This window comes from Lotus japonicus, chromosome 1, assembly GCF_012489685.1.
Source record: "Lotus japonicus ecotype B-129 chromosome 1, LjGifu_v1.2".
NCBI classification, from domain to species: Eukaryota; Viridiplantae; Streptophyta; class Magnoliopsida; order Fabales; family Fabaceae; genus Lotus; species Lotus japonicus.
Genome location: NC_080041.1, coordinates 43,452,310 through 43,596,488, shown reverse-complemented (window position 1 = coordinate 43,596,488; position 144,179 = coordinate 43,452,310). Strand labels below are relative to the sequence as shown.

Here is a 144,179-nt window from a genome sequence, read left to right as displayed (position 1 = left end):
TCTTACACGTTTCATTTTCACAATTTCATTCCTGCTCTCCATTTCTCTAACATGCTATACCAAGGACTAAAAGCCAAAATTGCAAGATTAAAGGCTAAAATGCAATAAAGTCTCTAAGAAAGACTAAAATGCAAATGATGATGCTAAACATGAAATGACACAACTAAGAATAAAAACACTAAATGAGACTCAAAAAGATAAAAAGAAGGATTAACAAAAAAGATAAAACCTAGTAAAAAGACCATACATTTTGGGCCCACAAATATTTTTTTTGGAAAAACCAAATTTATATATTAAAAGGGTGGGGGAGAGTAAGCTCATTGAAACAGAGTATCGAATATATGAGACTAAAAAGAACTGTGCAGAAACCTACTAACTACTACAAACTAAAAAACTTAAACTATCAAACTAAGGAAAACATAAAAACATACAGATAGAAGCAACTTGCTCTGAAATTTTTTCTCGACGGATAAATTTTTATTCTAAAAATGGATTCCTTTCATCAATTGGAATCGTCTGGTGATACCCAAAATTTCAAATATGAGTCCCGAACTTGCTCATTCGTGACTCGGAAGTCATCTACTGAATCCCCTTTAGTAGAAAACCTTCCCAAGTTCCGAATGTAACACCCCGATTTCGGTGGCGTCACTTTAGTAACCAAAAAGAAAATGAAGCGGAAAAATGTGAATATTTTTTTTTTCGATATTTTTTTTAAGTAAAGAAAAGACTTGTCGTTTTTAAAGACGTATCGACGAAAGATAAACAAGACTAATATACAAATATATATACAATCCCCACAGTAAACAGCATGCTACGTCACGAGTAACCTCCAGTGACGGAAAGTAGTGCCTGTCGGCAAATATGTACAGAAACAAAATATAAGGTCAGTATTCTGAATACAGTCCTCCAAACGAAAATAGGTCAGCCCAAACAGCCCGAAGACCTCCTAGTCCGACCAACTCCCTGTGACTCCCGTAAAGAGAACCACACAAAAAGCTAAAGGTCGGGGACCTACCCTGCCCCAAAATGAGAAAACTGAAGATCAGAGTCACGACGCTACTCCTACCCTAATCCTGACTAGAGGAGTACAACACACCACTCCCAGCTACGCATCACCATGATCATCATCTGAATCTGAATCCAAGACGATCAGGTCAATGACTGCATCGGTCCTCACAGCTGGTCCTACGGGTACTGTACCCGATCCCAAATCAACAGCAGCCGCGACGGTGGGTGAGCTAGAATCAGATGAAGCCCCTCCTACAGGCAACCCCTCCGAAGGGTCCTCCTCGTCCTCAGGCGACGATGGTGGTGGTACTACAACTCCAGGGCCACAGTGCACGCCCGGTGGTAGGTTGAAGCTGATGGTGTGGCGTCTCAAGACTCCATGCGTCAAGTTTCCCATTCTGTCGACGCGGTCCTCCATTATTCGTCCCGTATAAATAGCTCGGTGACCGGCGGGGTCGACCACCCATGAGCCCGGGGTGTCCGTATCCAACAACTCAAACCTAGTCCCTCCCGAAGGGACGACCATCTCGAACCAATCGGCCATCGACATCTGACAAAAAGGGCATACATAGCCCCCCATACACAGGTAGCACGCGCAAGGGTCAACTCAAAGAATTACATAATAGTACATCCAATAGGCAAAGTATAAGTAGTAGCCACATAGGCTTAGATATGAATGACAACATTATAAATTGTATATCCTGTCAACGAAAATAAATAACATTTGCTGGCAATTGACATATCTCAAACAGTGTTAACAGGTAACAAATACAATCAGCAACTAAATCAGCATGAATGGTGCATGAAATGCAAATGCAAAGGAACAAGATGCAACCCGGAGGGATGGGCACCAACGAGTCAACCCTAACACCAGCCACGGTGGGACCATTTCTGCTCGGGCGTCTCTTATACCAAACAAAATATAGTCAGATCAGCAGTGAACCCGTAGGTCTGCCATTTCCGTCTGCTACTAAGAATCACCGCAGTGTTCTTATGTGGAAATCCGGGTCTTATGACCATTTTAGAATCCACCGAGGTCCGGCATCCCACCGTGTATTAACCTCAAAATGAGTGCTTGAATGCAACGTGATTAGCCAAACAACGTCTCCGACCTCACTCGTCACGTTGTCACGTGTTCTAGCTAACTTATTGTCTCTAAAAAGTATACCCTTAGGTAAATGTCGATTCTGCGACAAAAGACAATTAATTATAAAAAGTAGCTCATGATGATTTCTCGAATCATCCGACTCATCTCCATCCGATGGTCAAAAACTGCTCAGCGAGCAAAAAGTACCAATGTACTTGGAAACTACCCGTTTCCCGGCTTATCTTTCAGATAGCCCAACAACAAATCTGCTCATCGAGCGAAAGAACATCAACATACTCAGAAACTTATTAATTTTCCCGACTTATCTTTTAGATAGTCAAACAACAAAATTGCTCATCGAGCAAAGAGTATCAACATACTCGGAAACTCATTAGTTTCCTCAAAACTTGGACTCGGCGACACTTTTCATTTTCCAAAGCTAATGTTCAAGTCCTAAGCTCTTATTTGCGATTGTGATCATTATTTAAAGATTCAGAGGTTGTTTAATGTCTTATGAATTTTCCTTGTAAAATAGTTTCTGTAAGATCAAGGTTTGATCAGTGGTTGCATCTCTATGTTTTGATGATTACAATTAAGGTTTGTGATGATGAACAGTTGTGGTACCCTAACGTTTGTCTTTTTAAGATGTGACAAACAGGTTCTGAATCTGACCCAAGCCTATTCGTTCAGAAGAAGAAGAACCAAGGGTTACTATAAAGAGAGCTCTTAAACCTACCATGTTCGTTCTGAACAGTGGCAAATACTTCAGAAGCTCTGAAGATGGAAGCTCTCAAGAAGATCTGAAGAACTCAAGTCAGAAGTTCTGAAGACCAGATGTTCCAGTGGAACGGTCCAGAAGCAGAAGACTCAAGTTCTGGAGACCTGCAAGAAGTTGGTTCTGAAGACCCAAGCTATTCTAGCTCTGACGATCAGAAGTTCTGAAGAACTTATTCAGAAGCAGAAGTTGCAAGGTCAGAAGAATCCAAGCTTCAATCTGACGATGATCAGAAGCTTCACCAACGTTCATCTGAAGCTCCTTGATCTAAAGTCAACTGGTGAAAGGACAGGTCGCTTTCACAGTACAACGTCGTACATGTCTCAGTCTGTCCGCCACCTACCTTGTACAGCCTAGCAGTCTGATATCACAGAATTGCCACTCCAACGGATAAAACTCTTGCAACGGCTACATCACAAGTCTTGGAGTATATAAAGGCTGAAGAAAGAAGAAAGAAGTTAAGAAACTTTGCTGAAAATATTCAACACATACAAACCATTCTCTTAGCATTATTTCTTCACTGTTCTTAAACATCTGAGTTTACTATTCGCTTGTTAGAAGCACTTATTGTAAACCCGAAACCTTTTACATCATATTGCAAAGTTCATCAAGAGACCAAGGTTGGTTGGATCTTGAGAGGACTGAATCAAGGCTGATTCAGTATTTAGCTAGTCTTAAGAGGATCGGTAGATCAGCTTCTTAAGAGGATACTAGTGTGAAAATCAGTGTATTGTTAGTCACTTAGCAGGTTGCAAAGTGTAGTTGTAACACTCATTGATTTTAGTGGATTGCCTTCATCAGAAGAAGGAAGAAATCACCTTCACAGGTGGACTGGATTAGCTTGAGCTTTTATCTCAAGTGAACCAGGATAAAATACTTGCGTGCTTTACTTCCCATCATTCAGCACTTAGTTTTTATCTTTGAGTTTTGAAAAAGCTTAAAAGTATACCCGTGATTCAAAAACTCTATTCAACCCCCCCTTCTAGTGTTTTTCGCACCTTCAATTGGCATCAGAGCTCCGGTTCTGATTTTAACACCTAACAGTGTTCAGTGATCCAGAACCTTGTGTGAAAAACAAACAATGGCCCAAGCCAATACTTCCGCTGACAACAACAACAACAACAACAATCAACTCAGAGCACCAATCTTTGATGGTGAAAAATTTGAGTACTGGAAAGATAGAATAGAATGTTATTTCCTTGGCACTGACCCAGATCTCTGGGATATGGTCATTGAAGGCTATACTGATCCAGTAGATGCTTCAGGAGTGAAGATCCCTCGTTCTGAAATGACTGACGCTCAGAAGAAGCGTTTCAAGGATCATCACAAGGCGAAGTCTATGCTATTCAGCTCAATATCATATATTGAGTATGAGAAGATCTCTGACAAAGAAACTGCTAAATCCATCTTTGACTCCTTGGTCATGACGCATGAAGGAAATGAAGAGGTCAAGGAAACCAAGGCTCTTGCTCTCATACAACAATATGAGCAGTTTATGATGGAATCTGGTGAAACCATTGAGGAGATGTACTCAAGGTTTCAAACTCTGATTGCTAGAATCAGAGTGCTAAACATGGGCTACTCTACTGGTGATCATGTCAAGAAGATTATCAGAAGTCTGCCTAAGGAGTGGAGAGCTTTTGTCACTGCCCTGAAACTCTCCAGGAATTTGAACTCGTTGAAGTTAGAAGAGCTCGTGAGTCATCTCAGAAGCCATGAGATTGAACTCAAAGGAGACAAGCCTCAAAAGAAAGACAAGTCTATTGCTCTTAAGTCAAAGCCTGACAAAGCAAAAGCCTATCAAGCAGAAGAGGAAAATTCATCTGAAGAGCTATCAGATGCGTCTGATGATGAAGAGTTGTCTCTTTTCACAAAGAGGTTAAGCAAACTCTGGAAGAACAGACATAGCAAGGGCAAAGGACCAAAGAAAAGTTCAGGAAGATATGAATCTTCATCTGGTCAGAAGAAATCATCTGGAAAGGAAGTCACTTGCTTCGAGTGCAAGGAATCTGGGCACTACAAGAGTGACTGTCCCAAGCTTAAGAAGGACAAGAGACCAAGAAAAGTCTTCAAGAAGAAAGCCCTCATAACCTTTAATGCAACTGATTCTGATGAAGCTTAGTCAAAAGAAGATGAAGCTGTGGAGGCTCTAATGGCTACCACTAGCAGAGGTGCTGAAGCTTCAGAAGATGATTCAGACTCTGAGAATGATGATGAGACATTTTATGCAGCTCGGTCAAGACACCTGTCATGGTACCTGGACAGTGGATGCTCACGACACATGACGGGCACAAGGTCTATATTCCAAGAACGGACACCGCTTAAGTCAGGAGGAGACGTTGGCTTTGGAGGAAACCAGAAGGGAAAAATCATTGGAAAAGGTTCCATAGGAGATGGAAATACTCCAATCATCAACGATGTACTTCTGGTGGATGGACTTATACATAACTTGCTCTCCATAAGCCAAATTGCTGACAAAGGTTATGATGTAATCTTTAATCAAACGTGCTGCAAAGCTGTCAGTCAAACAGATGGATCAGTTTTGTTTTCTAGGAAGAGAAGAAATGATATTTACAAAATCAAATCCTCTGAACTGCTATCTCAGAAGGTCAAGTGTCTCATGTCAGTTAATGATGAGCAATGGATTTGGCACAGACGCATAGGACATGCAAGCATCAGGAAAATCTCTCAACTTAGCAAGCTAAATCTCGTCAGAGGATTGCCTCGTCTGAAATACTCATCAGAGGCTTTATGTGAAGCTTGCCAGAAGGGAAAATTCACCAAGAAGCCCTTTAAAGAAAAGAATGTGGTATCTACAACAAGACCCCTTGAGCTACTTCACATTGATCTTTTTGGACCAGTGAAAACTGAATCCATTGGAGGAAAGAAGTATGGGTTAGTCATTGTAGATGACTATAGCAGGTGGAGATGGGTAAAGTTCCTAAGGCACAAAGATGAAACACATGCTGTGTTAACCAACTTCATTACCCAAGTTCAGAAGGAGTTTCAATCTTCTGTGATTACTGTTAGAAGTGACCATTGTGGAGAATTGGAGAACAAAGCTTTTGAAGAATTATTCAACTCTCAAGGAATCTCTCATAACTTCTCCTGTCCTCGCACTCCTCAACAAAATGGAGTAGTTGAAAGAAAGAATAGAACTCTTCAGGAGATGGCTCGCACCATGATGCAAGAATCAAGTATGGCCAAGCACTTCTGGGCAGAAGCAATCAACACTGCATGCTACATCCAGAATAGAATCTCCATTAGACCAATTCTGGAGAAAACTCCTTATGAGCTATGCAAAGGAAGACAACCTGACATCTCTTACTTCCATCCTTTTGGAAGCTGTTGCTACATGCTCAACACCAAGGGGCAATTGGGTAAATTTGATTCTAAAGCTTTAAAGTGTTATTTTCTTGGTTATTCTGAAAGATCTAAAGGTTTTAGCATTTATAATATTATTCATCAAACTGTTGAGGAATCTATCCAGATTAGATTTGATGATAAGCTTGGCTCAGAAAAGTCAAAGCTGTTTGAAAGATTTGCAGATTTAAGCATTGATTGTTCAGAAGCAAATCAACCAACGAAAAGCCCAGAGGATGATGCTCCAGAGGCAGAAGCATCTGAAGATGTTCCAACAACTTCTGATCAACTTCAGAAGAGGAAAAGAATAGTCGCTTCTCATCCAGAAGAACTGATCATTGGCAACAAAGATGCTCCCGTCAGAACCAGGTCTATGCTCAAACCTTCAGAAGAGACTCTTCTAAGTCTGAAGGGACTTGTGTCTCTCATTGAGCCAAAATCAGTTGATGAAGCTCTTGAAGACAAAGGCTGGATTCAAGCAATGCAAGAAGAGCTAGATCAGTTCACAAGAATGATGTGTGGACCTTAATGCCTAAACCCAAGGGTTTCCATGTCATAGGAACCAAGTGGGTATTCAGAAACAAACTGAACGAAAAAGGAGAAGTAACAAGAAACAAGGCAAGACTGGTGGCTCAAGGCTACAGTCAACAAGAGGGATTTGATTACACTGAGACCTTTGCACCTGTAGCAAGGCTTGAAGCTATAAGGCTACTGATTTCCTTCTCAGTAAATCACAACATCATTCTCCATCAGATGGACGTCAAAAGTGCCTTCCTCAATGGCTACATTTCAGAAGAAGTGTATGTCAAGAAACCTCCTGGTTTTGAAGATGACAAACACCCAGAGCATGTCTACAAGCTCAAGAAGTCACTCTATGGATTGAAACAAGCTCCCAGAGCGTGGTACGAAAGGCTCAGCTCCTTTCTTCTACAGAATGAGTTCGTAAGGGGTAAAGGTGACAATACTCTTTTCTGCAGAACCTATAAGAATGACATTCTTATAGTTCAGATTTATGTTGATGATATCATTTTTGGTTCTGCTAATCCCTCCTTGTGCAAGGAATTCTCTAAGTTAATGCAGGCTGAATTTGAAATGAGCATGATGGGAGAACTTAAATACTTCCTGGGAATTCAAATAGATCAACGACCAGGAGTCACCTATATCCATTAGAAGAAGTACACCTTGGAACTTCTGAAGAAGTTCAACATAGTGACTGCAACATCTCAAAGACTCCAATGCATCCAACATGCATTCTTGAGAAAGAGGAAGTTTCCTCTAAGGTTTGTCAGAAGCTCTATCGTGGAATGATAGGCTCTCTTCTTTACTTAACTGCATCTAGACCTGATATATTGTTTAGTGTGCATCTCTGTGCTAGATTCCAATCAGATCCTAGAGAGACTCACTTAACTGCTGTTAAGAGGATCCTCAAATATCTGAAAGGAACCACTAACCTTGGCTTGATGTATAGAAAAACATCAGAGTATACATGTTCTGTGCTAGGGAGATCTGACGTAGAAGACTGACAGAAAGTAAACCCTAGCAGAGTACTAAAAATATCATAAAAAGAATATTCTCATTAATTGTTCAAAAGGTACTTTTTACAAGGTGTTGACCTCTCCTTTTATAGAGGAAGTGATCATGATGTGGACTTTCACTGTACTTGGGCCTGACAACCGGGGCCCAAGTCTCTATACATATAAGACAAATCTAAAGGAATCTTCCAGCTGGCGTGTGGGCCTGGCTAAAGGAAGGGCGGGATTCAATGTTGTTCCGTGAATCCCGCCAAGGTGTCTTTCGTTCATCTGATTACTCGATTCGGGCGGGCATAAGTATCCTTTATGTCCCGCCCATTCCACATGCCCCCAAGACATGAGACATAGGTTCCTTGAGTCGAGATGTCTTTAATGCGCTGCCTTATAGCCCATTTTAATTGGTCGCCCTTTGACGAGCATATCGCCACTCTTTGTAGTCGTGGGCCTGTTGTCGCATTCTTGCTTATGTATTCATCGCCAATTTGCTGTTCGCCAATATGGCGCCATTTTCACGTCCCTTATTACGTTGATATATCGCCATCATCATAACCGTCAGTCACGTCTTTTCAACTGACGCACGTGTCCTTGTTTTCCGGGATTTCGTCATCATTGGCCATGAATGCAGTTTCTAATTGTGCGTCTCGAGGAATTATGTATTTTCGCTTCACATCTTTTCAAATTTCAAATCCCACGACTCTTCACGATCTTTCCCACTCGTTCTCTCTCTTCCCTTTTCTTCTATAAAAACCCTTTTTACTTTTCACTTTTCACTTTTCTAAAACCCTTTCCCTCAAACTTTCTCTGCAATTCTCACCTTCTCCTCTTTGAACTCCGGCGAACCTCCGTCACCCCGACCGTCGTAATTGCGCGGTGTTCTCCCATAGCCGACATCCTCTTTACTCAATCCTCCACCTCTTTCTCCGGTGAGTCCTTGTAAGATCAAGTTTTGATCTAGTAGTACAACTCTGTGTTTTGATGATTACAAGTTAACCTTTTGATATGAACAATTATGGTACTCTAACGTGTTTTTCTGAGTGTGCTATTTACAGGCTCTTACCTTAATTCAATCCCACACAAATCAGAAGCACTGTGTATAAAGAGTGACCCAAGCAACGCTTTCACATTGACCATGTTCAATATGAACAGTGGAAAAGCTTCAGAAGTTCTGAAGCTACACAAACTCTGATGTGGACTCAGTCACTAGAAGCTCTGAAGATCCAGAAGTTCTGATAACCAAGAAACACTGAAGGTTCAGATGTTCTGACGGTGTAGAAGACTCTGAAGATACAGAAGCTGAATAGTGGAAACTCTGATGTCCAGAAGCAAGAAACTTTGAAGACCATGTACTTCCCTCTGAGTTCAGAATCAGAAGATACAACGGTCAGAGGATCTGTGCTTTCCCTCTGACTCTGATCAACCGGCTTCACAAGTTCCAACATGAAGCATTCCCCTGATCAGAAGTCTCCTAGGTTTAAAGGTCAAGTCACTATCCAAGTACAAAAGCAACTGTACCATCCTGACGACCTACCTAACGTTCTCAGCCACAGCAGAAGCTGGAATTTCCAGACCTGCCCTCCAACGGTAGCATTCCCATGCAGCGTTCAAACCCTAATCCTTGGAGTATAAATAAAGGCTGAAGATTGAAAGATGCGGTTGGAAGAATCAACACAAGCACAAGCTATATTCAAAAAGCTTCAAGCATTCTTTCATCTGAAATTCATTGTGTTTACTATTAGCTTTTTAGAAGCAAATCTCTTGTAAACATTTCTTTGATAAACAGTTTGTTTAGTTTCTTTAGGAGATCAAGGTTGATCGGATCCTAGAGAAGACTAAGAGAGTGAATCTTAGTGTGAGCTAAGTCAGTGTAATTGTTAGTCACTTGTAGGTTTCAAGTGCAGTTGTAACTCTTACCTGATTAGTGGATTGCCTTCATTCTAAGAAGGAAGAAATCACCTTAACGGGTGGACTGGAGTAGCTTGAGTGATTTATCAAGTGAACCAGGATAAAATCCTTGAGTGCTTTTCTATCTCTCATCTTTAGCACTTAGTTCTCGAAAAGATTTGTTAAAATCTTTAAGGTGGAAGTTTTATATTGAAAACGTTATTCAAACCCCCCCTTTCTACCGTTTTTCATACCTTCAATTGGTATCAGAGCGCAAGTTCTGATTACCACACCTAACAATGTTCAGTGATCCGGGCCGGTGTGAAAAACAATGGCTACCACCAGTGAAACAAAGAAAGATGGATACAACGCAAAGCCTCCTATGTTCGACGGTCAAAGATTCGAGTATTGGAAAGATTGACTCGAAAGTTTCTTTCTGGGTTTTGATGCAGATCTCTGGGATATTATTGTGGATGGCTACGAGCGTCCAGTTGATGCAGATGGCAAGAAGATCCCGAGGTCAGAGATGACTGCAGATCAAAAGAAGCTGTACTCACAACATCACAAAGCAAGAGCAATTCTTCTAAGTGCTATTTCTTATGAAGAGTACCAGAAGATTACAGATCGTGAGTTTGCAAAAGGCATTTTTGAATCTCTGAAAATGTCTCATGAAGGAAACAAGAAAGTTAAAGAATCAAAGGCATTGTCTTTGATTCAAAAATATGAATCCTTCATCATGGAGCCAAATGAGTCCATTGAAGAAATGTTCTCCAGATTTCAGTTGCTTGTAGCTGGCATACGACCTCTCAACAAGAGCTACACAACAAAAGATCATGTCATAAGGGTCATCAGGTGTCTTCCTGAAAGCTGGATGCCTTTAGTGACATCAATCGAGCTCACAAGAGATGTCGAGAATATGAGTTTAGAGGAACTCATTAGCATTCTGAAGTGCCATGAGATGAAGCGTTCTGAGATGCAAGATCTGAGGAAAAAGTCTATAGCCTTGAAATCCAAATCTGAAAAGGCTAAAGCTGAGAAGTCAAAGGCTCTCCAAGCTGAAGCAGAAGAATCTGAAGAAGCATCAGAAGATTCTGATGAAGATGAGCTGACTCTGATCTCCAAGAGACTCAACCGCATCTGGAAGCACAGGCAGAGCAAGTACAAAGGCTCTGGAAAGGCAAAAGGAAAGTCTGAATCCTCAGGCCAGAAGAAGTCCTCACTTAAGGAAGTCACATGTGAAGGTATGAAAAACGGTAGAAAGGGGGGGTTTGAATAACGTTTTCAAGATAAAACTTCCACCTTAAAGATTTTAACAAATCTTTTCGAGAACTAAGTGCTAAAGATGAGAGATAGAAAAGCACACAGGGATTTTTATCCTGGTTCACTTGATAAATCACTCAAGCTACTCCAGTCCACCCGTTAAGGTGATTTCTTCCTTCTTAGAATGAAGGCAATCCACTAATCAGGTAAAGTGTTACAACTGCACTTGAAACCTACAAGTGACTAACAATTACACTGACTTAGCTCACACTAAGATTCACTCTCTTAGTCTTCTCTAGGATCCGATCAAACTTGATCTCCTAAAGGAACTAAACAACTGTTTATCAAAGAAATGTTTACAAGAGATTTGCTTCTAAAAAGCTAATAGTAAACACAATGAATTTTAGATGAAAGAAAGCTTAGAATTATTTGAATATGTCTTGCGCGTATGTAATGCTTCTAGCCGCTTCTTTCAATCTTCAGCCTCTATTTATACTCCAAGGATTAGGGTTGAACGTTGCATGGGAAATGCTACCGTTGGAGGGCAGATGTGGAATTTCCAGCTTCTGCTGTGGCTGAGAACGTTAGGTAGGTCGTCAGGATGGTACAGTTGCTTTTGTACTTGGATAGTGACATGACCTTTAAACCTAGGAGACTTCTGATCAGGGGAAAGCTTCATGTTGGAACTTGTGAAGCCGGTTGATCAGAGTCAGAGGGAAAGCACAAATCCTCTGACCATTGTATCTTCTGATTCTGAACTCAGAGGGAAGTACATGGCCTTCAGAGTTTCTTGCTTCTGGACTTCAGAGTTTCCACTATTCAGCTTCTGCATCTTCAGAGTCTTCTACACCATCAGAACATCTGAACCTTCAGTGTTTCTTGGTTATCAGAACTTCTGGATCTTCAGAGCTTCTAGTGACTGAGTCCACATCAGAGTTTGTGTAGCTTCAGAACTTCTGAAGCTTTTCCAATGTTCATATTGAACATGGTCAATGCGAAAGCGTTGCTTGAGTCACTCTTTATACACAGTGCTTCTGATTTGTGTGAGATTGAGTTGAGGTCAGAGCCTGTAAATAGCACACTCAGAAAAACACGTTAGAGTACCATAATTGTTCATATCAAAAGGTTAACTTGTAATCATCAAAACATAGAGTTGTACTACTAGATCAAAACTTGATCTTACAACATGCTTTGAGTGCAAAGAATCAGGGCACTACAAAAGTGATTGTCCAAAGTTGAAGAAGGACAAGAAGCCCAAGAAGCACTTCAAGACGAAGAAGAGTCTGATGGTAACATTTGATGAATCAGAGTCAGAGGATGTTGACTCTGATGGTGAAGTCCAAGGACTCGTGGCTATTGTCAAAGACAAAGGAGCAGAGTCAAAGGAAGCTGTTGACTCTGACTCAGAATCAGAAGGAGATCCTAACTCAGACGATGAAAATGAGGTATTCGCTTCTTTCTCTACCTCTGAACTGAAACATGCCTTGTCTGATATCATGGATAAGTATAACTCTTTATTGTCTAAGCATAAGAAGTTGAAAAAGAACTTATCTGCTGTTTCTCAGACTCCTTCTGAACATGAGAAAATTATTTCTGATTTGAAAAATGATAATCATGCTTTGATCAATTCTAACTCTGTGCTTAAGAACCAGATCGCTAAGTTAGAAGAAATAGTTGCTTGTGATGCCTCTAATTGTAGAAACGAATCTAAGTATGAAAAGTCTTTTCAAAGATTCCTAGCTAAAAGCGTAGATAGAAGCTTAATGGCTTCAATGATCTATGGCGTAAGCACAAATGGAATGCATGGCATTGGCTATTCTAAACCAATTAGAAATGAGCCCTCTGTGTCTAAAGCTAAATCTTTGTATGAATGCTTTGTTCCCTCTGGTACCATATTGCCTGATCCTTTACATGCTGAAGTTGCAAAACCCCCTCTCAAAAAGAGATCTTTCTCTATGTCTAAATATCATGCAAAAATTCCTTTATATTATCATGTTGAGAAACCCAAGGTGATCAGAACCTCTGGGGTAACTAACAAGAGAGGACCCAGAAAATGGGTACCTAAGGATAAGATTATCTATGTTGCAGATATCCTTGATAGCTCCATTGAAACACCAATCATGGTATCTGGACAGTGGATGCTCGCGTCACATGACGGGAGAAAGGCGTATGTTCCAAGAGCTAAAACTTAAGCCTGGAGGCGAAGTTGGCTTTGGAGGAAATGAAAAGAGTAAAATTGTTAGTATTGGTACTATATGTGTAGATAGTAGTCCATGCATTGATAATGTGTTATTGGTAGACGACTTAACTCATAACTTATTGTCTATAAGTCAATTAGCTGACAAGGGTTATGAAGTTATATTCAATCAAAAGTCCTGCCGGGCTGTAAGTCAGATTGATGGCTCTGTTCTCTTTAACAGCAAGAGGAAGATCAACATTTATAAGATCAGATTATCTGAGTTGGAGGCTCAGAATGTGAAGTGCCTTCCTTCTGTTAATGAAGAGCAATGGGTATGGCATAGACGGTTAGGGCATGCCAGTATGAGAAAGATTTCTCAGCTGAGCAAGCTAAACCTTGTCAGGGGCTTACCGAATCTGAAGTTCGCTTCATACGCTCTTTGTGAAGCATGTCAGAAAGGCAAATTCACTAAAGTCCCTTTCAAGGCAAAGAATGTTGTCTCAACCTCAAGGCCGTTGGAACTTCTGCATATCGACCTTTTTGGACCAGTGAAAACTGAGTCTATAGGTGGCAAGAGATATGGGATGGTCATCGTTGACGACTATAGCCGCTGGACATGGGTAAAGTTTCTAACCCGCAAGGATGAGTCTCATGCTGTGTTCTCTACCTTCATAGCCCAAGTGCAAAACGAGAAGGCTTGTAGGATTGTGCGTGTCAGAAGTGACCATGGTGGAGAGTTTGAGAATGACAAGTTTAAGAGTCTGTTTGATTCCTATGGAATTGCACATGATTTCTCTTGTCCTAGAACTCCTCAACAAAATGGTGTTGTTGAGAGGAAGAACAGAACTCTTCAGGAGATGGCTAGAACCATGCTCCAAGAAACTGGCATGGCTAAGCACTTTTGGGCAGAGGCAGTAAATACAACATGTTACATTCAGAACAGAATCTCTGTGAGACCAATTCTGAATAAGACTCCCTATGAATTGTGGAAGAACATAAAACCCAACATTTCTTATTTTCATCCTTTTGGTTGTGTTTGTTATGTTCTTAATACTAAGGATAGATTGCATAAATTTGATGCTAAGTCTTCTAAATGTCTATTACTTGGTTATTCTGAAAAGATTGGTGTCCTTAATTGAACCCAAGTCCATAGATGAAGCTCTTCAGGACATGGATTGGATTCTGGCCATGGAAGAAGAATGGAATCAATTCTCCAAGAATGATGTTTGGAGCTTAGTGAAGAAACCTGAGAGTGTCCATGTAATTGGAACAAAATGGGTGTTCAGAAACAAGTTGAATGAGAAAGGAGATGTAGTCAGAAACAAGGCGAGGCTAGTTGCTCAAGGCTACAGCCAGCAGGAAGGAATAGACTACACTGAAACATTTGCTCCAGTAGCAAGACTAGAAGCAATCAGACTGTTGATCTCTTTCTCAGTAAATCATAACATAGTTCTTCATCAGATGGATGTGAAGAGTGCCTTCCTAAATGGTTATATTTCAGAGGAAGTCTATGTTCATCAACCCCCAGGTTTTGAAGATGAAAAGAAACCAGACCATGTGTTCAAATTGAAGAAATCACTCTATGGTCTGAAGCAAGCTCCCAGAGCATGGTATGAGAGACTCAGCTCATTCGTCCTGGAGAATGAGTTTGTAAGGGGTAAAGTAGATACAACTCTCTTTTGCAAAACTTACAAAGATGATATCTTAATTGTGCAAATCTATGTTGATGATATGATATTTGGTTCTGCTAATCAATCTCTATGCAAAGAATTTTCTAAGATGATGCAGGCTAAATTTGAGATGAGTATGATGGGAGAACTCAAGTACTTTCTGGGAATTCAAGTAGATCAAAGACCAGAAGGAACATATATCCATCAGAGCAAGTACACTAAAGAACTTCTGAAGAAGTTCAATATGCTGGATTCTACAGTGGCTAAGACTCCAATGCATCCTACATGCATTCTGGAGAAAGAAGATGCAAGTGGTAAAGTTTGTCAGAAGCTTTATCGTGGTATGATAGGTTCACTTCTATACTTAACTGCATCTAGGCCAGATATATTATTTAGTGTTCATTTATGTGCTCGTTTCCAATGAGATCCAAGGGAAACTCACTTAACTGCTGTTAAGAGGATCCTAAGGTATCTGAAAGGCACCACTAACCTTGGCTTGATGTATAAGAAAACATCAGAGTATAAGCTTTCAGGTTATTGTGATGCTGATTATGCTGGAGATAGAACAGAGAGAAAAAGTACTTCTGGAAATTGTCAATTTCTGGGAAGCAATTTAGTCTCATGGGCAAGCAAGAGGCAATCAACCATTGCACTATCCACTGCAGAGGCAGAATATATCTCAGCAGCAATTTGCAGCACCCAGATGCTCTGGATGAAACATCAGCTGGAGGATTATCAAATCCTTGAGAGCAATATCCCAATCTATTGTGATAACACTGCTGCAATATCTTTGAGTAAGAATCCTATCTTACATTCAAGGGCAAAGCACATTGAGGTAAAGTATCACTTTATTAGAGATTATGTACAAAAGGGCGTACTTCTTCTGAAGTTTGTTGATACTGACCATCAATGGGCAGATATCTTTACAAAGCCCTTAGCAGAGGATAGATTTAATTTTATTCTGAAAAATCTGAATATGGACTTTTGTCTAGAGTGAAGATGGATCAGAACCTCTGACTATGATACTTCTTGATCAGAAGATGTCTAGTCCAGAAGGTAACTCCATCAGAGTGTAAGTACCCATTGGTGCTGACTCTGAAGCTGAGACAGTAACACGTGTGTCAGTATCTCTGATGCATAGTTCCTTGTGCCCGTGTGACAGTCTGTCATGATTTGTGTAGATGTGCTTCTCTCCTGCGTGTGATATGTGTATTTACTGTTACTATCATATCTTTAATTTTTAACCGTTGATCTTAAAATGCTTTTTGAATCAACAACGGTTATTTGATAAAACCCAATATACACACACGATCTCCTACACTTTCGGTTTTTACTCTCTCTCTTCTATATTTTCAAAAACCGCTTACCCACGATCTATCTCTCGCTCTCTATTCATCTTCAACCTTCATCTTCTACCCAAAACCTTCATCCGCTCCAACAATGGTGAGACAAACCAGAAATGAAGCCGCAGATGCAACCTAGTTCCCTCATATGGTAGTGGGTCAAGCTACAGGTCAAATGGGTCCTGAACCTCCTGATCAAGGTCAAGCTCAAGAGCAAGTTATTCCGATTGCAGAACGGGGCTGTGCCGTTCATTGTGTGTATGCTCTTGAGGAACTTCAAGTATTGGCAGAATGGAGATTCGACCTCGACAATCTTGCTACAAATGGGTATGATCTTCGTCCTGAAGTCCGTGTTCAAGGCTGGGAAAATTACTTCAACAGGCTTCGAGGACCGGTGTACGACAAGTTGATCAAGGAATTCTGGAAACACGCTGACTGCGATGACACTCAGGTGGTATCCTATATTCTTGGAAGGAGGATCATAATTACAGAGAAGTCATTAGTGATCCTACTGGTGCAGAGACTGCTCATGGGTATCGATTTCAACTTACTGAATCGAAGCTGAAACCCAAGACGAAGGATGAGACCAACAAGGCCTTGTACACCACATACAAACCGGGCAAGACTGATTACAAGGTGCTGGACCTTCATCCCAAGCTCAGAATATGGCACAAGATTCTGCTCAACTGTATCAACCAGAGACCAAAGGGCAGTTCCCCAGATTACATCAATTTCAGCCAGAAGGCGATGCTGTTCTTCATCCAAGCCAAGCAGAAGATCTGCCATCCCTACTTCCTGTTCTCTTACTTGAAGGAGTGTATCAGAAAGTCCAGAACTACTGCCTCCATCAAGTCAGCAATCAAGTATATCCCTTTTGGGAGATTGCTCTCAGATCTCTTCATTGAGAGCAACCTGGTGCAAGATCTGGTCAATGCCTGATGTGTAGAGGATCTGACCACCATTGTCAGTGATGTCTTCACTGCAAATTCTCTGAAGAAGATGGGTTTGGTCCAGAAGAAAATCGCCCCTGCTCATGAAGACACATCTTCTGAAATCAGACGGAGAAGGGTGCCTCTGAATGACTACCCTCTGTGGACACAGGCAGACAATCCTGAAGCTATTAGGTGCTATGTTGAAAACCTAAGGGCTCAAGGCTTTGAAATTGATCTCGATGAATTCTTCAGAAGACTGCCGCCAGCTCCAGAGTTTCCCTCTCCTACCAAGAAGAAAGTTCAGAGGAAGATGGTCTTAGAAGAATCCTCTGAGGAATCAGATGGCTCTCAGAAGAAGAAGAAGAAGGCTGACCAGCCAAAGAGGAAACATGATGAAACCATCAAGCCTGATGCTGGTGGTGATGGTAATGCTGGTCCTAATAAAGTTGTTCCTTCTCCTCCCAAGAAGAAGAAGAAACAAGCCAGACTCGTGGTGAGGCCTACAAGTGTGGAACCTGCTGCTCAAGTGATCAGAAGGATTGAGACTCCTGTCAGAGTGACTCGGTCTTCAATGCGTGCATCAAGTAAGTCTGCTATTGCTTCTGATTCTGATTTAGATACATTTGATGCACTCCCTATTTCTGCCCTGCTGAAACATTCCTCCAACCCACTCACTCCTATCCCAGAGTCCCAACCAGCCACACAAACTACTTCACCACCCAATTCACCAAGGTCTTCATTTTTCCAACCTTCTCCCAATGAAGCACCTCTCTGGAATATGCTTCAGAACCAACCCACCGGACCCTCTGATCCAACCTCACCTATTACCATCCAGTACAACCCATTAACTTCTGAACCCATTATCCCTGAACAACCAGAACCCAACCAACCAGAACCTGAACCCAGAACCACTGATACAGATTCATCAAGTGCCTATACACCTGTATCATTCCCCATAAATGTTGCTGACTCCTCCCCTTCCAACAACTCTGAATCCATTCGTAAATTCCTGGAAGTCAGAAAAGAAAAGGTGTCTAGCCTAGAAGAGTATTACCTCACATGTCCAAACCCTAGGAGATATCCAGGACCTAGACCTGAACGTCTAGTTGACCCAGATGAACCTATCTTGGCCAATCCCTTACATGAGGCAGACCCTTTAGCTCAACAAGCTCAACCTGACCCTATCCAACAAGAGCTAGTTCAACCAGACCCAGAACAATCTGTGTCTAACCACTCTTCGGTTAGATCACCCAATCCTCTGGTTGAAACTTCTGAACCACACCTTGGCGCCTCTGAACCTCATGTCCAAACCTGTGACATTGGCTCTCCCCAAGGTGTCTCTGAAGCTCATAGCAGCAATCACCCAACCTCTCCAGAACAATACCTCTCCATAGTTCCCTACAGCCACCTCAGACCCACCTCTCTCTCTGAGTGCATCAATGTGTTTAATCAAGAAGCTTCTTTGATGCTACGTAATGTGCAAGGTCACACTGACCTAAGTGAGAATCCTGACTCTGTTGCTGAGGAATGGGATACTCTAAGTACTTGGTTAGTTGCTCAGGTCCCTGCTATGATGAGTCATCTCATTGCTGAAAGGGATCAGAGGATAGCTGCTGCTAAGCAGAGGTTTGCCAGAAGAGTGGCTCTTCATGAACAAGAACAAAGACACAAGCTCCTTGCAGCTGCTGAAGAAGCCAGAAGAAAGCAAGAGGAAGCTGAAGAAGCTGCACGTCAAGCCGCAGCTCAAGCTGAACAAGCTAGATTAGAAGCAGAGAAACTTGAAGCTGAAGCTGAAGCCCGTAGACTGGCACCAGTGGTCTTTACTCCTGCTGCTTCTGCTTCCATTCCAGCTCCTCAAGCTGCTCAGACTGTTCCTTCCAGTTCTACTCAGTCCAGCTCGTCCAGACTCGACCTCATGTAACAACGTCTTGATACTCATGAGTCTATGCTACAGGACATGAAGCAAATGATGATGGAACTTCTGCGTCGCACTGATAAACCTTAGCTTTAGGATCTCTCCGTTTTTCTTGCTTTACTTAGTTTTATTTTTAAACTCTGGTTATTTATTTTCCTTTAGCTTCTCTAGTTATTTTTTTTTTGCTTTGTTAATTACTTTTTCTCTTTGCATACATATCTATATGTATTTGTCACTTTGTGTTTGCAAAACTTCTTTATTCATAATCTGTTCATGTTTACATCATACATTCTTTATCCCTTTCCCTAAAGTCTAGAATGGAGGATCTCTCCTCATTCTTCTGCACTCTTGGCGCTGCTCTGACCTCTCCCTCTCCAGACGATCCAGTGAATACTGGATGTTGTTGAGATTGACGATCTGCTCATCCCTCTCCAGAATTTCTTCTGAAGTCTTGAGCTTCTTTTCTATGACTTCTTTCTCTTCCAGCAGCTTCAGTTCAAGCTGGCTGAGTTCTTGTACTTCCTCCACGAAGGCAAGGAATTCTTCTAAGTCATTCCTCAACTCTGGACGCATGTCTTCTTCCAGCAGTGTTTTTGTTAGCTCTGCAATGGTCTTTGTACCCTCTGGATGTCTTATATTAAGGAACAAGTCCTCCTCAAAGGCCTTCCTTCTGAGCTCTTCTAGTGCTACCATGTATGATGCCATTTTTTTTCCTTTGCTGAAATTGCTCGAGTTGTGAAGCTTACCCCTTTCTCCATCGCATTATATAGGCTTCACTTTCTCTCTGAAAGTTAATGCTCCTACAGTTTCTCGAGGTTAAGTTCTTGGTAACTGACTCTTTTCTTTACTCCCTTGGTCGGTGGTAAACGTTTTTCCTGTGCATTAACTCTTCTCTTTATTTCGCCTAACTCTGATTCATGCATCGTTTTAATCTTCTTAAAACTTAGACCTTCTCTAAGGGGGAGTACCTTGTACTTCAAGCTAAGTTTTTCACACCCCAAGCTTTTTGCTTATGACAAAAAGGGGGAGTACAACCCAGTTTTTGATGTGTAAGATGTGTTAGTGTGATTTATTTTTCTTTTGGAGAATTTAAGAGTTCCACCTTTATGACCATAGATGTGTCACTGGGCAAATACAAGGAATACATTTCACTTCTTCTGAAGTGATTTTAGTTTGACTCTGATACCCAAGACTCTGATACCTTGTCCGTTGACTCTGATTACTTATGCGCTCTGATTAATCTATTTTCATCTATGTCATAAGTTCTTCACTCTGAACTCTTATATTATTTAGCTCAGAATCTAGACTTTTCTAACGTTTTCATCAAGTATTAGATTCAGGGGGAGCTAAGCTCAGAATCAAGCAGTGACTTGAATTCAGAATGAGCAAGATAAACTATTCACATCAGGATAAGTCTTATTCTATATCTCTAAACTCTGAGTGAATTCAGTTTAATGTTTAAGAATTGTTCATCAAAAATCTTAGTTTTGTCATCATCAAAAAGGGGGAGATTGTAAGATCAAGTTTTGATCTAGTAGTACAACTCTGTGTTTTGATGATTACAAGTTAACCTTTTGATATGAACAATTATGGTACTCTAACGTGTTTTTCTGAGTGTGCTATTTACAGGCTCTGACCTCAATTCAATCCCACACAAATCAGAAGCACTGTGTATAAAGAGTGACCCTAGCAACGCTTTCACATTGACCATGTTCAATATGAACAGTGGAAAAGCTTCAGAAGTTCTGAAGCTACACAAACTCTGATGTGGACTCAGTCACTAGAAGCTCTGAAGATCCAGAAGTCCTGATAACCAAGAAACAGTGAAGGTTCAGATGTTCTGACGGTGTAGAAGACTCTGAAGATACAGAAGCTGAATAGTGGAAACTCTGATGTCCAGAAGCAAGAAACTCTGAAGGCCATGTACTTCCCTCTGAGTTCAGAATCAGAAGATACAATGGTCAGAGGATTTGTGCTTTCCCTCTGACTCTGATCAACCGGCTTCACAAGTTCCAACATGAAGCATTCCCCTGATCAGAAGTCTCCTAGGTTTAAAGGTCAATTCACTATCCAAGTACAAAAGCAACTGTACCATCCTGACGACCTACCTAACGTTTTCAGCCACAGCAGAAGCTGGAATTTCCAGAACTGCCCTCCAACGGTAGCATTCCCATGCAGCGTTCAAACCCTAATCCTTGGAGTATAAATAGAGGCTGAAGATTGAAAGATGCGGTTGGAAGAATCTACACAAGCACAAGCTATATTCAAAAACGTTCAAGCATTCTTTCATCTGAAATTCATTGTGTTTACTATTAGCTTTTTAGAAGCAAATCTCTTGTAAACATTTCTTTGATAAACAGTTTGTTTAGTTCCTTTAGGAGATCAAGGTTGATCGGATCCTAGAGAAGACTAAGAGAGTGAATCTTAGTGTGAGCTAAGTCAGTGTAATTGTTAGTCACTTGTAGGTTTCAAGTGCAGTTGTAACTCTTACCTGATTAGTGGATTGCCTTCATTCTAAGAAGGAAGAAATCACCTTAACGGGTGGACTGGAGTATCTTGAGTGATTTATCAAGTGAACCAGGATAAAATCCTTGTGTGCTTTTCTATCTCTCATCTTTAGCACTTAGTTCTCGAAAAGATTTGTTAAAATCTTTAAGGTGGAAGTTTTATATTGAAAACGTTATTCAAACCCCCCCCTTTCTACCGTTTTTCATACCTTCAGTCCTTTCTCTTTCTTCTTTCTTGACACTGTTCGTCTTCTTCTTTTTTCTTTCTGAATCTGTTCATCTTCTTTTTATTTTTATGAAATTACCCAGTATGTCGATGCAAAATTTCAGCATTTCTTCCTTAGAATTCTCTTCACCCTCTACGGAGGGGGAAGTTTCTGCCCATGCTGGGGAAGTTTCTGCCCCCACTGTTATTGAAATTCATTCCTCGCCTTCCACTCACGAGGATTCCGGTCCCGCCGGCTCTGTAGATTCTATTCTCTCCTCCAATGGAGACTTGTCTTCACCCGAATGGCGTTCAAACGCACATTTGGTTGAAGATAAATGTCTATGGCGTTCCATCTGGGGCAGTATTGGGAGCATCAACTCGCTTCGAATATCTTCCCAAGGGTTTACAAAGATAAATCCCGCCACCTCTAATAACGTAGATCACCTGTTGAATGTTCTTCCATGTGGCGAGGATGATTGTGTTCTTTTACGCAAGGAATCTTCTGATGAATCGCTCGATTTCTTTTTTGTTTATGGTTATTTCTTCTTGGATTTGAATATCAAACTCCCTTTCTCGCCCTTTTTATGTCACGTTCTTACCTTTTTGAACGTGGCGCCTTGTCAACTCCAACCCAACGCCTGGGGTTTTATTCGCTGCTTTGAAATTCTCTGTGAACATTTGAGTTGCACTCCCACCTACCCCTTGTCCTTTCTTTTCTATAAGACAGTTACCACAAAACCCACATCTGTCAAGTGGGTTCCCCTTTTGGCCCGTAAGAACATGAGCCGATTTACCGCCCTTAAAAGCCATTACAAAGTGTGGCAGAAAAAATACTTCAAAGTTATGGAGTCGCCTGAAATAAATAACTTATTTCGAGATTCCGACAATAACCCTCTCTTTCCCTTTTACTGGACAAAAAACCCTCGCCGCAAAATATCCGTTTCATACGACGCCTTGGATGAATCTGAGCAAGGCATTGCCGATTACCTTCGCACATTACCAGTAATCTCTGGTCATGACTTGATTGAGGCGTCGAAATCCGGCACTTTAAATCAATTTTTTAGTAAGTTTATAATCTTTGCACATAACTTGTTTTTCTTTTTGTTCATGAATCTCGCCTAATTGGTGCTTTCCATGCAGCTACGATGGGAAAAAGCAAGGTTGACGCGAACCCCCTCAAGATGAAGGAGTACCTCACCCAGTCTACTGCGGCGGCGAAGAAGAGGGCCGCCGAAGCTGAGCAAAAGAAGAAGAATGACGGTGCTTCGGGTTCTGACAACGTAGGGACCCAAAGCGCCAAAGGACTTCAGGCACTGCTGGCGGCAGACCTCTTCATCAATCAACACTCGATCCAGCCGGTTTAGCTTCTAAAAGTAATCCGGCGAAGAAAAAGAAAGGAAACGACAATGTCCCACCGCCCAACCAAGACTCAAGCATTATCAACCGCCCGCCAACTCCGTTTGGCCAAGCTGGCCCTAGCTCAGCCACTGGTGGCGAGGCTCCTCCCCCTTTGCTGAGCTTATCAGATCCTCACTTCAACAGGTTGGACTTTATGACTCGTACTTTTGACAACCGGATCCATAAGGATATTTCCGGTCAGGGCCCTCCCAACATTGCTTCTGTGGCGATCCATCACGCCCTTTCTGCCGCCAGCACTGTGGCGGGGATGACTCAGTGTGTAAAGGAGTTGATTTCAGCCAAGAACCGTCTTGAGAAGAAGGCAGCCGATTACAAGACTGCATATGAGCGAGCTAAGACTGATGCTGAGACTGCCCACAAAAAGCTGAAATCTGCTGAAGAGAAGTGTGCTAAGTTAACTGATGACTTGGCGGCTTCGGACCTGCTTCTTCAAAAGACCAAGTCTTTGAAAGAAGCCATCAACGACAAACATACTGCCATTCAGGCCAAGTGTCAAAAGCTGGAAAAGAAGTATGATCGTCTGAATGCTTCTATTTTAGGGCGCGCCTCCCTCCAATTTGCTCAAGGCTTTCTGGCGGCCAAAGAGCAGATAAGTGTGGTTGAGCCAGGCTTTGATCTTTCCCGCATTGGCTATTTAAAGGACATTAAGGACGGCCAAGTGGTTGGCGATGATGACGTTAGCCTCGATCTCCTTCCTCAATTTGATGATGAAAGTGAGCCTGAAGAAGAAGAAGATGGCGAAAATGGAGATGGCCAGAACAAGGGCGAAGACCAAGGAAAGGAAGACCCTCAAGCTGTTGCAGGCCAGGGAAACAGCGCCAACAATGATAACGTAGCTTGAATTTGTTTTTATTTTGTTAAGTTAAATTTTTAGCTTTGGGCCTTGCCCTTTTTGCTCCTTTTGTTGTTTTGAATCATATGTGGGCTTCGCCCCTTTATCCTTTTTTTTTCAATGTAACTTGTTTAATTTCAATCGTTGTTACTTTTAAGCTGTTGTTTACTAAATTGTTCTTTTTATTTGGCTTCATGTATTCTAGCCGATTTTCCAACGTGGCTTGGTTTCTAGTGGCCACTAGAATTGCCAAGGCTTTTATCATTTGATGGCGATACTTTCTTATTCCGAAAGGTTTCCTCGCGGTATTGTATACCTTGATACTATTTGCACTGCATAAAACTCGTAATAGAAATCAAAAGATAAGCAATACTATTGAAATGATCTTTTCATTACTTTTCATATATGGAAACAATTATTCCTTCATTCTTACATATACCGCCTCATTAAAAACCTTTTCAAAGAAAGGGAAAAAGAGTGCGGCTTCACTCATCTTTGTTGTTTCTTTTAACTAAAATATTGCTTCAGGTGGGAGGCGTTCCATGTTCGTGGAACCTTTTGACCATTAAGTTGTTCCAACTTATAAGCTCCTCCTCCAACATCGCCTATAATCCTGTAAGGCCCGCCCCAATTGGGTGAAAGTTTGTTGTGTTTGTCGGGTATTGTATTTTTTCTTTGCACTAAGTCTCCTACCCTCATCTTTCTTGGCACTACTTTCGTTGAGAATTTTCTTGCAATCTTCACTTTTCCCGCCTCATTTCTTATGTGTGCCTCCCGTTGTTCCTCCGGCAACATAATTAGATTTGCTATCAGATTTTCCCCGTTGTCATTCTCATTAAACCGAGCCACTCGCCAACTTTGGTTTTCTATTTCCACTGGGAGCATGGTGTCAGTCCCATAAGTTAAACGATACGGGGTTTCCTTTGTGCTTGACTGTTCAGTGGTGTTATATGCCCAAAGAACGCCTGGTAGTTCCTCCGCCCAACACCCTTTTGCTTCATCCAGCTTCTTTTTTAAGCCTTTCAAAATAACTTTATTAGCTGACTCGGCCTGTCCATTAGTTTGTGGGTGTTCTACCGAGGCAAATCTCATTTCGATTCCCATTCCTGCACAAAATTCCCGGGTGACATTACTTGTAAATTGGGTCCCATTGTCCATTACCAAAGCCATGGGAACCCCAAATCTGCACACAATTCTTTGCCACAGGAAATTCTTGACCTTGACCGCCGTGATAGTCGCCACTGCTTCAGCTTCTATCCATTTGGTGAAGTAATCAACCGCCACGATGATATACTTCATTTGTGCCTTCGCTACTGGGAATGGTCCCAAAATGTCAGTCCCCCACATAGCAAATGGCCAAGGTGCCATCATGGTGGTTAATTGTAAGGCCCAAGTTTTTAAGCTTATGCTAAGTGAATAAACTTTCTTATTCACGATTAGGGTTGATGTAATGTGAAGGGAAACCTGAACAAAAGTTCATTAAATGAAATATATTTATGAAGGAGGAAGTTCAGGAAAAGTCAAAGGATTGTATCGAAGTCAATTTAAGTTATAGCACGACTAATATTCGCCTTAAAACCTAGGACAAGAATCTTAGGAAATAACACTATGTTCCACCCTTGGAACACTGTAGGATTTTAGTCCAAAAATCTTCGGAGAAATGTTAGAACTTCTCTTTTTCCATATATCAAAATCGTTTCGAGGCGAAACTCTAGGATCTACGAACGTCCGATCCCAATCATCGGAAGTTTGCCCAAACCGAAACCCTGGTATTTCAAAACCCTAGAATTACTCGACAATGAAGACTTTTTCTATTCAGAGCTTCAAATGAATATTCCACACGCGTACACCCATTTCTCTTGATGATTTCAATCTTTCTTCAGAAGGAAGTTTTCCATTCCGACATCCGATGCAAAAAGCAACTTATCGGGTAAAATAGTTTTATACCGACTATGCATTAGTGGCCAAAAATACAAGGAGACCTCTTTATAGTTTTGGAATTCTTTTGCCAAAACATATCTATTAATTCACGGAGAATGACGCCGGAGAAATCAGATTCGCAAAACTTTCATTTTCCCGCGAATTTCCATCTTCTATATATAGCAAGCAAGTGAGAAAAAAACACAAAACTCCTCCATTTTTCTCTCCAAGGCCGCGAGCTTCAACAAGGAAGAAGGAAGAAGAGTTTTTCTTCATTACTTGCTTGATCGTCGATCAATCAGTTGCTGCTTCAAGGTTTCGAGGTATAGTCGCTAATCCTTACCTCTGATCGCTTTTTCCATAGCTTTTCTGTAGACTTTTCTGAGCTGATAGTTTTGAGGTTTTTGCAAAACTATCCTGAATATTTCATTTCTGATTCTAAACCTCTTCCTTATGTGCCCAAGATCACTTCTGCCGGATTAGATTTTCCGTTATGTCGCCGGATTTCCGCCGGAATCAATTTTAGCCTTAAATACCCATTTTTGGAGTTTTTGGAGTAAAGCTTCAACCTTTAGACTGAAAACTATCGCCTTAGCTTAGTGCTAGTAGGATTAGTTGTCATAAACGTCGTTAGTGACGTCCCTGTCAAATTTGGTTTTTGGGATTTCAGTTTTGAAATTTCTAAGTTAAAAATCATGACCAAAATACCCCTGCGACAGTTTTTGATCCGATAATTTTTCCGAGTTCAGAATACCCTTAGTTACGGCTAATGAAAGCATAGGAACCAAGTTTGATCGAAGAAAAGTCGAGTCCCACAATTGTGAAAAGTGGCCGAACCTATTAAGGGGGGAGGAGGAAAATTTCCTTTTCCGAAAACTTGTTCTTTCGCGCTAGATTATCATACCTCGGAGTATGTACTACTTCGTGTAACCTTAGTGATGTATTGATAGCTTAGTTTCCGATAGATTCTGATAGTATTTCTGTGGTTTTGCTCTAAAGGTGATTTTGAGGAATTTCCAGCGGAGCAAGGCTTTGATTGTGAAGGAGCTTTAGGAGATAACTCTGGAGAACCTACAGGTGAGGGCTTCTCACTGAATCTCTAGTTAATGCTTAGGGTCGATGCTTTCGACATTGTTTACTGTTTATGCACTGGATTGTGTGTGATTGGAAAATGTTTTCTGAGGCTTCGGCTGACAATGTAGATGATTCATCTACTAAATGCTTTTGAGATTGAATCTTCATGCTAAGTGCTAATTGGGTAATTTAGGATGTGTGATGCATGCCTTATATGCTAAGTGCTATGTGGTTATTGCTTAATATGTTGATATATGACATGTTGATTGTGCTGAGTTATTTATACTTTTGTAATGGGATCTGAGATTCTGAATGGTGAGAATAGCGGGCAGGTCATGCCGATTTTATTTTGAGAGTTTTGAGAAAGTTTGATAGGACGAATGAGATTCGGGCCTTGTTATGATGTGTATGGATCGAGACATTCTCTTGAGTTATTTGGGGATTAGGAGATCCCGAGAACTGATAGGATTTGCGTTAAGACTAAAAGGATACTATTTTGTAAAGAAAACTCATAAGACATTAAACAACCTCTAAATCTTTAAATAAAGATAATAAACTCGAAAGGAAGCTTCGGATGCAAGTCTTAGTTTTTGGAAAACGAGAAGTGTTGTCGGATCCAAGTGTTGAGGAAGTTGAGAAGTGTTGAGTATGTTGATGTTCTTGTGCTGTTGGAGCAGCTGTGTTGAGTATGTTGATGCTCTTGTGCTGTTGGAGCAGCTATGTGTTGTTGGGCTATCCTGGGGATAAGTCCGGGAAACCGTTAGTTTCCGAGTATGTGATACTCTTTGCTCGTTGAGCAGTTGTGACCATCGGATTGAGATGAGTCGGATGATTCGGAGATCATCATGAGTTACTATGTTGATGTGAAGAAGTGTCTTTTGTCGCAGAATCGACTTTACCTTAGGGTAAGCTTTTAGAGACATTAATTTAGCTAGAACACGTGGCGACGTGTCGTGTGAGATTCGGAGACGTTGTTTGGCTAATCACTGCATTGCATGCACTCATTAAGTGGTTTAAACACGGCGAGATACCGGACCACGGCGGATTCCAAAATTGGTTATAAGACCAGGATTTCCGCGTAAGAGCGCTGCTAGGTGACTCTTAGTAGCAGACCGAAATGGCAGGCCTTCGGGTTTTATGCTGATCTGACTACCGCTGATGTTGGAGTAAGAGGCACGCGGGCCGAAATGGTCCCACCGTGGCTGGTGCTAGGGCTGATCCGTTGATGTCCATCCGTTCCGGAATGCATATTGGTTGACTGGGTTAACCTGCATTGCATATCATGCAACATGCATACTAATTTAGTTGCGGAGTGTGATTGTTATTTGTTAATCCTATTTGGGACATGTTAATTGTTATTATTGCTGTTAAGTTCATTATGGAATATATAACCCTAAGATGTTATCCCTAGCTATAAGCCTAAGTGGCTATTCTATTATTTGTATCTATCCGTGCTATTATTTACGTAATTCTTTGGAGTTGACCCTCGCGTCTTCTGTGTGTGTTTTGGTGGACAAACGCCCTTTGTCAGATTTCTTTGGCGGGCTGGTTCACGATGGTTCACCCTTCGGGGGAAACTAGGGATTGAGATGCTGGAACAGGAGCGCATCGCGGTAGCGAGAGGAGGACGGATGGTGAACATAGACTAGGTCGTTCTGGATTCAGATTCGGACGACGATCATGCTAGCATGTAGGTTTTAGTGCTGGTGTGCGCTCCTCGAGATGGGATTAGTGTAGGAGTAGAGTCTTAGCTCTGAACATCATTTGTTTTCTTTGGGGACAGGGTAGTTTCCCACCTATAACTTTTTGTGTGGTTTCTTTACGGGAATCACAGAGAGTTGGTTGGACTTAGAAGGTCTTGTTTTAGGCCGATGGGCCAGCTTATTCTCATTTTTGAGGGATAGTGCTGCGGACACTTGACCTTTCTTTTGGTTTGTATATATTGCCTACGGGCGTTACACTTTCTTACCCGTCACTGGAGGTTCACTCGTGATGAGGTTGCTACTTACAGCGGGGGCTGTTTATATATTGTATATTAGCTTTATTACTTTTCGCATTTGGGTTTTATTTAATTCAGTCTTGTCTTAGTTATTATCGAAAAAAAAATATTCACGTTTTTCCGCATTAAGTTTACTTTTGGTTACTAAAGTGACGCCACCGAAATCGGGGTGTTACATTAATTCCTCCGGCGGGGCCTTATGCAAATCAGAAAAGACTTGACATTTTTCACATTTCTTAACATATTCCAGACAGTCCTTCTTCATTGTGGGCCAGTAGAATCCTGCTCTCAAAACTTTTACTGCCAAGGATCGCCCACCAATATGACTGGAGCATACTCCTTCGTGGACTTCCGCCATTATTCCCGGGGCATCCTTGGTGTCAACACACTTCAGCATAGGAGACATAATGCCTCGCCGATATAACTCACCATCTACCAGTGTGAAGAAACTGACCTCTCTACGTTTTGCTCTTGAGTTCAAATCGTCATCCTGTGGAGGGTTCTGTAGAAAAATCTTGATTGATTCCATCCATGAAGGCTCGCCTTCACTTATTGACTTCACTGCTTTGAACTTCACTTCCACTAAATCAATACTTGGGCGAGGCAGGGTTTCTTGAATGACTGTTTGGTAATTGCCCAATCGCCCTGTACTTGCTAATTTTGCTAGCACATCAGCCCTCTCATTTTGACCCCTCGGGACATGCTCTATTCTAATGTCTTTGATTTCCATTATCAATCTACGCACCACTTCCAAGTATTTGGAAAGTTGCGGATCCTTTACCTGATACTCGCCCTTCACCTGTTTAACCACCAACTGTGAATCTCCTTTGATGAATAACTTTTGGACTCCTAATTCAATGGCTAGCCTTAAACCGGCGATCAGAGCCTCATATTCGGACTGGTTGTTGCTCGCCTTGAACTCGAATTTTAGAGACTGTTCGATTATCATTTTATCTGGACTTTCAATGGTTATCCCAGCCCCACTTCCAGTGTTGTTGGAGGACCCATCCACAGATAAGACCCATTCTCCTTGAGTCTTCTCGCCTTCCGTTGGTGTTAACTCCGCCACGAAGTCGATCAAACTCTGGATTGTGACTTGGCCCCTCGGCTCATATTGTATGTCATACTCTGATAACTCCACTGACCAGCTGACCAATCGTCCTGATAAATCAGGCTTCTGTAATACCTGCCGTAAGGGAACATCAGTTTTAACTTTTATTTGGAAACTTTGGAAATAAGGCCTGAGGCGCCTTGCTGTTTTCAAAATCGCCAAAGCCGCCTTTTCAATTTTCTGGTACCGCAACTCCGCCCCCTGCAAAGTATGGCTTACAAAATATATAACCTTCTGCTTATTTCCTTCTTCCTGAAGCAACACCGTACTCACCGCCTTGTCAGTGACTGCTAAATAAAGTATTAAGGGGACGCCTGGCGTTGGCTTGGAGAGTACCGGTAATGTTGCTAATGTTTCTTTTAACTTGGTAAAAGCTTGTTCGCATTCCTCTGTCCACTGAAACTTTGAATTCTTTTTTAAACATGTGAAAAACGGGGCCGCTTTGTCACCCGCCATTGGCAAAAAACGTGACAAAGCAGCCATTCGTCCTGTTAGACGTTGCACCTCTTTTACACTTGTTGGGCTTTTCATTTCCAAGATCGCCCTCCTCTTGTCTGGATTCACTTCTATCCCTCTTGAGGTTAACATAAATCCCAAGAACTTCCCTCCCTGGATCCCAAAGGAGCACTTCTCAGGATTTAACTTCATTTGATATGTTCTTAATTGAGCGAATGCTTCCTCAAGATCGCCGCCATGATCACCAGCCCTGGCGGACTTTACAATCATGTCATCCACATATACCTCCATATTCCTGCCTACTGGTCTTGAAAAAATTTTGTCCATGAGCCGTTGATACGTGGCTCCTGCGTTCTTCAAACCAAAAGGCATTGTCTTGTAACAATAATTCGCCTGATTGGTCATAAATGCTGTACTTTCTTCATCCGATGGATGCATCATGATTTGATTGTAGCCCGAGTAAGCATCCATGAGACTTAAAAGTTCATTCCCCGAAGCTCCATCCACAAGCTTATCAACATTGGGAAGTGGATACGAATCTTTGGGACACACTTTGTTCAAGCTCGTGTAGTCCGTGCACATTCGCCATTTCCCATTGGATTTTTTGACCATCACAACATTGGCGAGCCATGTTGGGTACTGCACCTCACGGATGAAGCGAGCCTTGATTAGTTTCTCAGTCTCTAATTGTACAGCCTTATTCTTTTCATCACTCATTCTTCGCCTTGGCTGGATGACTGGGATCGCCCCTGGTCGAATGGCCAGTTTGTGAGTGATCACATTAGGGTCAATCCCTAGTACATCATTGATGGTCCATGCAAAAAGATCCAAATTATCACCCAGGAGGGTGATCAATCTTTCCTCTTGCTCCTTTGTTAAACTGCTGCCAATCTTTAAAAATTTATCCTTAATTTGAACTTGCTTGGTTTCTTCCAGAGGTTGTGGGCGGAAATCATCAGCATCGTCTCTTGGATCTAAACTAAATCCCTCTTGTGGAAAGATTTCTGTAATTCTGTGACTTTCTTTGGCGGCCTTACGCCCATAGAGCGCCACACTTCTTAAATAACATTCTCTTGCTGCATTTTGGTCCACATGCAATACCCCAACCTTTCCATTGCAGGCTGGATATTTAACAGTCAAATGAGCAGTTGAAATGACCGCACATAGCTTGTTGAGGGTGTCTCGCCCCAAGAGTACATTGTAATTGGCTCTGCACGCCAAGACTAAGTACTTCACTTGAAATTTCTTTACGAACTCTCCTTCGCCAAAGGCAGTTGGTATTTCCACATAACCCCGCACAGTGACACGGTCCCCTGTAAATCCTACCAAGGTTCCTTTATACGGCCTCAAGTTTGATTCTTTTAACCCCAGGCGATCAAAGGCGTCTCTATAAATGATATCCGCCGAAGACCCCTGGTCTAAAAACACTTTCTTTGTCACGTAATTATTGACCCTGATTGTTACTACAATTGGATCATTTTCATGGGGAATAACATGCGCAAAATCCTGGGGAGTAAATATTATAGGGGAGTGATTTATCAGACACTCGCCTTCATATGCCTCATGTACTGAGTGTACTGCCGCCACATAACGCTTTCTGGCCTTGTTTGAAATTGCTCCCCCACCAAATCCTCCTGCAATAGATGAGCATTCCCCAACAGGATCGCCCAACTCTTCGACTATTTCCTTTCCTTTGCCTTTATCCCCTTGCGCTGTCTTAGCGGCCTCTGGTGCTGTCGTGTCTTTTACGAAATTTGCTAAATGACCAGCTTTAATCAGGCGATCAATTTCCCGCCTCAAGTTCCAACAATTATTCGTGGTATGCCCCAGAACTTTGTGGTATTCGCACCACCGATTCGTATCCACATTAGCTGGCGGCCGCCTGGGAGGCGGTGGGTATTGCACAACATTGGTCTGCCCGACTGCTCTTAAAATAGAACTCAAGGGAGCATTCAACTTGGTAAGTGGAACTGGTGCTGGCGGGGCACCATGCTGACTAGTTGTGGTTGCAGTGGGACCTTGGGAATTTCTGTGCCATGTATTTTGAAAATCGGGCTTGGAGTTTTGGTATGGTCCCGGTCTTGGTACACGGGGAGTTTGTGCTACCCTGGTCTCCTTCCCCGCCTTGGGTTTCTCCTGTGAAATGCCGCCAGATTGAGACTGCTTGCGTCCTTCCTCTCTTTCTTGTTTCTTCTGATCATCCTATTCAATTAATATGAATTCATGAACGCGAGCACGAAGATCCATCATATCTCTCGCTGGTCGCCTTGTTAAGTCCCGATTTAAGTCTCCCGCCCGAAGGCCATTTTTGAAAGATTCCAAGCATACATCCGGGTTATCTTCCTCCAATTGAACCGCCATCTTGCTGAAGCGTGCCATGTAGGTTTTTAACTTTTCCCCTGGTTGCTGATGTATGCTGATAAGATCAAACATTGTTGCTTTTGTGGTTTTATTGGCGGAGAATTGAGTCAGAAACTTAGTAGACAGATCAGTGAAATTATCGATGGAGAAGGGCGGTTGTCTAATGAACCACTGCATCGCCATGCCTTTAAACGTAGAAGGCAACAATCGACACTTTACCGCATCCGTTGCCCCGCCGATCACCATTTTGGTGTTGAAATACCTCAAGTGTTCCATAGGATCAGAGTCGCCCGAGGCGTCCAATGCCATGGTCTGCAGGTGCTTTGGTATGTCCACCTTGGTAATAGCTGGAACGAAAGGTTGAAATTCGACTACATCCTCCGCCTCCAGACGTTGTCCGTGCTTAAAATCTTGCCTCTGAGTAAGATACTCCACCTGGGCTTGCAGCTGCTCGTTTTGGGATTACACTTTCTGCAAGGTTTCTAACATGTGCTGCAAAGCCGCAGGCGTGATACCCGTAACTGCCTCCTGCGCTCTCCGTGGGGCAGTAGTTTTAAGGTCTTCTAAGTTTACGTAGTCAAGCGGCGTTGATCGCCGCCGGACCCCTGGATGTGATTTAGCGATCAGATCTGAAGGCCTTCCCGGAGCCGCATTCACCAGCGACGCTGGCGACGGCGCCACTGAGTGGACCCCCTCCGAGGAAGCTTCCTGCTCTTGCTCGTCCAGTATAGGACGATTGTTGTCCCGTCCGCCGCCGCGGCCACCGTGACGACCACCACCACGCCGGCGATGATCACGGCGGCCCACACCGTATGAACGAGTCTCCATGGCTCGTAACGTCTACCTTCAACGTCAATGAAAGATCTAGGTCAAAGCCACAGACGGCGCCAAAGATGAAACACATGCTGTGTTTACCAACTTCATTACCCAAGTTCAGAAGGAGTTTCAATCTTCTGTGATTACTGTTAGAAGTGACCATGGTGGAGAATTTGAGAACAAAGCTTTTGAAGAATTATTCAACTCTCAAGGAATCTCTCATAACTTCTCCTGTCCTCGCACTCCTCAACAAAATGGAGTAGTTGAAAGAAAGAATAGAACTCTTCAGGAGATGGCTCGCACCATGATGCAAGAATCAAGTATGGCCAAGCACTTCTGGGCAGAAGCAATCAACACTGCATGCTACATCCAGAACAGAATCTCCATTAGACCAATTCTGGAGAAAACTCCTTATGAGCTATGCAAAGGAAGACAACCTGACATCTCTTACTTCCATCCTTTTGGAAGCTGTTGCTACATGCTCAACACCAAGGAGCAATTGGGTAAATTCGATTCTAAAGCTTTAAAGTGTTATTTTCTTGGTTATTCTGAAAGATCTAAAGGTTTTAGAATTTATAATATTATTCATCAAACTGTTGAGGAATCTATCCAGATTAGATTTGATGATAAGCTTGGCTCAGAAAAGTCAAAGCTGTTTGAAAGATTTGCAGATTTAAGCATTGATTGTGTTCTGGGAATGAACTTTGAAAGAAGGGATAGTACCTAAAGAGTGGAAGAATGTGCTAGGGAGAGAATGAGAATACTGAATTTCATGTGTTATTTCACAAAGTGAGCCAAAAGTCCCCTACAATTGGTAACTACCTCCTATTTATAGAGCTTGGGCACTACCTATTGGGCCAATTGGGCCTCCGAGGCCAAGGCCCAACTTAAGGCCAGGGCCTCGCCTCGGGGCGGGCTACATGTTGGGCGTTGCCCCTCTAGGGGCTCGCCCAGTCCACTAGTCCATAAGACACCGAGCTCGAAGTATGAGAGCTAAGTGTGTCTTTTAAATGCCTTTACATGTATCCTATAGTACACTGGGATCTAAGCTGCCAACATGGCTTGAAAAAAGAGAAGTAAACTACGTCGCTAACATGGCGTAAGCAAAAGGAAACAGGCATTTTTGGTATTGGCGAACAACCCAAACCGGCAAGTCCACAAGTCCACAAGCGGCGAGAACGATCGCTCCGTACTGGCGATTGGCTGGAGTAGGTGAGCGATCGTTCGCCGGCGAGAAAGGTGGCAAGCATTGGTCAGGTACTGATCACCCAAGTGTTGGCTGGCCATGTCCCTGGCGAGTGGCTAAACTTTAATGCTGGTATTACTTGTCAGGCGATGGCGTTTGGTTTCTATGGTGGCGAGGTCTTTCGCGCTTCCACTTATTTCAAAAACCTCTCAAATCCCTAACTGCCCCACGTGACGCGTCAGTTACATCAGTTTTCCCTTTTCTTCGGAACCGTCACTTCACTTTTCATAACTGTCCCATCGTGCGCAGTAAACCCCATCACACGCGTTCCACTTCCCCAAAAAACCATCATGACCTCCAATCTTCCACACGTGTCCAACACGCGTCACCTTTCCAACTTCTCCCCCCTGCCTATAAAAACTCTCATTCCCTACAATCATCCCTTTCCGAGACCGCTTTTTACCTCCCTTATTGCCTACCAAGCTCCTTCTTCCAACTTCCGCTCCGGTGCCGTTGCCTACCACCCTTTCCGCTACCCACTCTACACATCCTTCTCCGGTGAGTCCTCCTTCCCTTATTTCTGCATCATATCTCTGCTCATCTTTTTCCCCTTTCACTCTTTTGACTATAGAAGATGGCTTCAAACCCTAACTCCCCTAATCACCCCTCTTCTTCTAGGAGTGATCCTGACTTTACCGCAGCCGGCGGCCTCCGTTTAGAGGTCCCGGAGGTCCCTCAATATCGACTAAAAACTTTCACAACCCTGCCCCTCCCAGTCCAAATAGCGCCCTCACACGAGGCCATTGACCAACCTTCCGTTTTCCAGGATAGGGAGACTATTGTGGAATTCGTAAGTAGCCTCGGCGGCTTGTCTGATGATGACGAAATAAACGCCAAACTCCGGATTTGGCCCTGCAGTACTGAAGACCGCCCCTGGCTTCACAGGGCCGACGGCGATGTAAAGGGATCTCATTTCTTTTTTACCTATGAGTATATGTTCGGCGAGCTTGGAGTCAGACTTCCTTTTTCGCCCTTCATTCAGACCGTTCTCCGCGATATCAACGCGGCTCCTTGCCAACTTCACCCCAATGCCTGGGCCTTCATCAGGTGCTTTAAGATCTTGTGCGCCGCTGTTGGCACCGCCCCATCTCCCACCAGCTTCTTTTACCTCTACGATGTTGACCCGAGTCCATCAAAAATAAAGGGTGGATTTCCCTAAAGGCCCGAGCCGGCCGTAAGTGCCTTAACCCTCATAAGAGTAATGCGAAGTCCTCCTTCGCCCGGCGATATTTCCGCGTGGCGGTTCACCCCGCCTATCCCGAGGCCTTCACTCTTAGGGACGGGACTGCCCTTTTTCCCCTTTATTGGACGGAGAAACCCAACGGGATTACAGACCCTTCGGAAGAATCTTTGTCTCTCAATGACAAAGCCTTTTTGAATCTCCTCGCCCCGCTTCCTATCCTTGACTGCTCAACAGTCCTTGAGGGCGCTCGCCTCTCAAGGACACCCAAGTACCTAGGTCAATTTACTTTTGCCATCGCCATATCTCTTCTCATTACTTATGTTGCTACTAACCCCTCCCCTTTCTTTTTTTTTGTTGCAGGAGATATGAACTTCACCAACGCCGAGCTCTTGAAAGCTCGCGAGAGGAGAATGGCCCGCTTTTTCCCGAAGTTCAACACTGAAGGCGACGGGAAAAAATGGGGCGGTGCCGAGAACCAAGCCGAGGGTGCTCAGGCCCCCAAGAGAAGGAGACTAGTCAAAGGCTCTTCCGCCAGCTCCTCCAACCCCGGCGCTCAACCCACCGCCGCCACCGTGGATGAACATTGAAAGAAGGGATAGTACCTAAAGAGTGGAAGAATGTGCTAGGGAGAGAATGAGAATACTGAATTTCATGTGTTATTTCACAAAGTGAGCCAAAAGTCCCCTACAATTGGTAACTACCTCCTATTTATAGAGCTTGGGCACTACCTATTGGGCCAATTGGGCCTCCGAGGCCAAGGCCCAACTTAAGGCCAGGGCCTCGCCTCGGGGCGGGCTACATGCTGGGCGTTGCCCCTCTAGGGGCTCACCCAGTCCAGATTGTTCAGAAGCAAATCAACCATCGAAAAGCCCAGAGGATGATGCTCCAAAGGCAGAAGCATCTGAAGATGTTCCAACAACTTCTGATCAACTTCAGAAGAGGAAAAGAATAGTCGCTTCTCATCCAGAAGAACTGATCATTGGCAACAAAGATGCTCCCGTCAGAACCAGGTCTATGCTCAAACCTTCAGAAGAGACTCTTCTAAGTCTGAAGGGACTTGTGTCTCTCATTGAGCCAAAATCAGTTGATGAAGCTCTTGAAGACAAAGGCTGGATTCAAGCAATGCAAGAAGAGCTAGATCAGTTCACAAGAATGATGTGTGGACCTTAATGCCTAAACCCAAGGGTTTCCATGTCATAGGAACCAAGTGGGTATTCAGAAACAAACTGAACGAAAAAGGAGAAGTAACAAGAAACAAGGCAAGACTGGTGGCTCAAGGCTACAGTCAACAAGAGGGAATTGATTACACTGAGACCTTTGCACCTGTAGCAAGGCTTGAAGCTATAAGGCTACTGATTTCCTTCTCAGTAAATCACAACATCATTCTCCATCAGATGGACGTCAAAAGTGCCTTCCTCAATGGCTACATTTCAGAAGAAGTGTATGTCAAGCAACCTCCTGGTTTTGAAGATGACAAACACCTAGAGCATGTCTACAAGCTCAAGAAGTCACTCTATGGATTGAAACAAGCTCCCAGAGCGTGGTACGAAAGGCTCAGCTCCTTTCTTCTACAGAATGAGTTCGTAAGGGGTAAAGGTGACAATACTCTTTTCTGCAGAACCTATAAGAATGACATTCTTATAGTTCAGATTTATGTTGATGATATCATTTTGGTTCTGCTAATCCCTCCTTGTGCAAGGAATTCTCTAAGTTAATGCAGGCTGAATTTGAAATGAGCATGATGGGAGAACTTAAATACTTCCTGGGAATTCAAATAGATCAACGACCAGGAGTCACCTATATCCATCAGAAGAAGTACACCCTGGAACTTCTGAAGAAGTTCAACATGAGTGACTGCAACATCTCAAAGACTCCAATGCATCCAACATGCATTCTTGAGAAAGAGGAAGTTTCCTCTAAGGTTTGTCAGAAGCTCTATCGTGGAATGATAGGCTCTCTTCTTTACTTAACTGCATCTAGACCTGATATATTGTTTAGTGTGCATCTCTGTGCTAGATTCCAATCAGATCCTAGAGAGACTCACTTAACTGCTGTTAAGAGGATCCTCAAATATCTGAAAGGAACCACTAACCTTGGCTTGATGTATAGAAAAACATCAGAGTATACACTTTCAGGTTTTTGTGATGCTGACTTTGCTGGAGATAGAGTGGAAAGGAAAAGCACTTCTGGAAGCTGCCATTTCCTTGGATCTAATCTTGTCACATGGTCAAGCAAGAGACAGAACACAATTGCTCTATCAACTGCAGAAGCAGAATATGTCTCAGCTGCCACTTGCTGTACACAAACCATATTGATGAAGAATCATCTAGAAGACTATGGCTTGTCTATGAAGAAGGTTCCTATCTACTGTGACAACACAGCTGCTATCTCACTCAGCAAGAATCCCATTCTACACTCAAGAGCAAAGCATATAGAGGTAAAGTATCATTATATTCGTGATCATGTTCAGAAGGGCACTCTATCATTAGAGTATGTTGATACTGACCATCAATGGGCAGATATTTTTACTAAGCCCTTAGCAGAAGATAGGTTTTTATTTATTCTTGAAAACCTGAACATGGATTTTTGTCCAGAGTAAGGTTTTCCTCAGAACTTCTGACCATGGTACCTCTGAAGTCATCAGATGTTACCTCTTCAGAAGTTACTCGATCAGAAGCTCTTAACCCACCGGTTAAGCTTCTGTGGTAGGCAACAATACACGTGTCACTTCATTTGTGACATAGTTCCTTGAGTCGCATGGTGTATCTGCTATAATGATGATTTCTACTCTTCTCTACTATGCTATTTTCAGACTATCTATTTTATAACCGTTGATCTTGCCTTTAATTTCTTAAAACTGTCAGCGGTTACCATTAAACCCACTATATGCACTGTCACACACGATCTTCCACTCACTTTCACTTACGGTTTTGAAACTATCCGTGTGCATTGCATTCATTCATACTCCTCCCTCCAAATGTAGTCACCTGTGCCAAGAAAGTAGAAGAACTAAATGTGTGCTGTGAAGCAAGAGTTGATTTTGATAATCTGGCTCAACATGGGTTTGACATTAGGGACCAAGTCAACTTGCAAGGGTGGTCTGGCTACTTCAACAGGCTTGTGGTCCGATCTATCACAAGTTGGTTGTCGAGTTCTGGAAGAACGCAGTTTGCAACGACTACTACGTCGTCTCTCATGTGCTGGACAAGAAAATTGTGATCTCTGAAGAATCCATTGCAAAGCTGCTGGGTATGGAGTTCCAGCAAGGAAAAAGGATTAAAAATGTTGAGGCAAATGTCGCTGGGATGAGGACAGTGGTCAACAAGGAGCTTTATGACAACTGGTCTTACGAGAAAACCAAGTATAACATTAAAGACTTGAAGTCTCAGATGAAGATTTGGCAGAAGATCTTCATGCACTGCATTCATCCAAGAACTAGAGGAACTGATTACCTGAATGCAACTCAAAAGGTAATCATGTACTACATTTCAATTGGTGAGCCTATATGCCTGCCATTCCTGCTCTTCAATTATCTGAAGGAATGTGTTGAGAAATCAAGGACCACAACTGCTGTCAGATATCTTCGTCCAGAATAAGCTTGTCAAGACTCTATCAGACCTTGGACTTCACGAAGATCTGGCCATTTCTATTGGCGATGCTCTCAATGGCACAAAGTTGAAGAAAATGCAAATCATTGAGAAAGTTCAAGTTGCTCTCAGAGAAGACACTTCTGATGAGGTTCGTCAGAGGAACTACCCCATTGATGATTTTCCTATTTGGTCCAAGAAGGACAATCCAGCATGTATTCTGGAGTATGTGCGGATGCTCAGAAGACAAGGAGATCCTATCGCTCTTGCAGAATTTGTCAACACACTTCCTGAAAGTCCTCCTAAGTTGGCAACAAGGAAATCAAGGAGAGCAACAAGCAGCAAGCCCTCAGATCTTAAGGTCAAAGGGATTCTGATAGAGGAACCTGCAAAGAAGAAAGCTGCATCCAAGACTGTGATCATCCGGGAACCCTCTCCTGAAAGGCCTCCGAAGAGAACCTCAGCTCAACCACGACAAGTGTCTGATTCTGAAAGCTCAGAAGACTCATGGGAAGACTCCTCAAGTGAGGAGACTGAAGATGATGACATGCCTCTGGCTAAGAGACGAAAAATTATTTATGAGGAAGAGGAAGATGAGCAGGATGACCATGAGATCATCCAGAATGTGATTCAGGTTATAAGGGAAGCTTCAGACGCTGAAGAATCCACTGATTTTGATGATGTTCCTGATTTTGATGATGTTCCCTTAGTGAAGAGAAGGAAGCTTCCTCTGAGGGGTCCCCTTCAGCAGAAAGAGGCAGTTGCAGAGCAAGCATCTGAACCTGCTTCAGAAGCACAACGTGAAAGGAGATCTAAAAGAACTTCTGATCCAGCAAGGGCTGCAAAACTTACCACAACCACATCCATCAGAAGTCCCAGTAAGGTAATTACTGAAAGCATTAACTCTGATTCTGCTTTAGTAGTTATTCCTGAACAACCTCTGCCTATATCTACCTCTCTGCCTACCTCAAACCAAACAGAACCTACTCAACCTGAACCTCAACCTGAAACACAAACTCCAACACAAGCTGAACCTCAAGCTCCTAAATCAACCATCCAAACAGCTACCACAGTCATCCCTTCCACTCCAATTTACACCTCTTCCACATCCATCCCAACTGAACCAGTACCTCCCTTCAATTCCTTCATTCAAGGTATTGTTCAAAGTGAGGCTACTCTGAGAACCTTGGTTCAACAGTTCTCTCCCAAGCCTGCATCCACTTCACACACCTTCCTCATAACCCAAACTGGTGAGATCCCTACTGAAACAGAGAAAGAGGATGATGATGTTCAGATCCTTGTACCGCCTTTCAATGTGAAGCCTCTTCAACAAATTGCTTCCAACTTTGAAGATCAGCTTCCAGATGCTGCTGAGACCTCCTATGTGTCTTTGTCCAACTACTCAGCAGTCAACTCACAGGATCTGAGTTTCACTTCACCTGAGAAGATTGTCACCTCAAGGCAAAGGCCAGATACTATCTCTGAAGCTGAGCACATGGATGAATCAGATCACTCAGGCGTAGAGAAGGACCACGAGATTGATTCCTCTCCTTCAGAGCACATGGATGAATCAAATGCTTCAAGCTCCAATGCTGCCAGAACTCCTCAGCCTGTTCTGACACTGGCCACCTCCTTCCATCCTCAGAATCTTACTCAACTCAATCAGGAGTTTTCTGAAGAGGCCACCAGAAGACTGAAATAGCTGTATCAGGTAACTGATAATAATTTTGATGCCTCTCTTGTTGATGGTCTATGGCCTGCTTTTGAGAGATGGTCAGAAGGCAAAGTTCATGAACTTCAGAAGCAACTTAGCAGGGAGAAACGACTAAGAGTTCATGATGCATCTGAGAGGGCCTATGAGCAAAGGCAGAGAGTGCTGCACAGGGTTTGTGAACCCTTGAGAAGAGCCATGGCTGAACGACTATGTGTTGTCTCTGAATGTACCTCAGAAGATGCTGTGATGCTTTCAGCAGAGGTTGAAGAAGAAAGCTCTGATGGTATAGTCATTCTGGAAGATGCAGTTGTTCATGAAGTTGAGAAGCAAGGGCCAACTCAAGTTGATATTGTCATGTCTTCAGAAGCTGCAGCTACTACTCCTACACAAGCACCAGAAGTTCCTACTTCTGCTCCAGCTCCAGAAGTTTCCATTCTTGCTGCCCGGATTGACAGGATTCAAGATGATCAGCAGAGGTTATTTCAGATGGTTGAGCAACAAGGACGTGTTCAGAATGAGCAAAGCAAACAAATTCAAGAGTCCTCAGGCAAAATGGAAGCAATCATGAAGTATTTAATGGACAACCTTCCCTCCTCTTCCAAGCCTTGAATCTCTCACATCTATCATGCATGCATTTATTTGTCATGACTAAATTTAATTCATGTTAACTGTGTTAAATTCTTATTTTCTGATTCAATGCACCGCCCATTTAGTAACTCACATGCTTTTATGATTGATAAGTTTTATGCATGTTTTTCTGTTACCTTTCTTCTTTATATTCACTGCGTTCATCTTCTCCCTTCACCATCCAATCCCATTCTCCTCCATTCATATCCATTCTCCTCTCTTCTACATCAAAATGACAACTGTCGAATCAATTTCTGGACTCAAGACTCTGGTATTCGACCAAGTCCTTCCATGGAGTATTAATCTCTCTTCTTCTCAGATTTCTCAAGCTCTTGAGAAGATTGAGAATCTTCTGACATGCTGGCTCACTTCTCATCAGACTCACTGTCTTCAGAACCTTCAAGAAGTTCTGAATGACCTCCTCCGTCTGACCACTCGCCGGAAGGACGTTGAAGATCAGCTCCAGAGCATTTGCATGCTTCTGGAATATGAAGAAGATCACGATGAAGCGGATCAAGAGGCTGTCCAGGAGAATGTTTCCTTGAAGGAAGAACTGGCTACTCAGTTAGCCTCAATTGATCAGGACATTCGTCCCCTCCACCTTCAACTTCTCTCCATGAAGAATTCTCGAGCTTTCCTATTTATCTAGGATTAGTCTTCTTCGTTCCTCTCGATCCTTTGTACTTCTTCTCCGTTCAGTAATAATAACATATCTTATTTGCATCATTTCCTGTTATTGTTATTGTTGGTTTTGTTTTTTTCACTCTTTTTGATTATGACAAAAAGGGGGAGTACATAAAATGGTTTTGATAAACTTTTATATTATATAAAACAAGTAGAGGAGAACAAGTATCAATACTTATAGCACATAGATATTGTCAAGCGTCTCAGATAAGGAATACATTTTGAACTAATCTTGCTTCTGGCGCCTTATTCCAATTATATCTAGACAAGACTCTATGTTATTATGTGATATATGCTAAGTTCTGAACCATCACTTCTGATGAGTATACATCTCTTCAAACGTAAAATCTGATCACAGAACCAGACTCCGAATCTAGACTATTCACCAATTCATCAAGTCATAGATTCAGGGGGAGTCAGGGGGAGACCCTAGCTCAGAATCAGGTGTTAACCCAGATTCAGAAAGAGCATTGCAAACCGTTACACAAGGATAAGTTTAATCTCTGATCTTTTCTCTCTTGTGTATTCAGTTTATTGTGTAAAAATTGTTCATCAAAATACTTGTTTTGTCATCATCAAAAAGGGGGAGATTGTAAGATCAAGCTTTGATCAGTGGTTGCATCTCTATGTTTTGATGATTACAATTAAGGTTTGTGATGATGAACAGTTGTGGTACCCTGACGTTTGTCTTTTTAAGATGTGACAAACAGGTTCTGAATCTGACCCAAGCCTATTCGTTCAAAAGAAGAAGAACCAAGGGTTACTATAAAGAGAGCTCTTAAACCTACCATGTTCGTTCTGAACAGTGGCAAATACTTCAGAAGCTCTAAAGATGGAAGCTCTCAAGAAGATCTGAAGAACTCAAGTCAGAAGTTCTGAAGACTAGATGTTCGAGTGGAACGGTCCAGAAGCAGAAGACTTAAGTTCTGAAGACCTGCAAGAAGTTGGTTCTGAAGACCCAAGCTATTCTAGCTCTGACGATCAGAAGTTCTGAGGAACTTATTCAGAAGCAGAAGTTGCAAGGTCAGAAGAATCCAAGCTTCAATCTGACGATGATCAGAAGCTTCACCAACGTTCATCTGAAGCTCCTTGATCTCAAGTCAACTGGTGAAAGGACAGGTCGCTTTCACAGTACAACGTCGTACATGTCTCAGTCTGTCCGCCACCTACCTTGTACAGCCTAGCAGTCTGATATCACAGAATTGCCACTCCAACGGATAAAACCCTAGCAACGGCTACATCACAAGTCTTGGAGTATATAAAGGCTGAAGAAAGAAGAAAGAAGTTAAGAAACTTTGCTGAAAATATTCAACACATACGAACCATTCTCTTAGCATTATTTCTTCACTGTTCTTAAACATCTGAGTTTACTATTCGCTTGTTAGAAGCACTTATTGTAAACCCGAAACCTTTTACATCATATTGTAAAGTTCATCAAGAGACCAAGGTTGGTCGGATCTTGAGAGGACTAAATCAAGACTGATTCAGTATTTAGCTAGTCTTAGGAGGATCGGTAAATCAGCTTCTTAAGAGGATTCTAGTGTGAAAAATCAGTGTATTGTTAGTCACTTAGCAGGTTGCAAAATGCAGTTGTAACACTCATTGATTTTAGTGGATTGCCCTCATCAGAAGAAGGAAGAAATCACCTTCACAGGTGGACTGGATTAGCTTGAGCTTTTATCTCAAGTGAACCAGGATAAAATACTTGCGTGCTTTACTTCCCATCATTCAGCACTTAGTTTTTATCTTTGAGTTTTGAAAAAGCTTAAAAGTATACCCGTGATTAAAAATGTGAGACCCAAGATTTTAAGCTTAAAATAAATTAGTGAATTCCTTATTAACGAATAAGTTTGATGTATCGTGAAGGGAAACCTGAACAAGAGTTTATTGGATGAAATAAATTTATGAAGGAGAAGGTTCAGGAAAAGTTCAAGGATTGTATCAAAACCGATAAGAGTTATAGCACGATTAATATTCGCCTAAGCCTAGGTCAAAGACACTAGTAAATAGCTAATTTACACTTTAGGACGCGATGGAAACTAATTCCAAAAAACTTCAGAGAAATGTTAGAATTTCTCTTATTCGTCTATAAACAAGTATTTCGATGCGAATCCCTGGAATGTACGAACGTCAAATTCCAATTCTCGGAAGTTTGCCGAAACGGAATCCCTGATAGTTCAAAAACCGTAAAATCGACGGACGATGAAGACTTTTTCTATTCGGAGCTTCAAATAAAGATTTCATTCGCGCACGCCAACTCTAATCGACGTTCCAAATCTTTCTTCAGAAGGAAGTTTCTGCATCCGAGGTCAATATCATAAAGTGCATAAAGTGCATTTTTAATGCCGGTAAGCATTAAAAACAAGCCTCGAAAACCAAAAATCATACTGATATTTCTTTGAAGAATTAGAAGATTCAGCGGGAAGAATATCGTGTCTAAAATACGTTGGAATCAGTAGGAAAAATCGGAATTGCGAAATTTTCATTTTTCCGCATTTTCCATTTCCTATATATAGTATGAAAAATGAAAAAAAAAACAAAAAAATCCCAAAACACACACACACGGCCGAGAGCTCTTGGAGGAAAGGAGGAAAAGTGTTTTTTTTTCCAATTCTTGACCGATCGTCGTTCCGTTCGTTGCTAATCGAAGACATCGAGGTATAGTTACTATCCCTCACTTCTGATCGTCAGATCTGTCGACTTTTTCTATGTTTTTCTGAGCTCAAAGTTTGGAGCTTTTTGTAAAACTGTCCAAATAACTTGATTTCAGTGTCTAAACTTATTGCCTACGTGCTCTAGAGAATGAATATCCGGTTGTTTTCTGTTGAATCTCGCCGAATTGCCGCCGAGTTTCAATTCTGCTCAAAAACCCATTTTTATGCTGAGGTTCCGCTTTTTGGATCAAAAACTCTCGACTGAGCTTAGCTTTAGTAGGATTAGTTGTTATAAATGTCGTTAGGATCGACCCCATCTAATTTGTTTTTCGAAATTCTGATTTTGAGTTTCCGAGCTAAAAATATTGACCAAAATACCCCTGCGACAGTTTTCGACCCGATAATTTTTCTGAGAGTTTCCCTGGCCTAGATATCGCCTAAGAATACCTAGGAATTGATTTAGATCGAAGAAAAAGTTCGAAAACCCTATTTTCCATAGTGGCCGAAACCTATTTGCTTGGGTACCGTGTCCAAAAATAATTTTTGAGTCTCTATGACCTGAGCCATTGCGTAGCTCTTTCAATTGTCGAAATTTTGGCGCTGGTTTTGTGTCATTCCGAGTTCTGTAGCTCGAGTTATGCACGTTTTAGCGAATAAAGTGTTTTTGTACAAAACTTGAATCGAGTCAAAACTCATCCATTCGGGGGAAGCCCTTCCATTCGTGCCTAAATGTTGTACTCTGAAGCTTCTCGAGCTTTGTCGACCATTAGTTAGGATTGTTTCGACTGTATCGACTTGTGTTGATTCATTATTGCTTTGTTTGCTCAAAGGTTCAATTGTGGAAACCTTGGGATTGACTGAGCAAGCTTGTGAGCGAGACCTGCACCGCGAGACTAGAACAACTCGAGGTTAGGGCAACTTACTTACTAGTTATTTGTATTGTAGGCGTCGATAACTTCGACTTGAGTATTGCTTGATATTGAATATTGCTTGGATATTGTTTATCGCTTTGAATTGGAAAATGTTTTCTGGAGGCTTCGGCCGGGTGAACTTATATGAGACGTGTGTCTCCGTTTTCTGAGAGGCTTCGGCCGTTTACTGGTTTCTGTCTTATCGCTTTCTAGTGGATATGACAAGGTTATGTTTACAGCACTGCCATATTGATTCATCGCTCGATAGAGCTTGATGTATTTGCGTTTATGATTAAATTGTGCTGACTATATTCGTGCATTTTGATGCCACTTTTGGAGTGTAGAATACACTTACCTTCGTCATGACAAGGACGGGTTTGTTTTGGGAACGTTTGTTAGGTCGGACCAAGGTTCGAACCTTCATTGTTCTAGGGGATCTAGTGTTTTCTCGGGGAGTTGTTTGGGTTTGATGGAAACTTTGAACTTATAGAGTTTTGGACTGAAAATAATCATAATCTGTTTTATGTAAATAAATCCATAATATATTTATTAAGAATATAATGTTTTTAATTAATGACGATGATTCAACGGAAAAGACTTAGGAATGAAAGTGAGTTGGAAAACGGGAATGGGTCGGTGATCCTAGCTTTGGGAACTTTATTTTGAAAGGTGTTGGAAATGAAAACTGAACTTTGGAATTAACGACATAATGGATTAACTCACGATGGAACACTTTACCTAATAAAAGAAATATTGTTTTAAGGGAACTCATTTCTATGGAAAAGAATTTGAAGACGGGCTTTAGCCAAGGGTCTGGGCGTTAGTAAGGTACCTAGTAGAGTACACTTGGCACAACAGGTAGTGACGGTCAGCCGTGTAGAGTTGTATCGTGCCTGTTGATGTCTGGCGTAGCAAGCAGAATGGTTAAACCCGTGGGGTCACAACCGACTTGACTATAGCCTAGGTTTCTCGTTGTAGATGCCTTTGGTCAATGAACCAATTTTACCTGTGAGGACGAATCGTTGTTTAGCTAACCATATTGCACCCATGCATACACGCGATGAAGTGCCAAGTGGAGTACTTCGGTATAGCAGGAAGCAACGATCAGCCGTGTAGAGTTGAATCGGTCCTGACTATACCTGGCACAAGAGGAGGTAACGATCATCCATGTAGAGTTGTATCGTGCCTGTTGATGTCCGGCATAGCAAGCAGAAATGGTCGAACCATGCAGAGTTGGATCGTCTTGACTATAGCCAAAGGTGATAAGCGACGCCCGAGCAGAAATGGTTAAACACGAGGCCAGTGTTACGACCGTCTCGAGGTGCCCAGCCTTTAAGTGGCAATACCATTGGTTTGTCCCGTCGCCAAGCAGAGTGACGTTATTCGGGTTTGTGTCAGCATATTCTGCATTGGCACACCATGCATCTTATTATGATTACCGTTGTATGACATATCATGCACTCTAACTATAATTGTTGAGACTTGATGATTTGATGTTGATAAACATCGTTATGTGTTTTGATGATAGAATTGTGTAAGAGATTTGATAACATGTCATGTATATACCTTAGGGTAGGCAACGCATAACTTATATGTATATATACAACATATATATACCCCCTTTATCGCATGTTGGTTGTATATCTATTGTATTCTGTAAGTTGACCCTAGCGCCTTGGCTTTTTTTGTATGTTTGTGTTTGGGCGGTCGGCCTGCTGCCAGGCGTCCGTCAGCCGATTCGTGATGACTCGTCACTCGAGGAGGACCAGGAGCGTAATGACTATTACTGAAGCTTTCGACGAGGACCCGGACTTCAGGCCTGATCGAGGAAGGGTCGATGAAAGTAGTGTGGGTTATGGGTGGTTAGAGTCTTTGAGTTGGTTGTTAGAGTCATAGCTCTGATTGTCATTCCTTATTTTGGGGCAGGGCAGGTCCCCGACTATTAGCTTTTCGTGTGATTCCTTTCCATGAGGATCACAGGGAGTTTGTCGGACGTAGGAAGTCTTTTGAGGCCGTTTTGGGCCGACTTACTTTCGTTGGAGGACTGTATTCAGAATACTTGACCTTTTGTTTTAGTTTGTACATAATTGCCCACGGGCACTACCTTTCCGTCACTGGAGGTCACTCGTGACGATGTTTTTAGTTGCAGCGAGGGCTGTGCTTGTATTGTATATTAATCGCTGTTAATCGCGATTGGGTTGAGTCTTTATTTCGACAAGTCTTTTTATTTAAACAAAACGAAAAAAAATACCTGCTTTTCGGCTTTATTTTATTTTGAGTTACTAAAGTGACGCCACCGAAATCGGGGTGTTACAAAAAAACTCTATTCAAACCCCCCTTTCAAGTGTTTTTCGCACCTTCAGTTTCCATTTAGTTTTGTCTCTAAACTTATGAGTTTAAAAGATCCCATATTCCCAAGTAATTCCTAGAGAAGGTCTCGATCCATCAAAACAACAACAAGGCCCGAATCTCTGTTCGTCCCGTCAAACTTTCTCAAAATCTCACGATAAATTTGGCATAAGTGCCCGTTCTCCTCACTCTGACGAACAACAGATATATGTGTATTTGCATAATCAAAGTAACACAATCCAACAGTCCCGGCACATATATCAACACATTGTAGGATAACATATAAGGCAAATATCACACATCCTAGATTAACCATTTAGCACATAGCATGTGAATCAATCTCAAAAACAATTCAAGCGATAAATGATTATCAATTGTCAGCCGTAGCCTCAGAAAAACATTTCTCCCAGTCAAACACAATCAAGTGCGTAAACAGTAAATCAAGTCGAATTCATCGACACCTAAAGCATTATCTAGTATTCAGTGAGTAGCCCTCACCTGTAGGTTTTCCAGCTTGCTCCTCAACCTTTCCTTCACAATCTTCCTCCTCGAATCCACAAAGTTCCTCAAACGAACCTTAGAGAAAATTCACAGAAATCAATCACAATGAGTCAAAAACTCAGCAAACAATACGTACTAGGGTTACACGAAGCATTATAAACTGCGAAGTACGACAATCTAACGCGTTAAGACAAGTTTTCGAAAAACGAAATTTTCCTCCCCCTAATGAGGAGCTCTCGGCCACACATCATAATTGTGTGCGCCGATTTTTCTTCGATCAAAATTGGTTCCTAGGTTATCATTAGTCGTAACTAAGACGAATCTATGCTCAGAAAAATTTTCGGATCGAAAACTGTCGCAGGGGTATTTTGGTCATTATTTTCAGCTCAGAATTTCAAAACTGGATTTTCGAAAAACAAATTGGATGGGGACGTCACCAACGACGTTTATGACGACTAATCCTACTAGCGCTAAGCTAAGTCGAGAATTTTCAGCTTAAAGGATGAGACTTTGTCTAGAAATGGGTTTTTCCAACAGAAATGAATTCTGGCGGCATTCGGCAAAATGTAATCCGCTAAACACGCTCATGGGCATGCAGGGAATAATTTTAGACAGAGAAATCGAGTTATTTGAACAGTTTTACAAAAAGCTCAAAACTTTGAGCACAGAAAGACATAGAGAAACACGACAGAATTGACGATCAGAAGTGAGATATAGTATCTGTACCTCGAAGTCTTCGATTAGCAACGAACGGTGCAGCAATCGGGCAAGAAACGGCGAAAATCCCTTCCTCCTCCACTCCTCCTATGCTCGCGGGTTTTGGGTGAAAATGGGTGAGTTTTTTGAAAAATTTTCATTTTCTAGCTATTTATAGGTTTTGGAAAATGCGGAAAAATGAAAATTTTGCGATTCCGATTTTTCCTGCGTATTCCTCGGAGAATTCTATGATAGGTTATGGCGACAGAATTCCAGAACTCAAAACAGGTTTCTTGGAATTAAATCAAACAATCAAAAGTCGGTGTAATTCGATTTTACTCGAAAAACTACTTTTTGCAGTTGATGTCGGATGAGAAAACTTCGTTCTGAAGAAAGATTAGAAATATCAAGAGAAATAGGCGTACGCGTGTGGAATCTTCGTTTGAAGCTCCGAATAGAAAAAGTCTTCATTGTCCGTTGATTTTAGGTTTCTTGAGCTATCAGTGATTCAATTTCGGCAAACTTCCGAGTATTGGAATTTGACGTTCGTACATTCTAGGGTTTCGTATCGAAACGCTTGTTTATAGACGAATAAGAGAAGTTCTAACATTTCTCTGAAGATTTTTGGAATTAATTTTCATCGTGTCTTTAAGTGCAAATTAGCTATTTATTAGCGCTCTTGCCCTAGGTTTAAGCGAGTACTAATCGTGCTATAACTTTTATCGACTTTGATACAATCCTTAGCTTTTTCCTGAACTTTCTCCTTCACAAATTTATTCCATTCAATAAACACTTGTTCAGGTTTTCCTTCACGTTACATCAAACTAATCGTGAATAGGAATTTTATTCGATTTATTCCAAACTTAAAAACTTGGTCTCACACCGAAACTAAACCCAATAAATATTACAGTCAAAAGTTTTAAAATCAAACGCACATCGTCAAACTAAACACTCCAAGATCTTATTCCCGCACCAATTAAGAATCGAGACTTATTTTGTATTATTTTACAACGAGAGATTGCCCTTCCTATATTCTGAATTGCAATCTGTCTATGAATACGATTCATAACAACATTCAAATTATGACTGCAACTTTATATATAGGTATATATAAGGCTTTAATTTTATATTGTTCCACTTGTAGACTTTAACATACACTTCTTTCAAACATTCTTACACGAGCACAGAAATCTAGGTGTCAATCGGAAATTAATTAATGATAATGCTTTCAAAAATCTACCTCTTACAATAAGGTTCAATGCTATTAGGTTCTTTGCGAAAGACTGGGCGGTTTGCTTCTTTATAGCTAATTTGCTAATGGTGCAAAGAGTGGGCGGTGTGAAGGTATAATTATTGTGCAAAGAATGATTAGGTTGTATTATGGTTGAAAGCTCCAAGTTGGGTGTTGAATATCTCTGTCTTCTTTTTTGTGCGTATTCTGATCTGATTACGTTGTAGAAAAGATTGATTTTGGCTTATCCCATTTCAGTTGATCATTTTAAATTTTGAGTCTTAATTTTGTCATTTCACCTTTGAGTGTGTATAGTTGTATTCCACTTTCCTCTTAGTTTTTTGTCATTACAGCACCGTTGTATTTGTATAACATTTGTAAGAGTACATTTTCTTTCCATGTACACTTCCAAGTATTATTATTATTCTCATCCTCTAACTGTTTATGATTTGTGATAGGATTATAGAGATCTGAAATGTTATTTTTGGTTCAACAGTGGTTCAAAGTTTCAAAACCTTGAAACGTTGACCACCATTAATTTGGAGGTGAATCTTATCATTTCTCAGTCACTCTATTTTTCCATGGAACTCTGCCACTGTTTTTGTTTTTTAAAGGCCAAGAAAATTGCATATAAGATGGTACAAGTTACTTCCTCCGATCCTTTTTAAGTGTGGTTTTAGCATAAATCTCACCAACTAAGATAGTGGATTGTTAGAGTATCTCGAATGTTAGTTCTTATTTCTTAGTTCTTAACACTATTCATGTGGGCCCGTATTGCCACATGTGTTTAAGCAACTCTCAAGCAATTTTGCTCCAACCATGAGTTCTAAGTTCTTAGTTCTTACCACTATTCATTTGGTCTCACCAACCACATTATTTATACTTTTTATTTTGATAAAATAATAAAACAAAACTCATAAAGTAATAAAGTAATTTGAATGAGAGATAAATAATTAATATTTTAAGCTAAGAACTCAAAAAGCAAAACTCCTTATATAAGAACTGAGTTCTTATTTGTAAGAACTAAGGAGTCCATGTCAGCACCTTCTTAGTTCTTAGTTCTTAACTCCAAAATAAGAACTAAGGACCTTGCATTGGAGATGCTCTTAGAGTGTTTTTTCTCATTCTACTATCTCACATCTCTATTATAAAGTCATAAAGCTCTCTAACCAAGATAATAGATTGTTAGTTTTTTTTCCTCTCTCTCATATCATTAAACCATCTACCACTCTCATCCAATCATAAAGTCATATAGCTCTTCATAGTTATTGAGAAAGAAGAATTTTATGGAAAATGTGAAGTTGAGTTATATATTGAAAAAGTAAAGGTATAATTGACAAATAGAACCTTAAAACATTAAAATGACAGTTAAATAGAAATAAAAATATTTTTCTAAAATGACACTTAAAAAGGAACAGAGGGAGTAATATTTGACATAGTCTTCTATTATTTTTGTTCAAAATACACGGTAAAATATCATACAGGAAGGACTTTTATATAACATTATTTTCATATTTAAAAATAACTTCAATATAATTTCACTCATTTTTCATAATTATTTACTAATTTTAGAATCGTATGTGAAAACCAGTATTGTTTTCATGGTTCATCAGCCCCTAGCTCTCCTAGGGTTGGTGGCGGGGAGGAAAATCTTTCCTCGGAACGCCCAGAGGATCCTTCCAGCAGCTCTTCTACCGACCCTTTTTCCTTCTTGCTTTCTCACCCCTATCTGGAAAAATTGAGGGAAGTGCCCAACCAAAACCCGCAGGACTTTGCCCAAGAAGCCGTGTCAAATCTTCTCCGTGCCGGCTGTCTGTTCGCCCAAGTGGCTTGGCAAGCTCGGCCCTTTACCGAAATTGCAGAGCTTCGCCGGGAGGTGGAAAAACTGCATGCTATCAACCTTCAGGCCAACAAGACCTGCTCTAGTTTGTCCAACCAGTTGGCGTCTGAGGTGGATAAGAAAAAGAAGATGCAGAAGAAACTCTCGGAAGCGAAGCTTGCTCAGATAACGGCGGACGAGAAAGAGAGGAAGCTTGAAGTCCAGGTCGAGGAGCTCCGTAAGGACCTTAGCATCAAGGAGGCCATCATTACTTCTTAGGAGGAAACCCTCGCTGCTAAGGACAAGGAGATTGCTGATTTGCGCGAAAAACTAGCGGAGAAGGGCTTATACTTGCTGAGACCCAGTCGAATTTGGAATCGAAATGCAAACTCTTGGCTGAAAAGGATGCCTAGGCCATCGCCTTGGAGAAGTAGATAAGGAAGGAGGCTGCTCACGCGGCGACTAATGAGCGTATCCGCGGCTTCCTAATTGCCAAGGTTCAAGTCAAGTACCTCCATCCTACTATTAACCTTGACCTCCTGGGGGCCTTCAAGAAGGTTACCCCAACCGGACTGGTGGGTCCAGAAGATCCGCCGGAAGTTGCTTGCGTTGACCTTGGAGACGCTGTGGAACAAGAGAAAAAGATATAATGTTAACCCATTTCGAGTTATTGTAACGCTTAGTACTTCTTTTCTTCATTTAAACTTTTTGTTTGTATTTTACTTTCAAGTTATTCGATTTCATCTTTACTTCTTTATGTTTTATGCTTGTTTTAGCGCTTTTTAGAGTTTTTCTCTCTCGCACCCCCATAGTTCCCTTGTTCTTGAATTACGTCTGACGACATTGATGGTGTGCCTTGTTTAACTAGGACTTTTGCTCAGTTTTTGAACCGAGGCTTTGTCCACACCATATTTCCTGTAAGAGCAGGTGCGGCCTCGCCAGTTTTGTCCTGTCGAGGACTTATTGCTGCTAGGGACCCAATGGCCATATAGGTTTACCCAGACTTATGCGTAGTTAGGTTCACTCGCCCATATTTCGGGGAAGTTTTTAGGATAAGAAGCTTATCCGCACACATCGCCAACGAGTGACGGCGAACTGCGTCGGCTTTTCCAGAGCGATCCCCAGACATCAAGGTCGTGTTGGGATCGCCACCTTCAGGGAATTTTTCTCACCTAGCTCTCGCCGCAATTCAGTGTAATTGAAATTGCTGGATACAATTTTTTATTTTCAATCAGACGTGATAGTCAACAAACTCCCGAGATGGAGAACATAACGTGTCTTTGTTTTTATCATCTAGGCGCTTTGGCCAACAAACTCTCGAAATGGAGAACAAGAACATGTCTTTGTTTTTACACCTTCAATCTTCGCGAGACGCTTCTAGCCGATCATCCTTGCGCCGAAACCAGCTCCCTGTCAATCCTTTAGCAGTAATAATATTTCAGGCTCGCCGCGTTCCAGGAACGGGGCACTCGCCTTCCGTCTAAGCTCTCCAGGTGATAAGCCCCCTTCCCTAAGGCCTTCAAAATCCTGTAGGGGCCTTCCCAGATTAGACTCATCTTATTTCTAGTGCTCCCGGTTCGTTTCTTTAGCACCAGGTCCCCCTCTTGCATCGCCCTCGGTCGCACTTTTGAGTCATACTTCGCCGCAACTCGCTGCTTCATCGCAGCCTCTCTGATGCGAGCCTCATCGTGTGTATTGACAACAAATCTAACTCCACGACCATGTTGGAAGAATGCTCGCCCTCAAACCGCGGCGCTGTTCGCCAAGAACTGTTGTCTATTTCTACAGGCAACATAGCGTCCGCCCCATAGGCCATCCTAAATGGAGTTTCCCTAGTGGTTGAGTGTTGCGTTGTCTTGTAGGACCAGATTACAACCGGAAGTTCATCCAACCAAGCTCCCTTCGCCTCCGAGAGCCGGCGCTTCAATCCCTGCAGGATTACCTTATTCGTCGACTCTGCTTGCCCGTTAGTCTGAGGATGTACCACTGAAGATAACCTTCTCTGAATACCCATATCTTCGCAGAATTCTCTTGTTTGGTTACTTGCAAACTGCGTCCCATTATCTGAAATGATCGCCCTTGGTACCCCAAATCGGCATATGATTCTTTTCCAGTAAAAACTTACGATCTTGGCCGCAGTGATGCTGGTGAGGGGCTCGGCTTCCACCCATTTGGTGAAGTAATCTACCGTGACGAGGATAAACTTCATTTGTAACCTGGCGGTGGGGAAAGGCCCGACGAGGTCAACTCCCCACATGGCGAAGGGCCATGGGGAGCTAATCGTGGCCCATTGTTCCGGCGTGGCCCTGGGCAAGTCTGCAAATACTTGACACTTTTCGTATTTCTTCACGAACTCTGCACAGTCTTTTCTTATTGTGGGCCAATAAAAACCCGCCCTGAGGACTTTGCTTGCCAAAGACCTTCCTCCGATGTGACTAGCGCAAACCCCCCCTGTGAACCTCTGCTATAACAGCCTCATATTTCCCAGGTGGAAGACACCTCAGGAGGGGCGAACTAAATCCTCGTCGAAAGAGTATCCCATCTAGTAATGTGTAGTGCCCCGCCTCTCTCCTTTGTTCCTTTGAGTACTTCACTACCTCACTTGGTTCTCCCGCCAAGATGTCTACGATGGGGTCCATCAAAGTTTCTTGGCGGTCAACTGAGGCCACCAACTCTCCTTCTATGCTATTATTGCCGAGCGTCTCTTGGATCACACTTCGATTATTTCCAGGCTTCCGAGTGCTTGCCAATTTTGCTAGGGCGTCCGCCCTTTGATTATGCGCCCTTGGCACGAACTCAACTACGACCTATTCCAATCGACCCATCAATAGCCGTACGGGCTCCAGATATTTTATCAAGGCTGGTTCCTTCACCTGGAATTCCCCGTTTACTTGGTTTGCTACTAACAGCGAGTCTGTTTTAACCAGTAAACTATCGATTTGCACCTCAATTGCTAGCTTCAAACTGCGATCAGAGCCTCATACTCTGCCTCATTATTGTTGGCTTTAAACTGGAATCTGAGGGACTGCTCTAGTACTAACTCTCCAGGTCCTTGTAGCGTGACCCCTGCTCCACTTCCGTTGTCGTTCGATGACCCATCAACAAACAACGTCCACTGCGTGCTCACCTTCTGACCGTCTTTGGGCGTTAACTCCATCACAAAATCAGCTAAAGTCTGCGCACCGACCTTCCCCCTTTTGTCATATTGCAAACCGTATTCTGATAACTCAACCGACCACGCGACGAGTCTTCCTGACAAATCCGGCTTCTGCAACACCTGTCTCAGAGGAAGATCACTCCTTATTTTACCTGAAAGCTTTGAAAATAAGGTCTTAAGCGCCTGGCGATAACGAGGACGGGGAGCGTCGCCTTCTCTATCTTCTGATACCTGATTTCCGCCCCTTGGAGTGTATGTCTTACAAAGTAAATTATTTTTTTTTCTCCATCTACCTTCTGGAGGATTACTGAGCTGATCGTATGATCGCTGACGGAAAAATACAAATGCAAAGCAAGACCCTGGACAGGCTTCGATAGAACGGGCGGTGTGGACAACATTTCTTTAAGGTGGTTAAAGGCTTCTTCACATTCCGAACTCCATTCGAACACCGCGTTCTTCTTGAGGCATTTGAAGAATGGAGCCGATTTGTCGCCCGAATGAGGGAGAAACCTGGATAGGGCTGCAATTCGCCCCGTCAGGCGCTGCACCTCCTTCACGCTACTTGGGCTTTTCATTTTCTGGATCGCCTTACACTTATCTGGGTTGATCTCAATTCCTCTCGACATAATCATGAAGCCTAGGAACTTCCCGCCCTGTATACCAAAAGAACACTTCTCCGGATTGAGCCTCATGTTGTGCTTTCGGTGCCTGCCAAAAGCTTCTGTTAGATCCTCGTGATGACTTGATCCTAAAACTGACTTTACGATCATATCATCAACGTAGACCTCCATGTTCCTTCCCACTTGGTCCTCAAATACCCTATCCATCAACCGGTGATACGTCGCCCCCGCATTCTTCAGTAAAAAAGGCATGGTCTGATAACAGTAGTTTACCCTGACGGTCATAAAGGTTGTTTTATCTTCATCCGACCGGTGTATCTTGATTTGGTGATATCCCGAATATGCATCAATCAGACTCAACAACTCATTTCCGGACGCCCCATCCACTAACTTGTCTATGCTTGGTAATGGGTAAGAATCCTTTGGACATGCCTTATTCAGGTCTGTGTAGCCCACACACATTCGCCATTTCCCATTCGCCTTTTTTACCATCACCACATTCGCCAGCCAGGTAGGATACTTAATTTCCCGGATAAAGTCCGCCGCCAGTAATTTGTTTACCTCTTGTTGGATTGCTTTCTCCTTTTCATCGCCCATTCATCGACGTGTCTGAGTCACTGGTTTGATTCCGAGATTCAGCGCCAGCCTGTGGCAAATGAAGTCCGGATCTATTCCAAGAATGTCCTTATGACTCCAAGCAAAAAGATCCAAATTCTCGCCCAACAGCTTTGATAATCTCTACTCTTGGACCTCAGTCAGCCTGGTCCCTATTTTGAGCACTTTCACGCCAAATTTCAGCTCCTTGGTTTCCTCGATTGGTCTGGGCCTGTTGACTCGCCCTTCGCCCCTTGGATCTAGATTCTCTTCCGGCACCTCGACTTCGTTGCATCGTTGTCCACCGAGGCGTTCCATTTCCCGTATCGATCTAGGCCTTGCAATAGCACTCCCTCGCAATTTTCGGGTCCACAACAACTCTCCCAATTCGTCCATTTGGCAAAGGATATTTAACCGCCAAATGTGTCGTCGAGATCACGGTGCATAGTCGGTTCAAAGTGTTTATTCCAATTATCATGTTGTAAGATCCCTCCGCTCCTAGGATTAAGTATCTCACCTTCAGCGTCTTAGCATTCTCACGCTCGCCAAATGTGGTGTCCAGGTCAAGGACGCATCTCACCCATACTTGCTCGCCTGCAAATCCCACCAGAGTCCCTGCATAAGGAGTGAGGTCTTCCTCATTCAAACCAAGCCGATTAAATGCTTCGCCGTAAATAATGTCCGTTGAACTCCTTTGGTCCAAAATTACTCGTTGTACATTGAGTTGGTTAACGCGAAGGAGGATTACAATCGGATCGTCCAGATGCGGCTTTACTCCAAAGAAGTCATTGGATGAGAAAGTAATGTCTGGATGTAAAAAACCAAAAGGGACCTCCGTGACTGCGTTCACCACCTTGGCATGGCACTTTCTGGCTGCATTAGTGACTCCTCCTCCTCCAAACCCTCCAGCAATCGTGTTTATTCTCTTAGGTGTCAAAGCATTACCACCCTGTGTCCTAACAGGTTTTCCTGCCGCTATCATCTTTCTCACCTTGCGCTGCAACGTGCGGCATTCCTCCGTGCTGTGGCCCGTGGCCTGCTGATAAGCACACCATTCACCTCCCGGTTTGCCGCTCATTCGCGCCGCTCGTGGTTCCCGGTGATTTTCTGCTTCGTGCAATTTGTCCAAGCACGCCAGCTTTCCTTTTGGAGACGGATTCCTCCCTTCCCTTAAGGATTTCCAATAGCTTGTCCTCTGCAGTGTCCAAGGCTCTGCCGCTTCATTCGCCCTTCGGACTTCCGAGTCCTGCTGCTGCAGGCGACTATTGACATCACGAATCAGCCATCTCCAATCCTTGCCAGCGTCCGCCGGCTGAGATGAGGGCAGTCCTTCTCCTGAAGGTTCCATCAAGGAGACTGAGGACTCTGCTTCTTAACCTTGCCGCCTTCCATACGCGCGGCGCGAATCACGCATGTGTTTCATCCTTCTCTTACTTCGTCGACGTTGTACTTCCATCAAGTGCCACTAGAGAATCAAGAATTTGAACCGAAAATCCAAAAAACCAAAAAGGAATTGCACGAAAAATCGAACTTCTCTCAACCAAATCACAATCCACGTAGTCCGGGAATCGAAATCTACCGTTCCCCACAAACGGCGCCAAATGTTCTATCCAAGAACATAGAGATGAGGTATAGTACCTAGAGTGTAAGGATCGTGATGTGAGATTCCTAGAGGGAATGAGAGCGTAACCGCTTTAGAGAGAGAAAGTAACTGAATTTCAATATTGTTATTTCTCAAATGAGCTAAGAATCCTTTACAATTGGTATTCATCGCCTATTTATAGATGTGGAGTTGGGCCTGGCGCCTTTAACTCTTCCTAATGGGCCGGTTGGGCCTCTGGGTGGAGGCTCAAGTCCTTGGTTCGTTCGTCGCCCTGAGCTGGCGCTCCTGGGCGAGGGACCCTAGGGTCTCGCTCAGTCCACACATTTTCCCATTTCTGGGTCAGATTGAGTTCTGTAAAGTTTTTTTTGATATTTAGATATGGTTTTGAAATGAAATTTGGCTTTGGAATGAATTATGGTTTTGATTTCAGTTCTGTAAATGTGTTCTTTTGGTATTCAGATTTGGTTTCACATCTGGTTTCAATTTTGATTCATTTTTATGAGGGTTCAATTCAATATTCTTTTCATCAAGAGAAATTATGATTTGAGGTTCTTGCTTTCGGCTCATTGGCTACGGATGGGGTTTATGAGTTTGTTCCTGGAGTTTGGTTTGGAGACATGAAGAAGTTGGGTTTGGGGTGAGATTCAGAAAGGTTACTGGGTAAGAGAGTGTTGGTTGATGAAGATTTTTTTCTGGGTCGTTGGAGATCATGAAGGGAAGAATATTGATTATCCTCATGATTTTTTTTGTTTATTTAGGATTAATAATTCTGAAATTCGAAATTAAGGATTTTTTAATTAATAGTTTTAATTTACTTAAATATGTATCATTTAAAATTAATTAAGATAAAGCCAAATCAGCATTCATTTGCCATTCAGCAAGCTTGCCAGAGCTCTGACGAGGACTGACTCCATACGTTTTGCATTGATGGGGACCTTTTGCACAAATTTTTCCGGTGAGTGACTTAAATCAGACGGCGAGACAAAAACAAAAACTAATTTGAGGATTAAACCTTTTTATTTTTGTCAAAACTCTTAATGTATTGATAGGACAGCCCAAAAGAGGAGAGGGCCCCTAAATTAAACTCGGAGGACATGGCTCAACGTACTTAGAATAGACTACAGATCAACGTCCTATTGTGACCGGGCTAAACTAGTCTTGCGTATCCAATAAAAGGAATACTATATGTACTGTTGATATTACCCTCAAAAGTTTTCTTGTTTTTTATTTTTTGATATAATTCTTTTTCCTTTTTTGAACTTTGGTCTGATATACCTTACAATACATAGGCACCAATGATATATACACACCTCATTTTTAAAACACTTTATTTTCACCTCTTTTTGTTTCTATCTCTCTCATCTTACCATCTATCACATCTCATACTTTCTCTCTCTTATTTTTCCTTTTTTTCTTATCTCTCTCATCACTCCACCTCTTCCACCTCAAAAGAGAGGTGGGTAAATAACATTACTCGACACTCATACATAGGTGATAGGTCACATGAGTGAGTTTGTACATGTACCGAATAGCTCACCGGTGACTAAAACTTCATTGAATATTTAGGTCCCGTTTGGATAAACAGCTTAATTAAGCGCTTATGGTCATAAGCGCTTATGACATAAGCGTTTATTTATAAGCTATTTTTAAAAATTTATTGAAATAAATTAAAAATAAGCTGTGTATAAGCATAAGCTGTTTTTCATAAGCTATCCTGAGTAGCTTATGAAAATAAGCTGAAAATAGCTTATGACAGACCATAAGCTGTTTGCATAAGCTCTCCCAAACACTGGCATAAGAGCTTATGCTGTCAGATAAGCTCAAATAAGCTCTTCCAAACTGGGCCTTAATTTATATACTTGGCTCTAGCTAGAGAAACGATAAAAAGCCTAAAGCTGAAACTAGTTAGTGGTGTCATAAGTACTAAAGTTAGTGGTCGTTCTGAAGTTAAGACGCATGTTCAACTAAGAATGGTTTTGTGTACGTACACTAGTACTAGATGTTAGAATTTTGGGTCACAAATGTAACTTTTAATTGTGTTAGGGTAATTATTTAATTATCCAAAACTAAAGTGGTCTATTTAATATTGATCTTATGGCGAAGGGCATATGTGTTATGAAAATGTATTGTGCAGATACCATAAGGCAATATTCTAATTTGATGAGGGGCCAAATTAGAAATATTGAAAACATAATTGTAACTGATGCAGTTACTTATAGGGTTATGGTCCCCAATTGTAGACACAATGTAACAACGTAAAAAGTTTCTCCTCATCCCCATCAGAGGAGAACATCAGGAAACCCTAAGGGTGATCTACAATTGGAAGATCACAACCCCAGATCCTTCAGCGATTCCCATGGCTCATTCAGGTACGCTTCCGCTCTAGATCTTCATCATGTTTTTCGGGTATGGGTTAATCAAGTGTGCTTTAGGATTATGCTCCTATTTTCTATATGGGTAGAAAAGCATGTGGTTAGGAACAAATCCTTATTTGTAAGAAACCTACAAGTGGTATCAGAGCCACCCATGCCTGATTCATGTATGATTTTGGTAATTTTTGAGATTAGGGTTCCAATTTTAGGTTCTTAATTCATGTTTTCTGTTTCGGCTTGTTTTATAAATTAGAAATCATGGATTTCTTTTTTCTGTTTCGGTTACATACTTGATTTGATTTTGGTAATTTTTTGATATTAGGGTTTCAATTTCTAGTTTATTGGGTTTTTGAATAATTTATAAGTTTCGGTTCTTCGGATTTCATGTACTCGATTCAGTTTCGTTGAATGACTATGAATTATATGTGCAATTTAACATTCAGATTCATGCAACATGCGTGGTTATCAATACTGTAACACCCCGATTTCGGTGGCGTCACTTTAGTAACCAAAAAGAAAGTTTAAGCGGAAAAACGTGAATATTTTTTTTTTCGTCGATAATATAAACAAGATTGAAATAAATAAAACGCAAATGCGAAAGATAACAGAACTAATATATAATATAAATACAGCCCCCGCTGTAAGTAGCAAACCTCGTCACGAGTAACCTCCAGTGACGGAAAGTAGTAGAAAGTTACGCCCGTAGGCAAAATGTACAGATCAAAAGTAAAGGTTAAGTGTCCGCAACACTGTCCCTAAAAAATGAGAATAAGTCAGCCCAAACGGCCTAAAAGAAGACCTCCTAGCCCAACCAACTCTCTGTGATTCCCGTAGAGAAACCACACAAAAAGCTATAGGCGGGAAACTACCCTGTTCCCAAAGAAAACAATGACGGTCAGAGCTAAGGCTCTACCCCTACACTAATCCTATCTCGAGGAGCTCACACCAGCACTAAAACCTACATGCTAGCATGATCGTCGTCCGAATCTGAATCCAGAACAACCAAGTCTATGTACACCATCCGTCCTCCTCTCGCAACCGCGATGCGCTCCTGTTCCAGCATCTCAACCCTAGTTCCCCCCGAAGGGTGAACCATCGTGAATCAGTCCGCCATGGACATCTGACAAAGGACATAGTCCGCCAAAGCACACACAGAAGACGCGAGGGTCAAATCCAAAGAATTATGTAAATAGTACTTCCAATAGATACAGATAAGAGATTAGCCACTTAGGCTTATAGCTAGAGATAGCATCCTAGGGTTGTATATTCCATAATGAATGTAACGACAGTAATAACAAATAGCTTGCATCAAATAGGATTAACAATTATCAATCACACTCAGCAACTAAGTCAGTATGCATGTTGCATGAAATGCAGATGCCGGTTAACCCAGTTAACCAATATGCATTCCAGAAACGGATGGACATCAACGAGTCAATCCTAGCACCAACAACGGTGGGACCATTTCCGCTCGCGTGCCTCTTACACCACACAAAGGTAGCCAGATCATCATAAAACCCAAAGGCCTGCCATTTCGGTCTGCTACTAAGAGTCGCCTAATAGCGCTCTTAAGAAGAAATCCGGGTCTTATGACCATTTTGGAATCCACCGAGGTCCGAAGTTCGTCTCGTGTTAATACCTCAAAATGTGTGCATGAATGCAAAGTGATTAGCCAAACAACGTCTCCGACCTCACTCGAAACGTCGCCACGTGTTCTAGCTAACTTATTGTCTCTAAAAGCATACCCTAAGGTAAAAGTCGATTCTGCGACAAAATACAATTAATCGTAAAATGAGTGCAATCACTCACGATAACTCTTCAAGTCATCAATGCTTCACGAAGTCTCACGCTTCAGTGAAGTCTTATGCAATCACGAAGTCTCACGCTCCAGTGAAGTTTTATGCTTTCACGAGGTCTCACGCCTCAGTGAATTTACACACTTGCACGAAGTCTCACGCTTCAGTGAAGTTCCATGCTATCCACGAGGTCTCACGCCTCAGTGAAGATCCATGCTTTTCACAAGGTCTCCCGCCTCAGTGAAGTATCACGCATTCACAAGGTCTCACGCCTCAGTGAAGCTTCTCGGCTCATCCCTTGGATGGCTAAACAAACTGCTCAAAGAGCGAAGGAGTATCAACATACTCAGAACTTACAGATTTTCTCAACACTTGGATCCGACGACACTTCTTGTTTTCCAAAACTAAGATTTGAATCCTAAGCTTCCTTTCGAGTTTGTTATCATTATTTGAAGATTTAGAGGTTGTTTAATGTCTTATGAATTTTCCATATAAAATAATTTCCGTTTAGTCTTATCGCAAATCTTATGAGTTTTCAACATCCCATAATCCCAATTAACTCCCCGAGAATGTCTCGATCCACTATAACCATAACAAGGCCCGAATCTCATTCGTCCTATCAAACTTTCCCCAAAATCTCAAAATAAAATCGGCATGACCTGCCCGCTATTCTCACTCCTCAGTACCATAGATATGAGTGGAAGCATAGTTAAATCAACACAGTCAACAAACATGTCATATATCAACACATCCTAGAAAAATCACAAGGCACTTAGCATATAAGCATGCATCACACATCCTAGATTACCCACTTAGCACGTACCATGTAATTCAATCTCAAAAACAGTCAGTAGATGAATCATCTACATTGTTAGCCGAAGCCTCAGAAAACATTTTTCTAGTCAAACACAAACAAGTGCATAAACAGTAAATCAAGTCGAAAGCCTCGACACCTTAGCATTAACTAAGGATTCAGTGAGTAGCCCTCACCTGTAGATTCTCCAGGGTTCCCGTCTAGCGTTCCTTCACAATCAATGCCTTGCTCTTCAGGAAAATCCTCAAAAGCACCTTTAGAGTAAAACCACAGAATTCCATCAAAAACTATCAGAAACTCAGTAATCAATACTCACTAAGGCTACGCGAAGTAGTACATACTCCGAGGTACGATAATCTAGCGCGAAAGGACAAGTTTTTGAAAAAGAAATTTTCCTCCTCCTCCTCTATAGCTCTCGACCACTATTGGTAATTAGGTGCGCCGATTTTTCTTCGATCAAACTTGGTTCCTAGGTTATTATTAGTCGTAACTAAGGGTATTCTAAACTCGGAAAAATTATCGGATAAAAAACTGTCGCAGGGGTATTTTGGTCAATATTTTTAGCTCAGAATTTCAAAACTAAAATTTCAAAAAGCAAATTGGATGGGGACGTCACCAACGACGTTTATGACAACTAATCCTACTAGCACTAAGCTAAGGCGATAGTTTTCAGCCCAAAGGACGAAGCTTTGCCCCAAAATGGGTATTTTAAGCAGAATTGAAACTCGACGGTAGTTTTTCGAGAATCGGCGCAGTATTATTCGCTAAACATGCTCTTGGGCACGTAGGGAAGATGTTTAGATAGAAAAATGAAGTTATCAGGATAGTTTTGCAAAAGCCTCAAAACTATGAGCACAGAAAGACATAGAGAAAAGCTATGGAAAAGACGATCAGAGGTAAGGATTAGCGACAATACCTCGATACCTTCAAGCAGCAACTGTCGAATCAACGATCAAGCAAGAAATGAAGAAAATCTTCTCTTCTCCCTCCTCTAGCAAACTCGCGGCCTCTTGGAAGAAAATGGGTGAGTTTTTGTGATTTTTTTCTCATTTCTTGGCTATATATAGAGGTTGGAAAAACGCGGGAAAATGAAAGTTTCGCGATTCCGATTTTTCCGGCTTCATTCTCCGTGAATTCTAAGATAGGTTTTGGCGACATAATTCCAAAACTCAAAAGAGGTTTCCTTGTATTTTAAGTGACTAATGCAAAGTCGGTGTAAAACTATTTTACCCGATAAGTTACTTTTTGCATTGAATGTCGGAAGAGAAAACTTCCTTCTAAAGAAAGATTGAGATCATCAAGAGAAATGGGTGTACGCGTGTAGAATCTTCATTTGAAGCTCCGAATAGAAAAAGTCTTCATTGTCGGTTGATTCTAGGGTTCTTGAACTATCAGGGTTTTAGTTTCGGCAAACTTCCGAGGATTGGAATCGGACGTTCGTACATCCTAGAGTTTCGCCTTGAAACGATTGTTATAAAAAGGAATAAGAGAAAGTCTTATATTCCTCTTGAAGATTTTTGGAATTATTCCTATAGTGTTCCAAGGGTGGAACTTAGTCTTTTCCTAAGGTTCTTGTCCTAGGTTTAAGCGAATTGATCGTGCTATACCTTTTATCGATTTTGATACAATCCTTAGAATTTTCCTGAACTTTCTCCTTCATAAATTTATTTCATCCGATAAACTCTTGTTCAGGTTTTTCCTTCGCGATACATCAAGCCTAATCGTAAATGGAAATCTCTTCCACTTATTCTAAGCTTAAAAACTTGGGTCTTACAAATACTTTGAGTATTTGTGTTTTCTTCAAAAAAAAAAATTGTATATTTGCTGTTTTTGATATTCACGTTTCATATATATATATAAAAGACGAAACTGTTGAATGAATGCATATGAGAATTCAATTTCGTTTCTTGTTTGCAATATGGATATATTGATTGTGAATCAATTTATGTTTTCTGGGTTCATGGGTTCACGTGAATCATGAATTCACTTTTTCATATATGTAAGATTTTGAATCTGACATGTTAAAAGAGATTATATAATTGTGAACCATGCTTCTGTTTCGTTGATAATTCGGCTATGGGTATATGGAAAATTGTTAGTGTGCGTTCAAATTTTGGCTATGGTTTGTATTTTTTATACAATTGTTTAATATTTTAAATGAGTCCATTAAAATAAGAAAGTCACAAAAGTGACCTCTTTTTATGGAGATTACTCATAAGAAATGTTAAAAGTTTGTGTGTGTGTTTAGCCATGCGAGTATTAATGGACCCCAAAGGAAAAGTTAACGCTTGGCCGGATTTCATACACACCTGTGATGATAAACATGTGATAATTTTAAGGGTTTACATGTGAATGATAAATCAATCCAAAGAAGGGTTTGTTATTTGACATGATTTATTATCAATGTTTGATCATTACAACAAGAGTACCACTAGCAATTAGTATTACTGTCAAAAGACATGATATTGATGGTGCACTAGGTATCTTGAGATGGGTTATGCCATTTTTGGACATATTAATGATTCAATTTTTCTTAATGTGAGTATACTTATAGCATTTGTTTTTGTTCTATTTTCAGCAACTATTGGTTTGATATCTGCTAATCTGAATTCGGTTCCGGTCCTTGATGGAACAAATTTTAAGGACTGGAAAGAGAACATGGAAATTGTTTTTGGCTGCATGGATCTAGACCTTGCACTAAGGGTGGAGAAACCCGATTCTCCTACGGAATCTAGTACCTCTAAACAGAGAAAAGATTATGAGAAGTGGGATCACTCCAATCGCATGAGTCTTATGATCATTAAGCGCGGCATTCCTGAGGTCTTTAGGGGTACTATCTCGGAAGAGATAAAAGGTGCCAAAGATTTCCTTGCTGAAATTGAAAAGCGCTTTGCAAAAAGCGATAAGGCGGAAACAAGTACTCTTCTTCAGAACTTGATTTCCATGAAATATCAGGGCAAAGGAAATATAAGGGAATACATTATGGGCATGTCAAATATTGCTTCAAAACTTAAGGCGCTAAAGCTTGAGCTGTCGGATGACTTGCTCATTCATTTAGTATTGCTTTCTCTTCCTGCACAATTCAGTCAGTTTAAGATATCTTATAACTGTCAAAAGGAGAAATGGTCACTTAACGAGCTCATTTGATTTTGTGTGCAAGAAGAGGAAAGGTTGAAGCAAGAAAGGAAAGAAAGTGCTCATTTTGTTAGCACCTCTAAAGACAAGGCCAAAAGAAAGAAAACCGTTGAGCCCAAGAATGAAGTTGTTGATGCTCCAGCACAAAAGAAACAGAAAGAGGATGATACCTGTTACTTTTGCAATGTGTCTGGGCATATGAAAAAGAAATGTACTAAATATCACGCTTGGCGTGCAAGGAAAGGTACATTTTTTGCTTTGGTCTGTTCTAAGGTCAATTTAGCTTCAGTACCTAGAAACACTTGGTGGTTAGACTCTGGTGCAACTACTAACATCAGTGTTTCAATGCAGGGTTGCCTAAGCTACCGGAAGCCAAATGATGTTGAAAGATACATCTATGTTGGAGATGGCAAGACGATGGAGGTGGAAGCTATAGGGCATTTTAGATTATTATTGTGTACTGGATTTTATTTGGATTTGAAAGACACTTTTGTGGTACCGTTATTTAGACAGAATTTAATTTCAGTTTCTAATTTGGACAAATCAGGTTATTCATGTTCATTTGGAAACAGTAAAGCCGAGTTGTCTTTTAATTCAAATATTGTTGGAACCGGTTCACTTATTGGATATGATAATCTGTATTTGCTGAGCACTGTAGTCACCTATAGTGAATCCCTGAATGTGGAATCACGTGGTACTAAGCGTAAAATTGATAATAACAATTCAGGAGCATTATGACACAAGCGCCTAGGTCACATCTCTAAAAATAGAGTTGAGCGGCTAGTGTCAGATGGAATTTTGGATTCCATTGACTTCACAAACTTTGATGTTTGTGTTGAATGCGTTAAAGGTAAACAGACCAAAACAAAGAAATTTGGTGCGTATAGAGCTACAGGCGTCTTGGAATTGATACATACGGATATTTGTGGACCATTTCCAACACCTTCTTGGAATGGTCAACAATATTTTATATCATTCATAGATGATTATTCGAGATATGCATACTTATTTCTTATACATGAAAAGTCTCAATCATTGGATGTGTTCAAATCATTTAAGGCTGAAGTTGAGAACCAACTCAACAAAAGAATTAAGAGTATCAAATCTGACCGTGGTGGTGAATATTACGGTAGATATGATGGTTCAGGTGAACAACGTCCAGGGCCTTTTGCCAAACACCTAGAGGAATGTGGAATCGTCCCACAGTACACCATGCCAGGGTCACCTAGCATGAATGGTGTGGCTGAAAGACGAAACCGGACTCTTAAGGATATGATAAGGAGTATGATTTGTCATTCTACTTTGCCAGAGTCACTCTGGGGAGAGGCACTAAAGACCGCAGCTTACATTCTAAATAGAGTGCCAACTAAAGCAGCTGCCAAAACACCTTATGAGCTTTGGACTGGGCGAAAGCCTAGTTTGAAACATTTTCATGTATGGGGATGTCCAGCTGAGGCAAGGCCTTATAGGCCAAATGAAAAGAAATTGGAATCCCGAACAGTGAGCAGCTACTTTATGGGTTATTCTGAAAGATCCAGGGGCTATAAATTTTATGATCCCAAATTAAAGACAATTTTTGAGACGGGAACAACCATGTTCTTTGAGGAAATTGAGTTTGGAGGGGAGAACAAGATTAGGGACTTCGCTTTAGAGGAAGAGTCGGTAACAATTCCAAAACTGATTCACACAGTTGCTTCTGATGAAGCAAGTATGGAACCTCTACAAGACATTGTTGTTGAATCTCCTCCTACTCAAGATGATATGGTGGTTCATGAAGAACAAAATCAAGATCCTCAAGAACAAGTGTTACAAGAACCAATACCTTTGCGGAGATCCACTAGAGAAAAGAGAAATGCTATTCCAGATGATTACATAGTCTTTCTCCAAGAACATGAGGAAAATAATGGTATGATGGAAGGTGATCCAATCAACTTCCAGCAAGCCATGCAGGATTCCAACTTTGAAAAGTGGATTGAAGCAATGAAGGAAGAGTATAAGTCCATGGAAGACAATAAGGTTTGGGAACTTGTCCCATTACCGGACGGTGTGAAACCCATTGGTTGCAAATGGATATTTAAGCCAAGCGGGATTCTAATGGTAATGTGGAGAGGTATAAGGCTCGTCTTGTGGCTAAGGGTTATACTCAAAAGGAAGGGATTGACTTTAAAGATACTTTCTCTCCGGTTTCATCGAAAGACTCTTTTAGGACAATCATGGCTCTTGTTGCACATTATGATTTGGAACTCCATCAAATGGATGTCAAGACAGCGTTTCTCAATGGAAACATTGATGAGACGATCTATATGGTGCAACCAGAAAACTTTGTGTCAGGAGACCCAAAGAATACGGTTTGCAAATTGACAAAATCCATTTATGGACTAAAGCAGGCATATCGTCAGTGGTACCACAAATTTCATGAAGTAATTTTCTCATTCGGTTTTGAGGTGAATGTTGTTGAAGATTGTGTGTATCACAAATACAGTGGGAGCAAATATATTTTCCTGGTTCTGTATGTTGATGACATACTGCTTGCCACTAATGATATAGGCATGTTGCACGGAACCAAGAGATTTCTATCAAGAAAATTTGAAATGAAAGATCTTGGTGACGCTTCCTTTGTATTAGAAATTCAGATACACCGAGACCGATCTCGGGGTATTCTGGGATTGTCACAAAGGAGATATATCGAAAAAGTACTTAAAAGGTTTGGCATGCAGAATTGTACATCAGGGGATACCCCAGTTGCTAAGGGAGACAAATTTAGTCTCAATCAATGCCCAAAAGGAAACTTAGAAATTCAGGAGATGCAAAAGATTCCTTATGCATCAGCTGCAAGGAGTCTTATGTATGCCCAAGTTTGTACGCGTCCAGATATAGCGTTCATAGTTGGGATGTTAGGCAGATATTTGAGCAATCCAGGAATGGATCATTGGAAAGCAGCCAAAAGGGTTATGAGATATTTACAGAGAACAAAAGATTATATGCTCACATATAGGAGGTCAGACCAATTGGAGATCATTGGATATTCTGACTCTGATTTTGCTGGATGCCAAGATAGTAAGAGATCCACTTCAGGCTATATCTACATGTTGGCTGGTGGTGCAGGTTCTTGGCGTAGTGCCAAGCTAACTCTCATAGCTTCATCCACCATGGCAGCAGAATTTGTAGCATGTTTTGAGGCATCTAACCAGGGGATTTGGCTGAGGAATCTTGTCACTGAGCTGCGAATTGTGGAAGGAATTGAAAGACCGCTTAAGTTATACTGTGACAATAAATCAGCCGTCTTATTTTCCAACAATAATAGGAGCTCGACCAAGTCAAAACATATTGACATTGTAAGACCCAAGTTTTTAAGCTTAGAATAAGTGGAAGAGATTTCCATTTACGATTAGGTTTGACGTATCGTGAAGGGAAAACCTGAACAAGAGTTTATCGAATGGAATAAATTTGTGAAGGAGAAATTTCAGGAAAAGTCAAAGGATTGTATCGAAGTCGATTTAAGTTATAGCACGACTAATATTCGTTTTAAAACCTAGGACAAGAACCTTAGGAAATAAGACTATGTTCCACCCTTGGAACACTGTAGGAATTTCTTCCAAAAATCTTCAGAGAAATGTTAGAACTTCTCTTTTTCCATATATCAAAATCGTTTCGAGGCGAAACTCTAGGATCTACGAACGTCCGATTCCAATCATCGGAAGTTTGCCGAAACCGAATCCCTGGTATTTCAAAACCCTAGAATCAACCGACGATGAAGACTTTTTCTATTCGGAGCTTCAAATGAAGATTCCACACGCGTACACCCATTTCTCTTGATGTTTTCAATCTTTCTTCAGAAGGAAGTTTTCTATTCCGACATACGATGCAAAAAGTAACTTATCGGGTAAAATAGTTTTTACACCGACTTTGCATTAGTCACTTAAAATACAAGGAGACCTCTGTTGAGTTTTGGTATTATGTCGCCAAAACCTATCTTAGAATTCATGGAGAATGAAGCCGGAAAAATCAGATTCGCGAAACTTTCATTTTCCCGCGTTTTGCCAACCTCAATATATAGCATTAAAAACAAGCCTCGAAAACCAAAAATCATACCGATATTTCTTTGAAGAATTAGAAGATTCAGCGGGGAGAATATCGTGTCTAAAATACGTTGGAATCAGTAGGAAGAATCGGAAATCGCTCTCATATTTTTATCTTAACTCTATGAGCAAAATCCTCCGATATCTAAACAAATCTGTACCGGTTTACAAAATATCTTCTCAAAATATCTGTTCATACTTATCCAATCTTGATAAATATCTATTCATACCTATCCAATCTTGATAAATATCTATTCATACTTATCCGATCCTTGCTAAATATCTTCCATTTCATTCCCTATATATATATGTTGAAGCTTGAGACAAAACCTCACAAACACACACACACAAGCCGCGGCCAAGAGGAGAGGAGGAGAAGAAGATTTTCTTGATTTCTTGCTTGATCGTTGATCCGACAGTTGCTACTTCAAGGCTTCGAGGTATAGTCGCTAATCCTTACCTCCGAAAGCTTTTTCCATAGCTTTTCTGTAGAGTTTTCTGAGTGGATAGTTTATGGGTTTTTGCAAAACTATCCTGAATCTTTCATTTCTGATTCTAAACCTCTTCCTCATGCGCCCAAGATCACTTCTGCCGGGTTAGATTTTCCGTTATGTCGCCGGAATTCCGCCGGAATCAATCTGAACCTAAAATACCCATTTTTGGAGTTTTTGGTGTAAAGCTTCATCCTTTAGGCTGAAAACTATCGCCTTAGCTTAGTGCTAGTAGGATTAGTTGTCATAAACGTCGTTGGTGACGTCCCTGCAAAATTTTATTTTTGGGATTTCAGTTTTGAAAATCCTAAGTTAAAAATCATGACCAAAATACCCCTGCGACAGTTTTTGATCCGATAATTTTTCCGAGTTCAGAATACCCTTAGTTACGGCTAATGATAGTATAGGAACCAAGTTTGATCGAAGAAAAATCGAGTCTCCTAATTACCTAAAGTGGCCGAACCTATTAAAGGGGGAGGAGGAAATTTCCTTTTCCAAAAACTTGTCTTTTCGCGCTAGATTATCGTACCTTAGAGTATAGATTACTTCGAGTAACCTTAATAAGTATTGATAGCTTAGTTTTCGATAGATTTTGATAGAATTATGTGGTTTTACTCTAAAGGTTCGTTGAGGAATTTCCCGAAGAACAAGGAACTTTGTGGATTCGAGGGGGGAGATTGTGAAGGAAAGATTGAGGAGCTGATTGTGAAGGAGCGTTTGAAGAGAACCCTGGAAATTGGCTAAGGTGAGGGCTACTCTCTGAATTACTAGATAATGTTTTAGGTGTCGACGAATTCGACTTGATTTATGTGTTATGCACTTAATTGCTAAATGTATGAAATGATTTCTGAGGCTACGGCCGAGCTTGTTGATTTCATGATGCCTTGATATTGTGTGCTAAATGATTCACATGTTATGTGCTAAATGGTTAATTTAGGATGTGTTGGAATATGTTGTTTATGCTTATTTAACTATATTATTTCACATATATCTGTGGTACTGAGGAGTGAGAATAACAGGCAAGTCATGCCGATTTTATTTTGAGAGTTTGAGAAAGTTTGACGGGACTTGTTATGGTTATGATGGATCGAGACATTCTCGGGGAGTTAATTGGGATTTTGGTGGATGTTGAAGACTCATAAGATTTGCGATAAGACTAAAAGGATATTATTTTATAAGGAAAATTCATAAGACATTAAACAACCTCTAAACCTTTAAATAATGATAACAATCTCGAGTGCAAGTTGAGGGTTGAATCTTAGTTGTGGAAAGCGAGAAGTGTCGTCGGATCCAAGGGTTGAGAAAGATTGTGAGTTCTGAGTATGTTGATACTCATTCGCTCTGGGAGTAGTTTGTTTAGCCATCCAAGGGATGAGCCGAGAAGCTTCACTGAGGCGTGAGACCTTGTGAATGCGTGATACTCCACTGAGGCGTGAGACCTTGTGGAAAGCATGGATCTTCACTGAGGCGTGAGACCTCGTGAACAGCATGAAGCTTCACTGAGGCGTGAGACCTTGTGAATGCGTCATACTCCACTGAGGCGTGAGACCTTGTGGAAAGCATGGATCTTCACTGAGGCGTGAGACCTCGTGAACAGCATGAAGCTTCACTGAGGCGTGAGACCTTGTGAATGCGGGATACTCCACTGAGGCGTGAGACCTTGTGGAAAGCATGGATCTTCACTGAGGCGTGAGACCTCGTGAATAGCATGGAACTTCACTGAAGCGTGAGACTTCGTGCAAGTGTGTAAATTCACTGGGGCGTGAGACCCCGTGAAAGCATAAAACTTCACTGAAGCGTGAGACTTTGTGAATGTGTGAGACTCCACTGAAGCGTGAGACTTCGTGAGAGCATTGATGACTCGAAGAGTTATCGTGAGTGGTTGCACTCATTTTATGATTATTGTATTTTGTCGCAGAAATCGACTTTTACCTTAGGGTATTCTTTATAGAGACATTAAGTTAGCTAGAACACGTGGCGACGTGTCGAGTGAGGTCGGAGACGTTGTTTGGCTAATCACATTGCACTCATGCATACATAGGAGGTTAATACACGGCGTGATACCGGACCTCGGTGGATTCCAAAATGGTCATAAGACCCGGATTTCCGCGTAAGAGCGCTGTTAGGTGACTCTTAGTAGCAGATCTGGCTACCTTTGTGTGGTGTAAGAGGCACGCGGGCGGAAATGGTCCCACCGTTGCTGGTGCTAGGATTGATCCGTTGATGTCCATCCGTTTCCGGAATGCATTTGGTTAACTGGGTTAACCGTCATTTGCATTTCATGCAACATGCATACTGACTTAGTTGTTGAGTGCGATTGATAATTGTTAATCCTATTTGATACATGCTATCTGTTATTAGTGCGTTTATATTCATTGTGAAATATACAACCCTAGGATGTCATCCCTAGCTATAAGCCTAAGTGGCTATTCTCTTATCTATATCTATTGGTGGTATTATTTATATAATTCTTTGGAGTTGACCCTCGCGTCTTCTGTGTGTGCTTTGGCGGACAAACGCCCTTTGTCAGATGTCTATGACGGACTGATTCACGATGGTTCACCCTTCGGGGGGAACTAGATTTGAGATGCCGAAACCGGAGCGCATCGCGGTCGCGAGAGGAGGACGGAGTGTGTACATAGACTAGGTCGTTCTGAATTTCGAATTCGGACGACGATCATACTAGCATGTAGGTTTTAGTGCTGGTGTGAGCTCCTTGAAATGGGATTAGAGTAGGAGTAGAGTCTTAGCTCTGAACATCATTTGTTTCTTTGGGGACAGGGTAGTTTCCCACCTATAGCTTTTTGTGTGGTTTCTTTACGAGAATCACAGAGAGTTGGTTGGACTTAGGAGGTCTTGTTTTAGGCCGATGGGCCAGCTTATTCTCATTTTGAAAGATAGTGTTGCGAACACTTGACCTTTCTTTTGGTCTGTACCTTTAGCCTACGGGCGTTACTCTTCTTTTTACCCGTCACTGGAGGTTTACTCGTGATGAGGCTAGCTACTTACAGCGGGGACTGTAGTATATATTGTGTATTAGTTCTGATTTTTGTTATTGTTGGGTTTTATTTAATTCCGTCTTGTCTTAGTTATTATTATAAAAAAAAATATTCACGTTTTTCCGCATTAAGTTTCTTTTGGTTACTAAAGTGACGCCACCGAAATCGGGGTGTTACATTGTGGTATCAGAGCTTGTCGAGTCTTTTGGGAGTCTTTGGGAAATAGGTCTTCTGTGCTAGGTTGTGTGACTCTGCAAAGAGTGAAAATTGATTGTCTGCAAGCGATTTTTCGCTTAGAATTGATTGAAGTTATTGCTTAATCATATTGTATAGCATGCTAGGTGCTATCTTATGATGAGTACTAACTGTTTGATTGACTTAACAGAACCTAGATGTTATCCTTGGAATGGATTAGTTGTCCCACTATCATTGTCTTTTGGACGAACAAAAGCAAAGGAGCAAGTGGTCGAGCCGGACAGCATAGAGCTGAAAGATGTTATGTCTGTTGAGACGCCGTCGGTCAACATTGGGACTAGAAGAGTGAAACAATCGGGGGGAAAGCAGAGTGCTTTAGTAAAAGTTATTTGGAACGAAGACACGGACGGTGCTATATGGGAATTAGAGGAAAAGATCAAGGAATAATATCCGAAGCTTTTACTGAACCCTAAGTTTCGAGGACGAAACTTTCTTTTTGGAGGGTAGTAATGTAAGACCCAAGTTTTTAAGCTTAGAATAAGTGGAAGAGATTTCCATTTACGATTAGGTTTGACGTATCGTGAAGGGAAAACCTGAACAAGAGTTTATCGAATGGAATAAATTTGTGAAGGAGAAATTTCAGGAAAAGTCAAAGGATTGTATCGAAGTCGATTTAAGTTATAGCACGACTAATATTCGTTTTAAAACCTAGGACAAGAACCTTAGGAAATAAGACTATGTTCCACCCTTGGAACACTGTAGGAATTTCTTCCAAAAATCTTCAGAGAAATGTTAGAACTTCTCTTTTTCCATATATCAAAATCGTTTCGAGGCGAAACTCTAGGATCTACGAACGTCCGATTCCAATCATCGGAAGTTTGCCGAAACCGAATCCCTGGTATTTCAAAACCCTAGAATCAACCGACGATGAAGACTTTTTCTATTCGGAGCTTCAAATGAAGATTCCACACGCGTACACCCATTTCTCTTGATGTTTTCAATCTTTCTTCAGAAGGAAGTTTTCTATTCCGACATACGATGCAAAAAGTAACTTATCGGGTAAAATAGTTTTTACACCGACTTTGCATTAGTCACTTAAAATACAAGGAGACCTCTGTTGAGTTTTGGTATTATGTCGCCAAAACCTATCTTAGAATTCATGGAGAATGAAGCCGGAAAAATCAGATTCGCGAAACTTTCATTTTCCCGCGTTTTGCCAACCTCAATATATAGCATTAAAAACAAGCCTCGAAAACCAAAAATCATACCGATATTTCTTTGAAGAATTAGAAGATTCAGCGGGGAGAATATCGTGTCTAAAATACGTTGGAATCAGTAGGAAGAATCGGAAATCGCTCTCATATTTTTATCTTAACTCTATGAGCAAAATCCTCCGATATCTAAACAAATCTGTACCGGTTTACAAAATATCTTCTCAAAATATCTGTTCATACTTATCCAATCTTGATAAATATCTATTCATACCTATCCAATCTTGATAAATATCTATTCATACTTATCCGATCCTTGCTAAATATCTTCCATTTCATTCCCTATATATATATGTTGAAGCTTGAGACAAAACCTCACAAACACACACACACAAGCCGCGGCCAAGAGGAGAGGAGGAGAAGAAGATTTTCTTGATTTCTTGCTTGATCGTTGATCCGACAGTTGCTACTTCAAGGCTTCGAGGTATAGTCGCTAATCCTTACCTCCGATCGCTTTTTCCATAGCTTTTCTGTAGAGTTTTCTGAGTGGATAGTTTATGGGTTTTTGCAAAACTATCCTGAATCTTTCATTTCTGATTCTAAACCTCTTCCTTATGCGCCCAAGATCACTTCTGCCGGGTTAGATTTTCCGTTATGTCGCCGGAATTCCGCCGGAATCAATCTGAACCTAAAATACCCATTTTTGGAGTTTTTGGTGTAAAGCTTCAACCTTTAGGCTGAAAACTATCGCCTTAGCTTAGTGCTAGTAGGATTAGTTGTCATAAACGTCGTTGGTGACGTCCCTGCAAAATTTATTTTTGGGATTTCAGTTTTGAAAATCCTAAGTTAAAAATCATGACCAAAATACCCCTGCGACAGTTTTTGATCCGATAATTTTTCCGAGTTCAGAATACCCTTAGTTACGGCTAATGATAGTATAGGAACCAAGTTTGATCGAAGAAAAATCGAGTCTCCTAATTACCTAAAGTGGCCGAACCTATTAAAGGGGGAGGAGGAAATTTCCTTTTCCGAAAACTTGTCTTTTCGCGCTAGATTATCGTACCTTAGAGTATAGATTACTTCGAGTAACCTTAGTAAGTATTGATAGCTTAGTTTTCGATAGATTTTGATAGAATTCTGTGGTTTTACTCTAAAGGTTCGTTGAGGAATTTCCCGAAGAACAAGGAACTTTGTGGATTCGAGGGGGGAGATTGTGAAGGAAAGATTGAGGAGCTGATTGTGAAGGAGCGTTTGAAGAGAACCCTGGAAATTGGCTAAGGTGAGGGCTACTCTCTGAATTACTAGATAATGTTTTAGGTGTCGACGAATTCGACTTGATTTATGTGTTATGCACTTAATTGCTAAATGTATGAAATGATTTCTGAGGCTACGGCCGAGCTTGTTGATTTCATGATGCCTTGATATTGTGTGCTAAATGATTCACATGTTATGTGCTAAATGGTTAATTTAGGATGTGTTGGAATATGCTGTTTATGCTTATTGGATTGCGCTTATTTAACTATATTATTTCACATATATCTGTGGTACTGAGGAGTGAGAATAACAGGCAAGTCATGCCGATTTTATTTTGAGAGTTTGAGAAAGTTTGACGGGACTTGTTATGGTTATGATGGATCGAGACATTCTCGGGGAGTTAATTGGGATTTTGGTGGATGTTGAAGACTCATAAGATTTGCGATAAGACTAAAAGGATATTATTTTATAAGGAAAATTCATAAGACATTAAACAACCTCTAAACCTTTAAATAATGATAACAATCTCGAGTGCAAGTTGAGGGTTGAATCTTAGTTGTGGAAAGCGAGAAGTGTCGTCGGATCCAAGGGTTGAGAAAGATTGTGAGTTCTGAGTATGTTGATACTCATTCGCTCTGGGAGTAGTTTGTTTAGCCATCCAAGGGATGAGCCGAGAAGCTTCACTGAGGCGTGAGACCTTGTGAATGCGTGATACTCCACTGAGGCGTGAGACCTTGTGGAAAGCATGGATCTTCACTGAGGCGTGAGACCTCGTGAACAGCATGAAGCTTCACTGAGGCGTGAGACCTTGTGAATGCGTCATACTCCACTGAGGCGTGAGACCTTGTGGAAAGCATGGATCTTCACTGAGGCGTGAGACCTGGTGAACAGCATGAAGCTTCACTGAGGCGTGAGACCTTGTGAATGCGGGATACTCCACTGAGGCGTGAGACCTTGTGGAAAGCATGGATCTTCACTGAGGCGTGAGACCTCGTGAATAGCATGGAACTTCACTGAAGCGTGAGACTTCGTGCAAGTGTGTAAATTCACTGGGGCGTGAGACCCCGTCAAAGCATAAAACTTCACTGAAGCGTGAGACTTTGTGAATGTGTGAGACTCCACTGAAGCGTGAGACTTCGTGAGAGAATTGATGACTCGAAGAGTTATCGTGAGTGGTTGCACTCATTTTATGATTATTGTATTTTGTCGCAGAAATCGACTTTTACCTTAGGGTATTCTTTATAGAGACATTAAGTTAGCTAGAACACGTGGCGACGTGTCGAGTGAGGTCGGAGACGTTGTTTGGCTAATCACATTGCACTCATGCATACATAGGAGGTTAATACACGGCGTGATACCGGACCTCGGTGGATTCCAAAATGGTCATAAGACCCGGATTTCCGCGTAAGAGCGCTGTTAGGTGACTCTTAGTAGCAGATCTGGCTACCTTTGTGTGGTGTAAGAGGCACGCGGGCGGAAATGGTCCCACCGTTGCTTGTGCTAGGATTGATCCGTTGATGTCCATCCGTTTCCGGAATGCATTTGGTTAACTGGGTTAACCGTCATTTGCATTTCATGCAACATGCATACTGACTTAGTTGTTGAGTGCGATTGATAATTGTTAATCCTATTTGATACATGCTATCTGTTATTAGTGCGTTTATATTCATTGTGAAATATACAACCCTAGGATGTCATCCCTAGCTATAAGCCTAAGTGGCTATTCTCTTATCTATATCTATTGGTGGTATTATTTATATAATTCTTTGGAGTTGACCCTCGCGTCTTCTGTGTGTGCTTTGGCGGACAAACGCCCTTTGTCAGATGTCTATGACGGACTGATTCACGATGGTTCACCCTTCGGGGGGAACTAGATTTGAGATGCCGGAACCGGAGCGCATGGCGGTCGCGAGAGGAGGACGGAGTGTGTACATAGACTAGGTCGTTCTGAATTTCGAATTCGGACGACGATCATACTAGCATGTAGGTTTTAGTGCTGGTGTGAGCTCCTTGAAATGGGATTAGAGTAGGAGTAGAGTCTTAGCTCTGAACATCATTTGTTTCTTTGGGGACAGGGTAGTTTCCCACCTATAGCTTTTTGTGTGGTTTCTTTACAAGAATCACAGAGAGTTGGTTGGACTTAGGAGGTCTTGTTTTAGGCCGATGGGCCAGCTTATTCTCATTTTGAAAGATAGTGTTGCGAACACTTGACCTTTCTTTTGGTCTGTACCTTTAGCCTACGGGCGTTACTCTTCTTTTTACCCGTCACTGGAGGTTTACTCGTGATGAGGCTAGCTACTTACAGCGGGGACTGTAGTATATATTGTGTATTAGTTCTGATTTTTGTTATTGTTGGGTTTTATTTAATTCCGTCTTGTCTTAGTTATTATTATAAAAAAAAAAAATATTCACGTTTTTCCGCATTAAGTTTCTTTTGGTTACTAAAGTGACGCCACCGAAATCGGGGTGTTACAGACATCAAGTTCCTAGTTGTTAAGGAAAGGGTACAAAGTGGACAGATTTCTATAGAACACATAGAGACAAACTCCATGATAGCGGATCCTCTTACAAAAGGTCTTCCGCCTAAGGTCTTTCATGAGCAAACTGCTCACATGGGTGTTTTGCAGTGTGAGGAATGCTTAGTTTAGTGGGAGTTACTCATATATAAATTTTGTGTTCTATATTTGGTATTATGCATGCATACTCTAGTATTTGGATATTTTTTTTGGTTAATTATAAAGTTTGATATTCTGTTATTTATGCTTTGTACAATAAGGTTATTGAATGATCTCACTACAGTAAAGTAGGACCAGTTGAAAATTGACAAGTACAGGCCACCTTCTTGTGATTTTCATGCTGCACATTTCATAATGAATCTATGTCATTTAGTTATGTCAGTACTAGTAATCATTGATGGGTTTAGTTATGATTGATATAACGAAAATCACTTTGGTTCTATGTACTGGCATGGCTAATGGACGAGATTATTTGGATATGCTTAAGGTATATAATGACATTTTTGAGCTCATAAAGTCTAACACATGTATAGAGTTACATATGTGACCAGTGGGAGATTGTTAGAATTTTGGGTCACAAATGTAACTTTTAATTGTGTTAGGGCCATTATTTAATTAGCCAAAACTAAAGTGGTCTATTTAATATTGATCTTATGGCGAAGGGCATATGTGTTGTGAAAAGGTATTGTGCAGATACCATAAGCCAATATTCTAATTTGATGAGGGGCCAAATTAGAAATATTGAAAACATAATTGTAACTGATGCAGTTACTTATAGGGTTATGGTCCCCAATTGTAGACACAACGTAACAACGTAAAAAGTTTCTCCTCATCCCCATCAGAGGAGAACATCAGGAAACCCTAAGGGTGATCTACAATTGGAAGATCACAACCTCAGATCCTTCAGCGATTCCCATGGCTCATTCAGGTACGCTTCCGCTCTAGATCTTCATCATGTTTTTCGGGTATGGGTTAATCAAGTGTGGTTTAAGATTATGCTTCTATTTTCTATATGGGTAGAAAAACATGTGGTTAGGAACAAACCCTTATTTGTAAGAAACCTACACCAGAGCCCATGCATGTAGACGTGCAACCTGTTCTGCACCGTGAGAATGGTCTTCACATTTATTACCTGGATTTCTCGCATGGAGACTATAAGAGACCTAGTCAACCAGCTAAGAAGTGACAGCAATGGTCTTAAATTGTTAAATATCTACCTATTTCTATATCTTAAGCAAGCTAGCTTTGTGCTTTTGTGATGCAATTACTAGAGAATGGCCATTTTACCTTTCATGCTTCTTGTTGTAAAGCTCCTCTCCCTTACCTCCCAAATTTGCTCTGTAACCGATAAAATTACCCAGTACGAGTCTCTTCCGGATGGAGCAACACTAGTCTCACAGGGTGGAACATATGAGTTGGGTTTCTTCAGTCCAGGAAGTTCCACAAACCGCTACTTAGGAATTTGGTTCAGAAATGTCTCGGTGAAAACAGTGGTCTGGGTTGCTAACCGTGACAATCCCTTAGCAAATAAAAACTCAGGCAAGTTGAGCATAAGCAAAGAGGGAAACCTCGTCCTGCTCAGCAAGAATGGCACAGCTCACTGGTCAACAAATCAAACAACAAAAGGTAGTTCAGGTGTCATAAGAATAGCACAACTCTTAGCTCCTGGAAACTTTGTTATAAGGGATGAGAAAGAGGAAGACAGTGATTCTGAGGAATACTTGTGGCAGAGCTTTGACTACCCGACTGATACATTTCTACCTGGAATGAAGCTCGGTTGGAACCTAACTAGTGGCCTTAATAGGCACCTAACAGCTTGGAAGAGTTGGGATGACCCATCTTCTGGTACACTTACTTATGGCTACTTCAAAACAGAAATTCCTGAATTGGAGATACGGAATGATTCCACCATTCTCTTCCGATCTGGCCCTTGGAATGGCATTCAAAACAGCGGCAGACATTCTGTGACGAACCGTCAACTGTTCAACATGGATTTTGTGTCCAAAAAGGATGAGTTTTATTTTCAATACAAGCCGAGGGACCCGTCGTTGATTGCCATGAGTGTCATCAACCAAACCTTGAATGCTTTTCAGCGCTTCATTTTGAATGAAGGAAACAGAACATGGAAGCTTCGCAGTAATACTCCAAGAGATATCTGTGACAACTATGAGCATTGTGGCTCATTTGGGAGCTGCGCCATGGAGAACGAGTCCGCGGTATGCGAGTGTCTGAGTGGATTTGCGCCAAAATCGCCTCAAAATTGGACTGCGAACAACTGGAGTCAAGGATGCGTTCGCTCTGAACCATGGAGCTGCAAGGAGAGGGGTAAAGATGGTTTCACCAAACTTCAAAACGTCAAGGTCCCGGATACTAGTACGTCTTGGTATAATACAAGTATGACACTTGAGGAATGCAGAGTAAAGTGCTGGGAAAATTGTTCATGTACGGCTTATATAAACTCAGACATTTCTGGGGAAGGAAGTGGATGTATCCTCTGGTTTGGGGATCTATTGGACTTGAGACAACTGCCAGATGCAGGGCAAGATCTGTATGTTAGATTGACTGCCTCCGAAACAGGTAATGGATTTTATATATCTTGATAATGCCAGCCTTACAATTTGAAGATTTGAAGATTTTACATCAAATAATTGAAGAGTTTTTGCATTCAAATTGGTCATTGTAGAAGCCAAGTAATGCTTGTATACCTATGGAATGCTAATTTAAGTACTTAAGCTAAACGCATAGGATTTAGAGGGTTGTGCACCTATCGAGTCTCAAGCGCCATAAGCATGACAATTTGGGTCAATTAACATAATTATGCCTATTGCATGTGTTCATTTCATTAACTATTTCATTTCAGTTCTCTATCAAGCACAAGGTAAAGCAAATGATGGCTCTAAGAAAATGGTAGTTGTGGTCGCCATCACAGTTACAGCAATTGTTCTGATCCTATTAACTCTCATGCTTATTTGGTGGAGGAGAAAATTTGAAGTTAGAGGTAACCTTCTTTAATCTAGCTCATTTTCATGATTAATGCTGGTTTTCAAGTCACTTTGCTGAACATAAATTGTCTTGTTTTCGATTTATTATATCCCCAAACAATGGTTTTGCGGGGAAGTTGAACATAATTTAGCATACTTTGTGTGTTTTGCTGACATATAATCCGTAAGACGTCATGAAGTGCAAAAGCGATATCTTATAGTACCTTTACCTCTAATTTTGAAGTGATTCTAACTAGTTTTGAAGTGCATCCAAATTCCAAACACCGTACAAGTTAATTTTTCTTGATAATTTTAATGTTTATATCTTGAATCTACATTTTTGAAAGGTATGACTTCTCCATTCAGTTTAAATCATATATGGGTATACAATTAGTATTAGACACGAGACTTGCAAAAAAAATTATTCCAAACAACCACGACATTCATTGATAAAATGAGATAATGTATAGTATAAGAGAGTATCGATAGAGGATTATCTCAAAACAAAGTTTAAAGAGACCTCACCCTAACTTTCCGCTAAGGCATAGACCACTCTAAAATTATGACAAGCTTCCCCACAATTAACCTCAATTCGGAGGTGGTCAATTAGATTTAGTACATTAATTAGTTTCCACGGCCTACTTGTTGCATTATTGACCCAACCTATAGCAAGAAAAGAGTCATTTTCTATAAAAAAAAAATTATAAGGCATAAGATTGTATTAAAGGGAGGCACAAGGGGCTCCAATCCCATAATACAATAGAGAAGAAAGAGGTGGAGGAGAAGATTACATAAAACAAGATTAGAAAGAAAATAAGAAAATAGCAGCATGCAAATAAAGGTTCTGCTATTGCTAACCACGAACATAGTGCCCTACTTGCCATTGACAGTGCCATCTAACAACAGAAACAATTCCCCTCAAGTAAAAGAACAAATTTAATGCAGATCAGGGGCTTGGAAGTCCAAGCAAAAACAGAATACTAGAACCCTCCCACTTTTACTTTGAACCATAGCCATGAATGGTATTGAATTGATTGAGAATTGGCCAGTCCTTTCTTTCACCCAAACCCACCGATCAGATTGACCTGCAAAAGGGGAATACCCAGCTAGGCAAGAGAGTAAAGAATCATACACACCCCATTCCCTGCTACACAATTGCATTCCACCCTCCCACATCACTTACATGGGCCTGTTGTTGGTTTGAAAGATTAAACAACCTGGGAAACTTGTCTTTTAATACACGATGGCCACACCGGTCAGTAAACCAGAACACTGTATCTCTGCCATCACCCATTCTTCTACAAACTGATTCTTCAATCCAATCACAGTTTCCACTTTCATATATAACAGATTGAGTAAAGGTTCTTCCACCAAAGTAAAGCCTTCTCAATGAATCCACCATTATACTTGTGAATTAAAATATGCCACAAAAGACCAGAATCCCCTCTCATCAGTCTCCATCGCCATTTCGCCATATAGCCGCATTGAACAACCTCCAATTTCTCACACCGAGGCCTCCTTCCGACTTTGGACTACATACCTTATCCCAACAGACCCAAGCAGTCTTCATATATCTATCAGCCCCTCCCGAGAGGAAATTTAACATAATACTGTTGCATTTTCTGAGAATTCCAGAAGGCATCTTGAAGAAAGATAAAAGGTGCAGTGGTAAAGAAGAAAGCACCGATTTTATGAGGCACAACTGCCCTCCAAAGGTAAGTGAATTTTGCGTCCACTTAGATAGTTTCCTCATAATACGACAGTTAAGGATTGCTGCCATGCTACGAATAGTTCTATCATCCCCACATATACCAACAAGATTGCTCTTGGCAAAATTAATCTTCAATCCCGAAGCTAGTTTAAAGCTTCTAAGAATGCACTTTACTATGAAGGCATTAGATGTGGAAGCCTCTCCCATGAGTATAGTATCATCTGCGAATGGTAATATTCCCACTTGGACCTGCAAAACAGAATCAAAATCGTAAGGAGAAAATTTGTGCTGCACAACAGCTTGCTTAACTAGCCCGCTCAAACCCTCGGCCATGACAAGGAATAGGAAAGAGCCAATGGGATCCCCTTGCCTAATCCCTTTATCCATTACAAATTTCGGTGTGGGGCTACCATTTACCAACACTCAGATAGAGGAAGATTCTAAGCAGCTCTGTATCCACCCAATCTACCACTCCCCAAAGTTCAGCTTCTTTAACATATAAAACAGAAAAGACCACTTCACCGAATCGTATGCCTTTTCGAAGTCGACCTTCATGACAAAAGATAAGATTTTTCTCACCTTCGCATCATGCACGACCTCATTAGCGACAAGCACACTATCTAGAAAGTTCCTTCCCCCAACGAAGGCTGCTGGCATTCGCTTATTACCTTGGGCATCACCTCCTTAATTCTATTAGCAAGAATTTTAGAGATAACCTTGCACATGCAACCTACCAATGAGATAGGGCATAAATCGTTAAGTCTTTGAGGGTTGTCCATCTTAGAGCCCCTCGACCATTTGTCAAACCGATGGAAATCATTTGTCATCCTCTTAAAGCCACCTTGTAATAAATCCTAGAAGCCTTTTATAAATTTGAAGTTATACCCATCAGGCCCAGGGCACTTCTCACTTTCACAATCCCAAACAACAGCTTCAAGTTCCTCCACGGAAAACTCTTCCTCAAAACCTTTAGAATCAAATTTAGAGTTATTTGAACGGGACCCCGTCAAGAACCAGAGTGGTCCAAGATTTCGACTTAAATGTACTTGCAAAAAACTACTTCAAATCCCCTTGGACTAGGTTCGGGTCATCCACACAAACACCCTCCACATGAAGCCCAAAAATTGCATTTGTTCTCCTTCTAGCATTTATCATTGCATGGAAAAATTTACTGTTTTCATCCTCATCCTTAACCCACAGAATACAAAACTTTTGCCTTGAAAGTGACTCTTTCATATGAGCCATCCTCCAAAAATCAGTGTTCAGAGACTTTCTTAAAATCTGCTCATGTTCCTCAAGCACCTCCTATTCAGCCTTTAGTTCAAGGCTATTTAATTTCTCCACCATTTCATATTGCTTTATATTAATATCCCTGATGAATGCCTCTTTGTTCCACAGTTTCAGCTTCAATTTCAACAGTTTGAACTTTTCTTTTAGCATCTAAACACCAAATCCCTGAATCTGAAAATCTTGCTAACTTTCTTCTACAAACCTTCTAAACCCCTGATCCTCAAACCAACAATTTAGAACCCAAAACGGTGTCGGCCCCTAATCTGTAACTAACAAACTCAGAACAAGGGGATAATGGTCAGACACATCACTATGTAGTGCTTCCAATTTGCTACCCGGCCAACAATTAAACTAGGTTGTTGAAATCAATGCTCTGTCGATTCTACTCATTAAATGACCTCTCGGTCTAACCCAAGTGAATTTCCTCCTATGTAGAGGGAGATCAATCAATTTAGAATTCGCAATAAGTGTGTTAAGGATACATTATGGTTTCTCAATGAATAATTATATTACGAATGAATGTTTGGTTCAAGTGATACATGTTGGTTGTTATTAAGCTCTATATGTCTCATATTTAAATCTTGTATATGAATAAGCTATATGAGAGTGAACCCAAAAAATATGTGAATGTTCAGAAATTTGTCTCAAAAAGAGGATATCTTGTCGAGGGTTGTAATATCTAGGGTTGTCCACCGGTCGCGTTCGGTCGGTTTCGGGCCCAAAAAGCTCCACAGGCCGAACCTGCATGACACAAAACTGGGCCCGTAACCGACCGTGACATGTTTCGGTTAGGGTCGGTTTCGGGTTGGTCGGGTAACGGGCGGGTCAGGCGGGTTCGATCAGGTTTCGCAAAGATCAGTAAGAACAAGAACAACATAGAATCGAGAAGACATAGAACCCTAATTTGAGTAATTTCATTCAATTTCATTAAACCAAGAACAACATAGAATCGATGTCAGATCAGATCCGGAGATACCAACTTACCAAGAACAAGTTTTCCATTGCTTTCCTCATGCGAAAGAGATTGTTCATTTCATCCTTGCGATTTCACATCAGAATCGATTGAAGCAAAATGAAGATGAACAAACTATTTCGGATCAGAGAAGCATGGAGGATGAAGCGATTTCACATCTTAGAAGAGGCTTAAGGTTTGAGATGTGTGAGGGAAGAAGCCATGCGGTTGCACTATGGTGGTGGAGTGGCTAGGGTTCGAGATGTGTGAGGAGATTCTGAGATGAGATGTGTGATGGAGATGTCAAAGTGGCGGCCGAGAGGATGAGGAGAAGGGTGGTGGCGGCGCAGAGGATGAGGTCATGAGGAGAAGGGTAGTGGCGGAGCAGAGGATGAGGAGAAGGGTGGTGGCGGCGAGAAGCTAGGGCTTGGACTTTAGAGAGAAGAAGAGGAGAAGGGTGGTGGCGGCGGGTTTGAGAGACGAAGAAGGGAAGAGTTAAAGTCTGAAAGAGAGAGGAGCCAGATATTAGGTTTAGTTTGGGTTTGGGGATTTGGGCCTTATGCTTCACTTGGGCCGGCTGAATTTTTTTTTTATATTGGGTTCGGTCGGTTCGGTCGGACTGGGCTCCAAACCGTAACCGACCGAACCAAACCAACTGGAGCCGGTTTTCCCCCTTCCCTCAACCCGCCACCCGACCCGCCCGAACCGTGAAAAGCCTTTTTTGGTAGTGAGCCGGTCGGTTTCGGTCGGGCCAAAAACTTGTGGACAGCCCTAGTAATATCCTTCAAGACATTGCTTTCCGAAAAAAATATATTCCACTGCACATTAAAAAATATATATTTAAGTATCATAGACATATCCAATAAGAAAAATAATGAGATGAAACCCCTAAACTTAACAGGTTCATGAGAAAAATCTCTGAAGTATACCTTCTGTTTTTTAAAAAGTTAACCAACTAACCATGTTGGGAAAAATAGAGACCTATATATTTTACTGGACACTATGTTTAAACAAATGTTTTATTTTTTATTGGGTGGTCTAAATGACATATGAGAAAGTTTAGGTTAAATAACTCATCATCCAATCACATTGGAGATAAGTGAGTTGGAAATAAATTAATAAATAAAATATAGAAATTCCAACTCACTTATCTCCAATGTGATTGGATGATGGGTTATTTAACCCAAATTTTCTCATTGGTCACTCTGACAACTTTTTTATCAATCTTCAAAAATCTTTTTTTTCATAAAATGAATATTTTATTCTTTATCAACCTTAACTCCTAAAAACTAAATTTTTTATTTATTGCGGGCTTGCGGCTGAAGTCAGGCATCGGACAAAAAAAATTCTCCCTCTGTTTCTTTTTATTTGTCCACTTTAGGTGGTGGCACATAGATTATGAGTGTAATTAATTTTGTTGAATGTTATAAAAGTTAAGCATGTTTTTACTATTATATCATTTCAACTGTGTTTTATCTCTCATCATTTATTGTTCTGATAAGGGTATTAGTTGTAAAAACATCATTTAATGCTCTCTTGAAATGCTAAATAAACAGTTAAATAGGAACAAATTATTTTTCTCAAAGTGGACAGATAAATAGGAACGGAGGGAGTATAATTTCGTTTTATTCTGAGGAGAAAGCACTGATTCTTTTGTAAAAGTGGTTTTTTCCCTTGCTGAGCAATCACTGTTAAATATATCAGTTCCACTCTCATTTGCTTTTAAAGTAAGAACTTTTTAGATAATGTTACTAATATTGTTTGTGAGAGGAAATAGGGTTCTTCATGATGAAAGTAGAAAAGAAAAACGATGGCGATCAAGAAGATTCGGAACTGCCTTTATTTGATTTTAATACAGTAGCGGCTACCACTGGTAATTTCTCAGAAGACAAGAAGCTTGGTGAAGGCGGGTTTGGTCCTGTATATAAGGTAACTTTATTCAATATGCCACCTCTCATTCAATTGTTAATAACAACGACAAAGTTTTTACTCTTTTTTAACATGAAAATGTTTTACAAATGCAATATTTTAAGGGCACACTACCAGATGGACAGGACGTTGCTGTCAAAAGGCTTTCACATAGTTCGACACAAGGAATGATAGAATTCAAGAACGAGGTTATATTTTGTTCTAAATTTCAACACCGGAACCTTGTCAAGGTCCTTGGCTGTTGCATTGAAGAACAAGAAAAATTACTCATATATGAATATATGCCCAATAAAAGCTTAGATTTCTTTCTTTTCGGTTAGTGACTCTTGGAATTAACTGTCTAAAATTTCATTTATTCCGTTACTTAATGATTAGTTGATTACTAAAGGTAACATTAATTAATGTACCATTTTTCAGATTCTTGTCAAAGTAAATTTTTGGACTGGTCTAAGCGGTTTAATATTATAAGCGGAGTTGCGCGAGGGCTTCTTTACCTTCACCAGGACTCCAGATTTAGAGTTATACATAGAGATTTGAAAGCAAGTAATGTTTTATTAGATGATAACATGAATCCAAAAATTTCGGATTTTGGCTTGGCTCGCATGTGTGGAGGTGACCAACTTGAAGGCAGCACAAGCAGAGTAGTTGGAACATAGTAAGTATCTTTAGTCATATTTATATTAAAAGTATATTGCATGTACTTGTACATGAGTAACACCTCAAATTAACTCATTTGTTTTCTTTCAGTGGTTATATGGCGCCTGAATATGCAATTGATGGGATATTCTCCATCAAATCTGATGTATATAGCTTTGGAATTTTAATATTAGAAATTTTAAGCGGGAAGAAAAATAAAGGACTTTCCTATTCAAACCATAGCTGCAACCTTGTTGGGCATGTAAGTAAAAAAATAACTTCAATTTCAATGTTGAGATTATTATTAATTATTTTTGTGGATTGCTGTAGGCATGGAGGTTGTGGAAAGAGTGCACACCAGTGGCATTGATTGATACTTGTTTGGAAGACTCGTATATTCTTTCGGAAACCTTACGATGCATTCATATTGGTCTTTTATGTGTGCAACATCAGCCAGATGATAGACCAACTATGGCATCTGTGCTTATAATGTTAAACAGTGAAAATGCATTACCTCAACCAAAAGAGCCTATCTTCTTCTCGGAGAAAGTTTCAGTTAAGGATAAATCTACTTCTGATTCGATGACATCATCTTCGGTCAATGAAGTAACTGTCTCAATAATGGAACCAAGATAGGGAATTTGATTTATTTCTTAGCATGTCTGTCGATGATAATATGACCGAATGTGTGTCCTTTTTTTTTATAAAATTACGCATTTTAAATTTCTGTCCTTAAGTATTGTGTACTTCCATAAATAACTTGTTAAATTGAATATGGTACGTTGGGTGCATGATTGGAATGAATTTTGCATGATAGCGTTTGATTTTACATTGTTTGGTTGTATACAAAATATGCTAAGCTCATATGAATAGGCAAGTAATACGGTAAGTGTTACATTGTGTGAATGATGACATATTGTTTGGATTGAGGGTTTGTTTGCTTGTATATATTGTGCTTGCCATATTGTCTATACTTTCGATTTAGATAGAGTTTGGAGAGGAAGTTCTTCGGTACTTCTGTTTGACGGTTTTGTTTGGATGGCCATTAGCTTTCAGAAAGAATAGAATGAGGGATTTTTAATTATAAACCTGATGAGCATTTTTAGAAATTGTCTTTCAAGAGTATCAACGGCTAAGACCAAGAGCTTTCAAAAAGAAAATAATATGTCCTAAGCTTTCTTGAACTAAATTCATAACATACTAAACAAATACATCAACCCCTTTTATAAACTAAGGGCGATTCTACTATCTTCATGATGCAAGCCACATTTTTCTAAAGAATTATAAGACTTGTCTTTTGAAGAAATTTTTTAATATACACCTTTGGAAAAGGAATTATAAGACATGTTTTCTATAAGACCCCGAATTAAATAAATAACTTTATTTATTCAATTTCCATAATTTAGCACTTTAACGTATTTTACTGCGTTAACTCTACTATTTATTAATTTCTTGCACGCATTAGCAGAGAATATTTATGAAATACTTTTTTGTGTGATAAAATTGTGTAAATATTAAATTACTATCATATACTACTTCTGTTTCAATATAAATGTCCACTTAAAGAAGATGTACACATATTAAGAAATACAATTAATTTTGTTATTTTTTTAAAACATATCATTTATATTAAGAGAGATTACGCCACTTACCCCAGAATCTTTAAGGTTAAATTGATTCTAAAGCTGTTGTTCCGGTAAGGGCTGGCAGGAACGGACCTGAATGACGTAGGGACGTTCACGTGAAACTAACCCTAAGCTCCCAGCCCACTACTTTAGTGAACTAGAGCTGGGGGGCTACTGTTCTGGGACGGGCGGACCACGCCCTAGGGACGACCTAGCCAGTACCCGATCAGGATCACTAGGGGGAGACCCAAGGGGGACGACCAGGGTAGGATGCCCGGGCCCTGACCACGAGCTGGACTGTACTCTCCTGGCCCTGGGACCTGGACCCCACCACCTAGGGGTTGACCTAGGCCAACCACCCTACGGAACTAGGGTGGTTGGATGGTGGGTCCCTAGGTAATCTAGGTCATTGGATCACTGCAAACTGCAGAGGAGGCAGAAGGATCCAACGACCCTTAACCCGCCGGTACGGACCATGCATGACGTTGCATGGCTCCAACCCTAATACTCCAACCTGTATATAAAGGGGGCAACTCACCCATTCTAAGGTACGTTATTCTCTTCACTTCACTACCCATTTACTCGAGTCCCCTACTTACTTTGGTATTGGAGTCCCTTGCAGGAGCCCCTCCCGGGTCCGTTCAGCCCTCCAACGCACCGGTTCCACCCCTTCTCTTCGCTGCCCCAGTACCCCGTGATCCTCCCGATCAGCTGCCAAGCAAGATCCTCATCACGACTAATATCTAAAACATTGTCTTTATTAGAAGACTTTGCCTGGGACTTTCTTTTTTCTTATTCATCCAGAGTAAATACAACTGGATATTCTTGTCTCCCTCTGCCCCTATGTTTCCAACCCTTAGGATTCCGATCATTCTGATATGGGTGATTCAGTTTCTGAAGTAAGTTTTGGGCAGTAGCTTGATTTTGCACAGGAACAGATTCCACAACTGTAACAGAGAACAAATAACTAATAAAAAATGGATTCCATCATTAAAAAGGCATATAAATTATTTCATCATTTGAGTGTTCAATTAAATTTCAATTTATTATGTATGGAAGACCATCTATTTGAAGGTAGCTTGCTTGAAGAAGAAGAAGAAGAGATCAAGAGACATGAAGAGAAATATCGTCTAAAGAATTGTCTCCACAAGAAGAAGCTTGAGAAGCATCTATGCAAGCTCAATCAAAGCCTCAAGGCTCATCTACGGAAGAAGATCAGAGAGCTTCAAGAGAAAACTATGCAAGAGCAAGTCATGGCAACAAATCTTCTAAGAAGGGTGAATGCAACGTCCGCAGTTCAACGTCTATCTCAAGACTGATTACAGAACGTAGTGTCCAGGGAGAAGAGTGTTATATTCAAATGGAAATACCTCTGACACCCTTGATGAGAAAGTCAAGTGCTAGGAAATCATGTGATACTCTACAAAGCACGTTGACCAAGGAAACCAAAGTCATTGTCTACATCAAAGTTTCCTTTTCTTATCTCATCAAATAAATGGAGCAAAGCTTATTGTCTACGCCTATTCTCATTGACTCAATTCAAGGAAAACTAGACAATCCATTTCTAAAGGCGAAAGCATCATCTAAGGAAAAATACGGTAAGTAGAACTTTAGAGAGAATCATGCCATTATCATCTGAAGACTACTGCACCAGGAAGGAAGACATGTGTAAAAATCCTAGAGCGACTAAGTGAAAGCAGAAACGCACTCATCGTCTAAAGAACTGAAGGAAGATCGACTGAAGCAGAATGAAGACAACAGAAGCAGAAAATCGTCCAAGAAGTCAAAGTTCCTCTCCACCAAACTACAAAGTCAAATTAAACAAACTTTCCCTTGAAGATGAAGCAAAATTCCGCCTTGTACAGAAGATTCAAATTAAAGATCAAATATCTGACACAATGCAATGACGAAAAAGTGCTCTATGGTGTCCCTATCAGATTTTCGTATCTCTACACCAGCAGATAGAAATGCAGACCTATGCTGTGAGACCCAAGTTTTTAAGCTTAGAATAAATTAATTAAATTCATATTCACGATTAGGTTTCGATGTATCGTGAAGGAAACCTGAACAAGTGGTTATCAAATGGAATAAATTTATGAAGGAGAAAGTTCAAGAAAAGGCTGAAAATAGTATTAAAGTCGATATAAGTTATAACGCGAGTCTTATTCGCTTACGGCTAGGGCAAGAGCGTTAGTAAACGATTAATTTACCCTTAAAGCACTATAGGAACTAATTCCAAAAATCTTCAGAGGAATGTTAGAATTTCTCTTAATCCTTTCTATGACAAGCGTTTCGATACGAAACCCTGGGTTGTACAAACGTCAAATTCTAATTTTTGGAAGTTTGCCGAAACTAAACCCCTGATAGTTCAAGAACCCTAAAATCAACCGACGATGAAGACTTTTTCTATTCAGAGCTTCAAACGAAGATTTCACACGCTTACGCCTATTTCTTTCGATGTTTTGAATCTTTCTTCAGAACAAAGTTTTCCCATTTGACATCAACTGCAAAAAGTAGTTTTTCGGGTAAAATAGATTTACACCGACTTTGGATCGTTTGTCTTAATTCCAAGAAACCTGTTTTGAGTTCTGGAATTCTGTCGCCATAACCTATCTTAGAATTCACAGAGGAATACGTAGGAAAAATCGGAATCGCGAAATAACCTTTTTCCCGCATTTTCCCTTTCCTATAAATAGGTGGAAAAATGAAAAAAAAAACAAAAAATCCACCCAAAAACCCATGGGAGGCCGCGAGCTTGGAGGAAGAGGGAGGAGAAGTGGCTTTCGCCGTTTCTTCCCTGATCGTTGCACCGTTCATTCCTACGCGTAGACCTCGAGGTATATATGCCATTCCTTACTTATGATCGTCAATTCTGTCGCTTTTCTCTATGTCTTTCTGTGCTCAAAGTTTTGAGCTTTTTGTAAAACTGTCCAGATAACTTGATTTCAGTGTCTAAACATATTGCCTACATGCCCAAGAGCATGAATATCCGGTTGTTTTCTGCTAAATCTCGCCGAATTGTCGCCGAGTTTCAATTCTGCTTAAAATACCCATTTTTGGCCAAAGCTTCGTTCTTTGGATTAAAAACTCTCGACTGAGCTTAGTGTCAGTAGGATTAGTTGTTATAAATGTCGTTAGGAACACGCTCATCAAATTTATTTCTCAAAATTCCGACTTTGAGTTTTCAGGCTAAAAACACTGACCAAAATACCCGTGTTAGTTTTTGACCCGATAATTTTTCTGAGAGTTTCCCTGGCCTAGATATCGCCTAAGAATTCCTAGGAATTAAATTAGATCGAAGAAAAAGTTTGGGAAACCCTATTTTGATAGTGGCCGAAACTTATTTGGTGTGGTACCATGTCCAAAAATAATTTTTGGGTCTGTATGACCTGAGTTATAGCGTAGCTCTCTCCGTTGTCGAAATTTTGGCTTTGGTTTCGTCTCATTCTGAGTTCTGTAGCTCGAGTTATGGATGTTTTAGCGAATAAAGTGATTTTGTACAAAACTTGAATCGAGTCAAAACTCATCCATTCGGGGAAAGCCTTTCCATTCGTGCCTAAATGTTGTACTCTGAAGCTTTTTAAGCTTTGTCTAATGTTAGATAGTATTGTTTCGATTGTACCGACTTATTTTGATTGATTTTTGGTTTGTTTGCTCTAAGGTTCGTTTGTGGAAACCTTGGACTTGACTGAGCAAGCTTGTGAGTGTGACTTACACTGTGATTCTGGAGGAACTAGAGGTGAGGGCAACTTACCTTACTAGCTAATGCTTTAAGTGTCGACGAATTAGACTTGATTTATTGTTTATGCACTTGATTGTGATTGACTGGGAAATGTTTTCTGAGGCTTCGGCTGACAATGATAATCATTTATCGCTGGAATTGTTTTTGATACTGATTCACATGTTATGTGCTAAATGGTTAATCTAGGATGTGTTGATATATGTGCCATGGCTGTTGGATTGTGTTACTTTGATTATGAAATTACACATATATCTGTTGTACGTCAGAGAGGATAACGGGCAGTTATGCCAAATTTATCATGAGATTTTGGGAAAGTTTGACGGGACGAACGGAGGTTCGGGCCTTGTTATTGTTTTAGTGGATCGAGACCTTCTCTGGGAATTACTTGGGATGATGGGATCTTTTAAAACTTATAAGATTAGAGATCAAACTAAATGGAAACTATTTTACAAGGAAAATTCATAATACACTAAACAACCTCTGAACCCTTTAAATAATGATAACAATGTTAGATGAAAGCTCAGAGCTTGGATATTAGTTTTGGAAAATGAGAAGGGTCGCCGAATCCAAGTTTTGGGGAAACTAATAAGTTTCTGAGTATGTTGGTACTCTTCGCTCGATGAGCAGTTTGTTGTTTGGCTATCTAAAGGATAAGCCGGGGGAACTATAAGTTTCCAAGTACATTGGTACTCCTTCGCTCTTTGAGCAGTTTATTTAGCTATCCAAAGGATGAGCCGAGAAGCTTCACTGATGCGTGAGACTTCGTGAAAGCATGGAACTTCACTGAAGCATGAGACTTCGTGAAAGTGTGAAAATTCACTGAAGCTTAAGACTTCGTGAAAGCAGAAACTTCACTCAGGCGAGAGACCTTGTGGAGACGGGAACCTTCGCTGAAGTGGGAGACTTTGCGCAGGCGTGAAACTTCACCGAAGCGTGAGACTTCGTGAAGGTGCGGGACTTCATTGAAGCGGGAGACTTCATGAAGGCGCGAAACTTCACTGAAGCGTGAGACTTTGTGAATGCGTAAAACTTCACTGAAGCGTGAGACTTCGTGAATGTGTGAGATTTCACTGAAGCGTGAGACTTCATGAAAGTGTAAGACTCCATTGAAGCGTGAGACTTCATGGAAGCGTGAGATTTCATCGTCGTTTACCCTAGGGAAAACGACAAGGAACATTTGTTTAGTTAGACACGTGTGCGTTGGGAGGACGATACATTGTTTGACTAACCTTATCGCCTAACTTCGTATCTTGAGATTTTGATGATTTGATATTGGTGAACATTGTTATGTTATTTGTTGAATTGTTGAGATATTGAATATTGTGTTGTTACTAGAGATTCGATAACATGCGATGTATATACCTTAGGGTAGGCAATGCAGAATTTATATGTATATATACAACATATATATATACCCCCTTGCTCTTCACATGTTGCTTGTATTATCTATTATATTCTGTGAGTTGACCCTCGCGCCTTGGCTTTGTGTTCATGTTTGTGTTTGGGCGGTCGGCCTGCTGCCAGACGTTCAACAGCTGATTCGTGATGGTTCGTCGTTCGGGGAGGACCCAGAGCGAAATGACTACTACTGAGCCTTCGACGTGGACCCGGACTTTATGCAGGATTGGATGAGGGTCGATGTTAGGGGTGTAGTATATCGGGTGTCGTTGTCATAGCTCTGATTGTTATTTCTTATTTTGGGGCAGGGTAGGTCCCCGACTATTAGCTTGTTGTGTGGTTTTCTTCCATGAGGATCACAGGGAGTTTGTCGAACGTAGGAGGTCTTTTGGAGGCCGTTCTGGGCTAACTTACTTTCTCGGAGGACTGTATTTATAAAACTTATGACTCTGGCTATGGGTCGCACTTGTTTGCCGTTGGGCAATACTTTTAGTTATTTGATGTTATTTCCCGTCACTTGAGGACACTCGTGACGATGTTTCTAGTTGCAGCGAGGGCTGTACTTATATCCTATGTTAGTCGCTGTTAATCGCGATTGAGTTGAGTCTTTATTTCGACAAGTCTTTTTATTTAAACAAAACGAAAAAAAATATACGTGCTTTTCGGCTTTATTTGATTTTTGGTTACTAAAGTGACGCCACCGAAATCGGGGTGTTACATATGCTACCTACTTCATGACATATCACATATTTACAGCATAGAGTCTTCATCAAATAGTAGCAAGCTCTGACGACAGTACATTAGTGTTTGATCCAACAACTATAGAAGCTCTGTGAACTCCACGTTCCAACGAGCCGCAACAGCTACCTTTCACTCAAAGAAGATTCGGAAGTATAAAGGGACGAAGTGAAGACTAGAAGAGGTAGCGTTTATGCTCACATGGATTGAGCTTTATGATCAAATCACTTTAGCGTGAAAAGAAGCCTTAGTGCTCAACCTCAGACATCGATGATGCGCCTCATGATCATATCATTCATCATTCTTTACAGTTACATTCTTTTCTATCTCTATATGTAATCGAACATAAAGCCTTAGCTTAGAGTTGAAAATCTCCTAAATGCTTTATGCTCATGGACTTAATTGATCCATTATCCTTCTTAGAAGAAGAGATTTTATAGTAGAAGAAAACGATCTTGAGAATTTTTTTTTTTGGTATAAGTCCTGTCTAATACTGGTAATGGAGGAGTCCTGTCCAATACTTAGTGCCTGAAGAGGTAGTGAAATAATACTTGGAGGAGTCCTGGATAATACTCATTAGGAGGAGTCCTTATAAACTCAATGCTTGAAGAGGCAGTGAAACAATACTTGGAGGAGTCCTGGATAATACTCATTAGGAGGAGTCCTTACAAACTCAATATGCTTGAAGAGAGAGAGAAATAATACTTGGATAAGTCCTGGATAATACTCTGATGACCCTATTTTAGTAGAATTTTTAGAGTCATTTATTTGTGAGTTTTGAGTCTTTTCTCTTTGTCTCATTTAATGTTTCATGCATTATCATGCATTTTTACATTTCTTTGAGTTTTTGTTTGGTTTTCGTAATTTTGTAGTTTTATAGTGACCTTTCTTGCATATTAAGTAAGTTTATGACTTGCATGTATTTTCCACTCTAATTTGAGGACCTTTGTGCTTTTAACCCTTTGGACTTCTAGATATTTTTCCTTGGCTTGTGCTCTAAGTGTTTCAGCTGATAACTCATGAAGAGGGAAGACCAAAAGCATGGAGAATTGATGGAAGCATTTAAAGGGGAGTTACAAGGAAGTTTTAAAGCCATCAGAATGTGTGGCTGGCGCTCAAGCGCCCATGTATGGCGCTCAAGCTCCAGCCTTCCAAATGCAGGCCTGCTAGCTTCTGCCTAGGGAGCGCTCGGGCACCCCAGGGCAGCGCTTGAGCGCCCCTGTTCGCCCATTTTCCCTATAAATAAAGCTTTTGTCATTTTATTCAGAACTTTTGATCATTTCCTTAGAATTTTACCAAGTTTAGAAGCTGAGGAAGAGCTTTGGGGCTTGTGGGAAGCTTCCAGCTTGTAATTTCTCAGGTTTCTTTACATTTCATTGTATGGATTTCCTAGCCATGAGTGGCTAGTTTACTGTTTGTTTTGGGTTTAAGTGATTTCATGAAACTCTAGTTGTTAATTCCTATTCCTATGCTTTTGTCCTTGATTTAGCCTTGTATTTCAGTTCTATATTGCATGATTAACTTGAGTGCACACTTGATATAAGCTAGACCATAATCATATATCGGAAGATTGTTGTGGTTTAGGGACTTGAATTGAAATCGATCCTTCTATGCTTGCTACTAGGAATAGAGTAAGGGTTGGGTTTTGTTGGCCTGAATTTGCATGCTCTAAACCTCAAATGAATGATTAAGTACACAAGGAATTGAGCTTTACTTGTAGTTTGAGTGAATTGCTTATGTGAGGAATCAATAAGTAATTATATAGGCTAGAGCAACAAGGTAAAAATCAAGGTTTCACATGCATAGGATAGGTGGACTAGAGTGGATTGGCTGATCAAAAAACCTGAAGCATTTCCATCAATTGATATTTTCAACTTATTTACTTTAGCTTATTTTGCAAACTCTTTCTCACAATCAACCAAATACAATTCTGGAATTTTCTTGCTTTCAAAACTCACAAGCTTCAAGCTTAAACCATAATTATCACTCACAATCCTTGTGGTTCGATAATTTAAAACCGGGTAATTCTGTACACTTGCGGAAGAACCAACAAGTTTTGGCGTCGTTGCCGGGGATTGTTTGTCGTTTTCAGTTTAAGTTAAGAGTTTGTAGTTTTCTTAAAAATTTCATTGAATAGGTGTTACTAACCTTTTCTTTAGCTTTGTGATTTCAATTTATGCAAGGTAGGCTTGGAACTGAGTCATTGGTGTTCGATCCGGAGCCTGAGCATACTCTCCCCCGTCGTCGAGCCTAGCAAAGACTTGACGCCATGGTTGCCCAAATGACGGAAGAGGAGATGCAAGCGCACATAGACACGAGGGTGCATGAGGCCCTCGCCCAAAGACTTATAGAGCAAGAGGCAGAGAATGCCAACCGCTCTTTAAGAGACCTCACCATGGCTGCCATGAGTTACGACTATCTCGACAACATTGTTTTCCCCGATGGCATGGGAAACTTTGAGCTGAGGCCGACATTTATCAATTTGGTGAGCCAAAATCAGTATGGTGGAGGTGCCCTTGAAGATCCTCATGCACACATGGAGCGGTTCATCCGCAATTTCAACGCTTATAGAGTGCAAAATGTCTCAGCGGATACAATCCGCTTGAGCTTGTTTCCATTCTCATTGAGGGACACAACCGAATAGTGGTTGAACTCACAGCCCCAAGGTAGCATTACATCTTGGGATGATCTAGCCGAAAAATTCACCATGAGATTTGTTCCAAGGGCCCCCTTGAGAAAGCAAAAGAATGATATTATGACATTTGCTCAATCCGCTGATGAAAATCTTTATGAAGCTTTGGAGCGATTCAAGAAGTTCTAGAGGATGTGTTCACAACACAACCTCACCCAAGCTGAGGAAATGGCAAAGTTTTATGATGGTCTCCAATATTCTTCGAGGTTTGGTTTGGATGCGGCTTCAAATGGAGAGTTCGATGCCCTTCTTCCACAAGTTGGGTATGAATTGATTGAAAAGATGGTTGTGAGAGCCATGAACTCTAATAATGAACGCCAAGCCCGAAGAGGAGTCCTTGAAGTTGAAGCTTATGATCAACTCATTGCCTCCAACAAGCAACTCTCCAAGCAAATGGCTGAAATTCAGAGTCAAATGAAGACGACCAAGGTGATCGGTGGTAGAATTGCCAAAGTGGAGTGTGTGACTTGTGGAAGACCACACGATAGGGAAAGCTGTACCGAGACTAGACCGGAAGAGGAAGTCTAGGTGATGGGTCAATATCGTAATGACCCATTTTCAAATACTTATAACTCTGGACGGAGAAACCACCCCAACTTCTCTTGGAGGCAAAGCGACAATGGACAAGGTGGTAACTTTCAAAGGCAATTTCCTAATCAAGGTGGCCAAGGCGAAACTTCATGACAGCCACAAGAGCGAGGTGAAGTTGATGGTGGTGGTAGCAAGAAGAGTTTGGAAGAGTTGGTTGAGACTTTCATCAACCGAACTGAGAATAATTACAAGAACCAGGAGGCAGCTATAAAATAACCTTGAGAATCAATTTGGCCAGCTGGCCAAACAAATAATTGAGAGACCTCTAGGAAAATTTCCATCCGACATTATCCCCAACCCAAAGCAGGAGAATGCCTCTATATTGACCACTAGGAGTGGTAGAGCGATGAATGAGCTGAAAAGAAAAGCAGAGGGCAAACAGAGAGAGGTGATAGTAGAGGAGGAAGTTATTTTGCCACTCAAAGCTAAAAAGAAAGATGATCCTAATCCTGGAACTAGCGTGGTTCTGTTTCCTAGAGCATTGGAAAAGAAGAAGTTATACAAGAAACTCTCAAAGTTAATGGGGGTTTTTAAGAAACTCCACATTAACATACCTTTTGCCGATGCTATGGACCAAATGCCTATATACACGAAGTTCATGAAGGAAATCTTACACAAGAGAAGAAGGTTGAAGGATGTTGAGGAGACTGTGTTGTTAACCGAGGAGTGCAGTGCCATTTTGCAGCGAAAGATGCCAAAAGGAGAATGGATCCCGGAAGCTTCACTATTTCGGTGGAGGTTGAAGGTGTATCGGAGGTTGAGGCCCTGTGTGATCTAGGAGCGAGCATCAACTTGATGCCACTTACCATGTATGAGAGGCTGAACCTAGGAGAGGTTACTCCAACCATGCTCTCCTTGCAAATGGCGGACCGATATTTGAAGACTCGATATGGTATAGTGGAGGATGTGATGATAAAAGTCGATAAATATGTCTTCCCGATGGATTTTGTTGTGCTTGACATGGAAGAGGATGAGAAGATTCCTCTTATTCATGGGCGACCATTCTTTGCTACCGGAAGAGCCAAGATTGATGTTGACAAAGGCCATCTAATCCTCCGAGTAGGGAAGGACAAGGTTAGGTTCTCGGTTTTCAACCCCCTCTTGGAGACTAACGTTGTCGAAGACTTTGTTTGTGAAGTAATCAAGATTTTGCCCAAGAAAGTGGAAGAGACCCCCAAGGTGAAAGAAAAAGATGTTGAGTTCCATCCGGCTCTCATCAAGCTTGTTAGAGGAAACAAGTATGGAGAAGTTTTCCCTTGCGAGTTCTCTTGTCAAGGAGGAAAAAGTGAGTGACGATGAGTTAAAAATCAAACTCTTCCCTTATTCCTTGACAAAGGGAGCAAGAGCATGGTTTGATGAGCAACAAGATATAGCCTCATGGGAGGATTTGTTTCAAAGGTTTTGTGCAAGGTTCCTTCCTTACACTTGTGGAAATTCACTTGAGAATAAGGAATATCCTTCCTAACACCAAAGGAAGGAGAGTCTACCTAGGACTATAAGTTAGGGCTAAATGGGAGACAACCTATGGTTTATTTATGCTTTCATATGCTTTAGGTTAGTAGTTTTTGTTTTTGAAAAAAAAAAGGATAAAAAAGCAACTTTGAATTGGGTTGGGCGCTCAAGCACCATGGGCTGGCGTTCAAGCGCCAACTCAACAGAAACATTGAGTTTCTGGAGCATCTAGTGGCGCTCAAGCGCTCATGACTAGCGCTTGAGCGCTTAGAACACGCACAATACCAATTTTTGTTTTGTTTTAAACTCCCAGAACTCTTCATTTTCCCACTCTTAACTCTCCTTCCTTCATAAAAAAACGCACCCCACACTCTCCAAACCCCATTTCTACTTCCCACTTCTCTTTTGCACACACTTTGGCTCTCCCCTTTTGCTTCCAAGTTGTGCATTGCATCAAGTTCATTCCACTTGCACCCACTCACTCTAATTTCAAGGTAAGTTCCATCTTTCCACTTCCTTTCATCTACATTCATGGGTTTTGTAGTGCATGACTCTATAGGGTTGTGGGTGAGAGATTCTAAGCTTGTGCAAGTTGGGTTGGATTTGTTTGTGCTATTCATCGGTGATTTGTGCCAAAATTAGTAATGGGTGTGAGGATTTTTTAGAGTTGGGTAGTTAGGAGGTCTCTTCTAGGTGTTTGATATAATGCTCCAATGAGTTTTTCTAGTCGATTTTGGGCAAGTGCTTTTGTGGTTACTCTCCTTTCTTTGCCAAATTCACTAGAAAGCTTGTTGGGTTTCTTTAGGGGATTAAGTTTTTAGTTTTGTGAATATTCTTTCTCTTTGTTTTTATTTTTGACTAACGATTTAGTGTGGCTTGTGTTTATGCTAACCTTGAGCAGATGCCGGCTAAAAGAGCTCGGAACAACACAAGAACCATTGCTTCTTCCTCCTCCTCTCCTCAATTTGATCGCTCCCACTTCCTTTCTTTCAAGAAGGAAGAGTTTTACATGAATGTGCTTGTGCACTTGGATTGTGTGAAGGAGCGAGGAGTCTTTTATAGAGAAGGGCGGATTGACCCCCTTAGCATCTAAGAGGCCATGTAGACTAGGAAATGGAAGGTGTGGGTGACTCCCACACTTGTGGCTTGTGAAGTGATGACTAGGGAGCTCTTTGCAAACTCCTACTGTGGTGATCAAGACAATAAGCCGGATCCCCCTACTTTTTCCTCTTGGTTCAAAGGTAACACTATTGGGTACAAGCCGAAGGGCATTAGGAGGGTTCTTGGTCTCCTTACTGAAGATGTTGAGAGAACTCTCTTCCCTTGAAAGAGCACCTACCATGATCTGCTTAGTGATTATTCATTTGAGTTCCGGAGGGACCTGAGGATGGTTGTGGTTAGGCTTGGGTAGAATTGGCAAACAGATGAGAAGGGTGACATCACCTATGTACTGAGGACAAACTTGACACCGCTGGCGCGAATCTCGGCAGAGTTTTTGCAGGACTCTTTGTTCCCTAGTTCCCACAACACCAAGGTGAGAGCGGTGGTTCTGATTGCAATTTATTGCATTATCAGGGGCCATCCGATAGATATGGCACGTGAGTTGCAAATAAGTAACACAAGAAAGGCGGGTTTGAATTGTGTACTTGAAATTTACGTTTTAAAAACTTTGTTTTATGAAAAGAATATTAGTTCTTTTAAGAAAACGTTTAAGTATGACTTTTCGTAAATTGTTCTGTGCAGCGGAAGTTAAACAGTAAGTAAGACAGAACGATCAGCACACAGAGATTTATACTGGTTCACCCTAAACGATTGAGCTATGTCCAGTACTTGGCCACCACCAAGATTTTCACTAGCAAATATCAAGGACTTCTCCAATACAAGTATTAGACAGGACTTCTCCAAGTATTATCACGAACTTCTCCAAGTATTATGCAGGACTCCTCCTATAAGTATTGTACCGGACTTCTCCAAAATCTTACAAAGATTTATATCACTCTACGAAGATTCTCTTATTTCAAGAGTAAAGGTAGAGACTTTAAAGCACTTGAACTCTAAGTGTTTGGGTTCAGATTTGACTATTGGATCACTTGAGAGTTACTACGAAAAGTGTCAAGAGAATAAAAAGATATGACTCTTTTAAGGTACGAGGTTTTCTCTATCACTTGGCAGAATTTATGGCTTGTGTTTGACGCTTAGGAATATCTACTTGAGCTTTGAATGCTGTTGAGAAGTTTGAAAATGAATGCTTGAATTCTCAGAGTTGATTCTTATTGCTTCAGATCTTCAAGAGTGTCTTAAATACTTGCTTGCTAGTGTTGTAGCTGTTGTGAGATAAAATCCAACCGTTGAGATAGCTGTTGAAGGTTGATATCGGACCGTTGATTCAAAAGGCTTGGTTGGTAGCTTCATTAAATGTTACTTCTGAAGCAAGTCTATCCTTTAGCTTAAAAGGTGATGTTTGTCAGCTAGTAGGTGGTGATAGACTTTGGGCTATTTTTCAGACATGAGACAATTTGGCAATTTGATGTTGACGGCTTGTACTTTCCCTTGTTGGTCAGCGTGCCTTTTGCTGAAGTAAATTTGTCTTCATGTGTTTTAGTTTGAATGAGATTCAAATAGTTGACATTGGATTTGAATGTGGGACATCCGGTTGTAGTCAAACTATGACTTTGGCTCTCAAAATACTTCTTGATATATCTGACTGATGACGTGGCATTGAACGGTCAGAGTCTTCACTGGGGTACAGTAGAGGTAGAGTTACTTCTATTTTATGAGTAAATATCCTTTTAATAATTGATAGAACGTTGAAGCGTGTGACATATAGCCAAGTTTCTCCTGAAATTGAGAACGTTATCAGTAGATAAATTTTCAATGAAACTTCTACTATAAAATTTTTATGATCAAAATAAGATTTTAAAAACGTTATGATGCGTTTGAACTTAACAATCTCCCCCTTTTTGATAATGACAATTTTTATAGAAAGAGGTTATTAAAATAATAAACTCCCCCTGAGTTTAGTAAAGTTTCAAAATAATTTGAGCTTGATAGGGTGTGAGAAAAAAATTCTTTTACGTTACACCCCCTAACTTTAGTAGACTATGTTTTTAAAAACATACTCCCCCTGACTTTAGTAGGCTATGTTTTTAAAAACAAGTTATTAAGTTATTAAGCACTATATCCTACAATATCCTCCATCATCCTATCTCTTTCACAAGTTATTAAGTTATTAAGCATTATATCCTACAATATCCTCCATCATCCTATCTCTTTCTCTCTTCTCCCCATTTGGCATTATTAAAAAGAGACATTCAAATAGAAACTCGACATGCATAACATAAAAACGATAAGGATAACTGAAGTACGAAGGCAACAAGGTTCAGAAATTTAAAGTGCAAATTGTCAGGAATTTAAATAACATAGAACAAAAAGGGATAGAGAGTGGCCATTAGCCAAAACGATGCAGGAGCAGATCAATCTTGGAGGCCTGATCAAAGAAGAGATTGTTCATTTGATTCTTATGATCTTCAAAGTCGCTCCGCCAAACAAATTGCGCTTCCAAAGGTTGCTCCATGTTCTCTTGCTCATGCCCTTGATCATCATCAACATTAGAAATTATGAGTTTCTCTTCAACATCTGCATTGTTCAGCGAAGCTGAACATTCACCATCTTCCTGAAGTTTTCCTTTGCCTTTGACAATATGAAGTTTCTCTGGACGCAGAAGGATGTCTGGAATGTTCCTTGGCAGCAAAATGTAGACCCAATTGCCCAAGTAAACAATTAAAGCAGTTAACCTGTTCAGGAGAGAGTAGGAAAGTGTGCCAACATAACCTTCAATTGCACAAACTTGTCATTCATCCCAGTCCAGTACCTTGCGTGCTTCCAAAAGGAATTTGTAGCCAACATCTGATGATCTCTTCCAAGAGACAGACACAGTACGGTCGGGAGTCTTCTCAATTCTCTTAATCAGTTTTTCTTGAAAGGCCTTGAAGTTTGCCTTGGTTGACCCTGCAGTGCGCCTGCGCTTAATGGCATAGGACACTAGCGTCTGAAGACGCCTCTTTCTCGCTTGAGAAAGAATGCAGACTGTACCGGGCTTTGATTGAGGTTTTGGGGTGCTTTCTAATGTTGAAGCTTGCTGATTGTTTTGAAGAGGTTGATCAATTTGGGTTGTCAAGGTTAATGGGAAGAGGTTGAACAGTTGAGAGTTTGGCTTGGCTTGTTGAACGGTGCGTTCCTCATCGGAGGAATCCAAAGTAGTGATAGGAGAGAATTTTGGTGAACTGTGATCAGTGGGATTCACAGTGAGTTCTTCTTGGTTTGAGGAGGGTGAAAGTGGTTTTGGTGAGTTGTGTGGTCTTGTGGTGTGTTATGGTGGTGTGGATCATATGAATCACCAAACAATGAATTGACAAATTCTTGATTGGAAATTTCAGTGGTTACCTCGTGATGTGGAAAGTTGGAATCTATGGATTTTGCAATGGTGGTGTGAATGATGAGATCTTCTTCATCAACAGGTTCATCAGGTTCATTTGCTAGAATCTTCCTTTTGGAGTAGTGAGACTGTTGAACTTGTACGGTGGAATCATCATCATACTGCTTCCTCAATCGTTTAAGTTTTCTCTTACGTTCTGCAAGCTTGCCAGCAGGAGATGCTTGCCCAGATCTTGTTCTTGAAGCAATAGGATGAGAACCAGACTGTACTGGAACTCCACCTTTGATGATTCTGATGGACCGTTCCTTAGTAGGCGCCTTGGGCACGTTCCTGGACTGTTCTGGCTCGTCCTCAGGAAACAGTACGATTCGCAAAGCAGGAGAGACAGTTCTTTTGCTTGAAATCATACTGGTTTGAGCTTCCAGCGCCTTCAAGGTTTTCACTTTCTTTTTGCCACCCTTGACGGTTGTGTCAGTTTTCTCCTTTTCTCTTACAGCTCTTCTCTTCTTTGTCAGGTATTCATCAGGAACCTCTGAATCATCATACTTGATGTTCATTTTGCTTACATCTCCTAGCTTGATAGGAGTGGGCCAGATGATATCCTCTTCTATTCGTTCTTCCTTGTTTGCTAGAAATTCAGCACTAATCCCTCTCTTCTCAAAAATCACGGTCAGTAGGGACCCAAAGGGAAGAAACCCTTTTCCCATATCTAGGAAATTTATCAAGTAATTCCACATCAAATGAGCAGGATTTACCTTTACCTTCTTCTCAATCTTGTAAAGGGCATACCTTGCATGTGCATTAACATGTCCTCTTGCACCATCTTTGGGAAGTACAACTTGCTGATCACAGCATTGTTGAACTTGAGCTCGTCCCTGAGATTGCTCACTTCCACTATCAAGGGATCTTCTTGATTTTTCCAGATGCACCGGTAGTCCTCTGTCTTTGACCACAAAGAAGAAGACATACACCAAGAGCTTCAATGATTTTGTTGAAAGCCCTTGACCGAATGGTTTCAAGATTCTTCACCACAACGCAATCATAAAATTCTTTGACAAGAGGCACATAGACCTCTCGCTGTGCAATGTTATACACCGTCTCCCAGTCTTGATGGAAGAGGTCACTGAGTCCATCCATTTTCCCAAAAGCAAATACCTTCATATCAAGGTATCTTGGTGAAACCAGAGCGTTATCACCCAGCTTCTCAGTCTTCACTGCACCAATTTCTTGGTTCTGAACAGATCAATATTGGTTGATCCTCACGACTCTTCTCTTCAGAATCTCCATTTCAGCCTTTGAGTAGGGTGCCTTTTCACCTTTCTTGGAAGGAGCCTTAGAGCCGGTTGCAAGAACTCCGACCATTTGGACTTGAAAAGAGGAAAAATTTGCAGAGAAAGGAAGTTGCTTTTCTTGGAGGTGAGAGAGTGTATTTTGCAAGTGAGATAGCGTAAGGTAGGTTTACAAAATCTTTAAGAGATATATTGATTTGGAATATGGATTGACGGTTTTGGAAGGAAGTACAAAAAGCGGTTTTTCCTTGAAAAGAGAAAATATTAAACAAATGAGTTGGGGTTACACGCGCCATAAAGGCTGACTGAGTAACTGTTGAGCATTGAATGTGAGGTGATTTTTCACAAAAGAACTGTTGAAGCACGTGCCACGGAAATGATGACGTTGAACTTTTGACAATAATTTTTCAGGAAAGGTTGAACAGTAGCAATTGTAAATTCATAGTACGATACAACATGCATGCAATTGGCCTAGTTCTTTCTGAGATGACTTCTGAACTGTACTCCGTTAATTCATAGAATGATACCTGCAAAATAGTAAACTTGCATTTCTATACCTTCAGTGTGCATATTGCATATTGATTCTTTCTCTTAGATCAGAGAATCTGCCTTCCAGTAGGGGTTTAGTAAAAATGTCAGCAAGTTGATCTTCAGTATGAACATATGACATATCAATTTTCCCTTTCCCAACTAGATCTCTGATGAAATGATGCTTAATCTCAATGTGCTTTGTTCTTGAGTGTTGAACTGGATTTTTCGCAATATTTATAGCACTTGTGTTATCACATAGTAAAGGTACGTGATCTTCATGAATGCTATAGTCTTCAAGCTGATGCTTGATCCATAGAAGTTGAGTGCAACAAGAATTTGCTGCTACATACTCAGCTTCAGCAGTGGATATAGATATGGTGCTTTGCCTTTTGCTAGACCAAGAGACTAAACAGTTTCCTAGAGAATGACATCCTCCACTAGTGCTTTTTCGTTCTACTCTATCTCCAGCACAATCAGCATCACAGTATCCACTTAACCTGAAATCACTACCTTTCTCATACAATAGACCAAGATTAGCAGTGCCTATTAGGTATCTAAAAAATTGTTTAACAGCACTGAGATGAGATTGTTGAGGATTTACCTGGAATCTAGCACACAGGCAAACACTGAACATGATGTCCGGTCTGCTTGAGGTAAGGTACAGTAGAGATCCTATCATTCCTCGGTACGATGTTGGATCAACCGGTGAGCTTTCACCATTCTTGTCAGGAACAGTGTTTGGATACATAGGAGTGCTCATTTTGTTTGAGTTTTGCATGTTGTATTTCTTGAGCATATCCTTTATGTATTTGGTCTGATGTATGTAGATCTTGTCATTTTCTTGCTTGATTTGAAGACCAAGAAAGAATTTTAGTTCCCCCATCATACTCATCTCGAATTCGCTTTGCACGAGAGTTGAAAATTCCTTGCATAGATTATCACTAGTAGCTCCAAAGATGATATCATCGACGTATAGTTGTACAAGGATGTAGTCATCTTTCAGTTGCTTTCTGAATAGGATGTTGTCAATCTGTCCTCTAGAGAAACCGTTCTTCATGAGAAAGCTGCTTAAGCGATCGTACCAAGCCCTTGGCGCTTGTTTTAGTCCATAGAGAGCTTTCTTGAGTTTGAACACATGCTCGGAGGAAGATGGTTCCTCAAAGCCTGGAGGCTGCTTCACATAGACTTCTTCTTCTATTACTCCATTTAAAAAAGCACTTTTGACATCCATTTGATATAGTTTAATGGATTGTTGATATGCAAAGGCTCAGAGAATACGAATAGCTTCAATTCTGGCCACTGGAGCAAAGGTTTCAGTGTAATCAATTCATTCTTGTTGATTATATCCTTGAGCTACCAGTCTTGCTTTGTTCCTTGTCACTTTTCAATTTTCATCCATCTTGTTTCTGAAAATCCACTTGGTACTGATGATTGATTTTCCTTTTGGTTTGGGTACAAGTATCCAGACTTCGCTTCTTTCAAATTGATTCAATTCTTCTTGCATTGCTAGAATCCATCTTTCATCTTGTAGGGCTTCTTCTACAGTTTTGGGTTCAATTTCTAAAATGAATGCACTGTTGGATTCTTCTCTAAAGGCTGACCTTGTCTTGACTTTTTCTGAGACTCTTGCAAAATTTGTTCTGGTGGATGATCTGTTTTGTACTTCCACTCCCTTGGTAGAGAAATACCACTTGAGGTCATGACTTGATCGGGCTGTTCTTGAGCTTCTGATTGTGGAGCAGTGGACTGTACTTTAGGTGAGATGTCTGAAGGTTGAACTTCTTTGGAGATACCATCATCTTCTTGATCAGATATGTCAAGGTTTAGAAAGTCTCTTTCTAAACGATCAGTTGATTCGGTTGAGTGATCATCAAACTTGACATTGATGGATTCTTCTACTGCTTTCGTTCTAGATTTGTAAACTATGTACGCTTTAGAATGAGTAGAGTATCCTAAGAGAATTCCTTGATCAGATTTGTTGTCGAATTTTCCAACGTTGTCTTTAGTATTGAGTATAAAGCATTTGCACCCAAAAGGATGAAAGTACGAAACCGTAGGACGTCTTCCACGCCAGAGTTCATAAGGAGTTTTGTTCAACATGGGCCGCATGGATATTCTGTTCTGAATGTAGCATGCAGTTTCAATAGCTTCAGCCCAAAAATATTTGGGTAAAGAAGTTTCACTCAGCATCGTTCTTGCCATTTATTGAAGTGACCTGTTCTTCCGTTCAGCTACTCTGTTTTGCCGAGGAGTTCTAGTAGCAGAGAATTGATGAGTAATGCCTTCTTGTTCACAGAATTTTTCAAATTCTTCGTTTACAAATTCTCCTCCTCGATCACAACCAAAACATGTAAAATCAAATTTGATATTATGTTTTGGCAGACCACGTACTAAGTCATTACTTATGATTTTAGTGATGGTCCTTAAGGAAGCATGCTCTAGCTTCCTGTGCCAAAGCCATGTATTGTCCTCTGATGATACTAGACATGTTATATTTTGATTTTCTAGGTTTTTCAAGTTCGTCTTATATAGATTCCCTTGTCTCTGAGCATCAAAGATGATCTTGTCATCGGTATCAGTGACACTACACTTCACTTTATTAAAGGAAACAGTGAACCCACTATCACATAATTGACTTATGCTAAGTAGATTATGTTTTAATCCTTCAACCAACAGAACATTACTGATCACAGGAAGAGGTTCCTTACCAACATTACCTTCCCCAATAATGAGTCCCTTCTGATTTCCTCCAAAGGTAACCGATCCACTATTTCTTCTAGTTTGGATCTTTGAGAACATAGACTTTTCTCCCGTCATGTGACGCGAGCAACCACTGTCCGGGTACCATTGTTGGCGTTTCCTTCGTTCTGTTAAATAGGTCTGCAACGGAGATAATTGATTCTTTAGGTACCCAGATTTTCTTGGGTCCTGAGGGGTTAGTAGTAACTTTTGAGGGAACCTTCTTCTCATAGAAAGTTTTTCGTTCATCTCGCTCAATCTTACAGTTTACAACAAACTTACTTTAACTAGACTCAGATGATGTAAAAGATATATCAGACATGCATTCACTGGATGAGGCTGATTCACTACGAAATCCTAGTCCACTTTTATCATACAGTTTGCGACTAGTTCCACATAGTTTAACTAGATTATCATGTCCTATAGTAAATGTGGATAGATCATCTATTAGTATTTTAACTCTTTTCTTTAGAGAGGTTACTTCCTTAACAGAATCTTGTTCTTTTAAAGCAGTATTTTCTTTAACTACATGATCTTTTTCTATTAAAACTTTTTCATGCTCAACTTGTAATTTAGCAAACTGTTTCTTCAAAGCTTTGTACTTTTTAGATAGAATATATGAATGCTCAAGTAATTCATTAAATTCTTCTTTGAGATTTTCAGATCTTACCTCATCATCTTCATCGTTTGAGCTCTCTGCAGATGCCATAAAAGCGAAGAGTGCATCATCATCTTCGTCTTCATCTTCATCTTCTGAACCGTCCTGAGATTCATCCCATCCAGCAGCTAGCACTTTCTTTTACTTGTAGAAGAGTTTCTTGCCTGATTTCTTTGCAAGTCTTGGACAGTCCGGTTTGATGTGTCCTGGCTTTTTGCACTCGAAGCAGGTGATGTTGCTTTTATCTATGTTTGAGCCACCTTCACCTTTCTGAGTGAACGGTTTCTTTTTCATGCTCGGATCCCTTTTGTTGTCCTTCCTTGATGTTCCTTTTCCTTTTTGTTGTTTGATCCACATTCTTTTGAACTTTCTGTTGAAGAGGGCTTGTTCATCATCTGACATTTCTTCTGAGGATTCTTCTTCAGATTGTTCTATTGTTTGAATGGCCTTTGAACTGTTTTCATTAAAAGCAATGTTCTTCTGCTTCTTCGATCCTTCGTCATGAGCCAGCTCTATCTCATGAACCTTCAGAGATCCTAGGAGGTTTTCCAATCTCAAGGTGCTGAGATCTTTAGCTTCTTGAATGGCTGTGACCTTGGGTCTCCATCTTCTGGGGGGGCATCATAGAATCTTCGTGATTTGATCAACATTTTCGTATTTACGATCAAGATTCCTCAGCCCATTGACGATGGTTTGGAATCTTCCAAACATGTCATCAATGCTTTCGTTTTCCTTCATCTTGAAGGTTTCATATTCAGCCACGAGTAGACTTACTTTGGCTTGTATGACATTTGTCGTACCTTCATATGCCAACCCTAGAGCTTCCCAGACTTCTTTGGTCGTTGCTAAGCCATCAACCTTATCCAATTGAGATTTGCTTAAAGCACACAGTAGGAATAACTTAGCTCTAGCATTAAGTTGATAATCCTTGGGTTATGCTTCTGTCAGTTGATCCTTCTTTATTGGTTCTCCAGCATCATCTTTGTGAACGATATTGCCATTTGATGTCCCAGAGCCTTAGTTTGTGGATTCAATGAATAGTTGCATGTGAGTTTTCCAATAAGGATACTCAGTTCCATCAAAGAATGGAGGCCTATTGGTGGATGAGCCCGTAGCTATTGCTAAATCTTCTGCCATGGATCTTTACTCTACACCTGTTAAGATGTTAGTTTCTAGAGACTAAGCTCTGATACCAATTGAGTTGCAAATAAGTAACACAGGAAAGGGGGGTTTGAATTGTGTACTTGAAATTTACGTTTTAAAAACTTTGTTTTATGAAAAGAATATTAGTTCTTTTAAGAAAACGTTTAAGTATGACTTTTCGTAAACTGTTTTGTGCAGCGGAAGGTAAACAGTAGGTAAGACAGAACGATCAACACACACAGATTTATACTGGTTCACCCTAAACGATTGGGCTACGTCCAGTACTTGGCCACCACCAAGATTTTCACTAGCAAATATCAAGGACTTCTCCAATACAAGTATTAGACAGGACTTCTTCAAGTATTATCACGAACTTCTCCAAGTATTATGCAGGACTCCTCCTATAAGTATTGTACTGGACTTCTCCAAAATCTTACAAAGATTTATATCACTCTACGAAGATTCTCTTCTTTCAAGAGTAAAGGAAGAGACTTTAAAGCACTGGAACTCTAAGTGTTTGGGTTCAGATTTGACTATTGGATCACTTGAGAGTTACTACAAAAGTGTCAAGAGAATAAAAAAGATATGACTCTTTTAAGGTACGAGGTTTTCTCTTTCACTTGGTAGAATTTATTGCTTGTGTTTCACGCTTAGGAATATCTGCTTGAGCTTTGAATGTTGTTGAGAAGTTTGAAAATGAATGCTTGAATGCTTGAATTCTCAGAGTTGATTCTTATTGCTTCAGATCTTCAAGAGTGTCTTAAATAATTGCTTGCTAGTGTTGTAGCCGTTGTGAGATAAAATCCAACCGTTGAGAGAGCCGTTGAAGGTTGATATCGGACCGTTGATTCAAAAGGCTTGGTTGGTAGCTTCATTAAATGTTACTTCTGAAGCAAGTCTATCCTTTAGCTCAAAAGGTGATGTTTGTCAGCTAGTAGGTGGTGATAGACTTTGGGCTACTTTTCAGACATGAGAGAATTTGGCAATTTGATGGTGACGGCTTGTACTTTCCCTTGTTGGTCAGTGTGCCTTTTGCTGAAGTAAATTTTTCTTCATGTGTTTTAGTTTGAATGAGATTCAAATAGTTGTCATTGGATTTGAATGTGGGACTGTAAGACCCGGATTTTCAGAACAATTTAATTTCCGACTCACACGTAGAATCAGTGTAAGCGTGATAGGAGTTTGACATTTGAGAAAGATTAATGAAGAAGAAAGTTCAGGAATTGCTTGAGGAATGTTGCGTAGTTGTTTTCGGAATTAGTGCGAGTCGTCTGCACACCTGCCTTATGGCGAGCGTGTCCAGAATAGGCTATTTCGCTCTTAAAGCAACGTTTTGAGTGAGCTTTCGAACTCTCGGAAAATTTAAAGATTCTCTTTATTTTTCCATCGATCAGCGTTTCATTTCGGAACTCTGGACTATACGCACGATAGGTTTCACTTTTCGGATGTCCGCCGACGCTAATTTCTTTGCTTCGAAACCCTATTTTCGAGCAATGGATGAAGAATTTTTCTATTCGGGACTTCTAACGAAGATTCCGTCCGCGCAGCCAGACTTGTTTCGACGTTTCCAATCTTTCTTCAGTTGGAAGTTTTGTCGTTTGAGCATCACAGCAAAAAGTAGTTTTTCGGGGCAGATTAACCGACACCGCTTTTGAGTTTTTCGATATCGTTTTTCCCAAATCCTAGATATTTGTTTTGAGTTCTGGAATTCTGACGCTAGAATCTCTCTTAGAATTCCACGGTGTTCGTGCTGCAAAAATCGGAATCGCGAAATTTTCATTTTCCCGCGATTTCGCCCGCCTATAAATAGCGCGAAAAAGCAAAATCCTCTCATTTCTTTCCTCAAAGGGCCGCGAGTTTGGAGAGCAAGGGGGAAGAGGAATTTTCGCGAAATCTTGACCAATCTTCGTGCAGTTCGTCCCTACTTCTAGGTATCAAGGTAACTAACACGATTCCTACCTCTGATTGTTGTTTCTGTTGCGTTTCGGAAGTCGTTTCTGTGCTCACAGTTTTGAGCTTTTTCTAAAATGGTCCGATTTCTTCGATTTCTTGGTTGGGTTATGTTCCTTACGTTCCCCTGAGTCTAAAACCTCTGTCAGTAAACGCTGATTGTGATCCAGTTGTCCAGGATCTGAAAAACTGTTTCAAAACCCTTTTTGTCTCACATTTCGAAACTTTATTGTCGAAAAGACTTAATCTGACTTCGTGCCTTTAGGATTTGTTGTCAAGGATGTCATGAGGATCATTGCTGTCAAATTTGTTTTCAGAACTGATAACTTTGAAGTTTTGAGCCTTTATTTTGGACCAAAATGCCCCTGGATAGTCGTATTTCGGCCCGATTGTCCGAAAATTGTTCTGACAGTTTCTTTGCCTTAGTTTTACCCTAAAACTACCTTGTGAATTGATTTGATCGAAGAAAAAGAGTCGAAGCCCTTTTTCCTTTGAGGCCGTGGGTTATTACCTTTAGGGGGGAGTTTTTCGTTTTCGAAAACTTGTCCTTTCGTACCCGATTGTCGTATTCTGAAGCTTTAATGCTTTGTCTATCGTTTATGTTTTATTTTGCGATCGAACTAATCGATTTTGTTTGGTTTCTGCTTTGTTTTCCTCCGAGGTTCAGTTGAAGGAACTTTGGAATACTCAGAGCAATTGTTTGAGGAGAACTTTGTTTGCGAAGCTGGAACAGCTCGAGGTTAGGGCAACTTGCTATATTTAGCTATGATTGCATGATAGGCGTCGATAAATTCGACTTATGCTTTATCTGATGTTGTTTATGATGATGATTTATTGTTATGATTGTTTTCATAACTTATGATATTGATGATGTGTTGAATTGAGCGTTTCGACGCAACTTCGGAGTGGAGGTTCATTGATCTGGTGATCTTTGACATTTCGGGTTGGATGAACAACCCTAGGCAAGTCCGAATGTGGGGTTTGAGACTTAGCCATTTGTTGGGATTCGTTGGAATTCCTAGACTTTCCCCGGGAAATGTATTTTGGGTGGTTGATTTTTTTGGAAACTTAGAATGATAGAGCTTTCGAAAAATAAAGACTTGGGAAACTTAGACTTTGTGAAATAAACTCATAATTTGACTAATTTGAATTGAAATCATTTTTATTAACGTTTAAGCATAGGAGAACTGAAGGGGAAAAATATTTATGAAAGGCGGGGAAAAGTCGACTTATGTTGTGGGTTTGGAGAGTTTGGAATTGGGAAAGCCATCAAGGTGGGCTATGGTGATGATTGAAAGTCACCGAGTACTCTAGTACTCCTGGTAGTGTTGTTCGAGTCGTGTTGTATTGACCGGCACAGACTCTGGGTTTTGTTTGGGCTGTGTTGTATTGACCGACACTAGACCCTCGTGTATTCTTGTTGGTGGAGTTGTGTGTATTGACCGACACTAACTCTTGGGTTGTTTTGAGTTTGGGTCGGAGCAGTTTTTGACCATCGAGATTTGATGAGTCAGATGACTCAAGAAGTCATCAAGGGTGATCGCACTCCTTTCATAATTAATTGTCTTTTGTCGCCGAATCGACATATACCTTCGGGTACAGTATATACCTTCGGGTACAGTATATCTATATACCTTCGGGTACAGTATATCTATATACCTTCGGGTACAGTATATCTATATACCTTCGGGTACAGTATATACCTTCGGGTACAGTATATCTATATACCTTCGGGTACAGTATATACCTTCGGGTACAGCATGCCTTCGGGTAACTCGGCCATTCGATGGGGGATATGATCGACTGTGTGGTTAGGATCGACCTGTTGATGTCAGGCATAGCGGAGGGAAAAGTCGACCCGCAGGGTTAGGACTGATCCGACTATGTCAAGGTTGTAAGTGACACCCGAGGGTTATGGTCGACACAATGCCAGTGTTAGGACCGACTCGATCGTGCCCAGCCTATTTCCTCCGGAACCCTCTTAATTGACGTTGCATTGACATATCATGCACTCTAACTATATTTGTTGAGGTATTGATGATTGAATTGTATTAGAGATTTGATACAATGCAGAACTTATATGTATATATACAACATATAAACATACCCCCTCTATCGCATGCTGATTGTATATCTATTGTATTCTGTAAGTTGACCCTAGCACCTTGGCTTTGTTTGTATGTTTGTGTTTGGGCGGTCGGCCTGCTGCCAGGCGTCTGTCAGCCGGTTCGTGATGATTCGTTGTGCGGGAAAGACCCGGAGCGAAATGTCTATTACTGAAGCTTTCGACGAGGACCCGGACTTCATGGCTGATCGAGGGAGAGTCGATGATAGTAGTGTGGGATATGGGTGGTTAGAGTCTTTTGAGTTGGTTGTCACTGTCATAGCTCTGATTCGTCTTACTTTTGGGACCGGGTAGGTTCCCGATATATGGCTTTTGTGTGGTTCTCTTGCTGAGGATCACAGAGAGTCTGTCGGACTATAGGGGTCTTGGGTTGAGGCCATTTTGAGGCCGACTTTCTCTTGGATAGTGGTATATTTGATGCTTTTGCGTACAGTTTTGGTTTGTATATATTCGCCTACGAGCATGTTACCTTGGAGTCACTGCGTGTGCGCGTGACGGGATAGTGCAGCAGAGGCTGTACCTTTGTATATGTTGTTTATCGGTTAGTTTAGTTGTTGGGCTTTGTTTTTATTTCTTTATTGCTTTTATTAAAAGGAAACAATCAAAAAAAAAAATTACCTGTTTTCCGCGTAAAGTTTATTTTTGGTTATTAAAGTGACACCTGGAAATCGGGGTGTTACATTGTGGTATCAGAGCTTGTCGAGTCTTTCGGGAGTCTTTGGGGAATAGGTCTTCTGTGCTAGGTTGTGTGACTCTGCAAAGAGTAAAAATTGATTGTCTGCCAAGCGATCTTCGCTTTAATTGATTGAAGTTGCTACCTAATCATATTGTATAGCTATGCATAATACTATCTTATGATTGGTACTGACTGTTTGCTAAACGAATACAGAACATGGTGAACGCAAACCAACTTGCTGAGATGGTGGCCACTTTGGTCCAAGCGATGACTGTACAAACGAATGACAATGCACAGAGGCGTGCTGCTGAGGACGCACGCGAGCTACATCTGCGTCAGAGGGAAGCATCTCTGGACCAGAACAGGGGATTGAATAATTTCATAAGACAGAATCCACCCAAGTTCACGGGCGGGACTGACCCGGACGAGGCGGATCTCTGGATCCAAGAGATAGAGAAGATTTTCGAAGTACTACAGACTAGTGAAGGGGCTAAGGTGGGCCTGGCAACTTATCTACTACTGGGCGATGCTGAGTACTGGTGGAGGGGCACCAGAGGGATGATGGAGGCAAACCATGTTGAGGTGAACTGGAATTCTTTTCGTGCTGCTTTTCTGGAGAAGTATTTTCCTGATAGTGCTCGTGACGAGCGTGAGTCGCAGTTTCTGACTCTTCGTCAAGGGAGCATGACTATTCCGGAATATGCTGCTAAGTTGGAATCTTTGGCCAAGCACTTCCGGTTTTTCCGTGATCAGGTTGATGAACCCTATATGTGCAAGCGCTTTGTGGGGGGACTGAGAGCTGACATTGAGGACTCAGTGAGACCGTTGGGGATTATGAGGTTTCAAGCTTTGGTTGAGAAGGCCACCGAGGTGGAACTTATGAAGAATAGGAGGATGGATCGGGCTGGAACTAGGGGACCAATGAGGTCAAGTTCCCGGAGCTATCAAGGAAAAGGAAAGTTTCAGATGAAGAAGCCTTATCAGCGTCCTATAGGGGAAGGTTTTACCCCGGGACAGTACAAACCGATGACCATTGCTACTGGAGGTGCAGGGAATCAAACCGACAACAAGGGTGTCACATGTTTCAGGTGTGGGAAGACTGGACATTTTGCTGACAAGTGTTCAGCGACTGGACCAAGATGCTTTAATTGCAACCGAGTGGGGCATCTAGCCGTGGACTGTAAGGTGCCCAAGAGGGAGCCATCCGTTAACACTGCAAGGGTAAAGCGCCCTGCTGCTAGAGGAAGGGTTTATATCATGGACGGTGAGGGAGCTGAGGGGTTAACCGGAGGAGAGCGTAAGAACGATGGTAACCTTCTACCCATTCTTTCGCATTCCAGTATAATACGCTTCATTACTCTCGTAGCGTGTGCAACACGCCTAACTTAGTTATACTGTTTGAGCTTTGACCTTACAGTTATTACACCTATTAAGAATTTATTTGACTGCTACTCGTGTTTTAACTATAGAAGTTACACGAGGTTTAGAATAACACACTAAGTCTAGAAAGTAGTCTTCCACCAATGCGATTATAAGGAAGCTAGTAGCTGGAGAACGAATCTTAGAGAGATTCCTTATGGGTAGTATACGTGTTATGTTGAGGGTGCGTAGTTCCGTAGCGGGACCGTTAAGGATTGGATGTTAGGATAATTGTGACTACTGAATGATAGGAACTCATTGACTGTTCCAGTGGGTTTTTCTAAATTTCCACCTTCGATGTATTAGGCCTGATCAACCTAATATTGAGGGGGTGATATTCGGAATCACAGCTGGTTATGGACTTTGATAGAAAGATGTGTAAGATGAATTTGAATTGATTGAGGATTAGTCGGATTTGGGAGGAAAGTTCGTGTTAAGCACTTGATTGTGAAAGATTAAGATTTAAATCTTTGGAATTCGATGAGTGTCGTATAGACATTGATTGGTTAGTTCGTGTGATTACTCCAAGTAGAGGTAGACTAAGTCAAGAGGTTTAATGCCGGAAAAGTATTAAGTAGTTTCTCGGAAGTTATGAAGTCATAGGTTATGTGATTACTGAGTGGAATTGTTAGAGACTAAATAAGTTGAATGTAATCAGGTTTTAGATGATAGCTTGATGGTAGCGAGATTGAGAAGAATTAACTCTGAACTAGATTGTTATAGTCGAGTTCGAGGAATAAGTTTTGCTAAGCGTTTGATTAATATGTGGAGACATTATAGTCTTAAGAGATGAATTTTCGCTTGAAAAGTGTTGAATTAATGATTAAGTTGGAGAAAGAAAGTTTTAGCATAAGTTGAATACTTGAGGTTGTTGATATGGATTCCAAGGAAATATGCTAAGATTACTAAGTGAGATTTACTAAGTTGGATTGAAATCTTAGGGTTAAGATTGAATCTTGAGAGTCGAGAATCACGTACGAGTAGGAGATCTTATGGTTGTAGGTGTGACAATAGGAGTTGAATCTTAGAAGATTGAAGACCTGAAGGTGAGTTTCGGGTTAAGACCATTGAGGTGTAGTATAAGAGAGATCTTGAAGTAAGGGAATTCTGGGTTGTGTGGAGTGTTAAGGTCGATGATCGATTGATGTTGATTATAAGGTTGCGGACATAATGAGCCATGTGATATGATTTGAATGATGTTAGCATAATAAGTTGTGGATGTGAAAGCATGACGACACTGGTCAGGTCGTTTGGGTAAGTGAAGGAGTTATAGTTTTTAAGAAACTGATATTCATTTAAGAAGTATTGAAGGATTAAAGGTCATTAGAGGACCAAACTTGGTGAAGGTTTAGGTTTTAAATCTATGAATGTCTGTCTAAGGTGTGTAGGACTTGAAGTTTGTCAGAATTTGATTGAGAAATTAAGAAGTTGATTGACGAGATGGTGATTGAGTCACAAAAAGGAAGGTGTTAGTATTAAGACGAATATCTGAGGTTGTTATATTTTGACGAGTTTCGTAGAGTTTAAGAGTCAATGGCTAGTTAAGTCCCTTGAGGTATAGTTATGATGTAATCTTCTAGAGGATAAGTCTCTATTTGTGCGAAGGGTTAGGGATTTCAGTGAGTGTAAATAGGTTTGAGTGAGGGAAGTTTCGAGGAAGAAGACGGTAAAAACGGATTGTTAGATATTAAGAGGAGGATTATCTTATAAGTTGTTGATAAATTGATGTTGAAGGGGGATAAGATTAGTGAAGGACAAGGAATAAGGACATAAGTCGAGTTTTAATTCAAATAGTGACTAAGTAGAAGTTTGATTACTTGGTGTGTGTAAAAATAGTTACGAAGTTAGAGGTGTTTTAATGGACTAGCGGTTTCCAAGGGGGAGGATTCGTCTAGAAGTTATCGAACGAACAAGTGGAGTTTTGGACTGTAGATAAAGATCACGAGGACAAGTTGAGTATCTACTTTGAGATGACAGAGAGGCACTGAGTTTAAGAAGAATTTCGGACGACCGAAAGTAAAGAAGTAAGTGGCTAAGATGGTGCGACTGCACGGAATGCCAACCGGTATCATTTCAAGCAGAGGTCCGACGCAAGTAATCGAGTCAGACGATATGAGGCTGAATGATGTTTTGTCTTTTGAGACGCCGACAGTTAGCAGTGGGGATAGAAGAGTGAAACAATTAAGGGGAGAACAGATTGCTTAAGTAAAGAGTATGAGGAACAATGACACAGGCAATACTACATGAGAATTGGAAGATAAGATCGAGGAACTGTATTCCGGACTTTCTCAGAACTCTGAGTTTCGAGGACGAAACTTTCTTTTTGGAGGGGAGTATTGTAAGACCCGGATTTTCAGAACAAGTTAATTTCCGACTCACACGTAGAATCAGTGTAAGCGTGACAGGAGTTTGACATTTGAGAAAGATTAATGAAGAAGAAAGTTCAGGAATTGCTTGAGGAATGTTGCGTAGTTGTTTTCGGAATTAGTGCGAGTCGTCTGCACACCTGCCTTATGGCGAGCGTGTCCAGAATAGGCTATTTCGCTCTTAAAGCAACGTTTTGAGTGAGCTTTCGAACTCTCGGAAAATTTAAAGATTCTCTTTATTTTTCCATCGATCAGCGTTTCATTTCGGAACTCTGGACTATACGCACGATAGGTTTCACTTTTCGGATGTCCGCCGACGCTAATTTCTTTGCTTCGAAACCCTATTTTCGAGCAATGGATGAAGACTTTTTCTATTCGAGACTTCTAACGAAGATTCCGTCCGCGCTGCCAGACTTGTTTCGACGTTTCCAATCTTTCTTCAGTTGGAAGTTTTGTCGTTTGAGCATCACAGCAAAAAGTAGTTTTTCGGGGCAGATTAACCGACACCGCTTTTGAGTTTTTCGATATCGTTTTTCCCAAATCCTAGATATTTGTTTTGAGTTCTGGAATTCTGACGCTAGAATCTCTCTTAGAATTCCACGGTGTTCGTGCTGCAAAAATCGGAATCGCGAAATTTTCATTTTCCCGCGATTTCGCCCGCCTATAAATAGCGCGAAAAAGCAAAATCCTCTCATTTCTTTCCTCAAAGGGCCGCGAGTTTGGAGAGCAAGGGGGAAGAGGAATTTTCGCGAAATCTTGACCAATCTTCGTGCAGTTCGTCCCTACTTCTAGGTATCAAGGTAACTAACACGATTCCTACCTCTGATTGTTGTTTCTGTTGCGTTTCGGAAGTCGTTTCTGTGCTCACAGTTTTGAGCTTTTTCTAAAATGGTCTGATTTCTTCGATTTCTTGGTTGGGTTATGTTCCTTACGTTCCCCTGAGTCTAAAACCTCTGTCAGTAAACGCTGATTGTGATCCAGTTGTCCAGGATCTGAAAAACTGTTTCAAAACCCTTTTTGTCTCACATTTCGAAACTTTATTGTCGAAAAGACTTAATCTGACTTCGTGCCTTTAGGATTTGTTGTCAAGGATGTCATTAGGATCACCTTTAGGGGGGAGTTTTTCGTTTTCGAAAACTTGTCCTTTCGTACCCGATTGTCGGATTCTGAAGCTTTAATGCTTTGTCTATCGTTTATGTATTATTTTGCGATCGAACTAATCGATTTTGTTTGGTTTCTGCTTTGTTTTCCTCCGAGGTTCAGTTGAAGGAACTTTGGAATACTCAGAGCAATTGTTTGAGGAGAACTTTGTTTGCGAAGCTGGAACAGCTCGAGGTTAGGGCAACTTGCTATATTTAGCTATGATTGCATGATAGGCGTCGATAAATTCGACTTATGCTTTATCTGATGTTGTTTATGATGATGATTTATTGTTATGATTGTTTTCATAACTTATGATATTGATGATGTGTTGAATTGAGTGTTTCGACGCAACTTCGGAGTGGAGGTTCATTGATCTGGTGATCTTTGACATTTCGGGTTGGATGAACAACCCTAGGCAAGTCCGAATGTGGGGTTTGAGTCTTAGCCATTTGTTGGGATTCGTTGGAATTCCTAGACTTTCCCCGGGAAATGTATTTTGGGTGGTTGATTTTTTTTGGAAACTTAGAATGATAGAGCTTTCGAAAAATAAAGACTTGGGAAACTTAGACTTTGTGAAATAAACTCATAATTTGACTAATTTGAATTGAAATCATTTTTATTAACGTTTAAGCATAGGAGAACTGAAGGGGAAAAATATTTATGAAAGGCGGGGAAAAGTCGACTTATGTTGTGGGTTTGGAGAGTTTGGAATTGGGAAAGCCATCAAGGTGGGCTATGGTGATGATTGAAAGTCACCGAGTACTCTAGTACTCCTGGTAGTGTTGTTCGAGTCGTGTTGTATTGACCGGCACAGACTCTGGGTTTTGTTTGGGCTGTGTTGTATTGACCGACACTAGACCCTCGTGTATTCTTGTTGGTGGAGTTGTGTGTATTGACCGACACTAACTCTTGGGTTGTTTTGAGTTTGGGTCGGAGCAGTTTTTGACCATCGAGATTTGATGAGTCAGATGACTCAAGAAGTCATCAAGGGTGATCGCACTCCTTTCATAATTAATTGTCTTTTGTCACCGAATCGACATATACCTTCGGGTACAGTATATACCTTCGGGTACAGTATATCTATATACCTTCGGGTACAGTATATCTATATACCTTCGGGTACAGTATATCTATATACCTTCGGGTACAGTATATACCTTCGGGTACAGTATATCTATATACCTTCGGGTACAGTATATACCTTCGGGTACAGTATATCTATATACCTTCGGGTACAGTATATACCTTCGGGTACAGCATGCCTTCGGGTAACTCGGCCATTCGATGGAGGATATGATCGACTGTGTGGTTAGGATCGACGTGTTGATGTCAGGCATAGCGGAGGGAAAAGTCGACCCGCAGGGTTAGGACTGATCCGACTATGTCAAGGTTGTAAGTGACACCCGAGGGTTATGGTCGACACAATGCCAGTGTTAGGACCGACTCGATCGTGCCCAGCCTATTTCCTCCGGAACCCTCTTAATTGACGTTGCATTGACATATCATGCACTCTAACTATATTTGTTGAGGTATTGATGATTGAATTGTATTAGAGATTTGATACAATGCAGAACTTATATGTATATATACAACATATAAACATACCCCCCTCTATCGCATGTTGATTGTATATCTATTGTATTCTGTAAGTTGACCCTAGCACCTTGGCTTTGTTTGTATGTTTGTGTTTGGGCGGTCGGCCTGCTGCCAGGCGTCTGTCAGCCGGTTCGTGATGATTCGTTGTGCGGGAAAGACCCGGAGCGAAATGTCTATTACTGAAGCTTTCGACGAGGACCCGGACTTCATGGCTGATCGAGGGAGAGTCGATGATAGTAGTGTGGGATATGGGTGGTTAGAGTCTTTTGAGTTGGTTGTCACTGTCATAGCTCTGATTCGTCTTACTTTTGGGACCGGGTAGGTTCCCGATATATGGCTTTTGTGTGGTTCTCTTGCTGAGGATCACAGAGAGTCTGTCGGACTATAGGGGTCTTGGGTTGAGGCCATTTTGAGGCCGACTTTCTCTTGGATAGTGGTATATTTGATGCTTTTGCGTACAGTTTTGGTTTGTATATATTCGCCTACGAGCATGTTACCTTAGAGTCACTGCGTGTGCGCGTGACGGGATAGTGCAGCAGAGGCTGTACCTTTGTATATGTTGTTTATCGGTTAGTTTAGTTGTTGGGCTTTGTTTTTATTTCTTTATTGCTTTTATTAAAAGGAAACAATCAAAAAAAAAAAAATTACCTGTTTTCCGCGTAAAGTTTATTTTTGGTTATTAAAGTGACACCTGGAAATCGGGGTGTTACAGGGACAACCGGTTGTAATCAAACTATGACTTTGGCGCTCAAAATACTTCTTGATATATCTGACTGATGACGTGGCATTGAACGGTCAGAGTCTTCACTGGGGTACAGTAGAGGCAGAGTTACTTCTATTTTCTGAGGAAAATATCCTTTTAATAAATGATAGAACGTTGAAGCGTGTGACACATAGCCATGTTTCTCTTGAAATTGAGATTGTTATCAGTAAATAAATTTTCAATGAAACTTCTACTATAAAATTGTTATGATCAAAATAAGATTTTAAAAACGTTATGATGCGTTTGAACTTAACAGCACAGATTATCTCGTACAGATCTACTCTCATTACAATGAGAGTAAGGACAGGCACATGCCCATTTTCCTTCACTTGATTTATCGTTTGGTTACCGAATTCAGAGGAGGAGTTGGGAGACCATCCTACACGATAGAAAAGAGATTTCCAGTTGCTCGGATTCTGAGCAAAGATCAGATTAATAAGCTGTATAAGGAATGGATGTCAAGGATGCCTCAAGGGGAAGAAGAGGAAGAAGATCCTGTAGAGCCAGCGGGTGGTGAAGAAGAAGAAGAGGAAGAGGATAATGGGGTAGTGAATGAGGTGGTAACTTCACCTGCTTGGATGGAGGCCGCCTTCGGGCGTATGTTTTTGAGACAGGGATCTTGATCTCCATGGGAGGGGTGGTAGCACGTCGGATGTAACACCCCGATTTCGGTAGCGTCACTTTAGTAACCAAAAGTAAACTTAATGCGGAAAAACGTGAATATATTTTTTTTTGATAATAACTAAGACAAGACTGAAATAAATAAAACCCGAATGCGAAAAGCAATATAACTAATGTACAATATATAAACAGCCCCCGCTGTAAGTAACAACCTCGTCACGAGTAACCTCCAGTGACGGAAAGAAAAGTACAACGCCCGTAGGCAATATATACAAACCAAATGAAAAGGGTGAAGTGCCCGCAACACCATCCCTCAAAACTGAGAATCAGCTGACCCAATGGCCTGAAAATGAGACCTCCTAAGTCCAACCAACTCTCTGTGATTCCCGTAAGGAAACCACACAAAAAGCTATAGGCGGATCTACCCTGTCCCCTACGTAACAAATGAAGCAAGACTGTCAAAGCTAAAACTCTACTCCTACACTAATCCTAACTCGAGGAGCTCATACCAACACTCAAAACTATGTGCTAGCATGATCGTCGTCTGAATCAGAATCCAGAACGACCAAGTCTATCAACCCTATCCGTCCTCCCCTCGCTCCTGCAACGCTCTCCGATGCTGGACTCACGGGCTTAGGGCCCGAACCCTGATCATCAATGATCGCAACGGAGGGTGCACTAGACCCTGCCGAAGGCACTCCCACTGGAATCTCCTCTGAGGGATCCTCCTCCTCTGAAGATGACGGTGGCGGCGGTGCTCCTCCAAGACCTGGTCCACAGTGAACGCCCGGTGGCAAGTTGAAGCTGATAGAGCATCGCCTCAACACTCCTGACCTCAAGATTCCTCCACTATCCACGTGGTCCTCCATGATACGCCCCGAATACGTCGCTCGGTGGCTCGCGGGGTCAACCACCCACGACCCGGGGTCGTCCTGGTCGATCATCTCGTACCTAATCCCCCCCGAAGGGTGGACCATTGCGAACCAATCCGCAATGTTCATCTGACAAAAGGCGTTGTCCGCCAAAACACACACAGAAGACGCGAGGGTCAACTCTAAAGAACTATGTAGATAATAAACCCAATAGGTACAAATAATAGATAGCCACTTAGGCTTATAACTAGAGATATCATTCCTAGGGTTGCATGTTCCACAAAATCATAACGACAATAATAACAATTAGCATGTTCCAAGTAAGTTTATCAAATAGCAACCACACTCATCAACTAAGTCAGTATGCATGTTGCGTGATATGTATGCAGGTTAACCCAGTCAACCAATATGCAATCCGGAAACGGATGGACATCATCGGATCAGCCCTTCACCAGCCACGGTGGTGCCATTTCGGCCCGTGATGTCTCTTACTCCCACTGGGTAGTCAGATCAGCAGTAAACCCGTAGGCCTGCCATTTCGGTCTGCTACAAGAGACGTCTACAAACGCTCTTTCACGGCATTCCGGGTCTTATGACCATTTTGGAAACCGACGAGGTCCAGAGTACGTCCTGTGTTAATACCTCATTAATGTTGCATGTATGCAAAATGATTAGTCAAACAACGTCTCCGACCTCACTCGACACGTCGCCACGTGTTTTAGGGAAGTTAAAGTCTCTAAAAGCTTACCCTAAGGCAAAGTCGATTCTGCGACAAAAGACACACTTCACAACACACATCGCTGCTCCAACAGCACAAGAGTATCACATACTCGGAAACTAACGGTTCCCCGGACTTATCCCCAGGATAGCCCAACAACATCGCTGCTCCAACAGCACAACAACCAACGCTGCTCCAACAGCACAACAACCAACGCTGCTCCAACAGCACAATAACAACAGACTCAACACTTGGATCCGACGACACTTCTCGTTTTCCAAACTATGATTTTCATCCAAAGCCTCCTTTCGAGATTATTACCCTTACTTAAAGATTTAGAGGTTGTTTAATGTCTTATGAATTTTCTTTTCAAAATAATATTCTTTTTAGTCTTATCGCAATTCCTATAAGTTCTCGGGATCTTCGAATCCCCAAATGACTCCAGAGAATGTCTCGATCCATAAACCCTATACAAGGCCCGAACCTCGTTCGTCCTATCAAACTTTCTCAAAACTCTCAAAATAAAATCGGCATGACCTGCCCGCTATTCTCACCATTCAGAATCTCAGATTTTCAGTGTAAAGCATATTTAAATCATCACAATCAACAACATGTCATATATCAATAAATCGCATCATAAACACTTAGCACTTAGCATATAAAGCATGCACCACACATCCTAGATTACCCACATAGCACATAGCATGTAAGTCAATCTTCAAAAACATTCAGTAGATGAATCATCTACATTGTCAGCCGAAGCCTCAGAAAACATTTTCAATCACACACAATCTCAGTGCATAAACAGTAAACAATGTCGAAATATCGACCCTAAGCATTAACTAGAGATTCAGTGAGAAGCCCTCACCTGAAGGTTCTCCAGAATGATTGCCTAGAGCTTCCTCGTACTCAAAGTGTTGGTCCTCAAAGAAATCCTCAAAAGCACCTTTACAACAAAATCACAGAATACTATAAGAATCTATCGAAAACTAAGCTATCGATACTTACTAAGGTTACTCGAAGTAATCTATACTCTAAGGTACGATAATCTAGCGCGAAAGACAAGTTTTCGGAAAAAGGAAATTTCTTCCTCCCCCTTAATAGGGCTCGGCCACTTTGGCTAATTATGGGGCTCGATTTTTCTTCGATCAAACTTGGTTCCTATGCTTTCATAAGCCGTAACTAAGGGTATTCTGAACTCGGAAAAATTATCGGATCAAAAACTGTCGCAGGGGTATTTTGGTCATGATTTTTAACTTAGGATTTTCAAAACTGAAATCCCAAAAATAAAATTTTGCAGGGACGTCACCAACAACGTTTATGACAACTAATCCTACTAGCACTAAGCTAAGGCGATAGTTTACAGCCTAAAAGTCGGAACTTTACTCAAAAACTACATAAATGGGTATTTTAGGTTCAAATTGATTCCGACGGAATTCCGGCGACATAACGGAAAATCTAATCCGGCAGAAGTGATCTTGGGCATACATAGAAGAGGTTTAGAATCAGAAATGAAAGATTCAGGATAGTTTTGCAAAAACCCATAAACTATCCACTCAGAAAACTCTACAGAAAAGCTATGGAAAAAGCGATCGGAGGTAAGGATTAGCGACTATACCTCGAAGCCTTGAAGTAGCAACTGATTGATCGACGATCAAGCAAACGATGAAGAAAAACTCTTCTTCCTTCTTCCTTGTTCTTGGCCGCGGTTTAGAGGAGAGAAAATGGAGGAAAATTGTGTTTTTTCTTCCTTTATTTGCTATATATAGAAGGTGGAAATTCGCGGGAAAATGAAGTTTCGCGAATCCGATTTTTCCGGCGTCATTCTCCATGAATTGTTAGATAGGTTTTGGCAAAGGAATTCCTAAGCTAAGAAGATGTCTCCTTGTATTTTTGGCAACTAATACAAAGTCGGTGCAAAGTCGGTGTAAAACTATTTTACCCGATAAGTTGCTTTTTTCCTCGAATGTCGGAATAGAAAACTTCCTTCGGAAGAAAGATTGAAATCATCAAGAGAAATAGGTGTACGCGTGTAGAATATTCATTTGAAGCTCTGAATAGATAAAGTCTTCATTGTCGAGAAATTCTAGGGTTTTGAAATACCAGGGATTCGGTTTCGGCAAACTACCGATGATTGGAATCGGACGTTCGTAGATCCTAGAGTTTCGCCTCGAGACGATTGTGATATATGGAAAAAGAAAAGTTCTAACACTTCTCTGAAGATTTTTGGAATTAACTGCCAACGTGCCTAAAAGTGAAAATTAGCTATATACTAGGGTTTCTGACCTAGGTTTAAGCGTAAAACGTTCGTGCTATAACTTTTATCGATCTTAATGCAATCCTTGAACTTTTCCTGAACCTTCTCCTTCATAAATATATTTCATTTAATAAACTTTCGTTCAGGTTTTCCTTCACATTACATCAACCCTAAACGTGAATAAGAAGTTTATTCACTTAGCATAAGCTTAAAAACTTGGGCCTTACATTACTACCCTCCAAAAAGAAAGTTTCGACCTCGAAACTTAAGGGTTAGTAAATAGTTCTGGATATTGTTCTTGAATCTTTTCCTTCAGCTCCCATGTCGCATCACCAGTGTCTTTGTTCCAAATGACCTTCACTAACTCGATCTCTTTCCCTCTCAGCTGTTTTATCCTGGTGTCACCAATGCTAATTGGCGGTGTCTCGAAAGACAGATCATCCTTCAACTCAATGTCATCCAGCTCGATAACATGTGTCGGATCCGCAATATATTTCCTCAGTTGTGACACGTGGAATACATCATGAATGTTTGATAGAAATGGAGGTAGTGCAATCTGATAAGCGACTGGTCCAATTCGACGAGTGATCTGATAAGGTCCAATAAACTTGGGCGTAAGCTTCTTTGACTTGATTGCTCGACCAACTCCCGTCGTCTGAGTAACTCTCAGAAATACATGATCTCCTTCTTCGAACTCCAGAGTTCTGCGCCTCTGATCTGCATAACTCTTCTGTCTACTCTGAGAAGTCCTCATATTCTCTCTGATCTGCTTGATCTTCTCAGTGGTCTGTTGCATAAGTTCCGGTCCTACCAACAGATTTTCTCCGTTTTGGTACCAACACAAAGGTGTTCTACACTTGCGGCCATACAAAGCCTCATACGGTGCCATACCAATGCTCGTATGAAAACTGTTGTTGTATGTGAACTCAATCAATGGCAATATGGTATCCCAACTGCCCTTGTTGTCCAGAACGCAAGCGCGTAGCAAATCCTCCAACGACTGAATAGTTCTCAGTCTGTCCATCAGTCTGCGGATGATAAGCAGAACTTAGTCTCAGACTCGTTCCCAAAGCTTCTTGAAGAGCTCCCCAAAAATGTGATGTAAACTTCGGGTCTCGATCGGATACAATACTTGTCGGTACTCCGTGAAGTCGTACAATCTCCGCTATATATATCTCTGATAGTTTCTCCACGTTGTACGTAGTCCTCACCGGTACGAAATGAGCCGACTTAGTCAGTCGATCTACGATTACCCAAATAGAGTCGTATCCCTTCTGAGTTCTTGGCAAAGCCACGACGAAATCCATCGATATGCTATCCCATTTCCATTCTGGCACGTCCAAGCTTTGTAGCATACCTGAAGACTTCTGATGCTCCACCTTCGCCTTCTGACATGTCAGACATGCAGCTACATACTCAGCCACTTGTCTTTTCATTCCTGGCCACCAAAAATTCACCTTCAAGTCCTGGTACATCTTCTTCATTCCAGGATGAATGCTTAACTTGCTCTTGTGACCTTCATCCATAATCAATCTTCTCAAGTCAGGGTTGTTAGGTACACAAACCCTATCCTTGCACCGTAGGATATTGTCACTTCCTACCTTGAATTCTGGGTCTTTACCTTGACTTACCAAATTCCTTTTCCCGAGCAGAAACTCATCTTGTAACTGTTGGTCTCGGATTTCTTCCATCAACCCATTGGTAATTCTGATCATCCCGAACTTCAGTTCTCCCTCGGATAATTTCACATCCAAGCTCAAATCTCGAAATTGCTCTAACAGCTGCAGCTCCTTCACCATCATCGACGAGATGTGCATCTTCCTGCTCAAGGCATCAGAAACAACATTCGCCTTTCCAGGATGATATTGCAGAGTGAACTCGTAATCTTTGAGAAATTCCATCCATCGACGCTGTCTCATGTTCAGCTCCTTCTGCTCAAACAAGTACTTCAAGCTCTTATGATCACTGAATATGGTGAAATTGCATCCATATAAGTGATGTCTCCAAATCTTCAGCGCAAATACGATTGCAGCTAGTTCCAAGTCATGAGTCGGATAATTCTTCTCATGCACCTTCAGTTGTCTTGAAGCATAAGCAACCACCTTCCGATGTTGCATCAGCACACAACCCAAACCTTGATGCGAAGCATCACAGTATACCTCATAAGGTTCCTCCGGTTGCGGTAAGACGAGTACAGGTGACGTCGTCAACCGTTCCTTCATCGTCTGAAAACTAGTTTCGCACGCTTCAGTCCATGCAAAAGGTTGGTCCTTCCTCGTCAGTTGAGTCAAAGGTCCAACTATCTTCGCGAAATTCTCGATGAAACGACGATAGTATCCCGCCAAACCGACAAAACTTCTGATCTCAGTCACTGTCTTTGGCAGTTCCCATGACAATACGGTCTCTACCTTTGCTGGGTCCACAGTTATTCCCTCCTTCGAGATCACATGGCCTAAGAATGTTACCTCTTCGAGCCAAAATTCGCACTTGGAAGGATTGGCATACAACTCCTTCTCCCTCAGCACTTGTAAAACTTGTCGCAAGTGCTCCTCGTGGTCTTCGGCATTCTTCGAGTAGATTAAGATATCGTCGATAAACACCACGACGAATCGATCCAAGAACGTATGAAAAGTCATATTCATGTAAGCCATGAATATTGCAGGTGCGTTCGTTACCCCAAATGGCATCACTAAGTACTCATAGTGTCCATAACGGGTTCTGAATGCCGTCTTCTGAATATCCTCGGTCTTGACCCTGATTTGATGATAACCCGACTTCAGGTCGATCTTCGAGAATATTGTAGCTCCTCGCAGTTGATCCATCAAATCATCAATCCTAGGTAACGGATACCTATTCTTGACGGTTACCTTGTTCAATTGTCGGTAGTCGACACATAATCTCGACTTCCCGTCCTTCTTCTTCACCAATAAGACTGGCGCTCCCCAAGGTGAAACGCTTGGTCGTATGAATCCCTTCGACAGAAGATCTTCGAGTTGGGACTTCAATTCCACTAGCTCCGCAGGTGCCATACGATATGGTGCAATCGAAATCGGCCCTGTTCCCGGTACGATGTCTATAACAAACTCAATGTCGCGCACAGGCGGCAATCCAGGTACATTGCCAGGAAAAACATCCGTGAATTCTTTCACCACTGGAATACTGCCAACTTCTGGGTTCCCTTTGCTCTCCAAGCTTAGCAAAACAGAATACTCCTGAGATCCCTCGTTCAAAGCGACGCTGATGTGATTGGCAGACAGATACTCGGAAAGATCCGAATCAGGGAATACCACTCTCTTTCGGTTGCAGTCCAAAAGACAATGATAGCGGGACAACCAATCCATTCCTAGGATAACATCTAGGTTCTTAAGAGTTAGGCATACTAGGTTAGCATGGTAGATCCTATTGTTGTATGTTATCGGACAATACATGCATGCTGAATTAGCAAGTAGAGTCTTGGCAGGAGTAGCAACTATCAGATCGAAGCTCAAAGCAGTAATAGGAAGTCTTAATCTGATTGCACAATCTCTAGAGATAAAGGAATGCGTTGCTCTGGAATCAAAAAGTACGGATAGAAGATTACCGTCAATCCCGCAGTCGCCTCTAATCAGTCCATCTACCCCCTCAGCATCTTCACCATCCATGGTGTAGACTCTCGCCTTTGCAGCAGGACGCTTTCCTTGAGCAGTGTTGACGGTTGGCTCCGCCTTTGGTAGCCTGCACTGTGCAGCAGTGTGCCCCAACTTGTTGCAATTGAAGCATTGAGGCCTCGTGTCGGAACAAGCACGAGCAAAGTGCCCCGGCTTCCCACACTTGAAGCACGTCAGTTCCCTGTTCTGAGTCTGACCTCCAGAACCTCCAGCAGCACCCACCATGGGCCGGTAAGATCCTGATGCAAACCCTCTACCAGCAGGACGCTGATACGGCCTCCTGTTCTGAAACCTTCCCTTGTTCTGATTATTCTGAGAGCCCGACCTCATCGGCCCTCCAGTTCCAGCCCGGTTCAACCTCCGGTTCTTCATTAGCTCCACTTCAGTGGCTTTCTCCACCACTGATTGGAATCGCATGATTCCCAGTGGCCTCACTGAGTCCTCAATATCCGGCCTAAGTCCATTCACGAAGCGCTTGCACATGTAGCGCTCGTCAACATGATCATTAAAGAATTGGAAATGCTTCGCCAAAGACTCCAGCTTCGAAGCAAATTCCGGTACAGACATACCTCCCTGACGGAGTGTCAAAAACTGCGCCTCCCTCTCATCCCGGGCACTTGTCGGAAAATACTTTTCCAAGAATGCGGTCCGGAACGAGTTCCAGTTAATTTCTTCATGGTTGGCTTCCATGATTCCCCTGGTGCCCTTCCACCAGTATTCAGCATCTCCTAGCAGAAGATAAGTCGCCATGCCCACCTTGGCACCCTCAACAGTTTGCAGTACGCTGAATATCTTCTCTATCTCCTGAATCCAGAGATCCGCTGCATCTGGATCAGTACCACCAGAGAACTTTGGTGGGTTTTGCCTCCTGAAGTCATTGAGGCCTTTGTTCTGGTCCAGAGTTATTTCCCTCTGACGTTGATGCTGTTCACGTGCTTCTTCAGTAGCACGCCTCATGGCATTATCATTTGCCTGTGCCGTTACCGCTTGGGCCTGCGCTGTTACCGCTTGGGCCATAGTGGCCATCATCTCAGCTAGCTGATTAGTATTCACCATGTTCTGTTAAGTTAAACAAACAGTTAGTACTCATCATAAGATAGCATCTAGTATAACTATACAATATGATTAAGCAATAACTTCAATCAATTTTTAAGCGAAAAATCGCTTGCAGACAATTAATTTTCACTCTTTGTAGAGTCACACAACCTAGCACAGAAGACCTATTCCCCAACAACTCCCGAAAGACTCGACCGTGCTCTGATACCACAATGTAACACCCCGATTTCGGTAGCGTCACTTTAGTAACCAAAAGTAAACTTAATGCGGAAAAACGTGAATATATTTTTTTTTGATAATAACTAAGACAAGACTGAAATAAATAAAACCCGAATGCGAAAAGCAATATAACTAATGTACAATATATAAACAGCCCCCGCTGTAAGTAACAACCTCGTCACGAGTAACCTCCAGTGACGGAAAGAAAAGTACAACGCCCGTAGGCAATATATACAAACCAAATGAAAAGGGTGAAGTGCCCGCAACACCATCCCTCAAAACTGAGAATCAGCTGACCCAATGGCCTGAAAATGAGACCTCCTAAGTCCAACCAACTCTCTGTGATTCCCGTAAGGAAACCACACAAAAAGCTATAGGCGGATCTACCCTGTCCCCTACGTAACAAATGAAGCAAGACTGTCAGAGCTAAAACTCTACTCCTACACTAATCCTAACTCGAGGAGCTCATACCAACACTCAAAACTATGTGCTAGCATGATCGTCGTCTGAATCAGAATCCAGAACGACCAAGTCTATCAACCCTATCCGTCCTCCCCTCGCTCCTGCAACGCTCTCCGATGCTGGACTCACGGGCTTAGGGCCCGAACCCTGATCATCAATGATCGCAACGGAGGGTGCACTAGACCCTGCCGAAGGCACTCCCACTGGAATCTCCTCTGAGGGATCCTCCTCCTCTGAAGATGACGGTGGCGGCGGTGCTCCTCCAAGACCTGGTCCACAGTGAACGCCCGGTGGCAAGTTGAAGCTGATAGAGCATCGCCTCAACACTCCTGACCTCAAGAGTCCTCCACTATCCACGTGGTCCTCCATGATACGCCCCGAATACGTCGCTCGGTGGCTCGCGGGGTCAACCACCCACGACCCGGGGTCGTCCTGGTCGATCATCTCGTACCTAATCCCCCCCGAAGGGTGGACCATTGCGAACCAATCCGCAATGTTCATCTGACAAAAGGCGTTGTCCGCCAAAACACACACAGAAGACGCGAGGGTCAACTCTAAAGATCTATGTAGATAATAAACCCAATAGGTACAAATAATAGATAGCCACTTAGGCTTATAACTAGAGATATCATTCCTAGGGTTGCATGTTCCACAAAATCATAACGACAATAATAACAATTAGCATGTTCCAAGTAAGTTTATCAAATAGCAACCACACTCATCAACTAAGTCAGTATGCATGTTGCGTGATATGTATGCAGGTTAACCCAGTCAACCAATATGCAATCCGGAAACGGATGGACATCATCGGATCAGCCCTTCACCAGCCACGGTGGTGCCATTTCGGCCCGTGATGTCTCTTACTCCCACTGGGTAGTCAGATCAGCAGTAAACCCGTAGGCCTGCCATTTCGGTCTGCTACAAGAGACGTCTACAAACGCTCTTTCACGGCATTCCGGGTCTTATGACCATTTTGGAAACCGACGAGGTCCAGAGTACGTCCTGTGTTAATACCTCATTAATGTTGCATGTATGCAAAATGATTAGTCAAACAACGTCTCCGACCTCACTCGACACGTCGCCACGTGTTCTAGGGAAGTTAAAGTCTCTAAAAGCTTACCCTAAGGCAAAGTCGATTCTGCGACAAAAGACACACTTCACAACACACATCGCTGCTCCAACAGCACAAGAGTATCACATACTCGGAAACTAACGGTTCCCCGGACTTATCCCCAGGATAGCCCAACAACATCGCTGCTCCAACAGCACAACAACCAACGCTGCTCCAACAGCACAATAACAACAGACTCAACACTTGGATCCGACGACACTTCTCGTTTTCCAAACTATGATTTTCATCCAAAGCCTCCTTTCGAGATTATTACCCTTACTTAAAGATTTAGAGGTTGTTTAATGTCTTATGAATTTTCTTTTCAAAATAATATCCTTTTTAGTCTTATCGCAATTCCTATAAGTTCTCGGGATCTTCGAATCCCCAAATGACTCCAGAGAATGTCTCGATCCATAAACCCTATACAAGGCCCGAACCTCGTTCGTCCTATCAAAATTTCTCAAAACTCTCAAAATAAAATCGGCATGACCTGCCCGCTATTCTCACCATTCAGAATCTCAGATTTTCAGTGTAAAGCATATTTAAATCATCACAATCAACAACATGTCATATATCAATAAATCGCATCATAAACACTTAGCACTTAGCATATAAAGCATGCACCACACATCCTAGATTACCCACATAGCACATAGCATGTAAGTCAATCTTCAAAAACATTCAGTAGATGAATCATCTACATTGTCAGCCGAAGCCTCAGAAAACATTTTCAATCACACACAATCTCAGTGCATAAACAGTAAACAATGTCGAAATATCGACCCTAAGCATTAACTAGAGATTCAGTGAGAAGCCCTCACCTGAAGGTTCTCCAGAATGATTGCCTAGAGCTTCCTCGTACTCAAAGTGTTGGTCCTCAGAGAAATCCTCAAAAGCACCTTTACAACAAAATCACAGAATACTATAAGAATCTATCGAAAACTAAGCTATCGATACTTACTAAGGTTACTCGAAGTAATCTATATTCTAAGGTACGATAATCTAGCGCGAAAGACAAGTTTTCGGAAAAAGGAAATTTCTTCCTCCCCCTTAATAGGGCTCGGCCACTTTGGCTAATTATGGGGCTCGATTTTTCTTCGATCAAACTTGGTTCCTATGCTTTCATAAGCCGTAACTAAGGGTATTCTGAACTCGGAAAAATTATCGGATCAAAAACTGTCGCAGGGGTATTTTGGTCATGATTTTTAACTTAGGATTTTCAAAACTGAAATCCCAAAAATAAAATTTTGCAGGGACGTCACCAACGACGTTTATGACAACTAATCCTACTAGCACTAAGCTAAGGCGATAGTTTACAGCCTAAAAGTCGGAACTTTACTCAAAAACTACATAAATGGGTATTTTAGGTTCAAATTGATTCCGACGGAATTCCGGCGACATAACGGAAAATCTAATCCGGCAGAAGTGATCTTGGGCATACATAGAAGAGGTTTAGAATCAGAAATGAAAGATTCAGGATAGTTTTGCAAAAACCCATAAACTATCCACTCAGAAAACTCTACAGAAAAGCTATGGAAAAAGCGATCGGAGGTAAGGATTAGCGACTATACCTCGAAGCCTTGAAGTAGCAACTGATTGATCGACGATCAAGCAAACGATGAAGAAAAACTCTTCTTCCTTCTTCCTTGTTCTTGGCCGCGGTTTAGAGGAGAGAAAATGGAGGAAAATTGTGTTTTTTCTTCCTTTATTTGCTATATATAGAAGGTGGAAATTCGCGGGAAAATGAAAGTTTCGCGAATCCGATTTTTCCGGCGTCATTCTCCATGAATTGTTAGATAGGTTTTGGCAAAGGAATTCCTAAGCTAAGAAGATGTCTCCTTGTATTTTTGGCAACTAATACAAAGTCGGTGCAAAGTCGGTGTAAAACTATTTTACCCGATAAGTTGCTTTTTGCCTCGAATGTCGGAATAGAAAACTTCCTTCGGAAGAAAGATTGAAATCATCAAGAGAAATAGGTGTACGCGTGTAGAATATTCATTTGAAGCTCTGAATAGATAAAGTCTTCATTGTCGAGAAATTCTAGGGTTTTGAAATACCAGGCCTGTGACGCCCTGAGCTGAGAAGGACGAGGATTGATCGCCTTCTATGTGGAGGGACGCACCACACCCGAACAAGAGGTATTCCGAGACTGTGTAGGGATGGACTATACAGTTGAGGAGGGCATAAAAGATTTGATTGGTACTACTCATAACAACATGTTGCAACTTCTTTTCGGGAGCCCAACTGATAAGAACTCCATGGTTAAGTGTGCTTGCCTTGGAGCAATATCGTGATGGGTGACCTCCTGGGAAGTTTTCCCGGGAAGTGCGCGAGTGAGGACAAAGCGCACTGAAAAGACTCGTGTTGTTACCGTGAGGCCAGTCGTCAAGTCGGGATGTTACAAGTGGTATCAGAGCCAACCTCTCCCAGTACGGTGTGGTTCGAGGACGAACCAAGCGGAAGTTGGTGGGCCTGTGACGCCCTGAGCTGAGAAGGACGAGGATTGATCGCCTTCTATGTGGAGGGACGCACCACACCCGAACAAGAGGTATTCCGAGACTGTGTAGGGATGGACTATACAGTTGAGGAGGGCATAAAAGATTTGATTGGTACTACTCATAACAACAAGTTGCAACTTCTTTTCGGGAGCCCAACTGATAAGAACTCCATGGTTAAGTGTGCTTGCCTTGGAGCAATATCGTGATGGGTGACCTCCTGGGAAGTTTTCCCGGGAAGTGCGCGAGTGAGGACAAAGCGCACTGAAAAGACTCGTGTTGTTACCGTGAGGCCAGTCGTCAAGTCGGGATGTTACATCGGATCCCAGGTATAGTGGCCCAATGGATTTCAACACATTGGAGCAAGGTATTGTTGATTTGAGCCTAAGGCATGATGCCGGAATTCATCCAGAGTAAGATGATGGGAGGGACAATCATGGCCCCATGGAGTGATTTGTGTTGAGGTACTTCTACCCTTAGATAGGTCATGCATCTTTATCATATTTTCCATTTGTAGTTCTTGTTTTTCTTTAGCTTATGCATTATGTAGTTAGTTTTGTTTTTTTTTTGGTCTATTGCTTCCCCATACTCACATGTTGTTGCCCGCAAGTTTTGCTCTTATACTTGTGCTGGTTTTGAAATTGTTTTTGTGGATACTTATGTTGTTTTTGAGGATGAGTGATTGCATGCTTGGGAAAGAGAGGAGGAGACTTCGGTCTTCTGAGTGTTTCTTGAGAATAGGTCGGTGTGAGTCCATTAAGGGTCTATCTTTGACGCTTCACCATAAAAATTCCCTGGACGATCCTGACTCACTTGTGCTTCTTGGTTCTGCGTTGATTTCACTCATTGCATGTTTTGTGATACTTTCCTTATTCTTGAGACTTTTAGGGTTTTGAGCTTTTGAGTTTATTGGCTTGTACAATTCCCTTAGTTGTCCCATTTGAGCCTTATTGGAGATTTTGTTGTTGGCAAATAATTGGGATGGATGTTTGGTTGGAATTGTGGGGGGTGTTGGTCCTTGAATTGTTGTGGAGCTGAATAAATTATGAAATAGTCTTTTTCCCCAAATGAAAAATTAAAAAATAGAAAAAGAAAGGAAAAACTCCTGATCAAATTGGAGTTGCAAAAAGAAAAAAAAAAAAGAAAGAAAAAGAAAGTTGATAAAGGGGCAAGAGACTTGTGCTTAATAGTTTGTTGTTAAAAGCTACGGGGTACTTAATTTGGATCACACTCATTATGCTTTGAAAGCCTAGTCATCCTTATGGACCAACCACCGTCATGTTGAACCAAGCCAACATTTTAACCCTTTTTAAAGTCTCTTTGAATTTGTGCATGTTTGATCTCTGTTGCTTTTGAGTGAATGATACCCAGAACCTATGATCTCGGTGCACTTGTTGGACAATCTGCAAGTGCACAGATATCTCCGGGTTTTTAATATCGAATCCATAGGGACCGTGAGTGAGAATTATGGTTTAAGCTTGAAGCTTGTGAGTTTTGAAAGCAATAAAATTTCAAATTTTGATTTGGTTGATTGTGATAAAAGGGTTTGCAAAATAAGCAAAAGTAAAGAGTTAAAATTATCAATTGATATAAATGCCTTAGGTTATTTATCATCCAATCAACTCTAGTCAACCTACCCTATGCATATGAAAAACCTTGATTCAATCCCTTGTTGTTCTAGCCTAGATACTCACTTATTGATTCCTGACATAAGCAATTCTCCCATACAAAAAGCTAAGCCCAATTCCTTGTGTACTTAGTCATTTATATGAGGTTTTAGATCATGCAAATTCAGGCCAACAAAACCCAACCCTTACTCTATTCCTAGTAGAAAGCATAGAAGGATCAATCAAAACTACAAATTTCCTGTATTTATCTTTTCCTTTTCATTTTATTGCCTTTACCTTTCAGCCTTTAAGTTTCATTTATAGTATTTCAAGCACTTATCTTTCAAGCACTATATTTATTCAGATTAATGCCCTTTATTATAGTCGATTTAAGCATTTCTTTATCTATTTGGTCTAGCTTTAGTTAATAGTCATCTTGTCCATACAAATTCTTCACTATCGATCTCTAAGAGATTTTTGGAGTATCTTATTAACTTGCATTGAGGAACAGACTTCCTTCCTAGAGTAATCGCTTGATTAAGGAATCGCAACTGTAAGATTGGATACGCTCACCACAAATTGTGTGAGGTAGACAATGTTATTTATAATAGAAAAGTACAGAATATGCTAAGGAATGTTCTGAGGCATATTACAAAATATAACAAATAATAATAAATGAATATCCTGTAGGATATTATGTCTATTTATCTCTAACACCCCCCCCCCTCAAGCTTAGCGTTGGATTAAGACCAACTCGAAGCTTGGATCGAAAAATCTCAAACAACGGACGAGGCAATGCCTTACTGAAAATATCAGCAAGCTGGAGAGAAGTAGGCACATGACAAACACTACTGGAGGCGCGAAGCACGAGAAGGCTTTGTCGGTGGCAGAAAAGCTTGGTGACTGGATAGGAGACAAGCCGACAAAGAGGCTGGCGCGTGGAAAGCTGCACAGCGGCGCGGGAAACAAAATCTGGCGCACAAAACACAAGAAAGCAAAGCAGCAGTAGGAAGGAAGAAAGTTGGCGGCACAGGAGGGTTTGGAGGCTAGGGTTTCAACCTAAAACCTGATACCATGTAAGATTGGATACTCTCACTACAAATTGTGTGTGACGTAGACAATGTTATTTATAATAGAAAAGTACAGAATATGCTAAGGAATATTCTGAGACATATTAAAAAATATAACAAATAATAATAAAGGAATATCCTGTAGGATATTATGTCTATTTATCTCTAACAGCTATGTTGGTTTCCCAGCCAACCGAAACGGCTACCTAGTCCCAAAAAAGTATGTTTGCAGAACCGGAGCGGTCATTAAACCGGTTGAGGAACCAGTTCAAGGTTCACTGGTCAGGCCGTGGTCATACCGAGGTCAAACCGGTGATAGTAAATAATAAAGAAAAAAAAGGAAGGAAAAAAAGCCCCAACAAACAGAAACATTCAAGAATGAAGAGGGTCAGGTAAGAAAAAAGGAATGAAGATGGTAGTTTTTTAAAAGAAAAATGATGACCCGAGGTTTATTCTATCTTTGTCGAGCCCTTTTTCTTTCTTTCTTTCTTTTTCCTTTTGAGTCCTTTATTGAGTTTTTAGTCAAGTTAAGTCCCTTTTTAGTTCATATTTGCATCTGCATTAGTTTAGGTATTTTTAATCCATTTATTTAGTCTTCTTATTAGTTCTTATTACTTTTAGTTTGAGGTTAATTCTTATGGTCAGATTTGAACTGAAATTTTGTTAGATTATGAGTGTTGATGAGCTTTTGGGGGTTTTATTTGATGAATTGAATGGATGATTTCTGAATTATTGTGATTAAATGAGTGGATCCATGAGTTACATTGGTGGAATGATGGTTTGTTAAGATTCCTTGAAGGTTTCAGGTGTTTTTGATGGCTAATGAAGTTGATTGAAGACCAAGTAATGAGCCATGATGATAGTTGAAGAAGGAGTTACAAAATTTGGAGAAGAATCTGATGAGCCACGCATGTGCGCCACCAGTGCAACGCACATGCGTGGCTGTTCTGTGAACGAAGGGGAGGATTTGCTGAAGCCCACGCATGTGCACCCCTCAGGCCACGCACATGCGTGGTGGTTCTGATGAAAAAAATTAAGGAACGTGAAGGCCACGCATGTGCGCCGTTTTGGCCACGCACATACGTGGTAAGCAGACCTGGGAGCTGATTTTTGACAGATCATCCACGCATGTGCGTGGAGGAGGCCACGCACATGCGTGGTGGGCCGCTGGAAAGTCTATAAATTAGGATTTTGTGGTTTCTTTTAGGTATCTTGGTACTTTTCTGAGCAAAACTTTAGTTCTAGTTTCTTGGAGCTTGTGAGAGGCTTCTTGGTACTCTTATTTCAGGTTTTTGTTCTTATAATTTGCATTATGAATTTCATAGCCATGCTTGGCTAGTTTCTCTTTGTACTTTGGGTGAAGTGAACCTTAGTTCTGATTATGGTTTAAACTTCTTATTTTCTTATATGAATAAAGTTTCTTTTCCATGTATCTTTTCTCTGAATCATATTCTCTTGAGTGCCACACAAGTGTCTTGCTTTCTTCTTGCACAACGGAAGTTGGTGAGGATTAAGGGACTTGGGATTAGATTGATTTGTTTGCTATCACTTAGGAATAAGGGTAGAAACTTATTGTGTTGGCCTGAACTTATAAACTTCATTCTTCAATTGAATTGACTAGGCACTAAGACATTAGGTTTGGCAAATGAAATTGAATGATTTACTTGATTAAGGAATTAACAAGTAGAGATAGAGGCTATAACATCATGGATAAGGATTCTGAAACTTCATATCAGAATTTGATTTGAGAACCATAATTGGACTAAGTGGAGCTTTGTCCAGGGTACTTCTTTATCTGAATTATAATTCTTGCTCTTCATCACAAGTGTGTTAAACACAACAAACCCTCAAACTTATATTGCTTTCTTTTTCACATTCTGAACACAAAACTCTTAGAAGCAATTGATGAACAACTATCCCTGTGGTTCGACAATCTTTTGTATTACTTCGATCAATTCGTATATTTGCGGAATTGCTATCAAAAAACAAAACAGAGAGCGCGATTAAAAAAAAAAGGCTTTTTGTAGTCAGTGGTAAGCCTAATTGGCTAATCCCTTCACAAACATAATATGTGTTGTGCCATCAGCCACCAAGAAGGGGGCTTGGATTTGGTACCCAAGGAATTAGAAATGCCACCCATATTTTTTTAAAAATGCCAGATGTACCCTTCAGAACACATAAGTCCGTAACATTTCAGAATCCTAAGTCTCGAATCATACCTTCTGCATCTTAGATTCTGAAGATCTTCGGAATATTATGTCCCAAACCAATGTCGCACCCTGCCACCTCTTATGCACCATTACTCCTCAACCACCAACCCAATCACCATTACCCCTCCACCACCAACCCCATCACCAGCCCCCCATTACTCTCATCTGATTCCCATTACTCCTCCACCGCCACTCTTCTTCTTCCTCTGCGTTTCTTCTTCCGCCCCCACCACCATCTCCTTCCAAGTTCCATCTCCCACCACCCTCAACCACCATCTCCTTCCAAGTTCCACCTTGGCACCAAGTTCCGTCTTTTGTTGCTGGTAAGTTTGATTTCACCCCGCTTCATATCCTGTGTACATATACATTGTAGATATATTGTTGTTGGAAGTCTTTTTTTGCACCACCATTGTATGCTGATGATCTCGAGCTTGTTTTGGATATATTACATCCTAAGTAATCTTGAAAGTAGTTTTCCGAAGTAGTTCGGAATTGCTATGTCCGAAGCAATCCGGAACTATATATTTCGAAAGCTTTAACCAGTGGCAGTTTGTTATATGCAGGATGTATGACAAAACCCTACCTATATGACAAAGATTTACTGCTTCAAGCCGCATGCGATGCTGTAAATGTTGATCCTAGCATATCACTTCGTGGGTGCCCCTTGTATATATTGTGGACGCCACACATTTATTTGCAACTGATTAGGTATTCATTGAATAATTAGTGTTGGAACATACTACTTTGTATTTGGATAATGATGTGATGAACATTGAATAATTAGTGATGGTTGATAGGATGTTTGTTTCTAAAGCGATATGTTATCATTGAACAGATATTTGATACCCGTGATGAGCTTATTGAATGGGCTCGAAATGTTGGGAAGGAGAATGAATATGTTGTTGTGATCGCAAGGTCTGACAAGGCAAGAAATGGAGGAAATATATTGTAAGATCAAGTTTTGATCTAGTAGTACAACTCTATGTTTTGATGATTACAAGTTAACCTTTTGATATGAACAATTATGGTACTCTAACGTGTTTTCTGAGTGTGCTCTCAACAGGTTCTGACCTTGTCACAAACTCACACAAATCAGAAGCACTGTGCTTAAAGAGTGATCCTAGCAACGCTTTCGCATTCTCCATGTTCAGTCTGAACAGTGGAAAAGCTTCAGAAGATCTGAAGTTAATCAAGCTCTGATAAGGACTCAGCTCACTTGAAGCTCTGATGATCCAGACGTTCTGACAACCCAGATACTCTGAAGGCTCAGCAGTTCTGATGGTGTAGAAGACTCTAAAGATCCAGAAGTTGAAGAGTGAAGACTCTGAAGTCCAAAAGCAACTGGCTCTGAAGACCATGTACTGATCCTCTGAAGTGAAGATCAGAAGGTACAGCGGTCAGAGGATCCAAGCTTCCTTCTGACTCTGATCAACCAGCTTCACAAGTTCCAACACGAAGCGCTCCTCTGATCAGAAGTCAAACGAGGTTAAAGGTCAAGTCACTATCCAAAGTACAAAAGCAAATGTACTATCCTGACAACCTAACCTACATTCTCAGCCACAGCAGAAGCTGGAATTT

At 41.2% G+C, this 144,179-nt stretch overlaps 2 protein-coding genes, 1 long non-coding RNA gene and 1 other non-coding gene across 4 annotated transcripts; 3 read left to right on the top strand and 1 right to left on the bottom strand.

The window, feature by feature from the left end:
* Window positions 1–66,296: 66,296 nt before the first annotated feature.
* LOC130736268 (uncharacterized) lies at window positions 66,297–66,953 on the top strand. The gene has a single exon (XM_057588111.1). It carries the CDS (start codon window positions 66,297–66,299, stop codon window positions 66,951–66,953), a length of 657 nt encoding a protein of 218 aa, XP_057444094.1.
* Window positions 66,954–67,074: 121 nt separating this feature from the next.
* On the top strand, window positions 67,075–67,590 carry LOC130731848 (uncharacterized). Its single transcript, XR_009016848.1, has 2 exons — window positions 67,075–67,185; window positions 67,293–67,590. It is a non-coding gene; the product is annotated as an uncharacterized LOC130731848 (long non-coding RNA).
* A 13,331-nt stretch (window positions 67,591–80,921) lies between these two features.
* On the top strand, window positions 80,922–90,063 carry LOC130728146 (G-type lectin S-receptor-like serine/threonine-protein kinase At4g27290). Its single transcript, XM_057579534.1, has 7 exons — window positions 80,922–82,263; window positions 82,547–82,684; window positions 88,398–88,549; window positions 88,654–88,864; window positions 88,967–89,204; window positions 89,297–89,447; window positions 89,516–90,063. Exons 1-7 carry the CDS (start codon window positions 80,961–80,963, stop codon window positions 89,819–89,821), a joined length of 2,499 nt encoding a protein of 832 aa, XP_057435517.1. The 5' UTR covers window positions 80,922–80,960; the 3' UTR covers window positions 89,822–90,063.
* A 9,362-nt stretch (window positions 90,064–99,425) lies between these two features.
* On the bottom strand, window positions 99,426–99,532 carry LOC130734898 (small nucleolar RNA R71). The gene has a single exon (XR_009018234.1). It is a non-coding gene; the product is annotated as a small nucleolar RNA R71 (small nucleolar RNA).
* Window positions 99,533–144,179: the final 44,647 nt, after the last annotated feature.

Bases quoted from the DNA above. Each gene is read 5' to 3' on its own strand.
- LOC130736268 (XM_057588111.1), top strand. From the start codon at position 66,297: ATGGGTTATGCCATTTTTGGACATATTAATGATTCAATTTTTCTTAAT.
- LOC130728146 (XM_057579534.1), top strand. From the start codon at position 80,961: ATGGCCATTTTACCTTTCATGCTTCTTGTTGTAAAGCTCCTCTCCCTT. The intron at 89,205-89,296 runs GTAAGTATCTTT...GTTTTCTTTCAG, and splicing joins AGCAGAGTAGTTGGAACATA to TGGTTATATGGCGCCTGAAT. The intron at 89,448-89,515 runs GTAAGTAAAAAA...GGATTGCTGTAG, and splicing joins GCTGCAACCTTGTTGGGCAT to GCATGGAGGTTGTGGAAAGA.